Source organism: Lepisma saccharinum, chromosome 2, assembly GCF_977018435.1.
Source record: "Lepisma saccharinum chromosome 2, izLepSacc3.1, whole genome shotgun sequence".
Taxonomy (NCBI): domain Eukaryota; kingdom Metazoa; phylum Arthropoda; class Insecta; order Zygentoma; family Lepismatidae; genus Lepisma; species Lepisma saccharinum.
The window spans coordinates 166,574,205-166,678,569 of NC_139230.1; the positions used below are offsets into that span (position 1 = coordinate 166,574,205).

Below are 104,365 nucleotides of genomic sequence, written 5' to 3' on the forward strand. Positions count from 1 at the left end.
TTACTAGGCAAAGTATCTAAAAATTTCGATATTGTATGGAAATGATTGCAAATAAACACTGCAGCTTTTAACCATGTACCCCATCAAGTGAGAATGGGAGAGGGTGGTAGTGGAAGTTTCGTAATTTCCACATACTTCTGTATTCTAGAAGGAGCCTTTTTCAGTATTTTCTTAATGCTAGAAACAAATTTGTTCACATATGTATATTCATCTTTAAGAGCTTCACAAACTCGATGCAAAGCATGAACAATGCAGGTCACATGTTTTAAGTTAGGATACATATTCTTCAGATTAGAAAATGCAGCTAACATGTAAGATGCTTGGTCTGTAAGAACTAACCACACTATCATATTTTATTCCCTCCGGGCCACAATACAAAACATGCATCATTGAAACTTTGCATTACACTTGCATTATGTGTTTTGCCGAGAAAATAAGTTTTTAAAAGCATGGGTTTCACTTGATGTCCATTGAGAGGTGCTACTAAAATGTTCAAAACCTACTTGATGTCCATTGAGAGGTGCTACTAAAATGTTCAAAACGTACCTGTTTTGCCTATCTGTGGATTCATCTAGTATGAACTAGACTGGATGGTCAGCTACTACTTGCCTGATCTGCGAGATTTTAGCTTCATAAAGAGGTTGAAGGTAAGATTTCCTTAAGGTGGTCTCATCTGGAACTGACTTCCCAGTATATTTTCGCAAATATGATTTCATGACAGGAGTGTTAAGTTTTGAAAGAGGTATTCCACACACTATAAATGTCCTTGCTGTCTCACTGAAAAATTCATTTTTATTTCTGGAACTCTAAGATGCAAGCGCCTCACCAATGAATTGCTGTCGCTTCCAATCTTTACCATCTCGTAGTTCTTTATTCCTGACGTGCTTCCCACTTTGTAGATGCTGCACAACCCGAGTGCGTTGGTGTTTGTCATCAACAGCAATAGAAATATCACACACATCACACCTCAGAACAGATCCATCACTCTGAATGCCGTCACTGCTAAACAATGTCCTGCAGTTTCCCAACATTTACGTTATGTTTTTTCATGGTGAACAAGCAAGTCCGATGCATCGATCAGTCGATCACAGACTGCAGTTACCTTGCTCGCAGAGAGGGGAGAAGGAAACGAAAAAAAAACAGCTTTCATACAACAATTCGTAAACAATACAGCATAGGACAAAAAGAGCACAACTTCTAGCAATTGTAACTCGTCATTGTTGGCACTGTTTAAAGTCCGCATGCTTACTATAATACATTAACATCCAAGAACTGAAGAAAGCCGATTCATTGTTGTGCGGTAAATAAGCATCACGTTGCAAGAAGCCGTGCCTCGAATGTGGGTGGGGTTAAACAGCGTGCGAGTTGTATTTAAAAAATGATAAAGTTGCAAAAAGGGTGAAAAGGTGCAAAAGGTTCTGAGATTGTGAGAAAGGTGGAAAAGGTTCCGAGATTGTGAAAAAGGTGCAAAAAGGTGCAACCGAAACACCATGAGTAAAGTTCAATAAGTGCTTATTTTGGGGATGAGTCACTTTTTTACCCATTTTCACACAAAAAAATTTAAGGTGCAGCACCTAAAATTCCTAGCTCTGGTCATCACATCGAGTCCCATCTAGTTTTGAGAGTGGAATTCGCTTACATATTGATTTCAATTAGCTTCTCAATTGTCCTCACGATATTAGGCCATCACAGAAATTTTGGAGTTTCTACCAGGGATCGAACCTTGAAAGACTAGAGCGCAATAATTTGAGCGCGCGAGAATTTTGTTGTTTCTATTGCCATCATATATTCAATTTTGCACGCGCAAAGAAGATTACTTTTAAGAAACTAGAAGGGTGTCGCCTTGCACTAAAGGCCGCCGGATTCGATTCTGGTATAAACAATACTACATGAGATGCCTATCTTGAACTCATTACACAAACATTTCATTTTCGCACCGTTGTCATACTTGTACGTACACCTGATACCAACACCCTTTTATATCTAAACCCACGGAAGAGGGTTTTCTCTACTTCTCAATTTTCTTTTCAGCAAATTTACAAATCTAAGGAGTAAGGACTAATGACATTGTTCTTGGTGTCTCAAAAATATGACGTAAGGGAAAATACATGGATTTTTAAAGACTGTCTAGATGCCATTAAGTTAATAAGTTCATTCTGCATTTAGATTCCCGAATAATGGCCGTGGATTTCGCGAATCTACATCCGTAAATTTTTGGGGGCTACAGGAGAAAATAATGTTCTCTTCCAACAAGAATTTATATACAGGGTGACTGGTAATTAGATGTATTCCCTGAAAGGGGTTAAAGTAGAGACAATTTGCAATACATTTGACCATGTGATACCCCGTCCGAAAATTAGTAGTTTTCGAGATAATCGAATTTTTATTGTTTTTTTTAAAAAAATGACAATTTTCCACATAAAAAGATGAATTGAGAAAAAAAACTGCTCATTGTATGGAACTTATTTCTGCGTTTTCTGATAGCTAACAAATAAGTGGTTCGTTGAAAAAAAAAAATTCCCAAATAACAATCACATGTAAGTAACGGGTGGGTCTAAACTTACAAGTGATGAATGATGATAAAAAAATGCACTCTTAGTTTACTTGGCAACGTATTAATAACGAAAATGGTATGATAAACCGATAAAAGCTCATCGTTTGTTGTGAAATATAGTTCATATCATCATCTTCAAATGAAACCAATTTGAAAGAAGGAAAAGGGGGGGGGTCAACTGCCAAATAGCGTTAATTTTTTTGTGCAGTTACGTGTATCGCGCGTCTAGAGTAAACAACAGGTTTGTGTGTGTTTCGAAATTGAGTCACATTACCAAACTACTACGTTTTGAAACAAAAAGCTATAACAGATCGTGACATCATCATTCCGCTTGCCCACGCATTTTTTCAGGAAATTGGTTAATCGTGGCATCCTAGAGAGTTGCCGCCTGTCTGCCTGTAACTCACGAAGTGGGCGGGTCAGACATGCAACTGTTGGGTGTTAGAGATGCGAAAGGGACGTCCGAAACAGGTCTGAGCCTCGGTAAGGAGAGGACTAATTTGTATGCACACCAAGTCGTAAACTTCTGCTAGTGTTAATTATGTGTTCTTGCAAAATGGGAATACTATTTATGTGGACATATGAACTTCTTTGATGTAAGCAGCTTATGGTATAAATCAATGTTCTGAACCAAACACCTTATTCTGTCTGGAAATGCATGCAAGCATGTGTACACACGAAAATCTTACTTGCATAATCTTGCTTGTAATTAAAGTTTAGAGACAATTACGTGTGATGCTAAATTCATTACATAATATATTTGAAGATACAATGAAACCTGAATCAAGATCGTATGAGTTTTTTTTTTCTTTTTGGCAATGAATGAATGGTAAAAACCATAGAGTAATTGGTAAAACCAATCAACTAAAAATTCGTGGAATGTTGCATGCTTGATAAAACTGAAATTGTTATTACACTGTTTACGCAAATATTAATGAAAGTAATACAATATTTCAGGGTGAGGTATTTTTTGGGAAAATCGTCGTAACATGTCTACTACATACGTGTTGAAATGACTGGTTTCTTTTCATTATTTATAACCTATAGGCCTAACTGCAAAAAAAAAAAAAATACATTGTTTTATAAAGTGCTGTAACAAATTGGATCTATGTGCAGCAATGATAGTACAAATGAAATAAAACACTAGTGTCAGATTGTTTCACTTAACTTGGTTTGTATACAAATTAAAGATACATGTTGTGTATGCTGAACCCAATATACCACAAGATAAGTGCTAATGCTATGGTGTTTTTGTAGTTATTCAAGTCGATAATGCCAGTATTATGTACAAGAACCATATTTCGTTGAGCTAAAATTTGGATGTTTGTGTCCTCTTGTTAGTAAATTGTGTGTATAGTTACATGCATAGTCCAAATTCTGATTGTTTAATTTTGAACAAATCATGATGCATATGCATGTTTTACACGTTTTGATTTCTATTTATGTATGTTAACATACTTCAGCGGCTTAGAGATTACTTATTGTGGTTTTAGGAGAACAATTTTTGGCCCAAGTTCCTTTTGTTTAATTGCACTTTCATCATGCTCTGCATGCATTTTTTTACATAGTTCGATTTCTGTGAACACATACTTCAGAGTTTGGTAAAAATTTACTATTCCATAAACACTTCGTTTCATCACTTTTAACATTCATTGTTACCTATTTGCTTCGCGGAACATTCTTTAAAGTGTATTCACATTTTTTTTTATGAAAGTAATGTCAATTTTTCACATTACGAGTACTTCTTTATTTGCGTTGTCTCGCTTGCATATGACAAAGTATGGCGCATACACCTTGGTAGATAATCGCTCGTTGTGGTTGTGTTTTGTCGATTTGCATTCGTTATTCAGTGTTTCCAACCTTCGTAAACCAAAAAACACTCGTGAAGAAAGCTGATGTAATTTAATTTTTTTTTTTCGCAATTTTTTTTTTTTTGCTTCACATTGTTTTACGAACAAAATTTTGCTTGCCTAACCTTGCCAGAAATGGTTCATGGGGCTATCTGCCAATGGTTTGTGGGGCTCCCGGTATGTATTTCTCCATGCATTCACGACACGTCATGTTCGTATTTTTGGTTGGAAACACTGCATCCCAATGAACATCAACAAAACAAGCAAGACGCATGATGATCTACGAAGGTATACGCGCCAAAGGCTATTGTCCATCGGAGAATTAATTTTCAACAAAAAACATGAATTTCCGCTATGATACATTCCCACATGACAGAAAACACTTTCCAGATGTTAGACAATACTACAGGAACTTATTACCGTAAGTAGTTTCTTGTGTAAAAATGAAGACATCTGTTTGTGGAATAGTAAATTAGTACCGTTTGGTATATCGGATACACATTTTGTCATTTTTACAGAAGAAACTACTTACGGAAATGAGTTTCTGTAAGGTTTCCAACATTCGTCGAGGTGTTTTCTTTCATCGTGTAATCTATTTGAACAGGTCATGTATTTTTCAAGATAAATATCTCACCGACACACAAGTTTCGCTACGTGAACCGGATGCTGCATACGTTTGATGACGTAACCCCCTGTAAATGTTTTCAACCCCCTTTTTTTAACTATGCTTGCCTAACCTAACCAAACCTAACCTTATCAGAAATGTTTTGTGGGGCTATCTGTTGGTTACCCGTGCTTAATGTACAATTTGCACACGTGACGAACACGATAGTAGGTATTTTTCAGTGAAGAAGGTTGGAAACACTGCATACCTACAAGGGTAGTCAACCTGTGCACGCCATATTGTGTGTTACGGAAGTAAAAACAGGAATAACAAAAATTACTCTCTATGTGAAAAATTGTGTTTGTTTTCATGTAAAAGGCATAATTGCACCTTGAACTATGTTCCGCAATACACAATTGGTAAGTACGAACCATGCAAAATACAAAATATGCAATTTTAATGTGTCTCCAAAATAACGAACTGTTACCCTCCTGTATAATACTCTTCTTGCCAGCAGCCATTCATTTACTGTTGTCTTAGTTATGCTCTGCTGCTGCCATCTAGGTCGTGTGTGGGGTAGGAAGATTTTTTTTTTTTTAATCTTTGGGCTCTTTTGTTGTTTCCAATTGTCAAAATCGTCAATAAATGTTTTGTTAATGGTTGTGAATGTTTAATGGTTTTTTCAAAGTTTCATACAAGAACGACAAAGATTTGCAGGATTGTGAACATTATTGTTACAATAAATATCAACCTTGGTAAAGGTAATTACCACTGTTTAGAATTCCAAAAAAGTGCAATTTATTGGCGAAGAAAAGATGTAAAAAGGATACCCTTGGCCCTCTGTACACCATGGACACAGTGAAATATTTTGCGTGGTTTATGAATGTTTTCAATTGATTTTTACTCATGGGAATGTGTTATTGTGAAGTAAACTAAGTCTGTTATAGCCTGACAAGTTAAGTCCCGATATGCGCAGATCGCTGCGGAGCACTTCCTATTATATCATCCTTTCCACCACTCTTCTATGTACTGGTCTGGCCTTGAGACTACAAGTGGTTCCAACTCAGCAAAATTAAGCTAAAACAAATATGACAAACTATTTTTACTGTGTAGATTGTTGGTGCCGGCTCATATCAGTTTATCAGTGGTTCATTTGATTTAATCCGGTCTTCAAAAATGCGTGTGGTGCGCGGATCGTAAACTGTAGTATTACGCACACGCGTTAACGTTTACAATGAAGAGAAACTACTGGGCAAATGGCTTCATTTTCAGAATGCGACATCGAGCAGTGGTCTGTTTTTTTGTTTTTTTTAAAGGCCGAGTGAGGTGGGGTTTCTTTTGTTTATTGTACAACAATCACTACGAGAAGGCAATCTGCTTGCCTGTGTTATTTTTTAAAGCATATTCTTGCTCTTTACTCTTGGCTGCATATTTTTGAAATGCAAAAATCAAATTATGCTGGGTCCAACGAAATCCACAATCTGCTCTGGAAAGCCCTTAGAGGACACGCCAGAGAAATTGTTGGAGCGATTTTACAATACAGGGAATTTCTCCATTTTGTTTGAAATTCGGCATACTCACTAATTTTGGCCCCCTAATCACGAATCTGCAGTCAAAATTTGGCGCTCACACGTGGAAATAGCAAAATAATCGAAATTAAGTTCTTATTTCCACACCCTCGATTTCCAAATTTCCCGCCGGTTCCGGGCTCCGCCCCTGGGGTAATCGACCTACCGCCCCCAACCGCTGTCGCGGCCCCGCCTCCGCTCCGCTCCGGCTTCCCGCCTATATCTATAGACTCCCTGTTAAGGGCATGTTAGAAAGTGGCCGGATTCACCTGCCCCCAAATAAGCGCCAAATTTTAAGTGCAGATTCGTGATTAGGAGACCCAAATTAGTAAGTAACCGAAAATTCAAACAAATTGGAGAAATTCCCTGTATTGTTAAATTATACCAAATTGTTTACAATGTTGCAACATATTTGCGAAATCAGAAGTTACATAAAGTTAAGTATAATGCTGTCGAGTCTGCCACGGGAGTATCTAAATGGATGGTTTCTCAAATTTTAAAAGAATTGGATTGATTATTGGTTGTAAGTCCACTTTATGCACAGTAAGGCTAACCAGAACTGGACATAGTTTAAAGTGGGATCTGAACCACTATGTGTCTCCACCGGGAATCAAACCCAGGATCACTTCATTACAAGGTGACGACGCCACCACTGCACCATCGGGGAGTTAGTGGGGAAATGTGGTGTGAGCTGCGCAACATCTATTTGCAGCGTCTTGTTTTTAAACTTGTCAAGTTGTACCTTAGCATGTTACTTTACCCTGTAGCAGAACTGCCCAAAGGCTTGCGCAAGTGAATATAGGGCCCAAGTTCCTTTTGTTTTATTGCGATTTGATCATGCTATGAATGCAATTTTTACATGGTTCGATTTCGATTTATGTCTGTTAACACATACTGCGGAGTTTTAGCGATCACTTAATATTTTGTTCAATATATGCTTTCGTGGTTAGGTTAGGCAAATAAGGTTTGGTTCCCTTAGCATTAAAATAAAGTCCCTAAATGCATTCTACTAAGGTTCAGATTTACTTCTACATTCATTCCAAGTTGTCTATGATACTTACAGAAGATTTTCAACGGAGAAAGCATTGTCCAAGGGGATGCGTGCTTGATTGCATAATATAATTTTTAATTTATTTATTTATTTCAAAATAAATAACTTTTTTTGGAATCCAAGCAGTGCACATTACTTTAAGGAAGGTTCAAATTTCGTGTGACAATGATTTCCAAGATTCTACGATAGTTGGTTTCTCTGCTAGGAGAATTTGAAAAAGATCATAAAACAATCTGAACCGTTACCGAATATAGCACTCAAAATGACTTTCCCCAACAGCAACTATAATTTTATGTTGTAAGGTTGTTGTTTTTTTAGTTATTTTCGACATGTTCTTTTGCTATTTTAGTGTGCATACAAACTGTTTTCATTAACAAAAAGCTGCGAAAATACTCCAAAATTGCAGGTTTTAACTTATGTGGGCCATACTTTGGGATCAAATATCTTCGTTATTTGTGCTTTCCTAATGCTGGAATCACTTTTACATTGTGTAAAACATTGAAATCTGTCGATTAAAAGAAATTCGATGTAATTCTGGAGGGGGTACAGGGGTAAACGGCCCCATAAAAAGTACCCTATGAAAGCATTCACACTTCTTATCGGCAAGGCATTTTTTGTTCATTGAAGAAAGAGAAAGGAAGAGTAGTGAAAATTATTATGAAAGAAATTAGCACTGTTTGTAGTTTTGGAAAGTTCCATTTATGGGCAAAAAGAAAGTTGTAAAAGGTATCTTACACAAGGCTTTCCACAGGCTACTTACAACATGAGGCTCAAAGGGGTGTCATGCTTGAGACCAGCACCAATGTGATGAGATGTTGAAAGCATTTAGGGAAATTACTGTAATGCTAACCTGGCCCACCTAACCTAACCACAAAAGCATTTAGAGACCTTATTTGAGTACTAAAAGCCCAAAACTTGACTTGCCTAACTTAACTTTGAAACCCCTTTGCACCACACACGTTACCTATAGATGGCAGCAGCAGTCTATAACCAAGATGACAGTAAATGAATTGACGAATGCAAGGGATTACTCATGTGGGAGTATTCGGAAGTGAAAGAACATTCTCAAGCAAGCACACAGTAAGTGATCGCCACAACTGTTGAAGTATGTGATCACCGACATCAATAGAAATCGAACCATGAAAAACATGCCTGTGTAGCATGCTGAAAACTGAACTCGGTAGTTAGGTTAGGCAGGAAAGGTTAAGGGCTTTTAGCATTACAATAACATCCCTAAATGTTCTCGTAATTAGATTAGGGGTGTCTCAATCACAATAGCCCTTCAACACTGATGTGCAGAGCCAGCAGCAAGCACATATGCAAATACTATGTGGAATGCCTTGTCAATGGGAAACTGGGATATTTTATTCTTTGAATGAGAAATGCCTTGTGGGTGGGAAGGCTGGAAGTTTGCTTGAGGTAGATTTCACATCTTTTTTTGCTGATAAATTGAACTCCCAAACAGTGGTAATTACTTTCAGCAAAGTTGATATTTACTGTAACAATCATTTACGCAATTCTCCGATACTTTGTCTTTTTCCTATGAAACTTTGAAAAAAATCATTAACCATACAGGCAAGGTGGATTGATTTAAATCAGGTTGATTTAAACTGTGATTTAAATCACTTTAAAGAAAAGAGTATGCAATAATGTACATATGGATTTTATAGATATCAGAATCCCTTTTGGTAAAAGTACATTAATCTCGTAATCATTTGTGATGTTTATTAGGCTTTAAGAAAGGAAATAAAGTATATGTACTGATGGGGTGAAGCTCATATGAAAAGACATGTAATATGTAAATGTAAATTTATCTTGATTTAAAATTCAATAATTTTCATAGGCCAAAAAACAGCAAACGTTTTGTGTAGAATAATATACAAGATACTAATCATGTTAAACCATAAATAGTGTCATTATCATTAACTGTAAATAAACATGGCAGCTGATATTTTGCAAACTATCATTAAAAAAATCCAAAATTCAGCTACAAAGCCTATAGAAAATATTTTAAGTTACAATTGTATAGTGCATCCAGAATGTTTTATTTTCACTGGGAGAAAAGTTACTGAAATTATTGTACTGTAGTTTCAGTCACACACTCAACAAACATTTTTAGAGTAGGTTCATGTATACAGTATCAGAGACAGAAAAATGTATGTTTACATATAATTTTTTATTTGCTTTAATCAAACGGTTCAAACATTTTACAGTATTGGATACTAGAAAAATCTTTCTATAAATTAACAATTATCTATGTGCATGGTGAAAAAGACATACAAGCAATTTTTAGTGTGCGTTTTTAAAAAAATATGTATTTGAATAAAAGAAAATCATGATTTTTATCCCCCCTGCATTCAGGACTGTTACACTTTTGTTCCTCATAAGGTGGAACCCCGATTTTAAGTTCCGGGATTTTACATTTTCCCGCATTATACATTCAATTTTGATGGTCCCAACAAAGCAAGATTTTACAGTCATTTCCACAATTCTGCAATACTTTGTCTTTCTTCTAAACCCCCCGGACAAAATATTATGAAATCTGGTTTTATTGAACTTAATTCTCAGTTACATCACCATGTGCCCTGATCACAGCTTGGATCTTACGGGGCATGCTGCTAACATGGGGCCGGATAACATCTACAGCCCACTTGTCCATCAATCTGGCCATCAATTCCGCTAGTGACTGTCGACGTGCAACACTCATCTTGACAGCAAAATCCAAAGTGTCCCACATTTTCTCGATGATGTTAAGATCAGGCGAATTGGCTGGCCAAGTGAGGTGTGGGACATCAACTTCATGTTCTGCACACCAGTCCTGAACACATGATGGGTGGTACAATTGTCGTCTTGGTAGACAGGTTCGGTGATATGGCCCTCTCCATGCAGAAAATCCACATAAGGGAGAACGTCCTCTCCATGCAGAAAATCCACATAATGGAGAACGTCGTCGTCCAGGATAGGGACAGCCTTCATCCGAGTATTGACTGGCACTGGTCCAATGCCAGTTGCCAAAATGCACCCCCATACCTTGCACTGCCACCCCCGAGCTGCGCTGATCTCTGGACACAGTCTGGAGGATACGCCTCTCCGGCCTCCTGGTGATACGAGAACGTGCGTCATTGGAATACAAGCAGAAGCGTGATTCGTCTGACCATACTACATGTTGCCAGTCATCAACAGCCCGGTGTCAATGTGCTTTAGTGCATTGGTGTCCCATCTGATCCTTGGATGTCACCGGGGTATACGGCTTAATAATTCCATGGGATGCAGCTCCCGGCGCAGGGTGCGCTCGGAAAGAGATGAACCTGGTCGAGCATTGACCTGTGACAAGAATTGGTCCCTGCTTTGGAAGCAATTAGTGGTAGTCATGTGCCTCACATGGGGATGATCCCTCGTGGATAGTATTGTCTTTCGGCCGGCATTGCATCTCCGGGAATTGTTTGTTCTGGACGATAGCCATTGCTTACGCACTGTACTTACAGTAGATGCTGTCACACCCAAGAATGCCACAATCTCTGCAACTTTGTGGCCATGTACCCAGTCAAACACTATGGCACCCTTTTGTCATTCGGTGATGTTTCTTTTGCAGCCTATTTCCAGCTTTACGAATGCAAGATGTACGCTTCTCTCAATGTTTCACAACACGTTTGACGTTCCTCAACGACTTTCACCTCCTTTCTGTTTGCATACGTGAGGTGCATTGCAGACACATGCTCTGACAGTGTACGCTCGCAGTAAATGCTGATTTCGTAATATTTTGTCCTGGGTGTTTATGAAACTTTGGAAAGATCATTAATCATTCGGAACCATTACCCAATTTTTCTCTTCTGTGCACTCAGTTATGATTCTTTGCAAGCAGCCATCCATTTCCTGTTGTCTTGGGTATGGGTTACTACTTCTGCTACTACATCATGTGACGTGAAGTGCTAAGATGTATTGCATTTATAACACCATTAAGCCTTGTTTCCATGATATACCAAGGCAGAAATTTATTTTATTTTAAAACCTAAACTAAACGTAACGTTTCAACCTTCTAGCAAGGTCTTCTTCAGACTCTGTACCAAGTACAAATGAAACAAGGTACAAAACAGGAAACTCCCCTCCAGACACAAGATTATTAGAAAGTTGTTTCTGAAACATTCCAGCAGGTGGTCTTCCCTTGTCAACTTTACTTTTACCTGACAGGCTTTAGTTTATGTTTTAAAATAAAATAAATTTCTGCCTTGGTCAGCATATTGAGTTTTTCATGTATTGCATCCGTAAATGCTAACACCAGATAATGTAACATCTGGTTTCAAGTAGAAATCCCTCTTCGAGCCTTGCATGAAAATCTGCAGGAACTTTGTATCTAAGATAAATGGCTGCTCTTTTTGAAGTTGTGAATGCTCATGTAATCTACTTTACACATCATGATTTCTCCAGTAAGTGATACTTAGTGAAGCTTTTAATTGTTTTAAATAGTTTCTCCAAGTTTCAAACTTATTTCCACAATTATTTCCCTCATTCTAAATTATTTCCTAACACTTGTCTAAAATTGTTGAGAACAATTAAACATTTGGAACTGTTACCTATCATGCTTACAGTACAACACAGCACAAGTAAGTACCACATGCCATTGTCTGCACTAAATCTGCCACCTAACTTTCATTGTTGTAATAGCAGTGTTGCCATCTGTAAGCTGCTGAAACTCACTTTTTCTATAAAATGTAAACCATGAACATGACATAACCACATGCAATTTCCTGTCCAATACATTTCCTATTCTTCTGTATACCCAATAATATTGTATAAGTAGAGGCACATATTTTTAGTAAATAAAAAGCAAAATGTTGGTACAAAGACTGGGTCAATTTTGGGTTCAAAAACTGTAAATAAAATAAAATTTTGCTGTTATAGTGGTCAAAAGTGGTATATTAATATAAAATTACATTTTAGTTTTAAAATTGTGAATATAATCCCAAATTTGATTTAAAACTGCACTTACTACACAAAATAAACATATTCCTTCTAATAGCACATTTATGTCGTTCCCAGAATATTAAGTTTGTTCCTATATAAAGGGGTCCATTTTTGCTTCTCAAATATTTACAGCAGAATTAATCGATTTTCCATGAATTGCTTAACTCGCAGGATAATTCTGACTTCAGAAAGTGTCATGTTGGTAAATAAACTCTAAATTTCTTGTTTAAGAGTCTATTTTGCAGTTCATTTCACATTATTTCATGACAAAACGGGGTAGGAAAATGCACTTCACACCTTTCAGAAACATGAAAAATTAACATTACAATGTGTTATTTTGCATTTCGTGTTTTCGTCAAAAATGAAATATGCATGCCTCTATGTATAAGCAACATTGCCAATTACAGTCCATCATGCATAATTACCCACATAAAACCACTCATTACTTCACTTTAACAGATGCCTGTGGGTTAAAAAAAACATGAAGTGTTGATATGGAACATAATCATCCTAAACTTCACAAATATTTTCACATTCTAGTAGGGGTTCAATTTTAAAGTCAAGAGTACCAAACTAAATTACAGACTATTTTTAGATATGTATGATTGATAATATTGCCAATAAGTAAAAGGCATGCAAATTTCATTTTTGACGAAAACACGAAATATGAAATGACATGCTATAATGTTCATTTTTCAGGGAAAATTCCGACTTTAGACCACCCACCCCGGGAATCAAACCCGGGTCTCCCACGTGGCAGTCAGACACCCTACGGACTACAATAATAATGTACATAATTTACATAATGTACGTTAGTGAAATTAGTATTGACAAGCGATTATGGCCACAAATTTACCATTGGATTAAAAAAAATCATGAGGAATTTTCAAATGTATATGTAAATAAAACACGTCTATAAAACAGCTCTATCCTGGTTGTCAAATATGAGATCTATATTGTGAAATAACTATATTCATACAAATGATGCAATTCTGTAACAGTAGAGCTTTACAATCACCTGAAATAGACATGTTATGAATGGACAATCTTGAATAATTTTTTACGAAAATTTCTTCTTGTGTCAAGTTGTAAACCAGGTGTTTCACATCACCACGGCAGCTGTTTGATAGATCTCGTTTAGTCAATTTGTGAAATATAAAATATCAATGTACACTTCTGGATGTGATATTTATTAATTTTTTGACGACAATATATGACAGTGATAAACAAGTAAGGGAATATGATTTAAAAAACACCCCTGTGGACGGATCTTTATAATGTTAAAAGAATGTGAGGATATCTCTAACTGTTTTCATGTTGTTGACGATCAAAAAAAAATTAAGTGCAGTGCGACTTTCATAATATTCTGATCTGTGTAAGAATATATGAAGGAAACTTATCTTTCTGGGTCTCTTTGAAAGCGGAAGAAACTTATATGTTTTCCTTGTTCATCTTTTCTGCCTCCATTGTTCTTGCAATTTATTGCAGAACACCAAGTCCACCCTCTTCTCGGCATTGTGCAGATTCAAACAACACTTTTACCTTAGCCACTTTCAACAGTGAACGTGCCAAAACATGGAGGAATCCTGCACCTGCTAGGCGCTGTCACTCAAAAAATCTGTTGTCACCAATCATGTTGCTCGCTGTGCGAGGGACACGAAGATCAAAGGAATCGACCCTTCAGTATCACTCTTTATATGCTCTCTGTCATAGTTGTGTGTGTCAAGCCAAGTTCCGCCAGTTTGAATACAACTCAAAAATTTTAAATGCAAAGGAGATTGATGTGATATATCAAATCAGGTATAAATTCCATGAGAAATGCAATGGTGAAAGTTTTTTTTATGTATCTTTAAACAGTAAAAACTATATCTTCCACTTATGAAATCTGCTCAATATGTTGTTATTGTTCCTTTATACACACTCATGGAAGTTTCTCGTACTCATGCAGAACATTGTGCAACATAGCAGGTGTGACAGCATTGCAAGCGGCAACCATGTGTTGTCTCAGATTGCCAAATTTTTAGTGCATATTCCATTGCCTTCAAATGTTCCCAAATGTAAAAGTCCAAAGGTGTTAGATCTAGGGTACGTGCAGACCATTCAACAGCTGTCCAGCTGCCAATCCATCTACCGGGAAATTTAGCATGATGAAACTGTCTCACAATGTCCCCATAGTATGGTGGCACTTCCACCTGCTGAAAATAACTCTGGAAAGAAGTACTGTATTCCCCATTCCGTAATCAAGGATGAAGAAACCTGTTCACGTAACAAATCTAAGTAGCCCTCAACATTCAAGGTTCCATCAATGAAAAATGGATCAACCAATACATTCTCCACACACACACACACACACACCACCATTAACTTACCAGCACCAACCATTCAACTGGGGTGTGTCCAATGTGGGTTATCACATGGCAAGTATCACATAATCTGTTTATTAATTTCACCATGCACATAAAAATTAGCCTCTAGTAATTCCATGTCAAATCAACCAAGAAAAAACAAATTTTGGAATTTGATGTCATGGAATTGACTAATTTTTTGTATACACGTTTCTTATCATCTGAAATATAGAAAATATTTTTATTATTATTATTTTTCATGTTGCTGGTTTTTGAGTTATTGAATTTTGAAAATTGGCAAAATTGCCCAAGAACAGCTCACTGTTGAAATTTTAATTAAATTTACAAGAGACCTGTTGCAACTACAGGGCTGTGCATGGTGTCATTTTAAAGCTTGTGAAGAGATCTTTCATTGATATACAACATGCCTGGTTTTTGTGCGAAAAACAAATTTTTAAAGTTTTCAAAATTTTATTTTTCAATTTTCAAAAATTTGCACACATTGGTACACATCTACTGAAGGTTCAGTTAAAATTTCAAGGTGGTATCTCTTTGGTATCATATGAAAAGTGAATTCCTTTTAAGACTATGCGATGATTTAAGTTAACATATTTTACATACCTAACCACATTATAAATGCAGAAACATACATACCAACTTCTTCACTCCAGCTATCATTAGTTTAACATTTTGATGAGTTGTATAAACACATGCAGTGTGGGTACCACTGGCTCCTGCTATTATGCAACTCTTTGGTCTTAATTCTACAAATTTTGAAAACCCATTCTTAAGTAGCAGGTATTTAGATTTAAAAAGTCTGAATATTTCTCTCAGATTTCCCAGGATCAATCCTTTTTGAATGTGAATACATTTACCATCTGTGACCCTAATGGAAACATAGTCTTTCTTGCCAGGCATTTGCCTGCTAACTCCATCACTGCAGTAAAAATCTTTATCTGATGAGGCTTTTTCTTCTGGTAAAGTTTTCCCAGGTCTGGGGTCAGGTGAGGACAAAATTCCCTTCTCTTCGACAAGTTTTTTTTTATTTTTTTTATGTAATTGCTGATACCAAACTACTTTTCAATTTTTCCACATTACCGACTTTTGGGCAAAATAGACAAAATGATGAACCTTTCACTTTTATTTTCAGTTTTAAATCTCTCTTTAAGTTGCTCAAAGATTTCTGATTGTTTGCTACAGTGTCATTCTTCTTCACCTTTATCACCTTCTGCATTAAAAAGGGATTGGGTATAAGTATTTCTTATTTTCTTTATCTTTTCTCTGCAATACCTTTTCAAACTCTTCAGTTTTTTCTTACTCACTGGAGACTCATCAAGACAGATCAAAGAGGCATTCAAGTAGCTGAACTCTGTATCAACAACATCCATACATTCTGAATCTTGGTTACTGCAACTAGGACCTGCCCTGAAGGATTTTCTTTTTCTGGAACAATAGCCTGCTTTTCCTTCTCCAACCCAACTGCAGTCTACAGGAAGTGCAAATTTTCATGTTTTCTTTAATTCCGTAATTTAAAGAAATCATCCAAGCTGCCACATTCTTCAGATCTTTACTACACCAGTGTCCCTTTTTCTTCAAAGGATTACAACAGTAAATGGACCACTTCTTACCATCCATATCAAGATTTTTTTTTAAAAAATGAAGACATTAATAGAGCAAGTTTCAAACAATTAACAGCACAGAAGTTAACTGAGATGTAGTACACACACTGACAGCTACACCATAACTGATCCAGTTGGACAAAGAAGCATAGGAGAGCAGGAATAAACAAGTCATTGGAGGAATGAACATATTGCAGCAGTAAAATTGAAACAATTCACAGTACAGAAGTTAACTGAGATGTACACACACTGACAGCTACACCACAACTGATCCAGTTGGACAAAGAAGCATAGGAGATCAGGAATAAACAAGTCCCTGCAGGAAAGGGATGACTCGCACTTGAGCTTGAACTGTTTCTCACTCATGATACCAAAGAGATACCACCTTGAAATTTTGACTGAACCTTCAGTAGATGTGTACCAATATGTGTAAAATTTTTGAAAATTTCGTTTTTTGGAAATTGTAAAATAAAATTTTGAAGCAACTTTAAAAATTTGTTTTTCACAAAAAACCAAGCATGTTGTATATCAAATGAAAGCCCTCTTCATAAGTTTTAAAATGAGACCATGCCCAGTTGATGTACATGATCAATTGTACCCAGCATAATCCCTTTACACTTTACAAAGGGTGTTAAATAACTTTTGTCTTGCCTTGTATGCATATTGGAATATGTAAATGTGTATAAAATAAAGATCCAATCAATAGAGAACAACAACTGAATAAGCACAATTTCATTTCCTAAAAAGACACAGAATGGAGAAGAGAAGATTTGCTGCAACAATTTGCCTGCTGTATTTCTTTGCTGCTGATTGAAGAAGCTACTGTTTCATGACTCAAAATTTCTCACAAAATAATTTCTTTTCATAACATGGCATGCACTTGACTGAGTAAATGCATATTTCTGCCTTGTAGAAACATTTTTATATCATCATTAAAAATGCTAGAAATTTACGACAAAAATAAGTCACTGAAAATTTAGCACTGGACATTACTTTTATAGTTCCAAAACAGGGGAGGGGGAAGGCAAAGACTGTATATTTCCCTTTGTAGGTAGGGTTTTGCATAGTGCAGGGGCAAAAAACTGGGGGGGGAACTGCCCTTCCCCTCACCCCCCTAATCACTGTCACTGGTACACTTCTGTTCACAGAAAGTGGCACACTCGTTTGAGTTAAAGATTAGCTTCAGAGCCGATTGAGTGTGGCAGTACAGCCGAAGTAAAGGTTCGGGAAAACAGCACTCTGCAGTGTTGCTTACCACTAAAGTTTTTCACCGGATGCAGGGAATTTTCTAACTTGCCCAGTGAAAAGAAACTGTTACAGGAAAGCCTTGTATTTTAATTATTAACACAATCCAGTGTCCAATTTTACAAGAGAATGGCAAGAAAAAATGTTCGAGATACTCAGTATCCCATAACTAATCTAGAATAAAAACCTACATCAATCCCTTTGCTGGTTCCATTACCTCCTTCCATTCCTTTTCGTGGCACCTGTTTGGCAGAAAGGGGGAAAAAAACAAAAAAAAACAACCTTTGACTACACAGGGAATCGAACCTAGGATTTCAGCTTTTGAAGCTGACGTTTTACTGACATGGACACAAGCTGTGGTGTGGAAACCATGTTATTCAGGTGATTTCTCTTGAACATCGCATCTTTACCTGTCCGGTTCCAAACTTTCAATGTATCTTCTCTCTAATTACATTCATTTGAAAGCTCTACGCTTCATGGTATAGTGTGTCTATGCTGTGCACACATTGCTCACAGACTCTAAGTTAATGTTGGGTGTGTATATTAATGAAGTCGATTGATTGCTTTTGTGCAAGGTTAGTGTTTCCAACCCCTAATGATCATCCTGATCTAGCTTCTGTCAACATAGCAAATGCTGATATGTGGCGACAAATATTATAAGTCAATGGCACATACATTATCATATTTTTAAACTAACTATTTGACAAAGAAGAGTGATTTTTCAGGAATCTATGAAGACATTCATGATTTTGTGAGCTTTATTTATTCTACTTTTGTGTTCAAATTACAAACTAGAGAAGCAGCTTGCATACGTAAGAGAAAGAAACGAATGTGATCCTGAAGTCATGTCATTCAGGCCATGATGGATATTCTTATTGCCTTGGATTGTTTATTTTCTCCCTTCCGCATCTTGAATGTCAATTTGATTTATTTTTTGTTAGCATCACTTTTCTTCAACTTTTAGTTAATCGCAATGAAGAAGATAAATGATGATATGGGAAAATTGACACTCGCAAAGAACACCAATGCTCAAGTCATAATTCGAACCTCAGTCCTCTTGGTGAATGTCGACATTGCTGTTATGTTAAGCTAGGGATAGAGGTAATGGAACCTCGATCCACTCCCTTCTGCTTTCAAATGAATATGTGTTTTTGCCCAAGCAAAGGGATTGAGGCAGGTTTTTTTTTCTAGATTAGTTATGGGATACTGAGTATCTCGAACATTTTTTCCTGCCATCCTCTTGTAAAATTGGACACTGGATTTCATTAATAATTAAAATGCAAGGCTTTCCTGTAGCCATTTCTTTTCACTGGGCAAGTGGTGTTTTCCTGAACCTTTACTTCAGCTGTACTGCCATACTCGATCGGTTCTGAAGCTGATCTTTAACTCAAATGAGTGTGACACTTTCTGTGAACAGAAGTGTACCATATATTCATAACAGAATTACTTTGATTGCCAATTGCAAGGGACAATAATTGTTTTCTATTACATACTTGAAATTAGATATCTTTGAATTTGATTAGGGATTTTTGTGCAGTAACTTTGTCATGGTATACTTTATGGTATTAACTGCAAAGCTCAAAAAGTACTCTTCTGTGACTGTTATCAAGATAAATGTTCCAAAGCACATAAAATAGTAGTGTGAGTAAATTATTTCTAGTATAGTTATACTGAATACCCCAATAAAATTTGTGCCTTGTAATTTTATTATAAGCATCTTCATATCTGAATTCCTTGCAAGTAATAAAAATGTTACTTTTACTTTAGGATCTGAAGAATGGATTGGCAAGAGAACCTTGTTTTAACTAGCTGAAGGAGAGACATTTTCCACATGTACTATGTCAAGTGAAATGAAAATGGAGGAGCAGTTGAGGCAGGAAAGACTTGCCAAATTGACCCAAGAATCTCAAGAATGGTTTTCAAAAATAGGTAGTAAGCATGACAGAAGTGCTTCTTCAAACACAATGCTAATGAATTCACGTGGAGAAGTTCGTCAGTTTTTCCAAGAAGCACATGAGAAATTTGAAAAATCCAGTTCTTCCATGTTTACTCAGTTTGTGAAGGAACACCAGAAGCAGATGTCAGTATTAACCCAGGGTGGATGCCCTTCGTCTATTCTGTCTTCATCTATGGACTTGGGTGGTGAGAATGCAGAACTCCACCAAGAATTTGCAAGAAGTTTTTCAGCATCGTCTGGATTTAACAGGAATTTATCATCTCCACTCAATCACCCTCAGTTGAATGTTTCCAAATTTACACAGTTACAAAGTACAGAACCCTTTCCGCACAGTGGGAGTTCTTTTCCAAGATTTAAGACTTACAGTGGATTTCCAAGATTTACTTCATTTGTGATAGCATCACCAATAAGTGTGAAAAATATGGGCATGTATCATATGCAAACATCTAGAAGTTCGTTTGAGTGCTACAACTCTTCAAATTCATGCAGGTAATATTACTGTTAATACCCCTTTTCTTTCATCCTACAGAATTCGAAAAGGTTTGAGTGTGCATGATATGTGTATAAATTAAGTACATTTAAGTTACAAAAAAATACTCTTGGTAAACAATAATGATGGTTGTGTAATAATAATGCTTCATGGAATTATTGTTTTTCAATTAAGTCTGTACAAATTAAAACCTTCATGGCAACATAATTGCAGCAGATGTCCTGATGATCAGCCATCAGGTTCTGATGTGTGCTGAATGGTGTGGGCCTTTAACCATCCTACCTGGTTATATGTATATACAATGGGATGAAAATTACATGCACTTGAAAAGTGGTCTTTTGTCATGCTTCCGTGCAAATTTAGGGCATCATGGATGCATATGGTTGAATAGGGAATTTCGCTCAGGATGAACAGGAGGAACAGGGTGTTCCAAAATGAATATTGGGGTTTCAATTAAGTGTATATTCTATTACATATACAACACAGAAATGAAACATACCTTCAAAGGAAGGGTAACTCAAACAGTTTTTTGTCATAAGTTACAAGTGTTCAATGTGGGATCCCCTTGTGACATTGCACACATCTAGTCTGTAGGCAATTTCTTCCCACACTGAAGCTAGCATGTCGGGTGTAACAGACTCCACAGCTGCATCAATCCTGCGTCGCAATTCAGGGAGGTCGGCAGGTAGCGGTGGCACGTATACACTATCCTTTATATACCCCCACAAAAAGAAATCGCAGGGGGTGAGGTCAGGAGATCTTGGGGGCCATTGCAGAAGAGCCACGTCATCCTCACAATGATGACCAATCCATCGTTGGGGAAAAACAGCATTCAACTAATTCCATACTTCACAATGAAAGTCTTGTTGCCAGATGATGTTCCTTTTTTGCTCATGATCCAGTTGAGGGTAGAACCATTGCTGGAGCATGTCCAAATAAGCAGTACCAGTGATAGTGTTTTCCACAAAGAAGAAAGGTCCATACACTTGTTCTTTGGATAGAGCTCAAAAGACATTCACTTTTGGCGAATCCCTCATGTGCTGCACTGTTTGGTGTGGATTTTCAGACCCCCAAATGTGCACATTAAGCATATTCGCTCGTCCACTAAGATGAAATGAGGCTTCATCACTAAAGATCACACATGTAAGAAAATCATGTTCCATGTCCAGCACATTTTCACAGAAGATGGCACGGGTCACATTATCTTCAGGCTTTAGGGTCTGTGACAGATGTAGATGGTATGGCCTCATGTGCAGTCTCTTTCGTAACACCCTCCCAACAGTCATGGACAGCATTGACAGTTCTCTACTCGTCCGCCTTACAGATTTCCTGGGACTCCGACCGAAACTTGCTCTGACCTGTTCCACTTGCTCATCTGATAGACGTGGTCTTCCAGAGCTCTTCCCTTTGCACAGGCATCCCGTATTCTTAAATTCGTTGTACCATCTTCGGATGTTGTTATCTGATGGGGGATCACATCCATATTCCCACCAAAAAGCACATTGCATTCCAAATGCTGAGTTACACCTTGCGAATTCCGAGACACAGAAGGCTTTACGCTCAGGAGTCATCTCCATCTTGACTACTAGTGCCGTGCTGCGGTGGAGTTACGAAACATCACCTGCGAAGTAGGAACAAAAACTGTTTGAGTTACCTTTCCTTTTAAGGTATGTTTCATTTCTGTAATATGTATGTAATAGAAGATACACTTCATTGAAACTTCGATATTCATTTTGGAACACCTTGTAATATCCCAGCAACATGTAGCAGCAATTGAGATGCCATCTCATCAAAACTACACATGCTTCTTTTATTCCATCAGTATTATGGGATACTACTACTGCTTTTTGTGTAATAATGAGAACATAAGAGCACTAACAAAGTGTGACAATTAGGGACCCATGAGGAAATGCCCAATTTTCAAAATTTCCCAAAATCACAACTTTTGAAAATATTGTGTAATTTCCTTTTTTTTCCCAAATTGAGGGAGGGTCATTACATATTCTCAAGGAGTGGTATTTTGTCATGCTTCCATTCAGCATCCATAGGGCTGACACTAGAAATCATTTCTGTAAGCTAGCAACACTGACACCCATATACATTATCCCCCTCCAGAAGTATCAGCCTGTTTTCAATGAAACTTTGCATACCCGTAGGAACAGGGATGGGGCTAGGGGGGGCTGAAGCTCACCCCCAAACTGGTCAGCCCCCCCCCCCTGTAGCCCCCCTAGATTTTTGTAGTAAAGTGTATGCATTTCAAGCGAAAACTTAAAATGTAGAAGTTTACATTTTCCATTATAAAACTTCCATTGGAGCAAGTACAATGTCCATGTACATTTTCTGGTTCGGTTATATCGCAAGGCAACTTTATTACGATATGTTATAAAATCAAGGGGGAAAGGGGCCAACTGCAAATATGTCTGGATAACAGTGGCCACTGATCATTTGATACTAGTAATTCGCCAATTATGCAGGCACGTGGCCAAAGGGAGGGCTCGGGGGCTGGAGCCCCCTCTCAAAATCCTACAAATATCTAATTTAAATAGTGTATAGTGGTAATTAATTTGACTTCCTTAGCAGGATTGAACATCCTGTACAATAAGTTGAAATATACTGAGAAATTCATCTGCAGGGCTTCTACCTCCCCACTTTTTTGCCTTTATATGGCAGCTTTCGATAAGGGATGATGCCCTCCCAAAATAAAATTCTGGGTACGGGCCTGCAATCATATGAGTCGTCAAACTTGTTACGAAATCTTCTGCCTGCCTGATAGGTGGACGTATTTGGTGGCTGTGAGATTGTTATTTGATTGTTGGCATGTACAGCTAAATATGTGCAATTAATTATTAACCTCCATAAATCGTATCACTATATTTCGGAATAGATCTAAGAGGTGTGACAAGTGAATTTTTATAAAGACCACTAGAATAAAATTCTTAAGAAACATTATGCTTCTTTTCTGTTTGTTAGTTTCTCATTGGAGTACCGACAATTGCATGAGTGTTAGCAATGCTTACTCATTGGTTTCATTGTTATATATATCCTTATCATTGCAAATATTTGAGAGAAAGAAATACGATGTTTAAAAATTAAAGAGAGTACGAACTATGAATTCTTAAATGCTAAGAATTGGAAAGATTAAAATTGGGCTCCCAGTCCCAATAGTCTATCGATAAAACTGCTGCTTTGATATCAAGGGGACCCAGGTTTCGATTCCCGGTGGAGGTAGCATTTCATTATGTGGTTCAAATTCCACTGGAAACTGTAGCTTTCATCCAGATTAGCCTATGTGCATATAGTGGACATTAATACAAATCCAATCAAGTAATCATTGCAATACGGTGTGAAAATCAGCAAGATTGGGCTATTTTATTGCTCGCAGTCCTAGTCCTATATGTTAATTAATTATAATTTGTGATGTTAGAAAATAATTTCTGCAGTACCATCATGGTCAAATTTGATTCTGTGCAGGAGAGTCCAATCTTTAAAGCACATCTAAAACTATTTATCCAATTCTGGTCAGTATTGATGCACAATATAGTCTAAAATATAATTATAATTCTCATTGGGTGGATTATTTCACTAATCAAAATGCCCAGAGCAAGAGTTACAACATAGTCATTGCTTTTATATCAATTTTATTTTTCTCCTAGTGGAGATGAATTTGTAGTGAAAATATGTTTGTTCCTTGAGAGTGGCACCTCCTAAGTGGACGGTATTTCTCACATCCTTCCCATTTCAGCCCTATAGTCGGGACGCGCTAGCAACCAGCATGGAACCACCCGCTCTGGTTGCAACGTGCTGTTGCCAGATTGATTTACTTCAGGATTTTCGCGAGCCCACAGAAACATGTGTAGGATTAAACATCTGGTTAAACATATAACAATGGGACACTTCCATTGTTCTCAGTCTGACTCTGTTCATATTTGAAGGAACAACATTAATAGGCAGAAAGCTTTTGGCTGAGTGAAGTGCATTTTTTTTTTTTTAATATTCAGTCTGATTTCTGTATTGAATACTTTTGTGCGTGAGCGGGCATTTGTGTGTGTGTTTGTAAGAGTTGTTTGGAGAAATTGTACTGCAATGTCGGAAAGAAGAAAGAAAGTAATTGGTAGCTTCCCAAATTATCTCACTTCACACACCCACATGTGCCCCTCTAATGGTACAGTGATAGGGTAAGCGTCGTCGCCTTTAATCAAGTAGTCCTGGGTTCGATACCCTGTCGAGGCATATAGTGTTTCGGATTCCACTTCCAAATGTAGGCCCATTCCAGATTAGCCGTAGTGTGCATAAAGTGCACTTTAAAACACCAACTCAATCAATCAATCAATTCACACACAATTGATTTGTTCTTGATAAATTCTTCTCCGTAATACAGTAACTCAGTTCTGTCAAATTCAGTTTTAGAGGTAAATTTTGTAGGTTCCGCAAAATATAATTTAGAAATGTGTTAACGAAACCAAGTTGTACGTAAAGTGTTTATACGTAATTCGCCCTAATTTTCCAGAAATACATTTCATTTGTACGTTCTGAAGCTTCAACAATGTCACAGAAGTATAAATTCCATGTCGTTACAAAACAAAGGGCGAGTTTCGTAAAAACAATAGGCGGGCATAGCTGCAGTCGGTATCGAGTTGCGAAAAAAAGACGAACGCCGCCGTGTGACAAAGAAGACAAAGAAATCAAAGGAGAACGATTTGCAACAGTTGTTCATAACACAAGATGCATTTTCTTTTGCAGGTAATTGTGATACAATACAACACAAGTAAAAAGATTCCGGTAGCTGATGCTTGCAATGTACCATAATAAAAACACAACAGAGGTTCTTTCAGTGAAGGTTTTTGGTTGCTGTGTAGAGCAGGAAGAGAAAATGTTTTATGCTTGCCAGAAAATAAAATTCACATGGGAAATTAAGTTAACCTACAAGAAACTTCAGATTCAAACTTCTAGATTCGTTAATGTATCACTTTACGATGGAAATAACATATATTAGCATAGTGATACGTACTTGCTTAATTTCGTGTGACGTTTTATTTTTTTCCTGAGCTTGCCAACAGCTGATTAGCCTGTCCATCTGTTTGTGCGAACATGGCCATGCAGAAAATCCCCAGCCACATGGCAGCCAACGAGGACAGAATTTGGTCACGTTCTGCATTCTGATTGCACACCGCTTCTTACCACGGCCCGACTTGAAGTTCTGAATTCCAGTCGTAAGATATTTCATCATGGCAGAGAATATGGTATCTTTATCACACTTTCTATCCAAGGGTGGTATTGTTTATTTGATGTCTACTTTATTAAGTTAGTGCCGCTTTTCTGAAGCACGAAAAGCTACAATCTTTTGCTGCTCACTACTGGTGTGATTTGAAAGTTTTGAGTTATAAGGTACACTATGAGGCAGAAAGGAACTCAAAATAAAAGCCTTTAAGCAGCTGCTTGCAATAGTTGAAACATTCAAAAATTGCCTATTACAAACTTTATAAACTTTGTTATTGAAATGGGCATACCCCCATCAATGGCTGCTTCTGGAAAATCAAATGTAACCTTCATAATCAAATTGGTAACGAGAGGTTGAGTGTTCTGTCTATTCTGTCCTATGAGAAAGAGCTTGCAAAATCTTTGGTATTTAAACAAGGTTATACCTGCTCATAAAAAACATATGTATCTTATCGTAGTTTCTTGCTGTGGTTCATTTTCTCATTTTAGCAAAAAAAAAAAATAAATAAATAAATAAATAAAAACACTTTACATAGAAATAGTGTTACGTGTATACATATATTCAGCGAGTTGATAATGAGTGTAGTTTTTATGGTGTATTTTGTACTGTTCATATGAATAGCAAGTCTGTGATATTATTCCACTCAATAATGGCTTAGGAAAGAAAACAGTATATTAATTGCACTTTATTTGAGATAAAAACATTCGTGCTCAAAAGTACTTTTGTATATGATGGAACATAATGCAACATCGCAGTGATTTATCTTTCAATATGTCTGTAACATTACACCGCAGTAAAGTAGTAAGTAAATACCTTTTAGCTGGTATTAGTTAGCCCCCCGAGAATTTGACTTCAAAATCTGTAGCCCCCCTTTATTTCAGGCTGGCGCCGTCACTGCGTAGGAACATACCACTACTACATGCTACATTTTTTCATTCACTTTGGTCTTTTATGGTGGCCACAGGGGCATGCCGAATACCAATTTATTTGTTAATTTTGATTTTCTTCTTCTTCCTTCTTTAATTATTCTGAGGTGCAATGCATAAATTTCTCTTTCACTAAAAGCCCTGTGTGATTCTGGGGAAAAAAAATATTTCATCTCTCTATGACAATTAGTTCTCAAACTGCATTTATTTGTGCATTGTCGCAAGTTTGAGAAGCATGTGCTTGAAAAGTGCTCTTCCTGGGAGACAAAAGATGTATACACAGTGGTGAAGCATGGTGTCACTGGAAGGTTAGCTCAGGCATGAGAACTGGAGGGGGCAGGGGGTGTCGTGTGGTTATCCCTGTAATTTCTTAGAAACAACAATGATTTACATGTTGAAATATTAAAAATGTAGCCGCTACAAACTAAAAGATACCACATTGCCTAAGTCTCATAAGTAATTATTAGGCACATTTACAGTTGCAAAAAAGGCGGTTTTTTTTTAAGAGAGAAAGGATTTTTTTTTTCCTATTTCAGCTAACCTTTTTCACTTGTAGTGACAGTTAAGAGTTTAGAGGTTTGTAATGTCATATTTTGATCTAGCTAAATAATTTTACATATTGGCCATTTCTTTTATTTACCACTTTGTTTTTGTCATACATGAGTTTGTGTATGTGCCTACCCAATGGCATAATGGTAACACTGTTGTCCTGTAATCAATGGGTACCAGGTTTGATCCTCACTGGAGACATTGCATAGTGATTCAGATTCGATTTTAAAACTGTAGGCTCAGTCTTGGTTAGCCAGTTGAACAAAAGATGAACTTCAAACATACTTTTACATGTTTGTTCATAAAAAAATGAAGCAAATGTTAATACATTACATGTTTCAGGACAATTAAAAACTTTGCTATTCATAATACGTATGCAGAACAGCATATGCATATATCCCATAATACAGGTTTAAATGAGGTCTTTAAATTTACATTCCGCAACCCTTGAAGCAACGAACAATAGAATATTTTTGGAATTTGTGAAAAATAATATTCTTACTTTTTCTCTCATTATTGTTGCACATTGTGATACCATACTCTTTAGGCATTTCAAATACAAATTGAGTACTGGGCAGTTGCAGGAAATTTGCTGTAGTTATTGTGAGATCTAAAATTTCTGTTTTTATGTTTTAAGCATAATTTCATAAGATTAGTAATAAAATTATCGATAGTAAACAAATGTCCACTGCATATGATAAACTTCATCCACTAAAGGACATTGTGAACAATCTAGCACTTCCTATTGTGATTTTGATTAATAAAATGGGGAAAGGTATAGGAATGTAATATTTCTTGTAACTCTTAATGTGGTAACTGATGTGGTACCGTATTTTTTTCCATCAATTTGTTGGTACTGGCGAATGTTTGTATGCAAAATGAATACTTTATTTTCTCATTTCAGGATTAGCAGTGAACATGTAACTCAATCATATGAGGAATCATTTGATGTGTCAGAAACTGACACTGATGATGAAGATGATGATGTGCACCATAATTTTTCACCTGCTTGTGTCAAAGCTGCTCCAAGATTGCTGAGCATTTGCCCCAGTGAAGTGGACGATGCAAGTTCAATTACATCATCAGAAACGGAACCATTGGGAAGTGGGTTGTTAGCAATCGAAGCTCCCCCAGATCCGAAAAAACATCGTTCATATAAAATAGCTAATGAACTGCTTACCACAGAAAGAAGTTATGTAGCTATTTTGCATCTTATTGATCAGGTACTTGCTTCAGTTTGCATTAAATGAGTAAGTGAAATAGATAAAGTAGTAAAATATTTCTGATGTAAAAATATTCAAAAGTAGAAGGATGTTAACACTGGAAAGTCTAAAAAAATTGTCTGTGTGCAATATAGGACTTATTATTGGCAATAAATGTGAACAAAAATGTAAATCTAAAATTTGGGTTTTACAAGTGACTGAAGTTGCACTTAGCAACATATATCTCATAGACTGTTATTAGTTCACAAACCAATTCAGTATTCATGTGCATATAAAACTTGGTTTCCATGGAACTTCTGGGTAATTTCAGAAGACTAATTTTAGTTCAACTTTACTTTAATAACTAGTAATTGATATGCTCAATGGTAGGGGATTCCTTCATACCATAGTGGTTGATCTTGTCACCTTGTAAATAACTGGTCCTTGGTTTGATATCTAGAAGTCACTTTGCACATTCCACTCTACACTGTAGACCCATTCCAAAAAAGCCTATTTGAGTACAAAGTTGATAATGGAAAGTAATTTTTAGACATAAATTGCAGACAAATTTCTAGACTTCCAATGTTTTCAACATTTTTATCTTGTTGCCCATGTAACTATTACTCTTCATCATATGAAGCATATCAGTTGAGCTTTGTTGGTCACAAACCATAGTACACTCACCTCACTTAGTACTCCGGCAGTTTCTTTATGAAGCATATTTGGAAAACCTACAATTCAGTCTACATGATTGGAATGCAATAAAGCCATAATTTCTATATCTTCCTGTAATATAATTTTCATTCTTATTAATGAAGATGAAAAAGCTCCTAACCATGTAAACCAAGAGTAACCAAGAGTAAAGAAATTAATGCATCAATATACACTGTATGGAACACACTGTATTACTAAACTCGTTGACCCTGTACCATGCAGCACAAGTTAGAAAACTTTTTATTATGGCAAAGTGGCTTGGTTTTCCAGTTTAGAAAAATAAATGGAATTCTGAACTGTTCCATTAATTCATATCTGGAAATTGCTGTATGGTGTTACCAGATATTAATCTGGTATAGAATTTGTAAGTAAAACTCTCACCTTTACTCATCATTATAAAGGCCAGTGAAATATATGAATTATGGAAAGGTAAGAGCAGTTTACATGTTTTTAGAATATTCACAATGTTTATTGTCTCAAAGCATGAATAAATAATATAATTGAAAAAATATGTAGATGGATGAGGCTGTGTATGCATAAAAATGGATAATATAAGTGGATTTCATGTTATTTGATCAAAGTTAGGGTTGCTTTACTTTTGGAATACATTATACATTTCGTATTATTATATTCTAGTTACCTGAATGTTCTTTTCTATAATAATTTATTCGAGAGTGGAAAGTATTGAAGATAACTTCCAGTTATTTTGGTTTATTGATTAGTTTTAAGTTAATTTTTTGTGTCACTTTTGGCTAATTGCAACGAGTCTCAATGATGATTATATGAAAACGATGAATGTACAATCACAGGCCTTACAGAAGATTATGCTGACTGTGGATCCAACTGCCGGAGCCTTATTAGACTACAAAAGTATAGTTTCAAGAGTGTACTACATTGTAAATAGGTTGATATTTTGAGTGCCTTCTAATGAAAGGTCACCCGCCCTTTATGCCCTTACAGTTATTTTATCTACAGTTGAAGTGTGTCTATGTTTAACCTTTGAGCTGCAATTTTTGAAAAATGTATGCTAAACACAAATGTCAGTCACTCAAATGTGATCATCATACTCCTTGCAATACTAACTTCTTCATCCATGAAAATGCATGGTATGGCATGTTCTTACATATTTAGTTGTTAAAAAAAAAACATTGTTTTTGGAGTATCTTGCTTGTTTGAATTAACTTTTTTAATTTAATTTATATTTAGGTTTTCCACTTTCGCGTGGATCAAGAGAATAGAGCACATGTTATGTTTTCTCAGGAGATGATTCCACAGATGTTCTCCAATGTCAAATCCATATATAAATTGCACAATGATTTCTTGTTGCCACAACTTGAAGAACGAATGAGAAATTGGGATCAAGAAAAAAGAATTGGTAAGTCACAGCTTTAAATTGGGTATAAGTAAATTATAATTTTGCTAAGAGCTAGGGTCAAATATTACTTTTTTTTTTATTTTCACCTGAAAGAGTGGCAGTAACTGAACATAAAGCAGCACAAGTAGTTCATGTGCTACATACTATGTTTGCTAATTAGCAGAGGCTTTCTATTTCTAATGTGTTACCTGCCATCAATACAGCAATTGGGGGTGTAAGATGTTAGCATTCCCCCTCCCAACATAGATTTTTTTTGTACAATTTGCAACATGGCTGTTAACCTGGGATTTGAATAAGGACACTGTAGCACTCTTTGCCATTAAGTCTTCCCTGCTCTTCTCTTCAATAAGGTTTGATGCTTTCTCTTCATTTCACCTCTCCATAGGGTAACGGAAACAGCCTACTACTTCACCATCATTGGCTGTAGAACCTTAAAAAATATTAACATCTTCTACTTAAGTGTTCTGTGAGTTTCATACAAACATTTTAAATTTCCTTCAATATCAGTTTGTACAATTTTGAACATCGTGTTTCATGCTGTAGAATTGTCACAAATGGCAGACAATAGATTGTAAGGTTTACAATGTTTAAGGCTCAGCTGGACCTTTAGTCAATGTGAGGCCAGTTATTTTCCTTTCTTTATTTCTTCTAGAGCGTTCATATAAATCTTAATGTGGTTTGCTTTTGCTGTTCCCCAGATATTCTGAAAATATTCACACTAATATTTTTTAATAAGTCATTTTTTTAGCTTCTATCAGGTTGTTTGTGAACTCTCTTTACAACTTCTCTATTTCTAATTTTGTGTTTCAGTTCTATAACATGCTCAGATAACCCTGTTTTTGGTTCTTGTTCTTTTATGTCCTTATCATGTTCGTCCCAGCATATTCCCATATTTCTACCTGTTTGTCCTATGTATGTTTTATTACCGTTTTTACAAGTTTTTCACAGAATACAAAAAGTATCGAAAAGGACGTAAAGGGGATCGGGAAGAGAAGGGCTTATATAGGGTAACCTGTACCCATATATAGGGTATATAGGGTAAGCTGTACCTGTATATAGGGTATATAGGGTAACCTGGAATGTTCATGAGGCAGCTCAAATTTGTCTAGATAGGGGGAATAAATTGAATAGAGATGATGGATCAAAATGTTTAAATGATGGGGAAAAAACAAGGACGAGTCTGTGAAAGTCCTCGTTATGCCGGAAGTGGCTCACGCTGGCCAGAAGGTGGAAGAGTTTGCATTGGAAGGAACGTGACACATGTCTGCATCCATGGGCGTCCGTAGGATTTTTTCCAGGGAGGGGCAAGGAAGGTATTTTTTTCCAGGGGGGGCCAACATGGCATATTTTCCCCAATAATAGTGTTCATCCTTCAAAAAACATTGCTTAAATTTGAATTTATCATGTTCGTGCAATAAGTAACACATATTATTGTGCCTGAAATTAAATTATATGTGTGAAATATGTAATTTTTCTTTGACTTTCGTTTTCCAGGGGGGGGGCCACGGCCCCCCCTTGCCCCCCCTTCCGGACGCCCATGTCTGCATCTGCAGGCATTCATCCGTTTGGGTGGTATGGGAATTCAGCTCCACTTTTGGTATTACTAAGGCATCTATAGGTTTTAACAGTCATGTAATTTTACGCTTTTAATCCAGTCCTTTTTATCCAATCCTAGATTGTTTTTTAACATGACAAAGTATTTTATGTGCTGATAACGGTAACCTGAAGAAGCAGAGTGTAGCTCCGCGAAACGTCATATAAAAGACTTTTTAACGATACTCACTCACGTAAGTGTTTATACATATATATTACTTTAAATATAAATAGTGAGTAAATGCACAAACTCAATATGTGTACTAATTCAAGTTCCCCCACATATTGTGTTGTGATATGAACCTTCGTGTAGCGGTCTAGCATGAACTGTAATATGCCCATTTCGTCAGTGTTGCCTCAAGAAACAAAATCAACGACTTTAACTACTAAATTAAAAAGAATTCCTTAAATTTACGTAACCCGTAACCTCCTTTGTGCAATGAAATTAAATTGGAAGCCAATTATAAATACTCAGAGCATCTTACAGAGAGTAGAGAATCAATGTACAAGTAATGTTAAATATTAAATGAGAGCCCAAGGTTAGTGAAAGAATAATTGTTGTAAATGTTTGAAGTACCAGTAAAATTTGAATAGATCGTCAAATGCCATTCTTAATTTAAGTGAAAATAAGGATTATGATCGTAAATGATGTTAAAAATGGAATTATTAACTCATAAATGAATAGATACATTAAAATCACAGTTGTGCATGCACAAGTGTACACAGATGTTATTGATTTGAGTAAATTAAGAGTCTTTAACAAACTTGTTATATTTAAACGTTATAACTGGATTTTTTGGGTAACTCTTGTTATTTGTTTGCTTGCTCCAACATTAAGACGTTCACCTAATAAAGTTGTAGAAACATATGCAACATCTTATCTATTAAACCCTTTACTGCTGACCAATATAGAATTATAAGTTTTGGTTACAAGTTGAACTTGAGTGTGATTATAATTAGTGGTAGATGATACCATATGATATTTTTTGTGCTGATAAAATAATTAAGAGTTATACATGCTTTCTAGATTGCAGATCTTATAAAAATAGAATTAAGTTTGCTAAATGAGATAGGCAACATCGAAAGCAATGATTACTATTTATTTGATTGTGTGTGGTTGCACAAGCAACAGAGATGCTTGAAGCCGTAAGAAGTTGTTTGTAAGCTCGGACTAAATACTTCGGACCTTAAATACTTTGTACATGTTAAGTGGTAGTATCTCCACAGTATATCGCACTTTCCTGTTCAGCATAACCACCTAATATGTAACAAAATCAAGCTGTTTTTTTATAAAATTTTCCTTGTTTTTTACATTTTCTTGTTTTTAAAATTCATTCCATTGACAAACATAAAATAAAGGTTCCATTATTTTATTTGTATTTTCATGAATGGAAAACACTCAGCTCTGTATACTTCAGTTCTTTGAATATGGGTTGAACAACATGTATGTTTCTCCCTTTTAATAGTTATGTTAAAATGTACATGTACCATCCTTATGTAATAATTCCTTTTATACTTGTTAATAGGTGACATCATGAAGAATTTTGCACCATTCCTGAAAATGTACACTGAGTATGTAAAAAATTTTGACAATGCCATGAATCTCATCAATGTTTTGGCTGCCAAACATCAGAGATTTGCAAAGATAATGGATTCTATTCATGTAAGTCATCAGATTAAATCACACAAATGGTTGCATTAATAACTTACTTAACCCTTGCGTTTTTGACCCCAGATCTCCTATAATTGAAAGTAACTCATTTTAGTTAGTAGATATAATGTAATCCTCCAAGATATGATTTTTGAAAAATGTTTTGTGACGTTGAAGGATGCAGGCCTCTGTGGCGGAGTGGTTAGCACATCGTGCTAAGACTCCAGAGGTCCTGGGTTCGAATCCTGGCCTGGACATGGAAATTTGTGAGTGTCCATTCATCAATTTCATTATATCATCACTCAACCCCATCTTCGCAAATTAGCCAAAAGTGGCACAAAAAATCGAAGTAAAATAAAGCAAATCAAATCAAATCAAACATTGAAGTATAAAATTCCACTTGGTTTTCTTTCATAGGCTTTTATTTATTTAGTTACTTTTGTAATGAGAGAAATTAGTGTGTCTGGGGTCAAAAACTACCATAAACAAAGTTAACATTATAAATTGTTTTTATCATGAAATTCAAGCTTTACTTTGTATGTATCCTGTATAGTCCTACTAGTTTTCTGGGAAGTTAGGGAAATGTTATGTTGTCAGTGTGAATGTTTTTCTGATTTCCAATGTCATAAATAATAGACATTACTAAATCAGCATTTGTCTTGGTGGTTTCAGTGAGGAATAGATGTTACAAGTTTTGAAAAATTCTGGCCATATACACATAACGATAATTTGATTATGTTAGTGATGCTGAAATTATTGATGATGATAATGTTTGAAAAATTCTGGCCATATACACATAATGATAATTTGATTATGTTAGTGATGCTGAAATTATTGATGATGATAATGTAATGATGATGGTAATGATAAAGTTCTTAATGTATCAAGCAATACGAGCAAACAATTGGTAAAAATTGAAATATTGCTTACACAAAAAAATCATTCTTCTGAGAATTGTCATTAGCTTCAGACATTGTAGAATAGGAATCACTCCATACATACTAGTGAAATGATGCAGTGCATTCAGTTTGGCTTGAGGCCAAGATAGCACGTGACTGCAGATGGCAAGGCATGGTGCAGATGCTTGCATTTTCGATCTGTAACATCCTACTTATTTTTACACACATATTTTTAGCATGCAGGCATTTATATTTAAATTGCATAACAAGTACTAACCTGTGTTATAAGAGTTGTTCAAACTAAGTGCACTGTATTTGTATTCCACAAGCAACTGAAAAGAATTGAGACGAGAGCACAAACACGTTCCAAGGAGGAAACACTTAGATCATGTAATTTACATAACTTTTTTACCTTTGCGGATGTATTGAAAGGCCAAACCTTGGAATGCTAGCTGGCAGCCAGAACTTGGCATTCCTATACTGTAATTAGAACCACCACGTAGATGGGTAGCTTTTACTACATTTCACGATATTTGCATTTGGTAAGTCAAGAGAACTAATATTGGGATAGTTGCAAGGTCTTTGTTTGTCAAGCTGTAAAAAAAGTAATGTGAAATGTGTGTAATGTCATTTTGTTAAAGATAGTGATAACTTTAAATGTAACTAAAATTACTGTAAACTGAAACTAATAAGAGGCAATCATCATAGATCACCTTACCTCACTACACTATGAATCTCTTTCAGCTGATGCCTCTGGCACATGACATACAGCATGGGCAATATGACCTCTTTGAGTATCCTTTTCTCATCATTTGAGCATGTTATGTACACTTTTCCAAATATTACTTGACTGCCCTGAAAGTGTTCTAAGTCCAGAAATCGTTAATTTGGCAACATAGCTCTTGAGAATCAGTAGAGAGTAGCCAACTTTACTGCAGGTCCCTCTACTAGGCGAGAAATCCTCTGGTGTAAGATTTACATTATTGTTTATAGCATGAAGTCAGAAACTACGTATATTCGCCCAACATATTAATAGAGGACAAAACGGAAAACTCAAGTATGAGGAATATAAGAGAATATTTTAAAGTTATTCTACAAGTCATCAGGTTCCCAGCCCTAGCGATGATTCATCTATGCTTCCTATCTGATTTCTGCATCTGTCGCGTGGTATCGGATTGTCTGCTTCAATTTAGATAGCTGTCTGGAATTTAAGGTTTCCAAGTCTTGGAAGAAATCAATGTCATTTCCACGAACCTGAAGAAATATTTCGCGAAATGCTTTTCGCCTTCTGCAAAAGTTTCTGCAATGGTTGGGCATCAACCTTACGACCCCTGTCATACATGTCTACCACGTTACCTCTACATCACAGATGCCACTAGTACTGAACTTAAAGTTCAAACAATGACAATCCCACAGCATAGATCTTTTAATTTAACCCTTTCGATGTGGATGACAAAATATTCGTCATGCATGGAAATTCCCCAAGGACGAGGCTCATTTTAAGCAAAATGTAACATGTTGGAAAATGTTTTTTTTAAAAAAAGTTGTAATAACATGATAAATGTCAATGAGGGCTCGTTTTATTCAGAATTTCCAAGGCTTTCGTTCAGTAAGGTAAACATGTCGATGTGTACCCATTTTTGGAAGCAACAGACAAAGGAATTTCAATTTTTTTTCTTTTTTCAAAGTTTGGTTAGCTCCCATCCGGTAGCACTCACTGATCTGGGCAAACCACCACTTGTCGCTGATTGCCCCAAAGTTATGTAATGGCGAATACATAGTATCGAAATGATAATACAAATAGTATTTTTTTTTTTTGAAAGAAGGAGAAAACTCAAGGTCAAGGAGAATGTTTATCCCAACTGACCGGAAACTCCATCAGAAATTTGCCCATCGATCCAAACTGAAGGCTTGAAAAGGAGTAGGATTCTTCGCAAGGGCACGAACTTTTACACCTGGCTGTCCAGAGAAAGGAAGAACATTTGCCCCCCACCCCACCCCCCTACCCGATGTCTATCCCCCTCTTCACTTCTTCCCACTGCTCTGCACTCACATCACCACTATCTTCATTCTCCTCTAATTCTTCTTCATCTTCCCCCTTCCTCTTCTGGTTCTTCTCGATCATCTTCTGGCACACCCTGTATATCATCTGCTGAACCACCCTGTATATCATCTGCTGAACCACCCTGTATATCATCTGCTGAACCACCCTGTATATCTTCAACTTCTGTTTCATCCCCCGTGTCAAACCCCTCCTCCAACAAGTCACAAATTTCTTCTGACCGAAAAGATGCCATCACAAAAAAAATTTCTTCTCTCGACAAGCTTTCAAAAGCACTCCTGTTCATAGCCCGATAACAAGAGAATGATTTGTGCAGCCAAACTCCTTGCCTGCAAGTGCGTATTACATCTCACCCACGCCTCTCCCCTCCCCCGAAGACCGTAACCACCTGTGCAGCACAGATGCTGCGAAAAGCACTCTTGAATAACGCTATACAGAAAGACTTCCTCCCCCTTCCCCTCCCTCCCTTATCCTCCCCCTCCCACTTCCCCACCTGTTGCTAAGTGGAAAACAAAGCTCTAATCCCTTTCTTCCTTTCAGAGCCAAATTTACTGCGTAGAAATGAAGCTTGTTTAGAACTTGAAAGACGGAGCCCTTTAACTTATAAAGTCTTGAAAAACACGTGGGCTTTTGTTGTGTCTTCTAACAATCTGCCTGGTGACACGACAGTGATGTCAGAGTTTATCCGGCGATGACGTCAGATGTGAGGTGGATGCGTGGAGATTAAAGCCAAAAAGATTCAGTTTTTTTTAATTTTTTTTATTTGGTTTCCTGTTTATTGAACATTTATTACAAAGATATGAGTTTGCCGAAATATTCGTCAACCGTCCTTCAGTTACTTTTGTCATCTGGAGGCTCTGCCTCGAAAGGGTTAACAAATTCTCGTATCCGTATTTCTCAAATCCCACAAAACGAAATTTTAAAAACCAACTTTATTTGTGAGGTGTCTTTCTCTCTCCCACTCCTGAGATTGAAAAGCCTTGTGCTTGGCCTCTCTTCATTCTCCAGCTTTTCTCAGGACTTTGAACTTGTGAACACACGAACACACTACTTACACATCCATTAGCAGTACTTTGCAAGGTGTTGTTTTTATTTTATTTGCATAAACTATTCGTAATTACGTCCTTTTGTGTTCAAACTTGACAGCGATTTGCTCCAGGTGTACCACGAGTGAGTGCAGTGTTTCCAACCACACAGCAGTTTCTCTGATTCCTATTTAAACATGCCGAATCGCAAGTATTCTCTTATATTATTCCTCAAACTTGAGTTTTCCGTTTTGTCCTCTATTAATATGTTGGGCGAATATACGTAGTTTCTGACTTCATGCTATAAACAATAATGTAAATCTTACACCAGAGGCTTTCTCGCCTAGTAGAGGGACTTGCAGTAAAGTTGGCTACCCTCTGCTGGTTCTCAAGAGCTATGTTGCCAAATTAATGATTTCTGGACTTAGAAAACTTACAGGGCAGTCAAGTAACTTTTGGAGAAGTGTACAGTGTAACCCCAGTTTTACATTTTTCCACATTATACATTCCATCTTGGTGGTTCCAATGTAGCAAAATCTTATAAAATTTTCTTCAATTTTACATTTTCCTACATTTTAGTTTTTTCAGCTTGGTCCCCTGAAAATCATAAAATCGAGGTTTCACTGTAGTTGTTTTTTGTGTAAATGTTTCTGTATACAGCACAAATAATCTTCAATCTTCATTACTATCCAATTTCCAGTGGTTGTGAGAAATACTCTCGTGAATGTTTGTAATAAGAAAGCATGTCTGACTGAAATTGTGAGTGATGATGATATTGCCTACGGAAACACCTCAAATGCTCCTTGAGCAAGAATACTGTTAAGCTACATATTAATGCAATAAATTTAATGCATTTAATGTTAGGTTGTGTGTATTTTGTGGCAAGTTTCATTTAATAATTTTGTTGGTAGAAATGTGTAGATCAAAGAGGCTGATATTTTGTTTTGTGTTACTACCATAGCAAATGCCAGAGTGTGGACATTTGACTCTTCCTCACCATATGTTGAGTCCCATTCAAAGAGTTCCACGTTATGAACTGCTACTGAAAGATTATCTACGGAGGCTTCCTGATGATTCCCCAGATAGGGAAGACACAGAAAGTAAGCAATAACAATATTTTATTTAAACCTTTGTGCACTTAACATGTTTAATGTGGTGTAATTTTGTGTTCTATGTTAATTATTTTACTAAAGAGACTAGAACTAATTTGATAGTTCAGTAAGTTAAGTTTATTTGCAACCAGAAAATAGTATATTAACCAATGCATTCTCTAAAAGGGAGTTTGTAAAGGGTTACCTTTCCAATCTCTCTTCACTGGAAAGTGCATTCTTGCAGTCTACCTGGACCTACAGTCAAAATAATTTTCTGTGCATATGTGGTTTGTCTTAATATGTGCTGCCTCCATACAGCTTCAGCTTTTTAGCATATATGAAGATTGTAGATCTTAGATGTGTATTTTATTTTCAGTTCTTGATAAGGAGTTAAATTATGTATTATTTTTAATGTTGATTTGGTAATGACATTTCATTTTAAGAGCCCTTGTCCAGAGTGTTGCGCCATGTTGTGTATTTTATTTTCAGTTCTTGATAAGGAGTTAAATTATGTATTATTTTTAATGTTGATTTGGTAATGACATTTCATTTTAAGAGCCCTTGTCCAGAGTGTTGCGCCATGTTGTGTATTTGGTGTAAATAGCCATTGTGCTGATGTACTCAAAATTTTAAAATCAGTCAGCATGCTCTTTGTAACTCAATTTCTTAGAAATCCTTGTTTTAAGACAAGTTCAAAATTTGACAAATCTCTCCTAGTTTTAGATATCTGTATGTATTCAATCAATAGGTTGAGGGAATGATTTTTGTAGAGCATGGAATACTTCTGGTATCAGATGATGTTTCTTCAGTACAGTGTTGTTCTCCTGCTTAACATCTTTTAATTTTTTCTTGGCAGTGTCTTAAGTATTGAAGTAATTGTAAATTTTAATCTAAGAAATTTAATGTGTATTTTGTTTTTGCTATATAATGGAAAGAAAAATCAATAAATGCATGGAGTTATACTTTGGTCCATGCTTTTTTCAAAGTGGGTGAGGTTAAGTTGATGTGATGTACAAAATTATAACCGAATGTTATTAAAACAATAAATGTTCTGCTAATGTGTAGGAGACATATTGCACTTCTCGTAAAGTTAGATTTGATTAAACTCTTAATGCAGAAGCTGATCCTGGGATATACAAGTAGACAAAGACTTGGGAACAGCTTAAATAGATAGTAGATTTATGCTAAAATAGAAATGAGAAAATTGCAATCAGGATTGATCTTTCCTTGAAAGTAAAGTTTCAGTTAAAATTATTAAATGGTGGTGCAGAATGCTGATTGATAAAGAGAACTATTCAGAAAGTCAAGAATGTTTGCGCACAGCACTTGCACAGGTAAGTAATGTCTGTTGGTTCTCAGTAAACTAGTTCCCTTTTGTGTTGATTCAATGCAAATGAAGTTTCCTAGTGGTAGGTTTATTGCTAATAAATCTCAAAGATTCTATTTTTTAAATGCAACTGCCATTAGTTTCAATGCTTAGCATTTACATTCTATGGTTTTCTTTGAGTTTAGAAATTTAGTGTGCACTACCAGCAGGTGTCAAGAATTCATATGGCAGATATGAATAGGAAATTGATGAGAGAAATATGTATGAATTCACTGCACGTACACTGTAAATAGATAGTGATTGCTGTAATTTTTGTGTCAGCAAAAACTAGTGCTGGTAATTTTGCTAGCACAAGGTGGCTACTCACCGGGAATTATTTGTGAATTATTGGCTCTGGGACTTATGCGTGAATTGTATGTAAATTTTTCTCCATAGACGTGATAAAAATTGCAACTTTCATTAATGTAAATCCCATTGACTTTAGACATATTTATAAACGCCATGAGGCAAATTTTTCACAGTTTAGCATTTATTTTTATGGAGTAAGGAAAAGTAAAGAAAGCTGCGAGGAAAATAAAACTTATTTTCTCTCAATCATTTACTTTGTTAGTGCACTTTGCAGAACAATCTATCTGACAGACATAAAATTATTGCAAGATGATTTATCTCGAAGTTGATTAGGTAAATTTGAGTGTGAAATTCTGATACAAATACAAGTAACATTTTTTTGTAGATTAATATCCCATATAATTTGTGATTTATGTTTGTAGTTGTATTTAGAGGCTGAGTATGTGAAATGGTATAAATAACATATGTGTTTAATTGAATTGAAATAAAAGTTTTGATAAATTGGAATGAAACAGACCCTTTTTGTGTGGGTGGGTGGTGAGTGGGGTAATACATAAGGCTGAGACAGAGAAAGCATCTGCTTGTATCCTTGAATTTTTGGAAAGTTTGCCTTGAAAACCGGGAATTATACTTGAATTTTATCAATGCCCTTGAGTGGCCACCCTGTAACAGAATTATAAGGGATAGTAATGTTTGTTCAGGAGAGAGAATTACCATTTTATGGCATCTATATTCATAGTGGTAATATTGTGTGGTAGAAACTTGTGTAGGGCAACACTAATACGAATACTATGGTAATAAATATTGCACAGACAGGAGATTTTCAACTGTATAAAGTTTGAATGGAAACTGAAAGTTGACCAGGTTTAGAATTCGATCTTTAACTCAGCTGGTACAACACTTGGAATAAATTGCAACTGGACCCAGGTTGAAATCCTGGGTGGTGCATATTTTTCACTCAAATTTTCTACAATTAAAAATTCAAATATGCTTGAATGTAGATGTAAATAGCACATAGAACCAGAATCCAACATCAGTTAGGATAATTGACAAGGTGCAACACCAGAGGTCTTTTTAACTCTCTGCTGTATGCTTGTCCCCCTTTGTAGCCAAGTGAATTGAGGTGAAGTGAAAGTTCTAGGTTCAAGTCCTGGCCTGAGAATCTGTGTTTCTTTGTGAATGTTATTTCATCTAATCACACTTCATCCTCAACCTTGTGATTAGCTAAAAGTTGCAGAAAAGTGACATAGGAGAAAAATACAAATATGCTGTTGTTTCCTTTCTTTCCCCTCTTTTTATAATTTGTATATTTTAAACCAGACACTTCTGATCCCCGATATACATATTAATATATGTATGTGTTGGACATTGCAACAAGAAAGTTACCTTGCACAAGTGCATAAACTTACTAATTTGATAAAATGTTCTATATATCTAATATGTATTTTATAATTACTAAAATAAACTTTTGTTTATTGTTTTTTATTTTAAAACAATGGATGAAAACTTTTGACTGTAATATTACAGAAGCACTTCATTTAGTGTCGACTGCTGCAAACCATGCAAATGAAGCAATGAAGAAAATTGACAAATTTAAGAAACTATTAGAAATACAAGAAAGTATTAGTGGAGTAATTGATCTGGTTAGCCCCACAAGAGAACTTGTCAAGGAAGGAAAAATCATTAAGATATCAGCCAGAAGTGGAGATCATCAAGAAAGATATATGTTTCTGGTAAGCGGAAAGTGTACATAATTTGTTTAAGCTATTGCCGGCTGAATACTGTTTTGCCGTATGTCCATCTGCACTAACTTTTCAGGAGAGCTGATGGTAGTTCAATTTATGTGGATTTTGAATACACTGCTTGATTTGCGCAGACATTTTATTAATGTTGATAATTCACATCACTTCGGAACATGACGCATTAATGTCATCAACTCACTTCTGACAAAAAGTGGAGGTATGACAGAGCAGTATGCAGCCAGTGATATGCTGATCCTGATATAAAAGTGTTGCACTCTTAGTGTTTTTAAGTGATGTGATGAAACCAAAATCTGATATATAAATATTAACCACAATAAATATGAGAACTCTTACCAGGATTGGGCATGGTACCAAGTAAGTAAACAGTTTGTGATAAACTTATTTCCTTTAACAACAATACTGTACTGGATACAGAATTATAAACTTGCTATGACTGTTAACACATAATTGAGGGGAAAGTGTGAAAATTTGCAATATTGAGTAAATACATATCGAAGGATATTTGTATGTATCATACATCCATGTTCTTAAGTGGCTACTTGTACCATCATGAGCAGAAGTTGGTTTGAGTTAAGACACAGAAGAATAAAGAAATGTGTGCTTAGATTTTGAATTAAACACCCACGCTTTAAACTTTAGCAGATGACTGGGACAACAATTATTCCAGAGCCTGTAAATCCTTGAGGATGGCTGCGATTACCCCTGTTCCTGCACCACCTGACAGTATTTAGCCTGTCATTTCTAGCAAACCAGAAATAGTGATTAAGTTTTGTTTTCTTGGTTCATTTACATGCATATTGTTGTACAGTCTACACAAATTTCAGCATAATTCGAGTATTGGTATTTTTTCAAAAGTTGGTTTTATTTTTGACTGGGTGAGAATTTTAAAGTGTGGGCCTTTCAAATGCATGGAAATGTTTTTACAAATTCGTAGAATGAGAACTATTCATCATAGAGAGTTAGTGTTTTTATTTTGAATGGAATGGATAAAGGGCTTTCATGGGATGTATGAGTTTGGCATCCATCTTGTTGCAGGTTGCAACTATAGCCTACATTACACCATACAGTACGCGAAGGATGAGCAGACTATTATGCCATTTAAAAATTAAATTTCAAGTCCTCAGCATTCAACTGGGTTTCCATAATATAATGTAACTTATGTTCCAAGAATTAAAAGGGCACAATTTAACTTCTTTAAGTATTATTTCATATTAAAGATTCCAATACAAACTCATTTGCAACTTTTTGACACAAGAAATTTTAATTTTAAATCAATCTCATACATAAAAATGAATCAAAATCAACAACTTAAAAAATATCGACATTGATACAGCATTCTTAATCACAATGGTTCTCTGTTAATTTTATAAACTTGTGTACAACAGAAAATAAGTAAATACTATTATTCATCAATGTAGAAGACAGTCACAAGGTGCAATTAGAAGAACCTGGAAAAAAGAAAAAAAGATAGTTCATTTCATGGGAGCCTCTGAGACCCCAACATTAATCTGAAGTGGACAAAAGAAATCAAAAAGTAGCACTGCTATGTGCCTACAATCATGCCAAGTATAGTTGTAAATTGTCCCATAGTTTGTCATAAAAAAATATATGTATTATGCAATAGCAAAAGAAAGGGGGGGGGGTTGCCATCTATTAAGTAGGTTATGAGTTCAAGCAATGGCCATGTAACCTAGTTACTTTATTCTCCATAAAGAAAAAGGCTACTCTTTGAGAAATTATTATTATTACTTTTTATTTTTTAAAAAAATCTGATGATAAAATTCAATCTCCAGAAAGAAAAACAAGAGTTAGTGACTTTCTGCTCTCTGCCTTCTGATAAGCAAAACTGTAACTTTTGTTTTGCACCTGGTAGGTAGGTAAAATTCCCCGTGCACTTTTCACCATGCCATGAGACATATATAGGGGAATGTGGGGGTAGGGCTTCACACATTCTATCGATTTTAGCCATGTGGGAGTTGATGTGATCAGCACCATGCTCTGACAGCCTCAACCTCCAAGGGTTGCCCCCCGGGTACCCAATTAGTTCAGTTTACATAATCCTTCCTAGTATACATGTCAGAGAGGGGGGGGGGGGAGGGAGGAACTTGCTTGGTAAACTTTCCTTTCTTCTTGTTTGCCAGGAATAAAGTAAGAAGAATTGGCCAATCCCGGTTATCCGATATTGGTTTAGGAACCAGTGAAAAAAAAAATCACCAATCTCCCCTCACAAGAGCTCATTAATCTGCAACTGCTGTGCATGGCTATGAAATAATTTCATGAAGCATAGGAAGCTATCTGCATAGGAAATATATCCGTTGCAATAATCTTTCCTCCTTTCATTCTGCAACTTGGTTCTGGAATAAGCACACTGCTGATAAAAAAAATGAATGCTGTGGTCCAGCTTTTAGTTTGCAATAAGTCCTTTATCTTTAAAATGCACAGGACCTTCTTCTCTGCCACCTGTTCATTGGTGCCAATCTGTCTGGAGGGAGACTGCTTCTGGTGCCAGTGTTGGGTGTGGCTGTTCCAAAGCAGTTGCTTGCCGATATCGCTTCTGACAGCAATGACTCATCCAACTCCAACATAAGAGATGCAACTTTCTGTTCTTGTCCTGCCCTCTGATAAACAAACCCGTATTTCTTATCTTGCGGATAACACAAGAATAATCCTTTTGAATACTAGAGCCAGTAGTATCCCCAGGATTTTTGAGGGGGGAGGGGGCTTATATATATATGTATATTGCCTCCCCGATGGCGTAGTGGTAATGTCATCACCTTATAATCAAGAGGTCCTGGGTTATATAACCGGTGGAGGCACATAGTGGTTTGAATCCCACTTTAAACTCTAGGTCCAGTCCCAATTAGTCTTCTATGCATAAAGTGGACTTAAAACCTTTATCAGATGGAGCCTCGTGTGCCTGTATTCTTATTGAAGCTGGCACCTTGCGATCCGCGAGACAAAAGACAGACGATAGATTCAGGAGTTGAATGGCTTCGTCTACGCGGCTGGTCCAGGGATACAGGTTACGTTGCCGAATAATAGGATGGATGAACCTAACCTTCTCACCCACTTTGGGCTTGATTGAACCTACGAAACTACCTGGCTATGCAACCTGGACACACCTATCCCCGTGCAGCTCTACGCTGTCCTCCAGTGACCATTAACATGGAGGATGTCCCCAGTAGACCAGCATCCATTCCGAGGAGTGATTGCTGGTTTATCATAGGGACTTTCAGCCTATTTATTCCGGAGCGAGAAGCACGCTTCCCGGGCTTACCCGCCCAAATATGAATTAATAGATCAAGATGCTGGAAAGACACATTTAATATTCTGGGAATTATCACATTTAACTATATACAAGCACTGCACAAACTTATAGCTTTGTTTTTACACATAGAACCAACAAATGGGTAACAAAAACATTGTACTTACATCTTCTGCTTCCAACTCATCACACATGGGCCTTGCGACAAACACTCATCACTCCAACTATAAATGGAGGGATTTCTGTGAATTTGCACTAAAAATATAGCGGTATCTTAAGACATATGGGTATTGGCTTGCACATGAACTGTTTCAGGGAGCTATATCACAAAGGATGGGCCGAATAATCATGGATGTCTTTGGATACAAAGCATCATGGTTTCCTGAAGGCTCATTGTCCTCACCATGTGGTTTTGAAAATTTCCGAATTTTCATGGATATTGGTTCCATGCACTTTAAGGCACTTTAAGTGCTGTAATTCGTTCATATTATACACTACAGGACTATTTCCAAGCACTTAGTAGATATTTCACATGTGGGAACACAATGGCCACTCCATTGTTCCTCTCTCCACTGGCCTACTCTGGCCCAAAACTTGGAGCGATGTGAACTGTACCAAGTATCAACACGAAGTGAAATCAAGATGGCTTCCTCTCATGATAAAAGCTATCTCAGTCCTATTGTCTGGTAGCCACGCCCATGAGGCCATCTGATTGGTCCACAGCACCTTGAGTTACTTGCCTTTATCTAGTACCTAAAGAAATCCACTAGATGGCAGTCTAGTCGGGGCTAGTTCCACTGGCACTCACCAGATGGCTCTGGTGCTGTGAGACCGATTGTCTTTTGTCAAAAACATCGATTTTTTGATGTTTTTGTGGTTTATTTGTACTAATAATTGTGACTTGCAGTTATTTTCAGGGAAAGCAAGTTAATTTGTGCTTGCACAAATGTTATCCTGAAAATATCTGTATTAATAAAAAATTTGCATGAAAAGCAACATGTGCTCTCTGAATTCTGCTTATCCACAAAAGGTTGTCTTTTTGATAACCAATGAATTTTGGTCTGGGGCTTATTATTTACTTAATATTTTGGTGTTTTATCATACTTTTACTAATTAGGCCTAATTTCTGTTAATCTTCACATATTTGGGAATGTCTATTCCTATTAATTTTACCTGGATTGAATTGGCCTTGTACTTTGGTTGGAGTGGAGTGCTGCCTGTATGTATTGGGGATGTATACCCAACCTTTGGTTGGTTATACATATCCCGGGCCCTTGGGAAAAGAAAAAGGATACGTGAAGCGGATCATTTTTCTTTACCCTTTACTACACTATACCCAAATACATACACAAAATATTTATATACACACTGAATTGTTATGACCACGCTGGTCCGAAAAGAACATATACATGAAAGAAAATAAATTTGCAATTATTCTTGTCCGTCACTTGGATATATGTTTGAGATATTGTTCTGTTCGATATATCGAACGATTTCCTAGACGGTATATACATGGTTAATATAACACACACTTAAAAGTTTTCAATAAATGATTTTAGTTATCCATGTTATATGTCTGCTTTTTGTCGCACTGAATACAGTTTTTGTACTCGACCTGAGCTGCATAGTAGTTTTTAGATGTATATCTACTGTCTGCCCCTCACTCACTTGAGGGTGCAGTACCTTCAAGAAATGTTCACCATACACCTTTGTATGTTGTCCACGTTTGGTCACCTCACAATTGTTCTTCAATATCTCCTTAGGTGGAGCTCGCTGTCGCCTGGCTTTGTGCAGCATCCGTTGCCTGCAAATGTTTTTGTTGCTAGATTGGCGGAACAATGCTTCGACCTGGCTACCCATTGGGATTGTGTACAATCTGTGGAATGCACTCCTTGTGTGAAGTCTGTCGGATTGTCATGGTGGTTCGTTTCTGGATGTCAATGTTCGATTACGAACCCCTGACACACTCCCTGCTTCCCCATATTGCTGGAATGCTGAAAAGATTGTCTCTGGTTCCTGGTATAATATGCTTGGGGGTCTGCTGCTGCCTATGACACCATGCACTTTTGTATGTTTGCTCCGGGGTTTTGTGGTGACACTGAGGGGGAGTTGGAGTGATGTACTCACTGGCCCCACTTCACATGCAGGCTTCGACCTTACCCTTGTTGCTTTTGGGTTGTTCCTCATAAACAACCCTATATGTTTGGGGGTGCTCGCATATTTCTATTACCGCTAACCCTGGTTTGGTCGAACCTAACCCATCGGTAGTGCAAATACCCAATGATTGCTAAACAATATTTCGCTTGATTGGTAGTGAGTGATCTAGCATAGATTTGCACTCATAGGGAAATAAATCTCTATATGATGGTTGGACTCACTTTTGTGTCCAACAAAGAAATTGTCTTGGTAGACAACAATGAAATTACCCTTTATACCACAATGAAATTGCCTTGGCATATAATACTGAAATAATACTTTTGTATACAACAATGAAATAATACTTTTGTACACAACAATGAAATAATCTTTTGTATACAACAATGAAATTGACTTTTATACTCAACAATGAAATAGGGTTTTGTATACAACAATGAAATTGACTTTTGCATACAATGATAAAATAATCCCTTACACGATCTTGACATAAATTTTTCTACCCTATGTACAAATGGGTGAATGTCACAGACCAGACAGAACCTCATCCACAAAACCTCTGACCTTTAACATATATTAATACTAGTGTTCAAAAAATGTGTAGCTTTTTCTCCTCATCTTGTACCTGTTGTACATTCCTATCCGTGCGTCTTACCCTGGATGCGCTAGAGGGATACCAATACCTCTTATGCGACTAATACTATAGTGCAGGAGCCGTACCGTCGCGTACTTCTCTCCTAGGTCCTACTGATATCGGGTTTAGGAAGAAACGTAGAGCTGACGAGCAGACATCTACAGTTTCCATGGGGAAGTATCACAAGGGTACGAGGGTGGAGCCATTTGTGCGCAGTTACTCGTCTTACCAACAGACAAAGCAAGTTGTAGGGAAACTGCTGCACCCCGTCGGGATTGAGGTTGAGTCCTCGTTGAATTCAGAGGCCCCTTGGCTTGAATTAACTTCTTTGATGTACTCTCGATGCTAACACCGGATGTAGTAGTCCGAGCTTCTCAATGTAATGACTATACACCTTATAGCTACACCTCCACAACTTCATGTTATTGACATGTTGGTTGGGTAGGCTCTTACCGCTAACACAATGAACAAGATTAAATATGTTGTCTGTCACCTGATCACTACAAACTAATGGACCGAAGAAGGTGTGGAACAATTTGTGGGTCTGTCCCTCTAGAGCTTTGCTTTGGAGGTGGGATTTAAGAAAAACTAAATCATACACTTTGATCACAGTTCGGTTTTGCTGTGACTCATTTACCTTATTGTTGGCTTTGTTTCGCCTTTCGGCCGTCCGGGATACAGCCATGAACAATTGCTGATCCCATTCGGTTTGTTCACCAGTGGGAATATGGAAATGTTCCATAACGGGGTTCCTGAGTGAAACATGTAACCTAAGCTCTGCTGGTGCGTACCCAGTGGTGTCATTAATCGAGTGATTGATTATGCTAACCACTGCTGGTAATTTATCTGACCATGTTTTATGGTTTTCATTGCACATAAGCTTTAAGAGCTTTCCCATCTCGAGGTGGGTCCTCTCAACCAGATTGGCGGATGGGAGATATGATGGTATAAACAGAACCTGAATTCCCATATTTTCAAGGGTTTGAGTGAATTGCTTGGCCCTAAACTGGGGACCATTGTCTACTACAATTCTTTGAGGAAGTGAAAAATGTACAAAATATATATCGATGAGTTTCCTCAATATTAAGGGAGTGGTGGAATTTCTGAGCGGGTATGCCATTAAGTATCTTGAACATCCCTCCAGAATGGTGAAAATGTACTTCTCTTGGTGCTTACTGGTTGGGAGTGGGCCTACGAGGTCACAGAACAGAGTTGCTCCTAACTGTTTGACATGATGGGCCTGCAAGACTTGCCGAGGGGTATGAAGGTTCGGTTTCACCTGCTGGCATTGAACACAGTCAGTCACCCAAGCCTTGACTCCTCGCCTCATACCTGGCCAGAAAAAACTACGGAACACCTTATTGTGTGTTTTGTCTACTCCTGGGTGCCCATCATCATTGTGATATGCTGTGAGCACCTGTGAAACTAAAGATTCGGAAATGTATATTCTGAACTTATCGACAAAGTGAAAGTCTTTGACCACTAGCAGGTCATTGACCATTTGGTATTGCTTGCTCCAATTTCTGCACCTAGGATTGTTATCCTGTTCCCCCCCTTGCAGGTAATCTATGATTGCTTTGGACCTGGGATCCCTTTCTTGCTCTCTCTGGAGATCGTCTCCGGACAGATTAGCTATGGGTTGGGGTAACACTTGAATTGGGTTGACACGTCTAACCATCTTTTGCTGTCTTTCCGGGATGCGGGATAGCATATCCGCTAGACAGTTCGTACGACCAGCCACATACTCTACATCAAACTTGTAGTTCTGGAGTTTGAGGAACCACCGGGTGAGGCGTACGTTCCATGAATAGGCTGAATTGAGCCATGAAAGACTCTTGTGGTCGCATAGGATGGTGAAGGTCTGACCTTGCAATAAAAATGAGAACTTCTCTATGCACCATACAATGCTTAGGAGTTCAAGTTCTGTGGAGGTATATCCTAACTCGTAATTCTTCAGAGATCTGCTAACGTATCCCAATGGCCTCTTCTCTCCTTCGCAATATTGGAAGCAGAATCCCCCCACCCCTGATCCCGAGGCGTCGGTCTGGAGGTAAAACTTCTCTGAGAAGTTGGGGTGAAATAATTTGCAGTCTTCCTGGACTACTGACTTCAGCGCTTCGAACGCCTTTTGGGCATTCTCGTCCCACTGCCATTTGGATCCTTTTCGTAGCAGGTCGTAAAGAGGTTGGGTGTATTCATTATAGCTGGGAATGAACTTACGAATCCACCCAAAAGAACCTAATATTTTCTGCAATTGTTTGATATTAGCAGGGGGTTGCAGGTTGGATATGGATTCCACATATTCCGGGCACATGGATATGTGTTTAGAATTGACTATGTGCCCTAAGAACTTAATTTGTTCTCTGGCAAATGAACATTTGGACAATTTGAGGGTCATGTTAGCCTTTTGAAAGATGGCAAGTACCTTACTAATGTGGACTAAATGTTCTTCAAAGGTGGCAGAGAAGATTGTGATGTCATCGACATATGCTAAGGCAAACTCCTCTGTACCACTCAGCAGTTTATTCATTACTTCAATGAACACTTGCATGCTATTGATGTGACCAAAGATTAATCGCTTAAATTGGTACATCTTGCCATTGAAAGTAAAAGCAGTGTACCTCCTAGACTCCTCTTCTAGGCCTATCTGCCAAAAACCAGAAGATATATCTAAGGTTGAAAAGTACTTTTTACCTTGGAATTGTGTGAAAATTTCCTCCATGTTGAGGGGTTTCAATTTTAAAGGCAGGATAAGTTTGTTGATCTCTCGTTGGTCTAACGTGAGACGTAGAGATCCATTCGGCTTTTGTACTACCAAAACTGGGGATACATATTCAGAATTTGAGGGCTCAATTATGTCCCATTCAATGAGCTGTTTGATTTCCTCCGCTACACCATCTTTGTACTTTACAGGGATGGGATAGTTTTTTCTAGCTACATACTCAGACTTGTGGAGGGTAATTTTGTGCTCGTGAATGTTGCACTTGCCTGGGCGGTCACTGAAAACAGTTCTCATTTGACACAGTGTTTGAAACAACTGTTCCTTTTGAGCTTGGGAGATACCGGTTGCATTGTTTGCGACATCTCGTATCTCGGGTATGGATGCCATGTCAGACTTCTGGAAGGTATCCAGGGGAAATATGTCCAGCTTGTGGATGTGTGCTTCCTCGTCTTGACTTGCATCTGGACATATTGGCAAGAACTTAGTGATCGTGGAGTGTGACCCTTTCCTGAACATTAATTGATGGGATGAAAAATCTATCTGTGCATTAATTCCATATAACCAGTCTAAACCTAAAATACAGTCTATGCTGAGTTCGTTTACGACCACGAACTCAACGCAAATTTCCGTACCTTCGACAATGACACCTACTGAAGCAGTTCCTAGGATTTTTTGCTTTTTAGCACCTGAGTAATCTACTAACTTGATATTGTCACACTTAATGAGTCTGGGCCGGGATGCATTGTGCGTAATCTGTTTCCACATCTTGGAACTCAGCACAGATACCTCAGCTCCAGAATCGACAAGCGCTTTGGTAGGTACATCTACCAGAGTCACCTGTATTACCGTACCGTACCTATTGTTATGCTTATTTATAGGGACTACACAATTGTTACTGGAGCTACAGAACTCATTCTCTATTGAGTCATATTCATCTAAATTCAAAAATGCTATATTTACTAACCTAGGAGGATTTGTTACACCTTGGCCACAATCACCCCCTGCGAGAGCAGCACTGGCTAGTTTCCTGAGGGTTGGTCGTAGGGCAGAATGGCATTCATCTCACTCTGTTGAGATCCCATTTGTTTACCCTTGGGTGTGTGACCAGGTTTGGTGAACCATTTTACCTCATCGAGTGCGTTGAGTATGGTATCCATACCTCGTGGGCTGAAGTGAACCAGGTCGGGTCTCATGTTTTGACCGTAACCCATGGTTTCTTCGAACAGTGACATGTTCATTTCTTGACCCTTGTGCACAAATTTCGATGAGGAGTCCAGAACCCTTACATTGTTATTATCATCAAGGGATAATATTTTTGCAATCAATGAGTCATACATGGCCCAGAACCTGTGTCGGTTCTCATTGGCTAACCTGGGAACTGGTGGAGGAGTCAGAACAATGACCTTCTGAGCACCTTTCCTCTTTAGGGTGTAAATGATATCCTGGAGGTTCCGGAACACCTGGTTGATGTCCTTCCCTCGGAGCATATCATTTGTGGATACCATTAATAACACATTTTTATGAACACACTTTTCCCTTCTCAAAGCACTGAGCAACTGCGCTGAGGTTTGTCCAGATATGCAAAGTCCGATGTGGTAATTACCATCACTGTCTCTTTGGACAGGATACCCGAATTTTCTTTGCGCAAGACGTGATAACATTGAATCACCCACTGCCTGATACTGATTTATCAGTGGAGTGTGCTTGCATGAATCTGAACATTGTGGGACAGGTTTAGGTTTGGCATCGCCCTTCCCCACGTCAGGACGTTGCCTACCTAGTTTCCCTGGTTGTGCACATTTGGATGCACCTCAGCGAGGTGCTCGGAAGACCCGTGTGAGCTGGTGGAACTCTTACGTTGGAACGTTCCACCCTTTCTCCGGTCTACTTTGGTTCTGTTTGGGTACTCCTTAGGCCGGGAGCCCCTCGCAGATTTGCACATGTGAGCGTCCTCCTTTTTGGACGAACCGCTCGCTTCACCCTGACCACGACTCACATAGGTCCGGTTAATGCGCGTCGTGGTTTTCCCGTAATTGGGCCGTGCTGGCCTTGCAACTTCCCTCAGGATATTGTGGCACTTGCACACTCTCATACCGAAGTATGGAGTTGGCCACCTCCTGAAGAGAGACGAAGGAAGCTAGGATTAACTGGTCCTTCAAGCTGCGCGGCAGCTGTTGCACAACGTGGGTGAAAACCTGGTTGTCGGTGATTTCTGGCAACGCAAGCCTAATCATTTTGACTTGTCGCCAGAAATATTTGTGCACTGATCTGTGCTGGGATGGGTTGTACCTTTCATTGAGAGCCTTCGCAAGGGAAGAAGCTCTCCACCCATCCCCTTGGAAATATGAGAGGAACTACCTTTTGAAATCCGAGTAGGACTTGAACTTTCGTTCGTTCCTCTCGTACCACTGCCCTGCCTCGTCCCGTAGACAGAACGAGATTATTTGGAGGGCATCCGCCAAATCTACCTCCAGGAGAGTGAGATCTCTCTCAAGCTCCTGCACAAAATCGGAGGCCAGCCTGTTCCCCTGCCCGTTAAAGGTTGGGAGCTGTTTGAGATCAGCAAACCTAACCCTAGGTTTGCTCTTGTTCCTCCTCCGGTTCTTCCTCTTCCTCTGGCTGCGGACTTCGGCGTCCGAGCTTTCGGAGTTGGACTCCGGGGAGTTACCAAGTGGGTGGTACTTGTTAGGGGGGAGACACATAGCCACTACTCTGGTCAGAGCTTTCGTACCCTTTAGGTCGTCATTTGGCTTTGTACAAGGCCTGGTGGACAGACACATTCCGTGCAGGTGAGATGGGCATGGTGGGTGATGTAAGTGGAAGGGCGGACTGAGTTATCCGTCTCTCCATCCCTTCCAGGCAAGCAAGAATCCTCATCAGGCTTGCATCGTCAGACCTTTGTTCTGCTGGCAGCTGCTCCTCACCAACCCTTTGTTGTGAGGAGGTGCGCTGCTCAGTGACTTGGCCCTCGGAAATGCATTCTTGCGATCTGCGGCCTTCCGCCTGGCAGTTCGGCATTTCCTTCCTCACTTGCTCGAGAACCCTGTTCTCGATCGTGACCATGTGGTCACTGCAAGTGAGCTCTCTGCAAATGTTTTCTAGGGCATCTAACCTCCCTAGAATTTGAGCTGTGGTGGTCTGATTGTCACCGCCTTGCACTTCGCCAACGAGTTCCCTCAGTTGCGAAATCTGGCCTGACACTTGTGTAAAATCCCTTTCTAACCTTAACTCTAAGTCATTACATTGGATCTCTATCTGATTTATTCTATTGGTATTGGACGCTACTTGCTTTGTTAACAATTCTGAGGTCTTCGTGGTGGCATTGTGGATGGAGTCCAGTCTGGCCTGGAATTCCGTTCTTACAGCTTCAAGTTTCCTATTTACTTCGGCCGATGCCTTGGCAAATTCCCTACCCTGAGCTTCAAGTTTCTGACCCTGCGCATCAAGTTTCTGACCCTATGCCTCAAGTTTCGCATCAAGTTTCTGACCCTGTGCCTCAAGTTTCTGACTAACATTTTCAGAGACTTTCGCTTGCTCCTGGAGCATTGCTACAATGAGGTCCAGTTGGGGGTTATTAATGGTACTTGCACTACCGTTGGGTGGGAACCCACGACCTGCTGGCCGTTCCAACGACCTTGATCTGGTATTCATATTTGGGGGAGTGCCTGTGCTGAGTCTCATAATCTTGCGATCCGCGAGACAAAAGACAGACGATAGATTCAGGAGTTGAATGGCTTCGTCTACGCGGCTGGTCCAGGGATACAGGTTACGTTGCCGAATAATAGGATGGATGAACCTAACCTTCTCACCCACTTTGGGCTTGATTGAACCTACGAAACTACCTGGCTATGCAACCTGGACACACCTATCCCCGTGCAGCTCTACGCTGTCCTCCAGTGACCATTAACATGGAGGATGTCCCCAGTAGACCAGCATCCATTCCGAGGAGTGATTGCTGGTTTATCATAGGGACTTTCAGCCTATTTATTCCGGAGCGAGAAGCACGCTTCCCGGGCTTACCCGCCCAAATATGAATTAATAGATCAAGATGCTGGAAAGACACATTTAATATTCTGGGAATTATCACATTTAACTATATACAAGCACTGCACAAACTTATAGCTTTGTTTTTACACATAGAACCAACAAATGGGTAACAAAAACATTGTACTTACATCTTCTGCTTCCAACTCATCACAGATGGGCCTTGCGACAAACACTCATCACTCCAACTATAAATGGAGGGATTTCTGTGAATTTGCACTAAAAATATAGCGGTATCTTAAGACATATGGGTATTGGCTTGCACATGAACTGTTTCAGGGAGCTATATCACAAAGGATGGGCCGAATAATCATGGATGTCTTTGGATACAAAGCATCATGGTTTCCTGAAGGCTCATTGTCCTCACCATGTGGTTTTGAAAATTTCCGAATTTTCATGGATATTGGTTCCATGCACTTTAAGGCACTTTAAGTGCTGTAATTCGTTCATATTATACACTACAGGACTATTTCCAAGCACTTAGTAGATATTTCACATGTGGGAACAGAATGGCCACTCCATTGTTCCTCTCTCCACTGGCCTACTCTGGCCCAAAACTTGGAGCGATGTGAACTGTACCAAGTATCAACACGAAGTGAAATCAAGATGGCTTCCTCTCATGATAAAAGCTATCTCAGTCCTATTGTCTGGTAGCCACGCCCATGAGGCCATCTGATTGGTCCACAGCACCTTGGGTTACTTGCCTTTATCTAGTACCTAAAGAAATCCACTAGATGGCAGTCTAGTCGGGGCTAGTTCCACTGGCACTCACCAGATGGCTCTGGTGCTGTGAGACCGATTGTCTTTTGTCAAAAACATCGATTTTTTGATGTTTTTGTGGTTTATTTGTACTAATAATTGTGACTTGCAGTTATTTTCAGGGAAAGCAAGTTAATTTGTGCTTGCACAAATGTTATCCTGAAAATATCTGTATTAATAAAAAATTTGCATGAAAAGCAACATGTGCTCTCTGAATTCTGCTTATCCACAAAAGGTTGTCTTTTTGATAACCAATGAATTTTGGTCTGGGGCTTATTATTTACTTAATATTTTGGTGTTTTATCATACTTTTACTAATTAGGCCTAATTTCTGTTAATCTTCACATATTTGGGAATGTCTATTCCTATTAATTTTACCTGGATTGAATTGGCCTTGTACTTTGGTTGGAGTGGAGTGCTGTCTGTATGTATTGGGGATGTATACCCAACCTTTGGTTGGTTATAACCTTTTCAAGTGTGCCCTTTTCAAACTTTCTGCGAAGTCCAAAAATAATAATAATAATAATAATCATAGCTCGAGAACTCATTGTCCTAGACAGATTAAATTGCTTTGGTTTTCTTTGTTAATGACAGGGCTTTTAGTGGAGGTAAAATTTATGCATTGCATTGTGCCTCTCAATGTTAAATGAAGAAGAAGAAAAAATAGAATTAAGAAAAATATTTGGCACGTGGCACGCCCCTGTGCCCCCCTCAAGAGAGTGAAGTGAATGAAAGAAATTTAGTATGTAGTGATGGTACATTCCTACAACCATGCAAAGTTTCGTTGAAATCAGACTGATATTTCTGAGTAAAAAAATAACAACATTATATAAAGTACCAGTGTAGCCAGTTTCGAGACATCCTGAATTTTGCTTTTAGCATCAGCTTTTTGGATGCTGGATTGACAAAATTTGGAGGGAAGCATGACAAAAGACCACCCTATGAGGATATGTAATGCTCATGCCACAACTTTGAAAAAAAAACAACAAAAAAAGAAAATATAGCAATCGGAAATTTTGTGTAATTACTGGAAATTTCGAACTTTGAGCCTTTGCTCCCTCTTCCCCCATGGACCCTTAATATCTGATGTTACTTAAAATGTTGCTTTTTGCTCATTCTTACATTTTTTCAAAAAGATGCAGTGGTTGAGCAGTTATAGCCTTTTATCTTCAATTTATCCCCTAGTAACTAAAGGAAAACAAAGGTATTTTTCAAATAGCGCTTATAGAAAGAAAATGTACACAATGTTTAGTATGAACACTGCTTTTCTTCAGAACCATTCACATGCTAAAAATAAGTCACAGTGTTCAATAATTCGTTTATCGATTTCATTTCCATAAAAAAAAGTACAGTCAGCTCTCGATTCTACGACCCTTTTCCCGGGAACTGTGAAAAATGTGGAAAATAGTTGAAAAATTAAAGGAAATCTGCAGAAAATTGTTTTTTGCACCCAGTTGGTACAAATCTGGGAACTTTTCTAACGTTGGAAGTGCCCACCCAGCATCGAATGACATGGGTACCTGGGGGAAACCCTGGGGGGGGGGGGGTAGAGGCAGTCAGGGGCGTGATGCTGATCACATCACCCCCACTCACAACTGGATCAAGAAAGTGTGGGACGTTACCCCCACACCCCCTATATGCCTTCATGGTGTGATGCTAGGCACAGGGGAACACTTTCCTTTTTTTTTTACTCGTTTTATTCACACTCATTCCCTTCACAAGCGCTTTTCACTCGTAAGTGGGTCTCATCTGAAAATAGACACCACCATACATACCATGCTTGAGTGATATCCAATAGCACTTGACCTCTGCCCTCCCCTCCCCCCAAGCATGCCAATATTACCCACACCCGACGACCGCTACCCAACGCATCAGGCTTGTTTTGCCATTGTGATTTCGCTTGCTCTTGGATACGGGAGTAGAGAAGATCGAATGTGCTTGCATGTTATTTTAAATCGAACTTGACTTGTTTCCTTGTCCTAAGAGCTGATAACAATGTGTATGGCAGGTCAAGCTCATTCATCGATATATACATCCCTTTGAGAAGTGAGAGATAAGATCGCAGGAATGTTTCAAAGTAGAGACATGTGGTGCCTGGAAGTCTGGTCCATCTGTCCAGCTCTGCCCTAGAGTTCAGCAGGTGAGTGAGCATCTCTTGGCCTTGTAGCCGGCAACTTCTGGTAACCGCTTTCATTCAAAACATGTTCTTTGTTCCCTGTAACACTTCATAAAAAAGCAAAACTGTTAGAGATAAGCAAAGCTACATAGACCAACTAAAGATCGTCAACCCACTTAATGCATTGCCATCCAGGTTTCCTCAAACTTTGATCTTACGTGCATCATAACTCCCATTTCCCACTTCATACATTTTCCTAACTGTGCCGATGTCCTAATATTTGCCCAAAAAGTGTTTCGTTGGCTGAGTGACTTCTCCCTCTTTCCTCTCAGCAAACGTGTAGGAGGGGGGGATGATGCCAATTGTTTCAGCTACGATTTTCTTGCTCGTGTGTGCACACAAGCTGATTACAGGCGAGGGTGGAAGTGGACCCCTCTTCCTTTCCTTTGATGTCTAAAATGGGGCAACCAGTTCTGGATACATTCTTGAAAGCAGAACAGAAACCATAGGACATAAAAAAGAAAAGTGACCCCCCCTCCCCCGTTCCCAGTCCATTCTCCGCCACTGGTGTGCATGTCAATGTGATAATTGCACTTTTTTTTTTAAATGCTGTTGTCAGCATAGGAAATATTGCCCATATTATTGTCTGTTGCATGGTAAAACGTAAAGCAAGGGTCATTTCTTTTTTCTTCACACTGCTGATATAAGTTCCGTCTTCGACAGTTGCGTTATCTTTGAAATGCGGATGATTTTCTCTTTGACCACCTGTTGCTCAAACTTCCAGCCAGTCTCCTTGCTTTTACGCTGCAACTGGTGCTAGTGTTTTGTCTAGCATCTGCTAAGCTGTCACTTGCGGATGGCAATAACAGCAATGACTCATCCAGCATGAAGGAAAAAGTCATTGTTTTGAATCTCGCAAAGCTGTTTTGATTTGAAGATAACAAAATTCGATTTCCAGAAAGAAAAACAAGAGTTAAAACAACTTCATGTTCTGCGCCTTCTGATAAGCAAAAATGCATCTGACACAATAAACTTCCTGAATACTCATAGCAGTGTTGGAAGGAAAATGGCATTCTCTTCAGAACCATTCATGGGGAAAAAAGAAGAAAAGAAGGAAAAAAAGTGCTCAATGTAGGAATGGTCGCTGAGACCGATTAAAAAAAAAAAACTTTTGGAGGAGAGTGTGTTTGACATCGAGAATACTCCTAAATCCTACATTAAATCGTCGATTAACATGAGAGTAAATAATGATCTCCCATTTTGATATCTGAAAATGCGCAGGTTTCATAAAGCTTGTTTTGAGTTCATTTTATGCTGTTGGTCTAATTGGGACTAAATATACAGTTTCATTTTAGTGAAATCCAATTCCAAACCTGAATGATTTTCGACTGCAACGTTGTTTAATGTGTTCTAGAATACGCATTGTGTGCAAACAGGTCGCAAGTTGCGTGTTTCCTTTTTCAGGCTGGATACAATGCAAGTCGAGGAAGAGGTTGGACTGCTCTCTGGAATGGGGGAGGGGGATGACTTAGAAGTTGATTGAAGCAAAGAAAACGTGTCTTTTTTAACAATGTATTTTACACAACCGAACCAGAACAAAATTTACAGCCCCCCCCCCCCCCCCCCATGTTTTTGTCTGGTGCCTAGAAAGTTGTGTTGTGTCTCCAGAGAGGTCTTATCTTATCTTAATTCTGTAACAGACAATGTAGACCTCTATAAAATCCAACATTCATTCTCCCTGATATCTTCAGACTTTCGTAATACCAGTGTGACAGGTGTCAAGATTTTTCGAGTTTTGCTTGCAATAAGAGAGATATTGTTTTCATTTCCGTAGGTCTCAGTGCAAACGGGTTTCTCATGATCTACAATTCTACAATTGTAAGAATTTCGTGGAAGAGCAACAACTGTGCACATAATAAAAGAAAATAACATTATTTTAAACCCTTTTTTGTGAAAACTTTTTCATGTTCTATTTTCCTTCTCACAACATGCATCCTGAGCATAACAGGTTGTATAACTACCAGGATAAATGGTGTTATCATCTCCTAGGAATCTTTGTGTCCGTTTGTGCTCCATTTAAGCTGAAAATTGGTGCAAATTCCAATAATGAGTCCTTCAAAATCACGGGAACTGTGAAAGGTCTTTGTATCGAGAGTTGACTGTACTGCAACTTCTCTGTCTTCAACAACCATATTATCATTAAATGTTATAGTAATAAGACACAGCAGAACTTTTCCCCACCTGCAACCCGCTGTTGACTCCCCCTCCCTTTCTTCAGCTTGTTGGAATGTTTATGACAAGCTGGGAAGTGTGCTGCCAGTGACTTGTCTGACAGCTTCAAAGATATCAGTTTCTGATCTGCTTCAGGCAGATATGACTTGCCCGACGCAATGCAAAGTAGAAAAGCAGGATTATTTAGCACAGGCGAATCTGGTTCAAGGTTGAATCGCCCATCCTCTGCCCTTGATGCAAGCGACAAAAATAGAATTCCAAGTTGGGAGTCTAGTCCCATTCGTACAGCTGATAAGAAAACCTGTACGGGACATGGTGGCACATGTTACCTTCATGGAAATCTTGAAATCCAATAGCAGCATTCTTTCGAGCAAGCACAGTTAATAATTTATAACTGAAATTTTTTCCTTGTTGGGACTAAAATCCCTGAATGTATAATTGGAAAAATCATGTAACTGAAATATAATAGTATGCAGATTTATGGAAATTGGCAGGGACTGCCAGAAAAAAAACATACTAAGGAGAAAAACGTACTGTCGTGAAACACATAACTGTGATTTCACTGTAGTATATTTTCAGAAGATGTTGCTGTACACTAGTGTATTGTATAAGGGTCTTTACACAGTAGTTCGACCAGATCACATTTTGGTGATATAATCAATTCTTCCTTGGTGGCAAGAAATGCATTATTTTTCTTCATTTTGAGCTGAATTACTTTTAAATTCATATATTCATTTTTTCTCAAAATCGTGGATTCTTGTTTCCTCTTTCAGAGCCACCAAATTGAGATCTGAAATTCAATAGCATGGCATTTGCCTTTTAAAAAGGTTGTTATATGTATTTCTGTGTTACGTAGATTTAATAGATTGCATCACTTCTAGTTACAAATGTTCATTCTATGTTGCATTTCTATTTTTCAGTTCAGCGATGTCCTTCTGTTGTGTTCACATCGACTTATTTCAAATCGTGTTATATCAGGTCCTCCATATCGATTAAGAGCAAAATTTAATGTTGACACCATACAAGTTCTAGAAGGAGACAATTTGGAAACTGCCAATACATTTTATGTGAGAGATACTCACAAGAATATTGAACTATATACACAGTGAGTATGCAGTAATAAATACTTACCAAGAATTAAAATTAAAATTATACAGTAGCTAGGAATAAGGAGTACAGGATCAAATACTCTGGTGCCAAAAATTATTAAGCATTTCAATGATGTGTTTCTGACCTTCTTTTTCTAAGATACATTTAAAAGAAAGCACATTATGTGCTATGTGGTGCTAGAATAAATGGAGAGCTCAGGTGTAAACCATGGTGACATTTTGGTCATTTCTGAGTTCATTAAAAGAAAAGGTTTTTAGAAGCTATACTGTAAATAAATTGTTTTTGTGTTGTGTTTACCAATTTCAGAAGGCTTCACTGTGTCCAATCCAAATTGTATGACATGGAAATTTCACTCAAAAATTGAAGGATGGCACATTTTACTTTGTAACTCAAAAATGACCACAATGTCACTTACCATGTTTTACAACCGAGACCTTCATATGTGTGTGTGTTTATGGAGGAAGGTGAACTCAAGCTCACTAATTTGTAATGAAAGAAACTTGAATTATGTAATTAAATTTAACATAGTACATTTTCGTGGGAGATGTCCGGATATATGTTTAATGCTGTTTGAATGTTGTATCATCTCTTCCATTCTCTTATCATTGTCTTGTAGTTTATAAGGCTTTTAACATCACATAGTTTTTCATTATTGTATTCAAAACAGAGGGGCTTGTATGAACATCTAATTGCTCTCTGGTTCTACACACACACATGCTTTTTTTGTCAACGATAATGCAGTGGAACCTTGATTTTACATTTTTCAGAGACCAAGATAAAGAAGAACCTTAAAATACAGGAATATGTAAAATGGGGGAGGGGAGATTTGATAATATTTTGATCTATTGGGACCATGAAGATTGAATGTATAAAGCAGGAAAATGTAAAATCTGGGAACGTTAAATTGTGGTTTCACTGTGTATTTTCAGATTCGATATAAACAACTCATGAACTAAATGATTGATGATTCAAAGTTTATATCTTCGCATGTATTTGGTCAAGTTTATACAACATTTCAGTTATGCAATTGTATAATTATGTAGTAATTACGTTAACAGCTTGTTTGAGTAAGGAGATCACATGTGTTGTTGTCCAGAGTATCTAAACAGTACTAAGAGATTTATTTTTCTTATGGCTGAGATGAAAACTAATATTTATCCTTGATACTACCAGTACTTAGATAAAATTCAATTAAAAGTTACAATGCCAATCTAGAAGATTTGCACTAAATTGTTGGGAAAATTATTTGATAGAATGGTCAGAATATTAAGAAAACTGAGAAATGTGTTAGTTTTAACTCTTAAACCACTGCATGGAACAACGTATGTTCCATGACAAAATTAAGGGTTATTTTTTATAATAATAATTAATTATTTTTAACTTCACTAAAGCATATGTCACATTTATGAGCATAACCTTATAGGTTGGAGAAAACAAGCTATGATTGATAATTGCAGAGTTATTATTTTCCTTTGTATTTTTAAAATTTTATTTAGAGTAGTACAGTAGTTATGCACTGAAAACAGTCCTGGCATTGAACCAAACACCACTGAAATAGCCTAAGGCTTAAGGAAGCCTGTTTGTATACAATTTTGCGGTGAAGTTAATACACATTCCAAAATTTTGTGTAAATCACAGGATTTGAGACCCCAGGATATTAGTATTTTAATTGGTTCAGCCCCACTTTTTATATATTTGTGTATCATTCCCTACAGAAACACCAAATTGAGATCTGCACTTGATATCTTTAGTTCATATTTATTGCCACAGTATTGTCTTTGGTGTTGGTATTTTCAAGCATTAAAAGTATGTTTTAAAAGCATATTTAATGATCTGTAGTCTTGAGAAATTTATTATTCACATGTCAGTAATTAATCAAATATTGTGACAAACATTTTAGAATATTGTGTAATTGTTCTTGGCAGAACCACAGAAGAAAAAGCAGCTTGGTTAGATGCATTGTGTCAAGCTATTCAAGATCTTTACAAGAGAAAATCATCATTTAAAATTGGTTCTGAGAGTTTGAAACCTTTAGAAACAGACATTGGCAAAAATGCACCCAAATTGCTCAAAATGGATGGTGTAACAAAGTGCATGGATTGCACTGCAAACTTTGGTGTCATGAAGAGGAAACATCACTGCAGAGCATGTGGCATTGTAAGTTGTTTGTACTATAAGTTTCCCTTAACCTTCTGAGTCCCAAGTATCTCGATCGAGATACCCAAATGTAAGCCTCACGGTCCCAAGTATCTCGATCGAGATACCCTGTGTCAAGGTCGTAGTTTTTACGTTATAACTTTTCTATGTTTGGCTAGAATTTCGATTTTTTTTATATTGTTCCTAACACATGCATTTAACAGAAATGGTTTTTTGCATTTTTTTTGTCTTCATGAAAATGGAGGGGAAAAGGGACTTTTCTTTTGAGTCTCTTTTCAAGGTCAAATTTTTGCCGACAAAGGAAGACCGGCTTTGTTGTTCTAAAGCAATGCTTTTCACTCCCTCCTGTTAACTGCATTCGAAGGAAGCTTGTTTATCAGTATCCGATGTCAAAATGAAAGTTTTCCGTGAGGGCGCAAGCAGGGGGTGGTGGGTGGGGGAAGGAGGAAGACTTGTTGTTGAATCTGCGTTGTGAGAATGGAATTTCGAGGCGCGCTGAAGGAAACCTTTGTTTGTGAGCACAAGTGTTCCACAAGGTTGAACATAGGTTACCCTGCATTGTCTAAAAATAGAATGTTAAGCAATTGCAAGAATCGGCGTTCATTTTTCACTGCATTCTAGCTTTTCGTTCGTGAATGTTGTGTGTAGGTGTCGTTTTGTGCTCAACTGCGAATACATTTTTTGGGTGAAGTGACAATTTTTTAAAATAATTTTTGGGTGTTTTCTCCCTTCCCCCTCTGTATATACGCCAAATTTACATAAATTTTGCATTTTGTGCATTTTTTTCAAGGGGCGTTAGGGGGGGGGAGAAACCCCATTTTAAAAAAAGTATTTTCAGGGGATTTCCCCCCTTTCCCCCTCCATATGTACAACAAATGTGCATAAATTATATATCGTCTAAATCTGTGATTAATTCTGCGTACAACGGTATATCTTTCATATCTCTAGGGCATTTAATTTCTGAGCTATAGTCATTTCACGGTACCGCTGCATTTTGAAGCTTCAATCAGTGGCGTGCCGACCATTCCTTTTGGGTGTACAACTCATGTTACATTGGTCATACGAAAATGATGCAAATATTTTTCTGTTTCTTACATGCCAGTGATAATTTCTATGTGCATTTTGAACTTTTCATATCCTTTTGTTCGGGGCGGGGGGCATTTTTAATTTTTTAATTTTTAAAAAAAAGTATTTTCAAGGGATTTCCCCCCTTTCCCCCTCCACATGTACGCCAAATGTGCATAAATGATATATCGTCTGAATCTCTGGTTCATACCGTGTACAACAGTATATCACTCATCTCTCTAGGGCAATTAGTGTCCAATCTACACTCATTTAATTGAAACTCTGCATTTTGCTCAAAATCAGCTCTGGACTGAGAGGCTTACATGTGAAAATGGCCTTAGGACTCAAAAGGTTAATGTGTTAACTGAATTCCTGTAAACTATAAAGCTGCTATGAAAACACTATAGCTATAGAAACTGATTCATTAAATGTGTGGAAGGAGATAAGCAGTTCTCACTAACATACTCGTGAGTCATGACTCTTTGCAACATCACCTCATTAATTCATGAGGTTTGAGCAATCCTGAAGTTAGGATTATCTTACATTACACCTATCTGGAAGGTGTCATAGGCACAAGAGGTTCCAAAACTCCAAGGATTGTAACTAATCTCAATGCAGGCAGCAAATGTCATAAACATAGATCAGTTTGGATCATTGGTTAGCAATTTTGATATCACTATAACCTTATACCTATACTATTTATTTCCCACCAAAACTGATACTTCAATATTTCAAGAATTTGTTCAGAATAGCTATGAATGTTAATACATAAGTATTTCATTGCATCTACACCTCATGAATTTACCAGCTTTGTTTAAAAGATATAGGTAGATTAACAATGATATAATGAGGGTGCATTGCACCCATTACAAGTAATTTATTAACAAAATTCAGCTTTGCCACATAATACCGGTGCACAATTAATGAAAAATCAGTGTTTGCACGATACCCTGGATATTTGGACTCTGTGAAAGTGCTGGTTGGCACTTTGTGCACCATGTGAGTGATAAATTCTGATATCAGTACCACTGATATCAGCCAATATGCTGACCTCTATGGTAGAGTGATTAGCATGGCATGCTATGGTGCCAGGGGTCCTGAGTTTGAATCCCAGCCTGGGCATGGGCATCAATTTCATCATATTATCACTCATCCTCATTATTGTGATTAGCCAAAAGTGGAAGGAAAATGATGCTAAATACTAAAATCAATACATCAGTATTGTCTTGGTTTAGCTGTAATATAGTACTTGTGTGGCATCAACATTTATGAAAGTATTGTGAACAACTTTAAATTAAAACAGTTTTTTTTAATATTGTTGTCAACAGGAATCTGTAAGAGTATCAGAATCGGTACCAGTTCAAAGTGGTATCTGTTCATTTGTTTTGTAATCGTGCATGATTACTATAAGTCAGTTGTTCTCAAATTTTTCAAACCAATGGGCCATTTTCACCCAAAGATGACGCCATGGATCCCCAACATTTTTCTAGGTCTGTCAGAGCAAAATTGTATTTTTACAGCCAGTAAGAATTCAGGATTTACGTTTCCAAGAAGTGTTTGTTTTAGCTAACATCATACATACACTTTTGGTCTTTCTGATGTTTTAAACATCCAGTAAAAAAAAAAAAAATCACAGTACAGGAAAACCTCGTTAATACGAATTGGTTAATACAAAGTACCCTTTAATCGAAAGTTCTTCCCATTCCCCAGCCGATAAGATAGGATTTATAATGTATTTCAGTACGGATATATCGAAATACGGATAATTTTTATTACGAAGTTGTTTAAAAGACCCTTCGGCAAAACTGGTTTCATTGCTAATTGTTTCGGCCACGATTTTCTTGCTCGTGTGCTGCGTACGTGGGCTCCTTTCCTTTGGCGTCTAAAATAAAGCAACCAGTTCTGAATACCTTCTTCAAAACGAACAAAAACCGCAGGATAAGGAAAAGAAAAGTGACCCCCCTCCCTTCTCCTACAACAGCTCATTATCCGCCACTGGTGTGCATGGCAATGTGATAATTGCAGAATCTTGCAAAGCTGTTTTGATTTGACGATAACGAAATTCGATCTCCAGAAAGAAAAGCAAGAGTTAAAACAACTTCAGAACCATTAGCGTGCTGCTGTATATGTATTAATAATAATAATAAAAAAAAACACCACCTCAATGCTTAATGTAGGGATACGAGAGGAAAAGTTTTGGCGGAGCGAGTGTTTGACCTCCAGAATACTCCTGAATCCAACAATAAATTGTCGATTAATCTAAAAATATACAAGTTTTGTAAAGCTTGTTTTGAGTTCATTTTATGCTGATGAGCTAAGCGGGACTAAATATACAGTTTAAAAGTGGGATCCAAACCAGAGTGATTATCGAGTGTGGCGCTGTTTAATGTGTCCTAGGATACATATTCGGTGCAAACAGTTCGCAAGTTGCATGTTTCCTTTTTCAGGGTGGATTACAATGCAAGTTGAAGAAGAGTTTGGACCGATCCCTGCAAAGGGGGAGGGGGCGAATATGAAGGTAACTGAAGCAAAGAAAACTTGACGTGTGTTTTAGACAGCTGAATCAGAATGAAATTTACAGCCCCGATGTTTTTTTTTTTTTTTAGTTCCAAGGAAAGGTTGTGTTCTCTCCGAAGACAATCTTCTCTTACCAGTTAATCCTGTAATGGACAATGTTCTAGTTAATGCACATAAAATCCAATATTCATTCTGTCTGATTATCTCCCATCTCTTGCTCGTCCCAGTGTGACTACTGTCAAGATTCTTCCGAGTTTCACTTCTTGCAATAAATGAGATTGTTTTCCTTTCTGTAGGTCTCCGTACAAATAGGTTTCTTATGAACTAAAATTGCAAAAATTTCGTGGACTTTGCAGAATTGAAAGAAAATACTGTTTTTTAAAAGACTTTTTGCCACAACATGCATCCCGTGCATAACCGGTTGTATAACTAGGCAGGATAAATGGTGTTACAGTCTCCTTGGAATCTTTGTGTCCGCGTAAGCTCCGTGTTCTCATTTTGTGTAACATTTTTTACACTTTCTTTAAAACATACAATATTATTATATAGTACATATAAAGCTTATTTTCTGAGCTACCACCAAGTACCGTGCGTCCATTTCGATCTTCAGCCGAGAGATCGGGAGAAGCATGGCGGGCGGCGCTGACGGAGATGCCGACATTTGCGGCCTGTAATGCCCACTTATTTTTATGGACATATGCAGACATTTATATAAATATTGCAAAACGAGCACTAACCTGTGTTATAAGATTACGGTTTTAATTTTAGTAGCTTAGTGGCTGTATGTGCCAATGATTTTGAAACGCCCACCTCTTTTGAAACACGGCATAGAGGTTTGTTTGGAGAACATTCTAACGCTGCACCAATATCATCGAGTTTTGCTTCGGTTAGAATCCGTTGTTTTTGCTTAGGTGTTTTAAAATTTAACGATCCAGTTTCTCGTAATTTAAGGACAAGATGTCTAACCGTATCTCTATGTGGAGTTGAAACGCCTGGGAATTTCTGTACAAATTGCCTACACACGTCTCGACACGAGTCTGTTTTCACACGTAAGTGTCATACATAATAAATCTTTGTTCTAACGTGAACCTTGTGGCTGGCATTCCAATCATCTAACTGACACAACACACATACACACTGCAATAACACAAACATGTAACTGCAAGTAACCAAGAATAACACTCTTGCGCACAGTACGAAATTGACACGCTCTTGGTTTACATTGCTCGCCACTATATTCACAGCTCTGTCTTCATCTAGTCGCGAAGGAACAAAAAAAACTCAGCTCGGAGATTTCGGATTGCAAGGAAGCTCACGAAAACCATTCACTTTTAACGGTTTCATCTGCAGCGTAATCTTGATACAGTGTTGCACATTCGAAACCTCCAAACGATTCCCATCGCCACAAAACTCTTTCAAGGATATAAACTTAAGCAGGACGTTACTGGTCAAAATTATGATTAAAATGTTCTATTATCTGTGGCTCTTAACATCGTTTCTAAAGCGTATTTTTTTGTGTATATAAGGGCAGAACTTGGTTGAATTACAGATGATAAATTATAACACAGGTTAGTGCTCGTTTTGCAATATTTATGTAAATGCCTGCATATGTCCATAAAAATAAGCGGGTATTACAGGCTGCAAATGTCGGCATCTCCATCAGCGCCGCCTGCCATGCTTCTCCCGATCTCTCGGCTGAAGATCGAAATGGACGCACTGTATAAAACATCCATTGTGGAGGTAATTTATACTCTACTTTATTTACACCTGTAAAACAGGCACCACCTTGAAAAGTTTGGATAACTGGAAGTCGTTTAATTTGAAGTTGACATTTTTTGGTCCCTTGAACTTCGTGTTAACGAGGTTTTCCTGTATATCAAAGAAAATTCTCTTACAACTGCATGGTAAATATTTGTAAGAAAAAAAGTGTTTAAGTTACTGATGTCAATGTGAGAATGCTTTCTTCTATCATCATATTTACATTTCATAATGGCACAGTTGGGAGTTTTGCTTCCAGCAGTACTTTGTTCCTCCTTCCCAGTTCCCAGTGTACATATCGCTCATGCAGTTTTCTATTGTGGAGTCTTGAGTTTTCTCGTCTTCTGATTTGGAAAGGCCTGGCACTGGCTCTGAAACATCCACTGTGGAAGGAGCTTCCTTTGGTGGGGGTTTTCAATGTTCCAGTCTTGAGCCACTGATCCATGGCAAATGTTTAACACCACAACAACTGTGTGGACTTACGATTCTAAACTTTTCCCAAATGCACTGAAGAGACTGTAAGAAACTGATGCTATGTCATGGTGTAATCATTTTGATTTCCAAAAATCAAGTGTCAAAGAACAGCATCAGGGAAACGCTGCTTCGTGGCAGTTTATTATTTCAGAAGCAGTATAATTGCACTTCAAAAATACCATGACGACCTACCACTTTTGGCAACGATACGATAGGTTGGGCATTCTTTTTGCCTGCTAAGTTGCGGCAGGGACTCGGGATGCTCAAAACTAGTCACTGTGGCTACTTTGCAAGTATGAAGGTGTGAAGGGGAATTTTTCACGAAAAGCCTCGCTGAGCCCAAAGGCTCCTCAGAACACACTGAGAATCGCTGCTGTAAATGTATGTTGTAATATATTAACTATAATGTCTGAACATGTTTTTCTCTTGAAATTTGAAGAGTTTTTATAAAGTTCATGTGAAGTCTCATTTCATTGTTATGCTACTTTGTATTTTATGTTGTTTATAGAAGTATGGAATATCAGAAGTTAGTGTGCATGCAGGCTAAAATTGAATGTAATTTGCAGGTTGCATTAACTGACACTTAAAAAGATAATAAAATGTTAAGGGACAAAATTATGTAAATTTACTTGTTAACTTTTTTGTAGGTTGTATGCAGCAAATGCTCAAGCCACAAATGCCCACTACCATGTGAAGACAATAAAGTCTCTCGAGTTTGCCGCCATTGCCATGAAATTCTGTCGCAAAGATCACCTGATATAAGTCCAGATTCAGAAGATGCTGGAAAGGAGAATGTAGATATGACATTTAGCAGAGGAAAAGGTTTATTGGATGTAAGTATGGTGAATATTAGAATTAACACATGCATGTATAATGTAGGGCATCTGACTGCCATACAGGAGACACTGGTTCCATTCCCAGGGTGAGTGATCTAAGGTTGGAGTTTTTCCGGCCGTGTCCCTGCATAAAGCTGCTCTGGGGTTCACCCAGCCTCAAACCAATGGGTACTTGTGGCAACCTGGGGGAGGGGTGTAAAGGCAGCCACAGCATGGTGCTGATCACATCACCTTCAAAGTGGCAAAGATTGAGAATGTGTGGGGCCCTACCCCCACATCACCTAAATGTGCTCTCATGGCACGATGCACGGGAACTTTACCTTTTTACCTTATCTATAATGACAATTTTCATGCATGAATACATGCTTGGGGTGGGCTAGATGACATACCTGGATCTGCTTTCACCCTGACTAAGGAATTTGATTATGGAACATCTGGAAAACCTTGTCAGGAAAGATAATAGTTTCACACATGTGATTTCACTTAGATATGTTGAGGACTTCATGATCATCTATAAAGAAGAAGAAGTCTTGTTATCTTTTAGGGTTGCTTGTAATGCCATCTGTCCAAGCATTCAGATCAACCTTGTATCTTTTTTGGATCTCCAAATATACAATAAGGGAAATAAGTAAAGGGACAACTGGAAAAGGATATTAAGGAAGACACCAGAATAGTTAAATAATTAAATCGTATAACTTAATGCGAATATTGAAGAGGTTTTCTCGAGCAATCAACCAGGTGATTTCCGGAAGCCTATCCGGAAATCACCTGGCTGATTGCCCAAGAAAACCTCTTCATTGAGCTGTGAGGTTTGCTTCTGCTGACAATCAGTATATTTGTGATTCTCTTACTGCTCATACCTGTTTGTATCTCCTTGACATTTGCCAGTGAAACATCTAAACGTTTGAGTTTTTTTTTGTGTGTGTGCTGTGCTCCTTTCATGTTTTTGCTCTCTGACAGGTAAAATGAACATAGTTTTTTTTTGTAGACATCTTCCTTCCTGATGAATTGAGATATTAACCAATTGTGTTGTCATATGTCAGGATGAAAATTAATTTTTAGCTTCCCATAAAAAGGCATTTACTTCATTACTACAGAAAAAGGGGAAGTGGGGGGTATTTATTTCATTTGTTGGTGGAGGAAATGTAGTGAGGATGGGATGTGTGGTGTGAAAGAGGATCTGTGCGGGGGGACTGGGCATTTGCAGGGAACCAGCAAGTAGGCAATTAAAGGCACGACTGAACTGTGATGGGTTGTTTTGGAGTAGCTAATTCCCATTTTTGTTGGAGTACTATACATAGGTCTTTTGCAGATATGGAAAAGGGTCAGTCCATGTAAGTTATTGTTCATAGCCATTTGGTAGTGAGGATAACACATTAGTCTGGCGAGACCTGCTTGGTACTCATTATTAGCTAATCTTTCTATTTACTTTATTAATCTGTAGCAGGTGGCTGTTCCATGTATGGACTAGTACCATGTGACAGCAATTAACATGTAATTTTCCAAAACTACAGATGATATTTTGCTTTGAGTTTTTTTGTATCAATATACATCTTAAAAGATGAACTTTTCAAATGTGCCGATGTGTTTTTAAAAAATCTTGGAATGAGAAAACTCTGTCGTGGAGAGTTGATGTTTGCTTTATTTTGGATGGAATGACTGGGGCTTTTGTAGGAAGTTAACATTTTTATGTTCCATCTGGAAACAGGTGCCATTAATTATATGAAGAAAAGGGTGGCTAATTTACTCAACAAATTGAATTTCGGAGAACCCCTGCAGTCCCATGATAAACCAAAGTGAATATAATAATTCTAAAAGATAATTCAACTTGTACCTACAATTGGGCTAAGTATAGTTGAAAATTGTCCCATAATTTATCATAAGAAATAATATACACTACTCACAAAAAGTTTGGAATATTATTATATGAGGCAATAGGTGATAGGCACGGTGGCATATGTCAACAAAAAGATGAGAACGTCCACCAGACAGATACCGTGTGTTGTTGCAGTCCAAAGCTGCATCTATCACCTATTGTCTAACAGCAATATTCCAAACTTTTTGTGAGGAGTGTATTATACAATAACAAAAAGGTACTGTTGCCAACTATTCTTGAATAAGCTATTGGTTCTAGCAATGGGCTATGTAACTTAGTTACTTGAATTTACATACCACAAAAGACCACTCTTTGAGAAAATATATATTTTTCTCTGCCCCTCTTTAACCCCTATTTAGTACACATTGAGGAAAACAGTTCAACTGTAGGACATTATATATCTAGAGTGCCTCCAGTGTAATGGTGCTTCTCTAGTGCTCTGCTAAAGTAAAGCAATCCTGCTTTGTTTTTAGTGTAGTGAAATCTCAATTATACGTTTTATGAGGAACAGAGAGGGAAAAAAAATGTATAACTGAGAAAAATGTATTATTGAAAGATAATTAAAATTGTAATATTAGATACACACAGGTAGAAAAGGAGTACTATATACCATACTAATGAGTGTATAATGTGTACCCTGGTTTGATGGGGAAAAAGAGACAAAGAATTATATCTCGTATATAATGTACAACGCAATTAAGTTTCAAGAAAGTCTTTCTTAGTTGTAGGTCATAAAGCTGTTGCTATATCCATCAAGAACGAAATGCATGCCTATGCAATGACTCATCTGTTTCTATGAGGACTAAGATGGAATATCCTCTCCTGTATATAGTCACCAATTCTCATTGTTTTTTCTCTTCTGTGTCAAGCCTTCCAAACTGGCTCTGGAAGTTATTTTCCATTATTTCTGGCAGGACAAATACTAATGATATGGTGCCTACACACAATTGGTCACTGCTGCCATAATGGCATGGTTTGCTTGGCAGCACAAAGCACTCCAATAGAAGGTGAAACATCATGAGATGCAGTAATTTCTCTTGCATACGTGTTGTTGTTTTTTAATTATTAATGCTAAAGAAATCCAACCTGCCTGTCTAACCTAACATACACATAAAGGAATAAAAAAGAAGTTAGAAACAACTGACAGTAAATGTTTTACATCGTGGAAGCCATTTTTAATGAAGGTGTTTATGATGTTTTCCTGCAAACATTGAAAAACATGTTTTAACGTTCGTCTTGCATAGTGAAATAAAGAAAGGGAAGCTGCTACAAATTACAATGAGAGGCCTGGATGCACATAATTCACGAAAAATGCAGAACGTACAAAATTGCTAAGGTGTAAGGCTATTGCCGTGTTGTTCACAGTGCCTCGAAAGTTCTTTCAAGAACTTCAATAATGTTTGTACAAAGGCCCATAAACAATGTACTTCAATATTAGAATACAGAACCAATAGGTGAATTTTAATATTTGTGGGAAGGGAGAAAAATCAATAAGTCAATATTGTAAGTATATCTTCAAAAAGCTGTAAAAAAAGATGCAACGCCAATATACTAATCATTTATCTTCCAATTTTGCGTACACAGAACAGTAAGTATATGCACTTTACTATTTTTACCTCAACCTCTAACTACAAGACATCACAAGAACCCACATTCATTTGTTGTTTTCATACTAGGGTCAGTGATTGTACGACATGATTCAACTTTAACATCAACAACAGTTTTATTCAATTCATCTTTGTAGCTAATCAGTGGTGATTTATTCATTCTAGTTTTTGGACTTTTAACCACTGTTATTTTTTAAAGATATTTACCTACGTTTCGGAGGCTGAATCTGCCTCCGTCTTCAGGGTAGTGTGTAGTCTGATAGATTACAAAGGGACCAGAGTACACAATTCGGACACTATCCCTCCACACACATAAGATCTCACGCATAGTCTCTATAGACTATTCATACACATTGCACACCAACCCCGCTTTATGTCAACATGCAATCCGGGGCGGTCCAGTCCCCAGAGATCAAGGTGGAAACTTAACAGTGCCACACGAAGCCTTGATCGTGACCTTGACATGGTCATCTGACAAAGTGGAGCCTGGACCACTAATAATCTTATATGGCAATTTTTTGTATATAGAGGTCCTTGTGACCAACAGACGTGGTGGAGCCTAGGCCACCAAGAATTATCCTCCTAGGCAACCATACCATTTATGTGATCTATCAGACTACACTCTTCCCTGAAGACGGAGACAGATTCAGCCTCCGAAACATAGGTAAATATCTTTAAAAAATAACAGTGGTTAAAAGTCCAAAAACTAGAATGAAAGTTTTATTCAAGATTTTAAGTAACAAGGTTTGTCAATATTCGTAGAACAGTATATCAAGCAATTTTCAAAAATCCACAATGCACTACTATAAACGCTTAACAAAGTCCTAAATTCTCTTTTACTGTGCTTTACAATATATATATATATATATATATATATATATATACCAGGCTGTCCCAGAAGTCCTGCACCATCAGCACACTGAGCTCTAAGAGGTGAAGTTTGCGAGGGTAGGTGGCGCCACCTGTGAAAGACTGTTGGCAGGCACAGAGGATAGGTTCGTGGGATCAAGTGAAGGCACGCACAGCATGTGTCGCGAGTGTTCCCGTGAAGTTAAAGTGGGCACGATGAGTGAGGACAAAATTGCACTTCGTGCAGTGCTACGTTTTTTATGAAAAAAAAACGACTAACAGCAAAAGCGGCAGTGGAGGAAATTTGTCGTGTGGAGAACGAAGAAGTGGTGAATCGGTCGACAGCTTCCCCTTGGTTTAAAAAAATCGCTTCAGGTGATATACGCCTCGCGGACAAGACCCGCACGGGGTGACCTCCGATGGACATTAACGAGCCTCTGCAGGATGCTGTGAATGCTACACCACAATCCAGCACACGTGGGTTATCAAGAGTGGTTTTGGCATCCAAATCGACAGTAACCGTCGCTTGCATGACATGGATTACACCAATAAACAGCTCGACAGAGTCCGCACGAACTGACAGAGGTGCAGGCCCAGCGCAAAGTTGCAATTTGCCAGACATTGCTACAAAACCCGCATGATCTTCGTTTTTGGAGGAGAATTGTGACAGGAGACGAGAAGTGGGTGTTTCTGAAAACCCTGATACACGTGAACAGTGGGTGAAAAGAAGACAGGAGGCCATCACCCATGTGATACAGGACAGATTTGGGGAAAAGCTCATGCTGAGTGTGTGGTGGAATATTGACGGGATTGTCCATTATGAGTTTGTTCCAAAAGGTCCTGCTGTAACAGTGAACTGTATTCTGAACAATTATGCCGAGTGTATGCCATTCTGAATGGGAAATACCCGGCATTAACGAGGAGGAAGAGGTTACCGCTGCAAAATCACAATGCTCCCAGTCACCGGTCTCGAAGAGTGACCAACACCCTGGCTGAGGTTGACGGATTTGAGTTGTTACCTCATCCCGCCTATAGTCTGGAAGTTGCACCATCGGATTACGGTTTGTTTCGCTCTCTCTCACATTTTCTGTGTAGTCGGCACTTCAATTCATATGATGAGGTAAATTCTGCCTGTCGTGAGTTTTTCAATTCTAAACCTGCCACCTGGTATCGCCATCAGATTGAACTGTTGTCGCAGAGATGGGTGAAGGTAATTGAACATGGAGGCCTGTACTTTGCTGAATAAAGTCTGTCTTTGTTTCTGATATTCTGTGTTTCATTTTTGCCCTTGTATGGTGCAGGACTTCTGGGACAGCCTGGTATATATATATATATAAATCAAAGAAGGTAAAAGGAAACACTCACCGGACAGTAGAAAAATTCAAAATTTTCGCTAATTTCATAGCATCATTGGTGTGAGGAGAAATAGACCGAACCGGAAGTTTTTCAACTTCCAAGTTTCCAAGAACTACATCACTTTCTACTCAGAACTTGAGTGGACAACCGAAAAAAACACTTGGTGTTGAGACTTGTAGGATTTTCAGTAATTTATGAATAATAAACAAGCTTTTTACCGAAGATCACTACAATGTGGACGCAATTTGTATTTATGCCTGTTGGTAATACATGTTATTCGCAGTCAGCAGAAATCTCTAGCATCTGTTTGTTATCGCTATCATACGCTCATGACAACTTTCTAACACTGAAATGTCTTTTGAGATTCTCACACAAAAAATACCAATGATTTTGCTCCCTTGTGAAGGAGGTGCACACTTGATCGTTCCCAGAATGGTGCTGGTTTGTTCCGTTTAGCAAAACGTTCCAATAGAAGGTGAGAAAGCACCACAGAAGCATTTTTAAATTAAGTTGTTTATGATATTTTCCTGCAAACATTGACAAATTTGTGAGCGTAATTTTATTTACGCATATATTATATGCATTGACATAGTGAAAAAAACACGTGATTTAATGTTAGCTGTTAGAATTATTCCATATATAACATTCACCATATTTTTGTGGCTAAAATATTTTGGGAAAAGTGCACACAATATATGCATAAATTCAGTATGCACCGAAGTTTGTTCTATTCCACTAATCTGTTTTAAATCATTAATGTAAATACAAAAAATCATGATGAATAAGCAATGAAGGCACCAAAAAGAAAGGGGGGGGTGTCCTATTTTATACAGTCATTCAGGTCCTGGCATAACACCATGTTAAACATCAGAACATTTATCGGGATCTTATGTTTGCCATAACTCTCGTTTCCCACTTTATATGCTTTCCAAGCCGTGCCGATGTCATAACATTTACCAGAAGACTGTTCCTGTTCGGTAGCCAGGCAACCTCTCCCTCCCCTTTTCCTCTTTCTTGCTTTTGCAGCAGTCTCATGTTTAAGGGGGTAGGGGCACAATTTGCATTAGTTACACCTCCCTGCTGGACAGGCAGGGGGAAAAGGCACCTGCTAAGTAGGAATCTGCAGAGCCTTCTGCCTTGTATTGTCTACAACAGGCTGGAAGGTGTGTTGCCAGACAGCTTGAAAGATAACTTCACCCAACACAATACAATTGTCCCTCCCCTGCCCTCTGATGCAAGCAAAAAAATAGAATTCCAAATCGAGAGTCTAGTCACATTGTCACAACTGATAAGAAAACCTGCCTGGAACTGGTGGCACATGTTATCTTCACGGAAATCTTGAACTCCAAGAGCAGCATTCTTCCGAAGAAGCAATTGTTTAAAACGTTTAACTGACCTCTTTTTCCTTGTTGAGACTGAACTCGTTGAACATATAGCTCGAAAAATTCGTACATCAGAAAATCGTATAACTGACAGATAATAGTACACAACCTTAGGGGAATTGACAGGGACTGCCAGAAAAAAACGTACAAATGAGAAAAATGTACTATCGCAAAACGTATAATTGAGATTTTACTGTATTATCAATACAATTATTTATTTTTTTGTATGATGAACTATTTACCGGTTATCACTGCAACTTCACATAGTTGCAGGATCTTAACAGTACCACATTTTAGATATTTATTTATTTGATTTAATTGCAGGAACTCTCCAAGTAGACATTTCTTGGTAAAATTTAAATAACTGTCTACAGTAAACAGTTTTGCTTGAATGATTTTTTTTTTGTACACTGATTATTTGAAAAGGATGCACTTGAAAACCTCACATCCCAAGAGCCTGACAGAGATCCTGTCTGCTGTAAAGATTAAAGTATGCCAATTAATGCTCAGAGAAAGATTTTAGCATTCCCTTTGAAGACGTGTGATGAGTTGTAAATAAAGAGAGTGTGTGTGTGTGCGGATCAGGCACAGTTCCCAAAGTCCTATGGAACACATTCAGTTTCCTCAAATAGATTTTCTCTGCCAAGTAAGCAGGGAGGATTTTATCCAGGAATATTTTTGTCTGGGAGTAAGGTTTTATTGGACGGTGTAGGACTAAATTTAGTACCAAAGTGATCATAAATTGTCTTTATGAAAAACTTCAGGGGCTGTCTGGGTACAGCCTAAATTACAATTAATAAAATATCATTTGTAAACTATGCCTACAAATAAAGAGAAAAATGACTAATCGGAACTGGACCTACAGTTTTCAAAGAGGAATCTCAACCAATTAAATGCACATATTCTAGAAATCGGACCTGAAACTCATCACAATTAGCATTTGGGCAGGTAGGCCATATCTAGTTGGTTTGAATTATTCTTATCTGTTTGAAGGGTAGTTGTTAAGGTAGCCTACGTAAATTTGTACAATTTAAGTAAAATTACAAAGTGGGTCTTCTTGACAAGACACTGCTAATGTTGTCACCTTGTAATAAAGGGGCACCAGGTTCGATGCCCAGTGGAGGCACATAGTGGTTCAGATTCCACTTTAAACTGTAGTCGAGTCCCATTTAGGCTACGAGTGTTAGAACATTCTCACAGTTACTAGTACATATATACCTCAAGAGTTCCAATTGTATATACAGTGAAAATTGTATATACATGAAAACAGCTGATTGTGCAGTTATTTCTTACCTGTTTTTGAGTTTTGCCCTTTCCCTTTTGATTTTCCACTTTTTACATTTCCTGCATTTCATGTTGTTTTTTTTATTTGCAAGACCCTGAAAAACCTTACAATCAGGGTTACACTGTACAAATATTACATTTATAATGTGGTTGTGCTAAGTACTGTGTATGCACTATTTTACTTATTATCTGCTAATAATAATAATAAAATATTTCCAGGTTTCTCCAGATGCTTCATGTGTTTTGAATGGTTATCTGCAATTGAAAATTCGAGGAAAATCATGGATCAGGCGCTGGTTTGCTTTGCATCCTGACTTTGTATTATATTCCTTCCGGTCCCATACAGATAAACAAGCAATGACTGCTACTCCTGTACCTGGATTTACTGTGACTAAGGTATGCATTTAATCAACTGTCTAGTGTTTCATGAGGCATAATACATGAAATGATATCAATGTTTGAATAATGAATAATATTGATGGCAATAGTAGTTCTATATCAATTTTTTTCCCTCTAAATACCGTATTTACGCTTGTATAATGCACATGCGTGTATAATACGCACGCTGGTTTTTGATGGGAAAAAGTGACAAAAAATTATATCTCGTATATAATGCACAGTATAATCTAGGTTCAAGAAATGATTTTCTTAGTTGTAGATTGTAAAGCTGTTGCTATGCCAATCAAAAGTGAATGACATTCTACCTATTCAATGAGACCTGTTGCTATGGACCAAGAGGAGAATATCCACTTGTGTAAAGAATAAGTCACCAACCCATGCCACCTCCCCCCTCTCCCTCCACTGTGTTTAGCATCCTAAAGCTTTCACTCTTCAACCTCCTTATTTATTCTGTAGAAATCAAGATGAAAATTATGTTATGGAGTTGCAGTGCTCAGGAAGTTATTTTATTTTATTTCTCGCCCAACAAATACGGCTGATACGCATCCCATGTGACTGGAGGTGCATGCTCAAATTCCGCCAGAACGGCATTGCTTTTCTTCTTATTTTTTTCAAGATATGTTATAAATTGCACATGTTCTACCTCTTGCCAAAATTGACACTATCAAAAGGTTAAGAATACATTGCCCATGATCAAGTCAGCCTGCATACAATTAATTTCAAGTTTCATTGCAGTAACGATTTAGACCTAATCACAACCATGACTCATATCTGACGACATGAGGCAAACTATGAACTGGAGACTGACAGATTAGTTTTATTGGACTACATGAAGGCTTCCCAATCACACAACAATGCTAAAATATTTTTTAATTTAATCCCCCTCCACAATAGACTGGGTCCAATCCTACCTAACTAGACATATACAAAGAGCAATTTATGATGGAAATTATTCAGCATTATCTGACATCACTTGTGGTGTTCTGCAAGGAATTGCCTTTTATTATTTTCTTTACATATCAGTGACCTGCAAAATATCTTCCACCTATCATCTTACTTTCTCGAAGTGGAACGGATATATATGCAAGAAAGAGGGTAGCTACTCACCGGGAATTATGCATGAATTGTTGGCTCCAGGAATTCTGTGTGAATTTTTATCTGTAGACGTTAAAAATTGCAGCTTTTATTAGTCCAAATTCTGCTGAATTTATACATATTTGAAAAATGTTCTGAGGCAAGTTTTCCACACTTTAGCTTACATTTTTATTGAGCAAGGAAAAGAAAGCTGCATGGAAAATAAAACTGAATTCTCTCAATTTGTTTACTTTGTTAGTGTCCTTTGCAGAACAATCTGTCTGACAGGCTGAAGGTTATTGCAAGATAAGACATCTTCAAGTGGATTACTTAAATTTGAGTTTGGAATTCTTATACAATTAACAATTTTTCGTAGATTGATATATCTTGTAACATTTGGGAGTTGTGTTTGTAGAGTCTGTAGACAACAGAGGTGATGTATCTTTTGAGGGGGTGTTTTTTGGGAAGGGAGGGAGTGGGGGCAGAATTGGGGGAGACTGGGGTGTATGTCTGGAGGATTAACATTGGAGAGGGGATTCTTGGCCTAAAAATACGTCCACCTAAATCTGCAGGCGAAAGTTTGTATGTGAAATTGTAGCCAGAAATTGTTTGGGGTGGAGGCTGGAAAGAAGGTGAGACCTTTGGAAAGAACGTCAGTTTTGGTGTTTGTGAGGTTGTGATGCCGATCTATCTCTCTACTCCGTTGAAAATTCGACATATGTCGCGAAATATCCAACTATTTCTCTTTGTGTGGTAAGTGTTTACTGTCTCCTTCATCATTTGTAGTTATCTGCCCTTCTGGCACCTTTTCTCATCTTATTCCTGTGTTTTTTTTTTTTTTCCTTTTTGGATATCTCATGCCAATTCTCCCAACTCCGGTCACTCATTATTCCCTTCACCAAATCTGTTTGTCACACACGCTTCTTACATTCATGCCTGATATTAGGCCTAACTCCTAAAAGCGTGACACCCAAACTCTCTTTCTTGACCATGCCCCCCGACATCCAACCCAATATTCGCCCCCTAGCGAGAAATTTTGCTGCCGAACTAACCCTAACCATGTACAAATCACAGCTCCACCAGGCACGAGAACTCTCAATTTCCATCCAGTCCGTCACCAAAATCCTCCTACTGACCCCAGACAACAACAACAACAAACAAATTAACACACTCTGGAACCTGTTCCAGTTCATTGCCCGTAACCTCAACCAGAAACACCTACAAAAACTTTCCATTTTCTGGCAACAAACCCTGAATGCAGGATGCACCCTCCCCCTCCCTCCAGAACACCAACCCAAAACTACATGTCCCTTACTTCCAGACCCACCCTTGCCACTACCCACCCCACCCCAACCTACCATCCACAACCATACCCTTCCCTCCCACCACACCACAGAAGAGCACCAGTCCTCGGACAAAAGATTCCCCAGCATATTGACATTCCTCACTCCCAACCACCCACTGACTACACCTCCTACCTGAACCTCTCCAGTCACAACCTCACAACCACCGAAATTGACGTTCTTTCCAAAGGTCTCACTTTTTCCCCAGCCTCCACCCCAAACAATTTACGGCTACTATTTGACATACAAACTTACCCCCGCAGCCCTCCGATTCCTCCGCAACAACCCGGACATGAAAATCCTCCCCTCCAACAAAGGGTCCACCACAGTAGTCACGAACTCCTCTGACTACGTGGCAGAAGCCTCCCGCAACTCTCTGATTCATCCACCTACAAGCCCACCACAGTTGATTCATCCACCACACACCTGGATAAAATTTGGGATTTTGTCCTCTCCCAAGGACCCCCTGAAGGCCTATCCAACTCCACCATCTCCTCACTCATACCTGACAACCCCGCACCCCCACTTTCTACCTCCTCCCGAAAATTCACAAACCGAACAATCCCGGGAGACCCATTATGTTCAGCAACAATTCACCCACTCAACGCATTTCAGCCTTTCTAGACTCTCACCTCCAACCCCTCATCCAAGCCCTGCCCTCCTACCTCAGTGACACCAACCACTTCCTTATCATCATCCACAACTTACCATCTCTACCACCAAACACCATCCTCACAACAGTAGATGTCACATCCCTCTACACCAATATTCTCCATAGCATTTTGTAGGTTAGTCGCGTGTTACTCACAAATCCAGAATATAAAAAAGGAAAGTCAAAAATTGTACTTACGTATCTGAGTATAGTGCTCTTATTGTAGAACGACGTTTCAGAGATTGACTATCTCTTTCCTCAGGTTCGTTTAAAAAACTAAGTACTTGACATAGTACTGCGTCAAAAATGTAATATGAAGAATGTGGTTAAGGGTTGGTTAGGATACATTTAAAATATTAAGTTTTTGCTATTAGAAGTACGTAAAAACCAAGTCGTTCCCTAAAAAAACTTGTACAGCAGACCTATTCACAGGTAAAAAAGTTAAAAATCTAAAAAACCTGCATGAATCACAATGCAACCTGCAGGTTTGGCCTTTCCTACCCAACTGTGCTTCTCAATCCACATGAAGGTCAATTCTCCACAAATGTTTCCCCTCCCCTTAATTTTCTTGTTTACCCTTATTACGTCACAAATCCAACGTAAATTCACGTTCCTCTCTTGCAGCTTGCATAACTTCCGGAGTGATGTGGATACCGATATTGGGTTCAATCTTCCAGGCTTTGTCCCATATTTTGAGGAAATTGATCCACCCTTCTTCCAAATTTCCTTCATCCCTATTAAGATTATTCTTCCCCCCCCTACAAATATTCGCTGTTTCATACACGTTTCTTCCTAATTTCCTCCCCTCTTTTCTGATTATCTCTTTTTTTGCGATTCTATGCCCACTTTCCAAAATGTGTTCTGAGAGACCCGTTTTGGGAACTTTTTCCCTTATGTCCTTTTCATGCTCGCTCCATCTTTTACCCATATTTCGGCCCATCTTCACCGATTATAAGAAAGGAAAGACAACTAGGGAAATACCGGAAAAACAGAAGGGGGTTTATCAAATAGAATGCCAATGCGGGAAGGAGTACATAGGACAGATGGGCCGAAATATGGGTAAAAGATGGAGCGAGCATGAAAAGGACATAAGGGAAAAAGTTCCCAAAACGGGTCTCTCAGAACACATTTTGGAAAGTGGGCATAGAATCGCAAAAAAAGAGATAATCAGAAAAGAGGGGAGGAAATTAGGAAGAAACGTGTATGAAACAGCGAATATTTGTAGGGGGGGGGGAGAATAATCTTAATAGGGATGAAGGAAATTTGGAAGAAGGGTGGATCAATTTCCTCAAAATATGGGACAAAGCCTGGAAGATTGAACCCAATATCGGTATCCACATCACTCCGGAAGTTATGCAAGCTGCAAGAGTGGAACGTGAATTTACGTTGGATTTGTGACGTAATAAGGGTAAACAAGAAAATTAAGGGGAGGGGAAACATTTGTGGAGAATTGACCTTCATGTGGATTGAGAAGCACAGTTGGGTAGGAAAGGCCAAACCTGCAGGTTGCATTGTGATTCATGCAGGTTTTTTAGATTTTTAACTTTTTTACCTGTGAATAGGTCTGCTGTACAAGTTTTTTTAGGGAACGACTTGGTTTTTACGTACTTCTAATAGCAAAAACTTAATATTTTAAATGTATCCTAACCAACCCTTAACCACAATCTTCATATTACATTTTTGACGCAGTACTATGTCAAGTACTTAGTTTTTTAAACGAACCTGAGGAAAGAGATAGTCAATCTCTGAAACGTCGTTCTACAATAAGAGCACTATACTCAGATACGTAAGTACAATTTTTGACTTTCCTTTTTTAATATTCTCCATGCCCATGGCCTCCGTACCACAGAATCATTCCTTAACAGCCAACCCAAACCCCACAATCCCAGCACTCACTTCTTGATACAAGTAGCCAACCTTCTACTTACCTGTAACAACTTCTGCTTCGGGGACCAACATTACCTGCAGATACGTGGCACAGCTATGGGTACCCACATGGCCCCCTCTTATGCCAACCTGTTCATGGGCAGGCTGGAACAGGAATCTCTTGACTCCCAGCAACTGAAACCACTCTTCTGGCTAAGATTCATAGATGACATTTTTCTCCTCTGTACACATGGCGAACCCTCCCTCACTACATTCCTAAACCAACTGAACGACTTCACTACCCTCAAATTCACCTGGTTCCACTTCAAAGACCAAGTGACCTTCCTAGATGTGGACATCCACATTGCATGTCCATAGACATCAAACCGACCAACCACCTCCAGTATCTCCACTACTCCAGCTCACATCTCTACCACACCAAAAAAGCCATCCCATTTTCCCTAGCTCTCAGAGGCCAGCACCTCAATTCATCCCCCTCATCCTGCCAAAACTGCAACCTATGCCTACACCAAGCCCTAACCAACCGTAGCTACCCCTCCACCCTCATCAACAAACAAATCACTAGAGCCATCACCCAATACCACCCACACATTACGAAATTCAGACATACCCTCCTATCCCTCCTCCCCATTCTGCATTCTGCACAGTGATCCTGACACCAGGGACATCTTTCGGGATAAACCGTTGTCTTCCATCGTGCCCCCAACCTCAAGAATATCTTGGTCCAAAACACTCCCACCCCTTCAACAACACTCCCCCAGCTCACAGGTGCAACAAACCCAGGTGCAAGACCTGCCCCATACTTATCACCTCCCCCACCCTCCTGGTCTCTACAGCAGCAGGTGAGTTCACTCTTAAGGGCACCTTCCACTCATCCAACCTGATTTACACCCTCATCTGCCAAATCTACAGCAACTTCTACCTGGGCGAAACCTCCACCCAAAACTCTGATTTCACTGTTTCCATTCATACCAACAGCCATGACACCACCTTTAACAACTGTTTTCGTGTTGTCATCATCTATCTTTGACCCCCCCCCCACCCCCACTCTGATACGTCTTTCTGCAGGTGATGGGAAAGCGCCTATATAGCAGGCATGCCACTATACCCCCCGGACTCAACCTAGCCAACCAGTAACCCTTTCCTCTCCTCCCCAAAACTACCCACCTACCTTGCAGTAAACATTGGTGAAAGTACTTTTGTTTCCAATCGACTGTTTCTTTCAACACTGACCATAGAGACGCTATGGTCAGTATTCTGTGTCTCTACTCTATGTGATGCCGATCTATCTTTCCTCTCCGTTGAAAATGTGACATATGTCACGAAATATTGAACTATTTCTCTTCATATGGTAAGTGTTTACTGTCTCCTTCATCATTTGTATATATAGATAAGGGATAGAATCAGGAAAAGTGCCAGAAGGGTGGATAAACAAAAATGGCATAGGAGACAGTAAACACTTGCCACAATTGAAGAACATTTCGAGTTCATGACCTCATTTTCACAGTAGGTAGAAAGTATGGAGTACAAAAGCATAGGGGCACAGAATACTGACGTCAGCGTCCGTCAGCACAGTGGTGCCAGAAACAAGTGATAGAACATGGGTTTTGTGAAAAGATCCTTTCACCAGCGTTTACTGCAGGATGGATGGATGGATGGTGGGTGGGTTGTGGTTAGGGGGGATGGGAGAATACTTATTGGGTGGCTAGGTTGAGTCCAGGGGGTATGGTGGCATGCATTCCTGAAATGTAGGCCCTTTCCCATCGCCTGCGGGTGAAGGTGTCAGTGTGCTGGGGTAATAGGTGTAATATGGCTACATGGAAACATTTGTTGAAGGTGTTGTTGTGGCTGTTGGTGTGGGTGGTGATGGTGAAGTCTGAGTTTTGGGTGGAAGCTCTGTGGTTATTGATTTGATGTGGAGGTTCGGGGGCGGGGGGGGGGGGGGGGTAGAGGTTTCACCCAGGTAGAGGTATCCACAGATTTGACAGATGAGGGTGTATATTAGGTTGGAGAAGTGGCAGGTGTCCTTTGGGTGAAGGGTGAATTCACCAGCTGCAGTCGGGATCTGGAGGGTGGGGGAGGTGATATGCATGGGGCAGGTCTTGTACCTGGGTTTGTTGCACTTGTGGGTTGGGGGTGGTGGGATGGGAGCGGTGGATGTATTATGGACCACGATGTTCTTGAGGTTGGGGGGGGGGAGTCTGAAGACAACCCTAGGTTTGTCCCAAAAGATATACCAGGTGTGCTGATTAATAATTCTTAATTTTGTCGCTGGATGGCACTGTAAGCAAGGGTTGGTGCACAGTCTCAACTGTTATGTCAGTGTGTTGCCAGGACAGTACCTGTCAAAACGACATGGATGTGCAACCGAGTGCGAGTGATCGTGATATTGGGTTTGTGTGGGAAACATGTTGACCTTCAAACCAAATGAGGAGCATGTGCGGCACATCCTGCTTTTCTTGTTCAATGAAAAGAAAAATGCGAGTGAAAGCCATCGTATCCTTGTGGAAACATATGGTGACAATGTCCTAATGCAAGATGCGTGTGTGCTTTGGTTTCGACGATTCAAAAGTGGTGATTTCGACTTGAAAGACAAAGATCGCCCGGGTCCGCCGAAAAAATTCCAAGATACCGAATTGCAAGCACTGTTGGACGAAGACGATACGCAAATGCAATAACAACTGGCAGAGAAGTTAAATGTTGGTCGCCAAACCATATCTGATTGCCTTCATGCCATGGGAAAGATCCAGAAGGCAGGAGAATGGGTTCCACATCTGAAATACAGACAAATGGAAAAGCGAAAAACTGTGTGTGAAGTGTTGCTTTCTCGGCATGAAAGAAAGTCTTTCTTGCATCGGATAGTGACTGGGGATGAAAAATGGATCTGCTTCGAGAACCCAAAATGCAAAAAGTCATGGGTTGACCCAGGACAACTTTCAACATCAACCGCAAAACAAACGCTTCGGAAGGAACACAATGCTGTGCATTTGGTGGGATCAGAAGGGTGTTGTGTACCATGAGCTTCTGAAACCAGGTGAAACAGTGAATGCCGTTCGCTACCATCAACAACTCATCAATTTGAACCATGCATTGATCAAAAAGCACCCAGATTGGGTGACAAGACACGGAAAAGTGATTTTGCAGCACGACAACGCCTCATCACACACAGCGAAAGGCGTCAGGGACACCATTTCTGCACTTGGCTGGGAATTCTTGCCCCACCCGCCATACTCACCAGGCTTAGCCCCTTCGGACTACCACTTGTTTTCATCGATGTCTCACTTTCCCAGTAACGCTTCAACAATTACGAAGATGTTGAACAATGGCTTGCTGACTGGATGACCTCAAAATGTTAAAAAAATTTCTGGAAGGGCATCCACAATTTGATGGACAGATGTGCACAATGTATAGCTAGCGATGGCGCATACTTTGAATAAAGCATTTGTTACCTTTCTCCCCAGATACACATGTTTTCTTTCTGATCAATTAAGAATTATTAACCATCACACCTGGTAGATCGCAACAACCATAACATTAAAATCCTCCCAGCTGACAAGGGGTCCACCACTGTAATCTTGAACTCTCAAGATTACCTGACGGAGGCCACTCGCCAGTTGGCTGACTCCTCCACCTACAAACCCACCACAGTTGACCTATCCTCCACCCACCTTAAGAAAATCCAGGAATTCATCCACACCCGAGGACCCCCTGAAGGCCTGACAGCTCCTACCACAGCCATGTTAGTTCATGATGACCCCCGCACCCTTACCTTCTATCTACTGCCCAAAATACACAAACCTGGCAACCCTGGTAGACCCATTGTGTCCAGCTATAACTCACCTACTGAAAGAATCTCAGCCTTTGTTGATTTCCATCTCCAGCCTCTTGTGAAAGCTCTGCCCTCCTACCTCCGTGACACCAACCACTTCCTCCAGAAAATCAGCACCCTTTCACCATTGCCCCCAAAACCATCCTTGCCACCATCGACGTCACTTCCCTCTATACCAACATACCCCACTCCCATGGCCTCCACTCCATAGAATTCTACCTCAATAGCAGACCCAAACCTCACAACCCCAGCACCAACTTCCTGACCCACCTAGCCCACCTTGTCCTCACATGTAACAATTTCACCTTTGAAAACCAACATTTCCTACAGATCCAAGGTACAGTCATGGGTACCAGAATGGCCCCATCCTACGCAAACCTTATCATGGGCAAACTTGAGCAAGAGTACCTGGAGACCCAACCTCTCAAACCCCTCCTCTGGCTCCACTTCATCGAGGACATCTTCATGCTCTGGACACATGGAGAACCATCCTTATCAGCTTTCCTGGACCAACTTAATCACTTCCATTCCATAAGGTTCACCTGGACCTACTCCCCCAACCAGATCACCTTCTTGGGTGTGGATGTGCACATCGAGGGAGGACATCTGAAAACCGCTATCCACATAAAACCCACCAACCACAAGCAATACTTACACTTCTCCAGTTCCCAACTGTTCTACACCAAAAAAGCCATTCCATTCTCTCTTGCCCTCAGGGGACAGCGCCTGAACACTTCACCCACCTCCCGCCAGAATTATAACCTCCGCCTACATCAAGCCCTGGTAAACTGTGGATATCCCTCCACTCTGGTCACCAAACAAATATCGCGAGCTGTCTCACACACCACTACCACCAAGAAACCCTGCTGCCACCAACCCACCTGCTCTCATCACCCAATATCATCCCCACCTCAACAAAATCAGACACACACTACACTCTCTTCTTCCCATTCTCCATAGTGATCCTGAAACAAAAAGAAAACATCTTTCCCAACAAACCCAGAGTGGTTTTCAAATGCCCCTTTAACCTCCAAAAACATCCTGGTCCACAACGCTCCCTCACCACCCAACCAACATCCCCCTGCCCATAAATGCAACCACCCTAGGTTCAAAACCTGCCCCATTCTTATTACCTCTCACACCCTCCAGGTATACACAGCCACTGGCAAATTTACCCTCTACCCCAAAGGGACCTGCCACACCTCAAACTTGATCTACATCCTCAACCGCCCTCAACCTCTGCATCAATAACCACCGCTCCTCCACCCACAACCTGGACTTCACTGTCACTGTCCATACCAACCACCACAATATCCCTTTCAACGACTGCTTACGGGTAGTGATCATCCATTTCTTACCCCAACCACCAACACCTCAGTTCGCGAAAGATGGGAGAGGGCTTATATATGAGCCATGAGTGCAACTACTCCCCCTGACCTGAACAAGGCCACCCAGTAACTCCCCCCCCCCCTCAGTTTCGAGGAGCCTGGTGACGGAACAGTTTTTTTTCCATTTTACGCACTACTTCTTCTACGATAGAGACCTGGCAACTCTGCCAGATCTCCAACTTCCGGTTTCGTCTTTTTTCTTGCACCGAAGATGCAGCGATAGTCTGCGAAAATTCTAATTTTTCACTGTCTGGTGAGTGTTTACTTTCTCCTTCTTTTATATAGCCCTGTTGGCCCTCCTTGCCTTTATCCTTTTATCATATATATAAAAAGTGAAAGAGGAGATAGGAAACACTCACCGGACACAGAAAAAAATCAAATTTTCGTAAAAGTATGTCACATCTTCAGGAGTAGAGAGACGTTGTAGTACTTGGTGACAAGAAGGAAGAGTAAGCATGACCTGCAGTGTTGCCAGGTCCCAAGATAAAAAAAAGTGTTGACAGTGCCACAAAAAAATATATAGATGGTTCATTCGCCAGGCTTGTCGAAAACTGTGAGTGGTGGGGGGGGGGGGGTTGGTTGGGGAAAGGTGGTAGTGAGGGTGATAATAGGGGATGAGGGGCGTTACTGCTTGGCCTTGTTCAGGCATGGGGGTGTGGTTGCATTCATGGTCGATATGTAGGCCCTCTCCCATCATCTACGTATTGAGGTGTTGATGGATTGGGGCAAGGAGTTAACGATCGCTACCTGGAAGCAGTCATTAAAAGGAATATTGTGGTGATTGGTGTGAATGGCAACAGCAAAGTCCAGGTTTTGGGTAGAGGAGCAGTGGTTGTTGATGCGGAGGTTCAGGGCTGTGGATGTTTCCCCCAGGTAGAAGCTCCCACAGATGTTGCACGTGAGGATATAAATTAGGTTAGAGCTGTTGCAGGTTCCTTTGGGGTAGAGGGTGAATTTGCCGGTGGCAGTGTGGATCTGGAGGGTGCGGGAAGTGACAAATATGGGGCAGGTTTTGCACTTTGGGCGGTTGCATTTGTGGGCAGGTGCGAGTTGATTGTGAGTAGGTGGATTGTGGTGGTCCAGGTTGTTTTGGAGATTGGGAGGGCGTTTGAAAACAACTCTGGGCTTGTCGGGGAAGATATTTCTGGTGTCAGGATCACTGTGCAGGATGGGAAGGAGGGAACGTAGAGTGTGTGTGATTTTGTTGAGGTTGGGGTGATATTGGGTGACAAGTGCAGGGGGATTGGTGGCAGATTTCTTGGTGGGAGTGTATGAAGCAGCTCGGGATATTTGTTTAGTGACCAGGGTGGAAGGATATCCACGGTTGGTCAAGGCTTGGTGTAAGCGGAGGTTATAGTTCTGTCAGGAGGTGGGTGAAGTGTTGACCTCTGAGGGCCAGGGAGAATGGGACGGCTTCCTTCTTGTCACCAAGTACTACAACATCTCTCTACTCCTGAAGATGTGACATACTATCACGAAAATTTGAATTTTTTCTGTGTCCGGTGAGTGTTTAATCTCTCCTCTTTCACTTTTTATTTAGCCCTTGTGGCCTTCCTTCCTTTTATCCTATATATATATATATACAGATGGGGGACAAAATAATACGAACACCTGTGAATGTAGAGAAAATCTTTATTAATAGGGGGTTGGACCACCCTGTGACTGAAGTACACTTTGTATGCGACGTGGGATGGAGGTCATGCACAATGTTTAAGGGAATATGGAGCCATTCTTCCTCTAGAGCAGTCTCCAATTCCGAAAGTGTGGCTGGAGGCGGACTTCGAGCACGAAGTTTGGACTCCAAATATCCCCACAAATGTTCTATAATGTTCAGGTCAGGAGACTGTGGGGGCCATTCAAAATGTCCTACTTCATCGTCATGTTCTTCAAACCATGTTTGGACAGACCCAGCAGTGTGGATAGGAGCGTTGTCGTCTTGAAAAAGCGGTCGGTCCCCAGGAAATAAAGTCTGGACAAAAGGATGGAGATGATCCCCCAGAATGCTGCGATAGTGACTGGCATTGATCTTCCCATGCAGAAAAACAAGTGGTCCCACACCATGCCAAGATATCGCGCCCCATACCATAATGAACCCACCTCCATGCTTCACAGTCGGCAAGAGGCAGTCAGGATGAAATGCATCTCGAGGCGTTCTCCACACATAAACGCGCTCCGTGGTCTGAAATAACGTGAATGTTGATTCATCAGATCAGATGACTTGTTGCCACTGCTGTCGGGACCAACTTCTGTGAGCTCTGTACCATTGGCGTCGCTTGACAGCATTACGTGATGTCACCAATGGCTTACGAATTGCCACTCGGCCATGAATGTTTGCAGCATGGAGTTCCCTTTTGACAGTTTTGGTTGAAATGGGGTCCTGGAGATGCCTGTTCATTTCAGATGTTATCTCGGATAACGATTGCTTGTGCTTTCGGGCCACTATGCGCTCCAACACCCTCCTATCCCGAGCAGCAAGCTTTGTCTTTCGTCCACTGTTGTGCTTTGAAGACGCCATCTTACCTTGTGTTGTGTACGCTGTCATAACGGCTGATACTGTGCTCCTTGCACACCCAACAAGCTTTGAGATTTCAGTCACCGTGGCTCCAGCTGAACGTGCTCCAACAATCATGCCTCTTTGGAACTCTGTCAGGTCTGACATTGCAGTGTCTCTTGAGAGCATATGATAGACGAATGCACCACCAATGACTGCTGTTGGCAAACAAATACCTTCCCCTTCACAGCCACTAGGTGGCAGACTTCAATGCCAGGTGGCGCTGCTGTACTGCCGGTGTGAAATGTGGCATACTTTTTCACAGGTGTTCGTATTATTTTGTCCCCCATCTGTATATATATATATATATATATATATATATACACACACACACAGGGTGTCATTTTAATGGCACCCACGGACCACAGATTCGTATAGCAGGCATCAAAACAAACAACTTTTCTCAGTAACATTTTTCTCGGTGTGTTGATTCGACGCTACAGCTGTTCAAAATAGACAATTTTGCTGCTTGGATGCTTGCAACCCAACACAACATTTGATCGTGTCTGTGACTTCATTTCCTGCGGCGAAACGTTGCACAACAGGGTTGCAAGGAACACACAAATTTTGTGAAAATGACAAACTACTAACCACATTATTAGCTGTAAAACGAAGTGAGAAACGCATCCAGTAGACAGAACATCGGAGCCTACCAGCCAGAAGATCAGCAGTCATCTCAGGGAAAGGGGGAAGTGAACCAACGATATGAGAAAATAGTAAAAATGTATTCAAAATGAAGTGTCAATATCGGATTTTGTCTCAGCCTACATGTCAAATATCAACAACAATAAATTTTATTGGACTTACAGCTTACATGTGGCTGTTTACGCCCAGCTACATGCCAAATATTTGCATCTCATTGCAAGGTTGATATCTACAGGTTTGTGTTCAGATGCTTTGTGGTACTTTTGTGCTGATAACAGAAGTATCCGAGGTTCACGTTGTTACATTATGGCTAAAACACGGACAACCACAGTAACAATCCAATGATGAATCAGTAGCGAATATACTGCCCTGTTCACAGTTGCAAACTATTACATGTGTATCCGGTGCATAGATAAACACAGTCGTTGGAGAGCTTGTATTACTACTACTTATATCACTGTATTTTCAACCATTTTTGCCACTTGCCTCATAATGTCCTGAATATACATTACATTATGTGTTGCTTACCTTTGGAATTTTGAGTTCTTCCATTTCTATTTTGTCATCTGTTCAGTGTGTCACAGACAACTAGTATCAGAAGGACTAAGTGGATAGACAAAATTGTAGATGCCAACTTAGTAACTAGATTTGCAAATATTTGACATGTAAGCGGAGACAAAATTCGATATGACCACTTCCACTTGAATTCTATTTTCTTTCTACCATTTTTCGTATCATTTGTTTATTTCCTGTTAGGTTACAGAACGAGTTTTCTCTTTTTGTTTTACGGTACATAATGTGGCTGATTGTAGCGATATCATTTTTCTTAGAATATGCGTGTTCCTGGCAACCCTGGAACTCATCGCTTCATGACGGGATATGACATCACAAATGCAATCAAATGATGTGTGTGGTTGCCAGCATTCACGTGGCAAAATGGGCTTTTTTGAACGACTGTAAATATAATCCTTTAATGGAGTAGTAAAAGTTTTCTTCTTCCTGACTGAAGATGTTGAGCATATATTTTAGAGATACATGACATGAGATATGTAATAATATAGTTGTACATATCATCTTGTTCATTACAGGTCTCTCAGTTGAAAGGAGAACCTTTCAGTGATAAGGAGAAGGAGAAAGTTTTTAAAATGTATCATACCAGAAAAATGTATTACTTCCAAGCAGAATCCAAGGAAGTAACTGATAAGTAAGTGCATTTTCTGAACTGACATGTATTTTTGTATAGTTTCTTATAGCCATTTCACAATAACTTCAGTCCAGGTTAGAACTTATATTTCTTGAGCCTATAGTTTAGTGGATTGTTGCTAATGACAACATATAATGTATATACATATGGTTATATTCAAATGAGATATAGTTCCATTATCTTTAGTTGCATAGCCATGTTTCAGTCACAGTGGAGATGCTAGTAGAAGCATTTAGAATCATTTGTACTAATTTTAAATTTGGCTCTGCTGCCCTGTGGCACTAGAGTAGCTGCAGTATGGATATAAAGTAAAAATATAAAGTTGAACTGTGGGAATTAGGAGAAATAAACTGGTTCTTTTAATGTAATTTGCATTGTTGAGAGAGTAGAAGCATGCATATTCACAAAGCATTTTACAAAAGAAATGTGTGTGTGTGTGTGAAAGGTACATTATATAAAAATAATAACAATACAAGAATTCTCCACTCCATTACTATCTCCACTATATTGCCAATTATGACTGGACACCTGTGGGAATGTGCTTACCTGGAGCTGGTCTGGTATTAGCATGGGGTAGGTCTGCAATTCACTGCTATCAGTATCTCTATCCTTCTAGGAACTTTCCACCAGGTTGAGGTAAATGTCAGCCAGTAGTCACTACCATTCCTCCTCCAAAATGGCAAACAGCTTGGTGGTTGGTCGGTTTGGCCTGGATAGCAACCGGTGTTCTAACTCAACCGGCCTGGATAGCAACTGGTGTTCTAACTCATCCCACAGATGTCCAATGGGGTTGAGATCAGGGCTCAGATGGCCAGTCAAGTTCATTCACTCCTATGTCATCAAACGACTAGGTTATGGCTCTTGCTTTATGGATGGTCGTGTTGTCATTCTGAAAATCAAAATCACCACTTCCGAGCTGTTGCCACAAGTTGGTTAGCGTGGATTTGCCTAATATTGCATGATAGGCATAAGCAGTAAGTGTTCTAGGGGACCAGCACCATGCCATGATTCCATCTCTGCCGAATTTCACGGTGGGGACAATACAATCCGGTAAGAACTTCTCCACGGGCATTCACCGTGTCCACACATGTCCATCAGATTGCCACAACATGTAGTGTGAATCATCACTCCACATGTTTTTTTTTATTGTTCTAGGGACCACTGGTGATGTTCTTTGCACCACTGTAATCAACATACTGCATTCTAGGAAGTAAACATTGGCTTATGTGCTGCAGCTCTCCCACAGAATCCCAGTGCAGTTCCTCTCACTGGATGGTACGAGTATATGTGTCACTTCCCGATGCCATTTGAAAGTCTGTGGCCACAGTGTCCTGCCTGTTTGACTTCACCACAATTCGGAGCACTCACCAATCCCTAGCATTCGATTTTTTTGGTTTCCAGGGTCATGGTTGTGGATTTATCACACTCTCGTGTTTCCATTTCACCACTACTTCACTGACTGTTGCATGTGGTATCTGGAATCTGACTATCTTACGGATGGAATGCCCGAAATGGTGTGCCCCAATAATCATACCTTATTCAGCCTCACTCAGCTCACGTAGTCTGCTCATTTTGACTTCTGGCAGCAATATACATGTGTACAGCACACTTACTGTCCTTCATGAGTCATTCTAGTAGCTCATGACATGTATTGATGATGTATAGACGATCCTCCTTACAGTTCAGGGGTGTCTGGTCATTATTGCCATTGTAGTAATTTAGATATATCAGATTGATAAAATTATTAGCAGTGTGCATAGATGGCCTTGGCTGTAGCTTGGCCACTATTTTGAGAGAAACAATGCAATGCACTAGAACCATTCTTGGTTCATATGTAACTAAACCATGATGTGACAGTCGTTTAGCAATAGGATTATTGAAGCTTTCTAATTTTTAGCACACAGGTTGAGAGGGAAATTGCTTTGAAGTCTTCGCCAAGTTGTACTTCTTCTGCCACTGCTGTCAATTTGCTTATATCAGCAGATACTGATAAGAATATCAGTAAATATGTCCCATCTTTAACTACAGGGTGTCTGATAAGTCAATACCTATTTTTAAGTTGGTAATACACAATGTAGCAAGAGCAAGCAAACACTCTTCTGTGCAAAGCTTTGTTTGCATGTTCAGTTACCTGCAACATAAATGGTACAGAATTAGCTTTCAATTCCTGTGATAGTTACCATTATACAATGGTTTCTACATTATGTATTACCAACTTAAAGATTTTGACTTATCAGACTTATTAGTATTAGTATTAAGTCTAAGAACATGATGTGTACTGTATATAATTTGATATTGACATATGTATTACTTTCAGGTGGGTACACGTTCTGCAAATGGCTGCACAGGCTGAACTTCCTTAATTTTAATGATATAACAACAACAGTGACATGCTGATGCAGTGTTTAGGAGTACAATTTTAACATATCATTAAAGAGTATAGAAAAGGAAAAGCTTTTATATCATAAATTTCCAACTGTATATTGTGTAATATTATGTATAGAAAGATGCATCTTAAGCAAGTGATATATTTCTGTTATAATTGATATGAAACTTGATTTTTTTTGTGTGTAAATATAAAAAAATATTAATCATATTATTTGTATATTGCTATCATTATGAAGAGAAGAGTATTGAGGTTTGTACATAATCTTGTGCTGTTATTGAATGGAGACAAGAGTCAGTGGAAAGCTTTGAAATCTCTAGAGTGGTTTATGATGCAATGCCAGTTTGAAATAGTTAATGAAATTTTTCCAAAACATGTCTTGCAAATATATTTATTTGCTACAGTTTTAGATTTATCCGTACACGTAACTGAAATGCTAGGAAAGCTTTTGAATAAAAATGAGGCTTAAAACATTCTGTATCCAAAAAGAAATTGTACAATAACTTTAACAGCTATTTCTTCTATGCAATCTTAATGTCAGTAAGTAAAAGAAAATAAGTAAATATATTGGCAGTAAGAATCACAGGCATGTGAAAAGCAAAATGTTTACTGCTACTGAGAAAAATGCACATCAGTAACTATGCACTGCGGGACAAAGTTATTGCTTCCAAAATATAGTTCCAAAGAAAGATTCAGCCTTCACTAACCACTCGGTCCATATGAAAGTTTTTTTCTGCTGTTATGGAAAGAGCTATCTTACACCTACATATTTAAGAGTGCCTTGTAAACAAAGAAAAGTATTTTGGTGAAATTGGCATATTTTAATGGAAAACTTCTACTACAGAACAAACATGCAGAAGATGGAAAAACTCAAAGCACCAGGCTTGGTTGATTGCTTTTATTTTGCTCTTCATAAAGTTCTTGCCAGTACAGTTACGAACACTTCTGGGTTGTAGCAACCCCATTTAGTTTCAATGGAATTGTTACAACCCACAGTGACTGTACCAGCATATTGCTTGCTATTTCTCATAGTAATATCTTCGTGTAGAGAATTAAGGATATCACCCAAGATATTTCAGTACACACATAATAGAAACATTTTAGTAGTAGAGAAGTGGAGCCAGATTGTGATTGTCAATAGAAACTGTATGTTTTATTAGAGATCCTCCCTATGCATTTGCCATTAGTTTATCTTCCTGTCAGTGGCATATTTGCCATGTTACTGCATTTACTGCCGGTAAACCAACTTTTCTCATATTTTTTTTATACATTTAGCTTTAACATATGGTAAATTGCTCATTATATATTACTATACAAACAAGTTTTTAAATATAAGTAAGTTATTCAAAAAACTTGGAGACTGGTTCATCTATGCCATTGATAGTTCTCCATTGCAGGCTTCCCAATGATGCAGTGGTTGCGTCGTTGCCTTGTAATCAAGGGGTTCTGGGTTTGATACCTGGTGGAGGCACATGGTGGTTCAGATCCCACTCTAAACTGTAGGTCCAGTCCCGATTAGTCTTACTGTGCATAAAGTGGACTTAAATCACTAAATCAACCCAATACAGGCTGCTGGTGACTGGGTTTCCTCCCCAGTTGTATGCAGGGAGGGTGAGGGAGCCAAAGTTAAACTGGGGAGTGGCTATTTAAAAGCACGCAAAAGCACTGGATGCTCAGTTTCAATGCTGCAAACAACATTGGCAGAAGAAAACTGCTTGTTACTTTCCTACTTTCTGCGCTGCTGCATGCATGAAAATTTGTGTAAAATATCAAAATTGAAGGAAAATTTGAATTTATCTGACTTTCATGCCTTCATTTGCGTTTTAAAACATCTAATTAATCCAAATGGGTGTATAATAAATACATACAGTTCATAAGAATTGTTGCAGTGAACTAAGTCATATTCTCAGGTAGAGTTGTTCGTAATTAGATCTGGAAAACAACTATTGCTTACATCAGTTTTAAGCACAGTTACTGTATATTCAGTGAAATAGATACAATGAATTAAATTTTTCTTCAATAATTAAATATAATGAAAGTTCTACATTTAACCGTGATGTAATTTTAATGAAGCGACTTGTCCTCTACACAAATAATGCAGTAAATTTTCTTCAAACTATAGAGAATTCAAACTTTCCATTGAAATTGATTGTTGTCATTATTGCTTATTGTAAGAATTGAGTGCAAGAAACTGGATATATAAGATATTTAGCTCTAAAATAGAAATTTAATTATCTTGCTATTGAAACTTTTGTTACATATAACATTCTTGTTTATCTATTTTTATTTTGTTTTAAATTATATCAATTCTCACACTTCAAATCACTGCACCACTGTCCAGTAATATAGAAATATTAATATGAAGGTGATGACGTGAGCTTCTGTGCTCATAAATATTTGTGAGGGGGATAAAATTAATATTTTGATGTTCTTTGATGACCATGAAAGTAAAAGAAAGGATAAACAAAACAGTGGCATTTGAAATTTTTAAGTGTATTATTGTTTATGCACTAAATGATGCTACTTCGTGCATTAGGTTAGCAGAATGAAACAGTTAGGAAGAATCTCTGTTATTGAATTGTGTTTGTGAATTGAATGTGTCCCCACAAGAACCCTGAAGTTGTTGTATGTAGTTCAACTGATGTGTAAACTGAACTAAAGTTTCAAGATAAAACATTTATATAAAACATTCAATATTACTGCCAGATATCTTAAGCAGCAATTATTCCAGATTTTTGTCTTTTTTTACCCTTGTTTTTATTAATACTTTCCAGTGTGCCTTACATGATTTTTTTTTACTTTCATATTGCTCCTGAACTCACAAGTATGGGTCTCACTAAATTTTGAGGTTTTTCATATTTATACGATAACTACATTCAAATTTTTTATCATGAATTTAGTCATTAGATTCTACAAACAATCTAGTATACATAATAGTGTATTTGTAAGTATGTGTACCTACAGGCTATAAACATCACATAAAAGGCTATAAGAGTATCTTCATTTCATTTGTGTCTTTGTACTTATGATTCTTCACGGGTGTGAATTTTATTAGAATACTGTTTTTTAATGGTGTTAATTGTCCATAAATGAAATTTGTAGAAATTGAATATCTGTTTTATAGTTAAATTTTCTGTGGTTTGTAAAAAAAATTGTTTGCACTTTATTACATGTGCTTGTTTAACTAGGGTAAAAGAGCTGCTTTTGCAGCATCAGTAGTTTGTATTTGACAGTGCCATAAATGCATTTTTTTAAAAAAAATTCATGTTCACACTTGTGTAAAATTCAAAATGTAGAAAATTGTGATATTTGATTGTTTTTCAAATGAGTACATTTTTATTATTATATATGCAAAAAATTTCACTGGAATAACAAAATTGAACCTACTTAGAGGTGTTGACAGAGCATTATTGACCAAGCAGTGTAAATTCACTGTAATGTATACTGACTAGTATTAGTGTCAGGTCGGTCTGCTGTCTGTGCTTAAATTTCTGTGTATTTTGTATTAGTTTTTCCTGCCAGTTCTTCATTTGATCGTCAGGCTTTGGCAGCCTGCTTGCTCTATTCTGATTACAAAACTTGTCCCATTCACATTTTCTAATCTCATGCACATAATAATGTGAATGACAGGGATGGTAATAATTTCTTTACAAGTGTTTACATTTAATTATCACATTTCATTCATTTGAGAGTATGGTGTGAGACTGTTTTTGTTAATAATTTTACAGTCAGAAGCCAGTGATTGATTTCGTATTGCATACATGTCATGAGTGCTGTGTTCATCCTTTCATCTATTGTATCTGAATCATTCATTAGTTCTCATTGTTGTAGTTACAGCAGTAGTACTGATGCTCTGACTGGTGGATGTCAGAAAGTCCTGAGAGCATGGCTAAAGCAGCTGAAGTCTCTGTGTTGAACACTTTGACTGTTCTCCCCATCATCAAGTAAGAGAAGGGTTGGGTGTATATCATATCCTTATCTTTCTACTCTAGTCTTAGAGTGACCACAAGGTAAAAATTGCAGACTGTGGTACATCTTAACACAATTGGCCACATTTACTGTAGTAAAAGAAAAAATATGATTAGGTCCATGAGAGGAAATAAAGGTTTTCACCACTTTTCATATTGTATGAACTCAAAAAATGTCTTATTAACACACTTCAGTAAGTATAGATTCTAACAGTCGTCTTTGAGGACTTGCATTTAAGCTGTAAATGGAAGAATTCAAGCTTCCATGATGTGCTGTCAGGAATAAACCAAGTATAGAAATAGGGCCAAACAAAAGAAGTTTTGGTGGTAAAATTGGTCATTTGCCCCAGACATTTTATCATGTTATGCAAACAACCTCATTACTTGTTGTTGCTAGGTTGAAAGTTGAACGTGAAATTTCTCTCCAATTTTCACTATACTTTTAATTCTACCTCAGTATGCTACCTTGTTTTATATTTTGTTATTCCAGTTTATGGTAGTTTTTATGGTTATTATGTTGTCTTTTAGGCTCAAGTGTAAGTGTAGTTTACTAAAGGTCAAAAAATACCTTAGAATATTGTTATATGATGCAGTATGGTGAGGGTAAATTTTAACTGTGAATAAAATTCACATTATGCACAGAGAATTTTTTAGTTATATCGGGGGGAGAAGGCTTAACAAAAGTATGGAACAAGCATATACATTCCAATAACAAGGATGGTATTGTATGTGTTATACTCTAATCAGAACACTGCCTTTTGGTCTCCATATTATAATGTAATACGCAGTACTTTTCATTTCTCTAAATCCTGTACAATGGTGTGGGATGTTCCTTTGTTTTTGTAATTTTTGTTACAAACTTGAATCAGGCGGTGTGCTATTTGATGCACAAAATTAGTACCTGTATTGTATGTTTTATATAAAAGAGGTCTAATCATTGTACAAAATGAAGTATTACATATGTTTAGCCATGTGTGTATATATTAGAAACTTCATGACCTGTACAGGCTTGATAAATTCATTATGAAAGTATTTTATGACCATGGCATTTATAAATGTCATTAAGAGCAGGGGTAGTTCCAAAAAAATGTTCACTTCATAAGATTTTAATTTCTTGTTGAAGGCTTAACATTATCTTATCAAAATTGCCAACTATAATTTTTAATATTTTCAAAGAATGGAATGTTGAGACATGTTCTGTCGCTGGCCAAGTATTAAATGCAGTAAGCTTGTTCATATTCTTCCCTCTGTATGTCATATAAAGTTGATAATGTAGAATATTATGTTTCATTTTGATATTTTTTCTGCCAAGTTATGATTTTATGACTTTGCATGGTAAATTTCATGAATTCAATATTGTTAGAACTTCCAAATGTGTGTTATTATTTTTTATCATTATTAATCATGTGTGATACTGTTCTTTGGTTGGTACATGGAATGTTCAACTGAATGAAAGATTAAAAATATATATTTTTTGTCAAGATAAATTGCTTGTAAATTGGTCATAGAGTGAAATAAGCTCAATAGAGATCATCTTGCCATAATTTATTGCTTTCTTTTAACACCAGCTTGATCATTTTTAATCTTTATGAAACATGCATGAACAATGTCAGTTTACAGGGTAGCATAGCTTACACATAAGCAAATCAAGTTAATTTAATCATTTAAAACTTGTTGGATATAATGTAGTTACTCAATATCGCAGATGTGAGCAATAATAAAAAATAGAAAATTATTATTGACAATGTCCAAAATGACGAAGTTCAAAATACAGGTAAATCAAGGTATCATTGGCATTCCTAAACTTGGAAGTTGGTTGCTGCAGCACCACAACCTTTTCATCTGTCTCTATCTTGGGCAACACTAATTCAATCATGATCATCCAGACAATTTTTTTCATATCCATCTAATTGTTCTCTCAGCATTTTACCCAAAAAGATTACTGTAAACTCTTTCTTCTCCCATGTGTGTTCCTTGACCTACCTATCTTGGTGTAATTATTCTAGTGACATTAGGAGATGTAGTTCAGTTTTATATAACCTTCTCCACTCCTCCATTTCTTTAGCTCTTATCAGGTTCATAGAGATAATGCTGTCATTTTGTAGCCAAGGGATCTCCAGTGGAGGCACAATGCACAGTTGTTTGGTTTCCACTTTAAACCGTAGATCCAGTCCTGATTAGCCTACTGAACATTAAGTGGGTTCAAAAAAATTGCCAAACTGTTCATCCATCAGGTCTAACATTTTTCTAATTGCATTTTGAAAAACGTTAAAATTTATATTCCTTTTTTTGTGTATCTCTATTATTTTTTAATCTTCACATTCTTTTTCAGTGATATTTGCAGTAGTAATCATGAATCATTTTGAATGAAATCTATGTAATTTATGTCCACTTGTTCTGGAACAGCTGCGAGATATTGTTATCAGTAATTTTCTTATTTGTTTACTTTGCCATTAATTACCAGTGAAAAGCTTCAAGCAGAACTTGAATATTTTTTTGTATTTTTAGGGGGAAGTAGCTTGGTTGGGAGAGGCATTGTTTCTAGGTGAAATCTCATTTCTCAGTATTTTGTTTTAAAATATAGTTTACAGAAATTTGAATGTCAGTTGAAACACTAAATTAACACTTAACATGCTGTCATGCTTGGTTTCTTGTTATCTCATATATTTTGACAACTTTGGCACTGAAAAAAAAATCAACCTCAAATCAGGCTTTTTCCCACTACGTTAGAATCCTTCTCCTTTCTTTTCTGGTTTGTGTTTTACTTTTGATTTGATAGTGTATTTTTAATTACCAAAATAATTTGGATTAAATTTTCCTCCAGTAAGTTTGTGCCATTAGTGATTTCTCATTAGAATAATATATTATTGGTAGAAAATGTGGAATTATACATATACTCGTGTATTTAGGAGTGTACAAAGCAGTTCATGTATCCATACAGGAACATCGAGTTAGAAGGTGATGTGTAAAACTGATTTTGTTCTGTAAGCAGCTTTACAATTTTGTTAGAAATGAAAGTATATTTTAATTTCAGCATAATTTATTGTATAGAGGAAAAATAATGTTAATATTTTGTGAACTAATGTGAAGAAATATTAATAGATCTGTTGAGAAATGCTTTTCCATGTTTTCTTGCAATTTTCTTCTCCGGCTTGGTTTTCTAATGGATTTTATTTCTAAACATGAGCTTCATAAGTAGAATTTCAGCACTATGGTTTTACCTATTTTAAAAAGCATTTGAGTAGATATACTTACGGTCTTTCTGAAATGCAATGGAACCACAATTTTGTGTTCCTGTATTTTACATTTTCATGAATTGTACATTCAGTTTTCATCATCACAGAAAAGCAGCATGTTATAAAATTGTCCTGAATTTTTAATCTTTCTGCATTGCAAAATATTTCTCTTAATTTCCCAAAAAACATAAAATTGACGTTCCATTGTATGCAATAATTCGTGCCTGTTTTACCATTTTCTGGAAATGCAGAGATATAATTTTTGTCTCATAATTAGACCTCAGATTTTTAGGTTCTATGCATGAAACAGGCTTGTTTAATGCATACAAACCTTTAGAAAGCACGCAGTGAAAATTTCTGCCTTATAAGTCAACTTATTTTGCTATGGGGCAGCTATGCTATTAGAAAGTACAGATACAACACGTTTTCCAAAATATGCGAGTTTATTCATATTCACATAATGTGCAAGCACCATTAGTCTACATAAAGAAAGATTTTCGATGTTAAACTCGCTGAAATAAACAATTTTCGTGTCGTACCACTTGTGCCAGTTGGATGGATATTAATTGAACTAAATAATTAATAATGATGAACTAAATCTATTCCTTTACAGTCAAGTCAATTCTCCACGTAGTTTAATGGACGAGAAAGATGAACAAAATATAATTTGGGTATGTGAGTGCCAATTCGAAACTTAAAAGTACTTATCCTTCTCCTCCCATGTCGTGGTTTTTCGGACACCTTCCTAAGGTGTCTGTCTAGAGGAAAAACTACTTCCTCTCCCTGGGTCAGAATCCAAAATGCGCTGCCTGAAGGGCTGCGAGTTCGCACCAAGGCTTCCTTGTTAAATAGGTTCAATGGGATTTGAATTAATAAAAGTTGCAGTTTTTCATGTCTGTGGAGAAAAAAATCCACGCATAATTTTCAGAATTCAATTAAAGTTACTTGTTGATATGAAAAATTAATTGTGTGTGTACAATTTGCTGCACAATACCAGGGTGACCACTCTCCGGGAATTCTGCATAAATTATTTGCTCTGGACTAACAATCTCCTGTGGATGACTGTAAACCTTCGAGTTTAATTTAGCTGTTTTTCAGTAATGTGGCTTGGCAACGCTGCATAACCTGTCTTGTTGTATTCTTATGCAATTCTCAACTTTTCTTATGTTCAGAAGTGTCCTGCAAGGATTGATTTATCTGAATATGTCACCGTGTAAGTACATAGTTGTCTAATGGGCCAACAATAAACTATCCGTGTTATCAACCGAAGTGTGTAAGGGCAAGTATGACAGTTGGCAGCAGGTAGAATTTTAAATGAAAGTTGGGAATAAAAATATTCACCTGAACATCAAATGTAGCTTTCCAACTTCATGTGTTTAACATGTAAAAGTAAAGTAAAACTCTCCCCTGTGCTTTGCATCATGCCATGAAGGTGTATAGAGGGTGTGGAGTTAGGACCCCACACTTTCTTGATCACAGCCGAAGGTGGTGGTGATGTGATCAGCACCACACCCATGGTTGCCTTTACTCCCCAGAGTTTCCTCCAGGTACCCACTTTATACGATGCTGGGTGGGTACCGGAGCCACTTGATCAGGTGGAACAAATCCCTGTTCTTCC

At 38.3% G+C, this 104,365-nt stretch overlaps 1 protein-coding gene across 2 annotated transcripts; it reads left to right on the forward strand.

Moving 5' to 3' along the window:
* Positions 1-2,952: 2,952 nt before the first annotated feature.
* Positions 2,953-102,628, forward strand: LOC145984173 (FYVE, RhoGEF and PH domain-containing protein 2-like). Of its 2 annotated transcripts, none has more exons than XM_083117665.1 (13): positions 2,953-3,037; positions 19,566-20,244; positions 27,843-28,161; positions 30,061-30,229; positions 33,349-33,485; positions 38,421-38,559; positions 41,753-41,958; positions 60,835-61,019; positions 62,950-63,181; positions 69,643-69,828; positions 78,405-78,581; positions 93,042-93,157; positions 95,475-102,628. In XM_083117665.1, exons 2-13 carry the CDS (start codon positions 19,637-19,639, stop codon positions 95,518-95,520), a joined length of 2,520 nt encoding a protein of 839 aa, XP_082973791.1. In that variant the 5' UTR covers positions 2,953-3,037; positions 19,566-19,636; the 3' UTR covers positions 95,521-102,628. The 2 variants fall into 2 exon arrangements, with proteins under 2 accessions (XP_082973791.1, XP_082973790.1); XM_083117664.1 differs by having other exon boundaries at positions 2,990-3,150.
* The last annotated feature ends 1,737 nt before the right edge of the window (positions 102,629-104,365 follow it).

Coding starts and splice junctions, on each gene's coding strand:
- LOC145984173 (XM_083117665.1), top strand. CDS start 19,637: ATGTCAAGTGAAATGAAAATGGAGGAGCAGTTGAGGCAGGAAAGACTT. Junction 61,020..62,949: donor AATATTGAACTATATACACA/GTGAGTATGCAG, acceptor TGTTCTTGGCAG/AACCACAGAAGAAAAAGCAG. Junction 69,829..78,404: donor GAGGAAAAGGTTTATTGGAT/GTAAGTATGGTG, acceptor AAATATTTCCAG/GTTTCTCCAGATGCTTCATG.